Here is a 144179-nt window from a genome sequence, read left to right as displayed (position 1 = left end):
GGGCCCATTCACCAGCATGGGAGACCAGGAAGAAGCTCTTGGCTTTGGATAGGTGCATCTCCAGCTGTTGTAGCCAATTGGGGAGTGAACCAGTGGGTGAAGACCTGACTCTCCTCTGTGTAACTGACTTTCAAATAAGTAAATCTTTAAAAACAAAACAAAAAACCTTCAGAAATAAATTGAGGTCTAGAGCTTTCTTAAATTCCTTCCTCCCCAAAGTCAGACCTGCATTGCAATTTCATGGTTCTGTCATCCTCCTCAGAATTCCCCTCTAATGTTTCATCATGGTCATTTCATTCCAAACCCTCTCTCATGTCCAGTTCCATCTTAATATCTGCTCCTGGAAATGCCAATCTTGGCAATAATAGGAAGTTCCATAGAAAAATTCAGCTGTATGTTCAAAAACCACTGTGGAAGAGTGAACACCTGCTTTATGAGATTATCTCAAATCTTTTCAAAAAGCAATGAGAACCACATAGCTCTTGTATCTCAACATACACTCAGCAAGCCTTTTCCCATTCTAGATGGCAGTTTGAGTGCAGATAAATTTGAGGGACCTAGGATCAGAAGTCCCCCGTAGCAATCCAAGTTCAAAGTGCAACCTAAGGGTAGAGCTGGTTCCTTGGAGTTCATATACACTCACTGCGATGCTTTAGAAGAAATAGGTTAGGAACAACTTTGGACTAGCAGACAGATCTGGGTTGCAACAGCAGATTTCTTCTATAAAAGCTTGTTTTCAAAATTCTGGCTGTGTATACAGAATTATCCCTTCACCTATTCCAATATTTTTATTCTACCCTGTTCCTTTCCATACCAGTTGGGTGAAGAAGGTATGTGGTATGTATGACCAACCTCTTGGCCTTCAGAGGTACAAAGCTTATAGGAAGTTCTAGATTCTTAGGGAAAGCAAATACATCCTGTAAGTCAGGAATTCCAGTCCTTCAACTGATCAGCTGTTTTATTGTGGGGACCACCAGTCTCAGTCCTCAGGATCTCATTTCTCCATGGAGGTCCTATTCTATCTTCTGAAGCTACCCTACCATCAGCTTTTGAGTCTACTCTTGGTAAGTATCTTAGATTTCCTGAAGTGAAGTTTGTAGCCCAAAACTAAGCCTTCAGTGTTAGGATACTTGTAGCCAATGGTCTCTGCCCAACCTTGGTGACAAAGCTTTTTTTTTTTTTTTTTGACAGGCAGAGTGGACAGTGAGAGAGAGAGACAGAGAGAAAGGTCTTCCTTTGCCGTTGGTTCACCCTCCAATGGCCGCTGCGGCCTGTGCACAGTGCTGATCCGAAGGCAGGAACCAGGTGCTTCTCCTGGTCTCCCATGAGGTGCAGGGCCCAAGCACTTGGGCCATCCTCCACTGCACTCCCTGGCCACAGCAGAGAGCTGGCCTGAAAGAGGGGCAACCGGGACAGAATCTGGTGCCCTGATCGGGACTAGAACCCGGTGTGCCGGCGCCGCAAGGCAGAGGATTAGCCCAGTGAGCCGCGGCACCGGTGGTGACAAAGCTTAATTTTAGTTTTTAAAATATTCAGTGTAGTTCATAGATGCAATTCTAAGTTTAAGTAGTTGAGATAACATTTTAGATTTATATTGTAGTCAATATAAATTATTGTAGTTCCAATAAGAGGTTTTGAGCTTATTTCGTATATACTGTAAAACTGAAGGAAACCAGGATGTGTTGCCCCCTAAATCTTAAACTTTTGAGCTAGACAAGTGGAGGGTTTCTTTGTTGTCTATTTGCTGGTTCAAGTTAGGAACTAAGTGGTTCCAGTGTAGGGTAATTTGTCAGCCCACAGAAGGCACCAGGGGAGTTTAAAAATTACTCTATTAGTTTCTTCCCATATATTTACCTTCCCCTAGTCCCCCAGCCTTGGGAGTCTGTAGCAGGTTTGTTTTATTTCTGAGAATTTTTTTTTCTGAAGATACTATAAGAATGCCAAGTCCTGTGTTACCTTTCATTGAAGTTTCTAATGTTATGTGAACTTTAACATGGGAAAAGCACACTAATATGTTGATCTGCCTTTGTTCCAAGGGTCTAGTCTAGTTACAAACTTGAGGGTCAAAAAATTACTTCAATGCTTCCTATTCAAACAATATCCCTAGAGTGTAGTGAATGATATATTAAGAATTTAGGCCATTACAGGTAATTTTTCGTGTTCTTTAGTACTGAATTTATTGCATAGACAATTCAAATAGAGAAATCTCAGGAGGACCCATTAGAAATACAGGAGGACTCTTCAGCCAGATCTGAATGCCTTGAGGGCTGATTCTGAGGCCAGAGTGTTGTTTAGGACATCTGCCATCCTATGAGTCTGCTGTGTATCCCACTTCCCATGTTGGATCTTTCTCTCCCTTTTTGATTCTATCAGTTAGTATTAGCAGATACTTGTCTTGTTTGTGTGATCTCTTTGACTCTTAGACCTATCAGAGCTATCAATTGTGAGCTGAAATTGATCACTTGGACTAGTGCGATGGCATTGGTACATGCCATCTTGATGGGATTGTGCTGAAGAGCCCATGAGAGTATAGCAGGCATGGAAAGCCAAGATATCATGGAAAAAAAAAAAAGACCTAAATGAATGATCTCTGTGAGTGAGATCCCAGTGGAAAGAACGGGGCCATCAAAGAAGGAGGTACCCTTCTCCGAAGGGAGGAGAGAACTTCCACTTTGACTATGACCCTATCGGAATAAGATCAAAGTCAGCGAACTCTAAAGGCTTCCATAGCCCTGGCAACTCATGACTAGAGCCTAGGGAGATTACTGACGCCATGAACAGGAGTGTCAAATTGTTAAATCAGCAACAGAAGTCACTGTGTACTTACACCCCATGTGGGATCTGTCCCTAATGTGTCGTCTAAAGCGAAGTGATGCTATAACTAGTACTGAAACAGTATTTTTATACTTTGCGTTTCTGTGTGGGCACAAACTGATGAGGTCTTTACTAATTATATACTGAAGTGATCTTCTGTATATAAAGAGAATTGGAAACGAAAAAAAAAACAACATGGTGTTAAAATGGAAATGGCATAGAAAATTAATTAATTTGAAAAAAAATTATGTAGGATCTCTGTCTTTAATGTGCTGTACATTGCTATTTAATGCTATAATTAGTAACCCAATGGTAGTTTTTTCACTTTATGTTGCTATATGGGCAAAATGTTGAAATCTTTACCTAATATATACTAAACTGATCTTCTGTATATAAAGAGAATTGAAAATGAATCTTTACATGAATGGAAGGGGAAAGGGAGCGGGAAAGGGGAGGGTTGCGGGCGGCAGGGAAGTTATGGGAGGGGGGAAGCCATTGTAACCCATAAGCTATACTTTGGAAATTTATATTCATTAAATAAAAGTAAAAAAAAAAAAAGAAATACAGGAGGAAGCAAATGGGTTTAAAGATGCTACCAAACACTTCAATGGGTGCGAGGGTCACACTGAGTCTGAACCAAAATTGTCGAGCATAGCTAATAGCTCTTTCCCCCAAAAGTCCATTCCGGGAGATACCATATTCCAGGAAAACACAGAAAAGTTTGGGAAGACAGTGGAGCATGTTGGGCTAGAGAACGACTTGTAAGTTTATGTGGCATAGCTTTGGCTTGAGACAGAAGACATAAGCACAGCATGGGGAGATAATGGAAAAGGAACTGTAAAAATTTGGGTTTTGTTTCTCCATTTCATTGGAACAGACAGTGCCTGCTTAACGTTGTACAGACTCAGAACTCTGGTTCAGGTGCCCTCAAGAATACAGTTGGGGAAGCAGAGAAACCCTCTGCTTATGGAAACTTATGAGAAACGGAGGATCTGGTAGAAGGTAGCCTCAATTAGGTTTCTTGGGGCCAGTGCTGTGGTACAGCAGGTTAAAACTCCAGACTGAAGTGCTAGCCTCCCATATGGGTGCTGGTTCTAGTCCCAGCTACTCCCTTCTGATCCAGCTTGGCTATAGTTTGGGAAAGCAGAAGATGGCCCAAGTCTTTGGGCCCCTGCATGTGTGGCAGAACAAGAAGCTCCTGGCTTTAGATAGGCTCAGCTCTGGCTGTTAAGCCCACTTGGGAAATGAACCAATAAATGGAAGACCTGTGTCTCTACCTCTAACTCTTTAAAGTCTTAAAGTTTCTCCATGCCTCTCTTCATAGTTTCAAGACTACTTAGTTATCCAATGAGATTTCTTCCCCCAAATCTATTTCTCCTTAGAGGCTATAAGATTTGTTTTGTGGGTAGAGGAAATACTTACCATCGTTTGGTGCTATGGGTTTATCATTCTAACATTCATTTAACTCTCATTGGTGCTGAAGAGTCTAAAGTGCACATGAATCATTGACAGTAGACAATGTAACCATGGCAGTGAAGTCACATGATAAACTTTTTATAAGAGACCTTACATAGTTGAGGCCATCAAAAGGAATATTGGAACAGAGCAATAGTGACTAGCATTGGTCATGAGTTTGGATTTGTATGCTCAGAAGACACAATAGGCTTTAACCTAGTATTAAGTTTACTTAGCTTTATAGAAGCATTTAGGACAGGAAATGTAGCAGTCTACGATCTTGTCATTGGGAAGACCCATGGCTATGAAGGCCTTAGGACACTTTGCTCCTGCAGGTATTGAATGGTTGTGAAGGATGAGGTCAAGATGTATACACTGCAGTGATCTTTGCATCAATTTCCTGTCATCTTAAGTTTAGATCTAAGACCTTTGTCACAGAATCCTGAGTCCAGGTACATTCTCACATATCTGCAGTCTCACAGTAAATCAGTTTTGTATGTCCAACATTCATCCCACATTTATCTTAACTCGTAAGTAATGGAAACAGGGCTTTTTCAATAAGTATTTGGCAAGCATCCACATGTAGACAGTTGGATCTCTACCTTAAAAAAAAAAGGCAACTCCACATGTATTAAGGACTTAGACTGTGATAATAATTTTACAGTTTGATATAAAATATGATTGAGCCCCTGGAGGTAGGTTTAAAAACAAGGACATATATTCTAGTTTGGAACAAAGCTTATGTTTCAAGGGACAGTTGTTATTATTTGATATTATGAAAGGCTGTAATCCAATCTCCAATAATGACCCATTTTATTTATTCATCTGACTGGGAGGAATGAGAGATAGTGTTATAATTGGATCACTTAATGATCCCTTTTATAATTAAGCAAGCATCTCTTGCCAAGACCTATGAATATTAAGTTTGTGTAATATCCCAAGGAAAGCATCAAAGTGTATTAGGTTTGAGTCTAATTGCTCTTTGCCTTCTAGTCCCTAGTGTCTGTATTTAGGAAGCTAGAATAAAAAGATAGGCTCATGTTTCATTAGAGCACATAGAATCTCAATTTTACTGGTTTGAAGTAGTTTTCAATTCTTAAAAACCTTGCCATAAGCCTAGTTTTTCCCAGTATAAGCTTTCAAAAAAGCTATATGCAAATCTGGAGTGCAACATTCTTCTCCCAAGGTATATATTGCTAGTTAGCTTAAGGTTATCTAGAAATTGTGGAAGTGTGAACAAAGTGGTCTCCAATGAGGACTTAACACTCATTATCTGTGCTTTTAAGCAACAGTGTATTCACACACGATAGTTCCTGGTCTTGTACATTGAATTCTTTATGGTAAACCATAGCCTATAGCTAGGTTGTCAATGAACCTTCACATCAACATTCAGAATTAGGAATAGAAAGAATCTAAGATTCAGTGAGATTTTATAGTTCATACACTAGTGCTATCTGAGCTAAATAAATAAGCCAATAGATATTCCAGATAGAGGAAAAATTTAAACTTATCAGGAAACATGTTACGTGGAAGACAATGATGCTCTATAACTTTCAGCACACATGATACTAGAAAATGCATGGTGGCCAGCGCCATGGCTCACTAGGCTAATCCTCCGCCTGCGGTGCTGGCACACCAGGTTCTTGTCCCAGTTGGGGTGCTGGATTCTGTCCCGGTTGCTCATCTTCCAGTCCAGCTCTCTGCTGTGGCCCGGGAAGGCAGTGGAGGATGGCCCAGGTCCATGGGACCTGCACCTGCATGGGAGACCAGGAGGAAGCACCTGGCTCCTGGCTTTGGATCGGCGCAGCATGCCTGCTGCAATGCACTGGCTGTAGCAGCCACTTGGGGTGAACCAACGGAAAGACGGCCTTTCTCTCACTAACTGCCTGTCAAAAAAAAAAATGCATGGTGAGATTCTTGACTTCCAGCATTTAAGAGGTAAAGCAGGTTCATATTCTATCTGGTTGTCAGTGAGACTATTCAGCTTATTTGGTATTTTAAGGTATAACTTGGCAAAGAAATGATACTTTCCATTTTCTTACATTTTCTTAACAGAGCTTTTGTTTCTAGGAAGTTTAGAAGTCTGCAATATTTTTTAAGAGATGCGATTCCTGTGACTTAATTGTTTAACAGCCAGTAAGGCTTTCCTACTCAAGAAACAGTTTTAAAGAATGAAGTTGTATATTAAAACCAAATGAACAATGCACTGGCCAGATATTCATCACAAGCTGCAACTGCAGTTTATCTGTAGGAAATAGCACTTTCCAACTGATAGGAAAATGGCTCCATTAAAGGAGCATTATGACTTGGTTTGCTAGTCTTAATGTCCACCCTACTTGGCTCTGAAGATTCTTCAATAGGACTCCACATAGGGTTTGCACACTGGAGCTTCGGTAAGTATTGTCCATAGCATCAGGGCAGTATTTCAGGATATAGAGAACACCAAATTTGAAATGAAAGACACTAGTAACACCATCTAGTAATACTGGGGTGTGACACTAATTCCTTCTTGTTAACCTGTATTCCAGGCTCCCTCACCTGACTAGGAGAGGCTAGTCTCACTTTCCAGGTCAATCCATCATACTGGGTCATCTCTTTATCCCAATCCTTGTGGCTTGTGCATCTTTGTAAGTCATTTGGTCCTTGAAGCCTTTATCTTTATCTTGATTTATCCAGGTCTGTCCTTTAATAGTTTTTCCAAAGTTAATCTCCTGTATCTTGACTGGACCATGGTGTGCACAGACATTTGATCAAACATTGGAGTGTTGAGTTTCTAGATGAGTAATGTTTGAATTTATAGACCGAATCAAGCAGATTGCCTCTAGTACTATGAAGGACCTCACCTATTAGTTGAAAGCCCAAGAACAAAATAGCTAGGAGGGAACACCATGCAACTGAATGTCTTGAGCCAGGACATCAGTCTTTTCCTGTACTGAGACATGAAGATTCAGTGTTTTAGTTCCTGGGTCTTGAGTCTGATGGCTTTTGGAATAGAACTTACTCCATTGGTTTTTATGATTCTCAGTGCTTCAGGTTTGGACTGGAACTATGTCATCTGCTTTCCCAGCTTGCTACTGCAGGGTCTTAGTTTCCTCAGCTACAAACAAGGGAGCTATTTCCTCATAGTAAGTCTACTTCCCTCCCGATAATATTTGGAGAACTTTGTTAATATGCACTGTATTAGCTTCTTCCATCTGCCCCTTTTTAAACTTTTATTTAATGAATATAAATTTCCAAAGTACAGCTTATGGATTACAATGGCGTCCCCCTCCATAACTTCCCTCCCACCAGCAACCCTCCCCTTTCCCGCTCCCTCTTGCCTTCCATTCACATCAAGATTCATTTTCAATTCTCTTTATATACAGAAGATCAGTTTAGCATATATTAAAGATTTCAACAGTTTGCACCCACATAGAAACAAAGTGAAAAATACTGTTTGAGTACTAGTTATAGCATTAAATCACAATGTACAGCACATTAAGGACAGAGATCCTACATGAGAAGTAAGTGCACAGCGACTCCTGTCATTGACTTAATTTGACACTCTTGTTTATGGCATCAGTAATCCCCCTAGGCTCTTGTCATGAGTTGCCAAGGCTATGGAAGCCTTTTGAGTTTGCCGACTCCGATCATATTTAGACAAGGTCATAGTCAAAGTGGAAGTTCTTTCCTCCCTTCAGAGAAAGGTACCTCCTTTGATGACCTGTTCTTTCCCCTGGGATCTCACTCACTGAGATCTTTCATTTAGTTTTTTTTTGCCAGAGCGTCTTGGCTTTCCATGCCCGAAATACTCTCACGGGCGGCTTTTCAGCTGGATCCGAAGGCCTTAAGGGCTGATTCTGAGGCCAGAGTGCTGTTTAGGACATCTGCCATTCTATGAGTCTGCTGTGTATCTCGCTTCCCATGTTGGATCATTCTCTCCTTTTTATTCTATCAGTTAGTACTTGCAGACACTAGTCTTGTTTATGTGATCCCTTTGATTCTTAGTCCTATCATTATGATCAATTGTGAACAGAAATTGATCACTTGGACTAGTGAGATGGCATTGGTACATGCCACCTTGATGGGATTGAATTGGAGTCCCCTGTTATGTTTCTAACTCTACCATTTGGGGCAAGTCAGCTTGAGCATGTCCCAAATTATACATCTCTTCCCTCTTATTCCCACTCTTATATTTAATAGGGATCACTTTTCAGTTAAGTTTCAACACTTAAGAATAACTTAATTACAGAATTCAACTAATAGTATTAAGTAGAACAAAAAAATACTAAGAGGGATAATGTATTCAGTTGTTCATCAACAGTCAGGGCAAGCATCTTCCCTTTCTACTCCCATGTCACTTGCCTTGACTTCAACCCATAAAGTTCCCATGTTCCAACCCAGATTCCCCTTTATGTTTTTATAGTTTTAGAGCTTTGATTCCCCTTTTATCCTTCCTTAAACAAGGAATTCTTATTTGATGGGTAGAGGAAACACAGTTTTCCACTCAAGAGTCCTTCAGCTATTTGATTTTTAAAAGGGATTTAATAAGTTTAAAGATTCACTTCGAGACATTGTGGGTGATACTGTACCTGATGGGGAGTCTGCCTGCACTGCCCATACAGGAGGTGGAGGAATGGCACACCATGCCTCCCGAGAAGAACCCCAAAACCTGACTGCTGGCAGGTGGTGGGAGCCCCAGGTACTTTTCCCCACCCTTGCTCCCTGTTAAAGGGCTCTAATTGCCAGCCAGGTATACAGCTCCCGGGTGTGGGCCAGGTCTGTTAGGACCACCTAGAAAGCTATCCTAGCTACATGATCTTCAAGCGGATTGGAGAAGCATAGCAGTGCCAATATCGGTTCTATCCCATAGAATTAGTGTTGCTGTGAATTAGTTATGCCCCTTCTGTCTGCCTTTAAGAAGTGTGCATGGTCATTAAAGTGGCTACGTTCACTAAAACTTGTCTCCAGCTCTTCTTGAAGAGCACCATCACCCACCATCCCAGCAGTGCACGGGCCTTGTGGGTCAAGCTCATAACATGTGACAGACATCTTCCATCCACTGACACACACAAAACACCTGCAACAACCAACACTAGGCCAAATCAAAGCCAGGAATCTGAATCTAAGTTGAGGTCTCCCATGTGGGTGGCAGGAACCTAAGCACTTTAACCATCATCTACCTTCCAGGTTGTACATTAGAAGAGATCTGGAATTGTAAGCAGAACATGAACTTGGATCCAGACACTGACATAGAATGTGGGCATCCCAAACGGCATCTTGTGAGACAGCACTACTCATACAACTTTCTTGAGTAGGTAGTTGCCACATTTATGCTTTCACATGCTTCTGTGATCCGAGTGTGTCCACATAGTTCCTGTGGAAGCTTAGTGTCCGATTTAAGAAAATTTTATTTGAAAGAGAAGCAGGGCGGGGCAGGGGAGAAGTCTTCCAGTCACTGGTTTATTCCTCAGATGGCCGAGACTGTGCTGACCTGAAGCCAGGAGCTTCTTCCGGGTCTCCCACCTGGGTGCCGGGGCCCAAGAACTTGGCCCATCCTCCACTGCTTTCCTAGGCTGTAGAAGAGAGCTAGACCAGAAGTGGAGCAGCCGGGACTCAAACCGGCACTATGGGATGCCAGCACTAAAGGGTGGCAGCTTTACCTGCTAGGCCACAGAACGGAAGGTGTTGGGACATGAATGGCCGAGCCAAGCAAAAATAGTGGCTTTAAAAAACAGATCCCAGAAAGATGCCTGGTCTCCATGTGATGACCCCATCTATGGGGTGTGCGGGCCTGCCACACCAGTCAAACGGAACCTGAAGGAGGGAGTGGGAATGAGAAGAGGGACAAGGGTGCAGAGAATGGAGCCAAGACAACAAGGCTGATCAAGGCTCGTTTATTCCGGCGTCTTAGCTATGTTTTATACATAACCAGCTGCAGCTCAAGGCAACACAGAAGTTAACATATGCAAGCAACTTATTGGGCTTTCTGCAACACAGTCATAAACATAGTTAATTTTAGCGGAGTGCATCCTCTTTCAACATGGGAGTATGTGACTTTCTCATCCCAGGAATTCCACAAGCCAAGATTGACCTTGACTTGTCTATGACTTATTTATGGGCTGCCTACAATGGAGCAAGATGCTACCACTTATGAGCCAGAAGTCAAGCCTTCACCAGATACCATGTCTCCTTTGATCTTTGACTTTTCCATGTCAACTGTGAGGCATACTTGTAGTATATAAGCTACCCAGTTTACACCATGACATCATCAGTAGCCCAAACTAAGATATATGCCCACTATGTGGATATTATGAAATACTGGGTTTGTCCTATGAATTCATATATCAATAAGATGAAGTCATCAACAGTTATTTCTGCTAAGGAGCTAACAGAGGCTTCAATAGCAACAGTGTCCCTGAAGTAGCTTGACATAAGCTAAATGAGACCTAGCCAAACAGCATCTCCAACACAGGTATCCACATGATAGTTTTATTAGGCAATCAGGCAGCTCTCATAGTCAGCAGGTACTGTGAACTCCAATGTGATCAGATAGCATTCACAGAAAGACAAAAGTGAGGCATAGAAAAACATAACTGACTGTAGCTGAGTCACCTGTTTAAATCTTAATGGTTTACAGTTGGATCAATAGCTACAAGGGTTTTCTGTAGACAAAGCTCTATCACTGTGATTAAGTTGATGTGGTCTGTTGGGTCCAGTGCAAGACTCAAGTTTTATGTAACAGCAGAGGATTAGTGTTCTCACAGCATCTTTAAGCAGAAGTATAAGACGGGATGAAGTTGGAACTGAATGGTAAGAACTGGAGACAAATGGCCAAGCTACTGGCAGAGGCAAGAGATGGTCTTCTGGGACATAGCAAGATTAAAACTGGGACATGCCTTAAAAATACACATGTAACTAATTCCAGGTTAAAGATACTAGTCCAACATTTGAGTTAAATAAGATATCCTAGGACTGTCCCTTGATTTTCCAGACATGATTACTTTGCTTATGCTTGTTAGGATTATAGCAACTGCAGTTACCTCTACCTTCAAAGATAAGACCAATTCTAGAAAAAGATCTAGGGCCAAAAGAAGGGTTTTTGATTCTAAACAATGGGTTTGTTAGAGTTCCACCTGGGGAACAGAAGTTTAGAGACTTTGATAGAGACTTTCAGAAGTTGACAGAATTTTTGCATATGTTAACTTGGTTTTAATTTTTGTAAGAACAATTTCAACCCACTCTATCATCACAGTACTAGTGTACCATTAATAGTCAATAAGTGACAAATAGGAAGACTACAGTTCTAGAGTCTAACTAGTGCTAGAAACAAATCATGAGATGAACACTTATTCCTATACTTTTGTATTCTATATTTACTACCACATACCAGGACACATGTCTTTTTCTCTCCAGTCTTTGGAATCAAGTTCCAATTTCAATAACCAAAATGCAAAGTTTCAGAGGCATTTATCTAAATCCAAAAACTGCCTTTGTGGGCAAAGATAAGGATAAGGAGAGGTTTCACAGCATTAGACAACTATGATGGTGTAGGAGACTTACAGATGTTTCTAGTTAACAGTCAATCTAAACAGCAGCCCCTCCTCCACAATAGTCTGATCTAGGCCAGGCTGAATCCAGAAACCAGGAACTCTATCCTGTTCTCCCGATGGGTGGCAGGGGCCCAAGTACTTGGGCCATCATCCAGTGCCTTTCCAGGCACATTAACAAAGTTGGATCAGAAATGGATTAGCCAGGACTAGGACTAGTACTGATACGGAATGCTGGCATCCCAAGTACGGACTTAACCTTGCTACATTACAGCACTGGCCCAAACAGCGATTTTGAAACACATTCGTTGGAGGTCACTGTAGAAAGTATGTTAGGAAGTTTTGTCTGACCAATACACAACATTAGGGAAAAATGTGTGATCTCTGCATTACACTCACACCTTTTCTCCTCCCTGCAAATCATAAACTTCTATGGATGTTGAAGCCATCACCTATATTAAAGCAGCCAAAAAAAAGCCTGCTTTAAAAAAGGCATGTAAGAGTCTAGATAATAGCTTAAATATGTTCCTTTCAATTCTAGCTCAATGAAGTCAGAAGTCAAGCATTTCTGAAAGCTGATTAGAATGACCAGTGTTAGGAAAATGGTGCAGTCTTACTTATGGCGCGATCTACACCCTGATTTACATCCTATGCCCTGGCTCCCGCCGCCATTGCTGAAAGCCAGGTAGCCACATGGCCCAACCACCAGTGTCAAGCTCCACCCCCATCCTAATGGGATTCACTGCTCCCGCTTCCCTGCCTGCCCTCCAGGAAAGTTTTAAAAGGGCCTGTTCCTGAACATGCGGCACTCTTGGCTTCTCTCCCCTCCTACCTCTCTTCAACCCCTTCCCTCCGGTCTGCGGGGTTTTCCCCAATAAACCCTTTCCCTTACTCCGGCCTAACAAATACATAACAGCCAGGTTCAAAGTTATGTGCATAACAGTCATTAGGGAAGGCTCAGGAAATGTAGGTATCTCACCATGGAAAGGCCTCCTGTGTAGTATTTACATGCTGTTGAGTCCTTGCTTCCCTGTTCTAGAAGGGATTGCATCCCATCTAGTCTCATCCAAAAGATGGAGTGACTAGCTTTATTTTCCCCTAGTTCTGTAACATTTTTAGGTTTGATAAACTTCATGCATTCCATAGTACAGTTCCAAGACAACCCTACTTCCCTCCCCAGTTTTTGCAAAGAGGTATCTCTAATTCACCACTAACCATAGTATTCAACAAGTAGACAGTTTCACAGGAGTATGAAACAAGGGCTAAAAGTGATGATCATAAGGTATCCATTTTATTCCTACACTTTTTGTATTCTATATTAACTGCCACATATCAGAAGACATGTTTTGAGACTGGCTTATTTCACTAAGCCTGATGGTTCCCAGTTGCATCCATTTTGTTGAAAGAGACAGACTTCATTCTTTATGGCCGAGTGGTAAACTTCAGCTTCAAGTAACAGGCAAGACTTTAGAGCAACCACACTTTCCAAGGCTGTAATTGGTTTTAGGGGGCCGAATTTCAGATAAGGGCCAGGGTATTTCCATCCCAGAATTTTAGACTAGTCATGGAGTCATTTCTTCTATCCTAAGTAGAATCAGGTGGCTTAGAGACGTAATCAGAACCATATATCTTCTCTTCCCCCACAAGGGGTTTAGATGTTTGAGGATTGTCTTTTACTCATAAAAACCTGCCTACCAGCTGACTCCTGGAAAAGCTGTGAGGATTTCCTCATTTAAGAACACTGAGCCAAATATCGTCAATTTAACTTGTTTTTACTTTTCAATGACTTCGTGTGCAAAAGGTAAACCCTGTCTGTAAGACTCCTTACAGTTTCCATTGCGACTTGGAGGGGAGGTAGGGACTGGGGAAGAGAGCTGGCTTAAGATTTTGAGAAGGTCAAGTGTTTTGAAGAGGAAAAAATGACAAGTGTTCATTCTTGTTCTGATGAACACACTTGTAAGCCAAGACCAGGAGATGCTTGTCCTCAGAATGTCATGTTTGTTACTTAGAATTTGTTACTTAAGTTTGAGTTCAGTTTGGTAGAGATTTTAAAGAGGTAGTGGGGGATGAGTGAAGACAGTTTATGTCTAGCAGCACCCAGGGAAGTAGGTAACATTTGTCATTTGGCTCTCAGTTAACACCATTTCCCCTTGGCTGTGTGAGATTTTTGTGATCTGCTTAGACTGCATTATACATCTCTAGAATTACTGAATTACAACTGAATCACATTTCTATGGCCATTAGGGATGATTTCCTAGCACCTCCAACTATAGCCAAGAAGATGGGATTCTTGATATCCACATGAGGTATGCAAACCCTCAAACTCCAGCACAGGGTTAATATCCTCAGTGACAATGCATCAGTGAGGTAGTTGAAGATGAAGTTACCTTATCTCCTATCCCTATCCTAGGGGAGATGGTCAAGTCTGCTCAGCTTTTATAACGCTGAGCACCACAGGTGTTAGACTGGTACAAAGCAAGCTTAGTGGAATGCAGCTCAGGAACCAGTTACACTAGAACCTTATAAACGATAATCCCAAGGTGATCTGAGGAGTCTTCAGGAAATGTCACTTGGGAACATGCAAGTGTAGGGAGCTCTCTGGGATAAATAGTCCCCAAAATAAGACTAAGGCAACACCATGGACAAGATAGGAAGAACTCTTCTGGCATTTAATGTTATGTCTAGGCATCACCTGTTGAAGGTGTTAGGTTGAGCAGCACCTTCTACTCCCTGAGCACTTCTGCATTTTTTGAGGGGCATCCTTGCGACTAGGTACCTGTGGCACTCAACTGGGTGGTGGCACTTTCCTCTGCACCTGGAAGTTCTGAGTTTGTTATCTTCCCTGCTACAGAAGCTTCTCTGATTCTTTAAAGCTTTTGACTGCCTTCATACCCCAAGATGTGGCAGCTGCCACTTGTTGTACTCATTGGCATTATGAGCAGGTGATCTGGTGCATGAAATCCTCATCTAGAGGCTCTGAAAAAGTTGGTAGGAAGCATAGTATCCTAACATACTTTTATCCAGACATTACACTCTGAATCAGAAGAGCCTATCCTACACTGAGGCAAGATAAGCCCTCCAAAAGAGGTACACAGGTGAGGCTATCTAGCGTCGCTAGGTCAATGATATGAGTGATGAAAGGCACCTGTGAGCTTTAATGAACGTGTCTTTAAATTTTATTTATTTAGACAGGCAGAGTTAGAGACAGAGAAAGGTCTTCCTTTTCCGTTGGTTCACCCCTCCAAGTGGCCGCCACGGCGGCGCTTCGCCAATCTAGAGCCAGGAGCCAGGTGCTTCCTCCTGGTCTCCCATGGGAGTACAAGGCCCAGGCACTTGGGCCATCCTCCACTGCCTTCCCGGGCCACAGCAGAGAGCTGGACTGGAAGAGGAGCAGCTGGGACAGAATCCGGTGCCTCAACCAGGACTAGAACCCGGGGTGCCGGCGCCACAGGTGGAGGATTAGCCGAGTGAGCCGTGGCGCCGGCTCCTGTGAGCTTAATACAGCCCTAGCCTAGCTGTAGGACAGAACTACTCCTCTACCTCAAGAAAAAAACTGAAACCGCTTTTCAAGAGATAAGCAGGTGTGAGTACTACAGGAAGGTTATTTAAGTTTTACCTGTTAACAAAGCTAAGTGTTCTATGCTTTCTTCTTTTGTCAGGTTTTCTCTAATCCCTGGAGACAGGGCGGCTTGAGAATAGGGAAAGGGGAATGTCTAAGATCCAGGTCACAAATCCCCTCTACAGGTCCAGTTCCACCCTCCACCCACATACTTTTCAGAGATCTTGTTGCTTAAAGACAATATCATTAAGTGGAGACCTCTACCACTGTAGGCTGAGTAACGTCAGTGCAAAACACTACCATAAAATGTGTTCTGAAAGGTTCTTGAAAGAATTATGGGATGAACTTGAGAGTATGGGGACCACGCGAAAGCTGTTAGGGGTGTTAGAGATAGGATTTTGATGATCAGGACTAGGCTAGATTCTTCAGGCTGCGAGAGATCCTAAGAAAACAAGTCAATTGAAGTCAAAAGGTCAGCCAAGAACTTCAACAGCCTGAGGCTAATGAAGTATACAGTGAAGAGCCATAGCTGCTTCTCTTGTGAAGACGGCAAATGCCGAGTTGCGAGCTTGCAGAGCCAAGAAAGAGGGAAGAGGTTAACAGTGAACAAGAAGGCATAGGGACAAGTTGTTTCATTCTCCTCAAATTCCAGGACAACTGGAGTCAGCTAAAGTGAGCGCCAGAGGATCTCCCAGACTTTAAGTCACCAGAAGGAAGTTAATGAATAGCCGGATCAAGGAAGTTCAACTAATGGCCTTTACATCCTGGAAAAAGCAATTGGAGGGTTTGAGACAGAATGCAACTGTGGGACCAATGAAGGTGGTCAGGTGGGTTATAAGTGGCTTCCCTCTCATGTGGGATATCTTCAGTTGGATCAGAAAGCCGCTCACAATCCTCCCTTATCAAGGACACCAGGGCTAGGTGTTGAGGTGATATTGAAGTTAGAGGCTAGTCTTCAAAGGCGACCTTTACGATCTTCTGTTAGAAGGGACTACAGAGAACGCCACAGCGTTGCCCTTTCCCCCATGAAAAAGGGCAATCCATGCTGTGGGGTGGCCTCCGGGAGAGCCCCCCTCTTCCCACTCTAGAATAGGCATTTTAAGTAGAACCTGGTGGGGAGGGCAAACGTAAGCCTAGCACAGCTGTGGCTGTGTCTGAATACTGGGCTACATGCTTGGCTGTTTTGCCCACCAACTGTGCTCCTTCACTCCCCCACTGGTTAGCACTGTGCATTTCTGGCCAGGCAGTGTGGATGACTGATGGGCTAGCTGCCATTAGTCATGCCTGTAAGTAGGGTAAACACATGTCTCAGACTTTCAGGTGGTTTCTCTGGGTTGCTGAATGTTATATGTGAACCCTGCTGGATCTTGGGCTCCCGTAGTATGACAGGGACGCAAGGCTTGAGAACTAGAGCACCCTCCCTAAGGAGAACAGGGTTAATGCACTCACCCTCGCCCCCAGTGAGGTTTAGGAGCTACTCCTAGTCCCCAGTTTTCCAACAGCCCCACACAGCCAAGGAAAATAAGCAGTATAGGAGGAATGACCTTCACCTAACTAGCAAGGAGGTTCCAGTATTTAACCAGCCTAAAGTATTTTAGTTCACTATCAAGTTTGTTTTTCATAGCAAGAAGAAGGTTGAGTTTATTACCCATAATTTGACTTTTTGGGCATGAGTTATGAATGGAGTGAAAGGAAACAGAACTAAACCTGGTTGTCTAGTTTTGCAGCCTTTCCCACAACTAAGCAATAGGGAATTCCTTGCTTCTTATAGAAGGCAGAGACAGGAAAGCAAAGAGAAACAGGCCTTTACAGAAAAGACGACACTAATTTAGGTAGCCGCCCTTTGTCCCTAACCAGACTTCACCACCCCAACCAGTACTTCAACCAACAGCTCAGAGCTTTCAGGCCACTGAAGTCGGCTTAAGTAGATGGTCAGGGGCCACGTGCCATCAAAGTGCAGGCCCTGAGTGGCTGGAGCCACTGAGCCCCGTGCATCTGTTAAGCCAGAAGAAAGTAGCAGCTGAGGGCTGTGCTGAGTTTTCAAATTGGGAGACCCTGAGTGTGCCCACCTGTGCTGGTAGTGCAGTTATTCACCCTCCAACATTTATAAATAAGATTGCCAAGGAAAAAAATTACAACTGCTAGCAATGGTCTTGGGTTTTAAATTTAATAAAATGAATCTGTAAATTGCAAAATTTAGCTTGCTACAGATGAAAAATAATGATTTCCTTCCTTAAATGGTATAAAGAAGATATAAGTCATTGCTTTTTGTGTGAAGAGAAATCACTGATAACTCCCTCCTCCTTTGGGGGTCTCTCTCTCTTTCTACCTCTACCTCTACCTCTACCTCTCTCTCTCTACCTCCATGTTGGGGCAAAACAAGACAGTACAAATAGTGGCCATTCAGTTGCCTCCTGTTCTCAAATATTTCTGTAGTTGGTTGCATGGGCTATGAAGACTCACTTCTCATGTCTTAGGATTTTTCTTATCAATCTCTCCTCACCCTCAGCTCTGAGTTTAGGAAAATGAACTATTATTTCCCCCCTGATAAAATCTCCTTGGAGAGAAGCATGCTTTTGTTGCTATGAGAACATTCATGTTTATTCATGTTTCTTTCCAGCAGCTGCACTAGCAGCATCAGCTGAGACCTATTAGACATGCAAATTCTTATGCTCCATGAATACCTTCCCAATTACAAACTTCTGGACAGGACTCAGCAGTCTGTGTTTTACCAGCCATCCAGATGATTCTAATATATGCTAAGCTGGTGAACTGCTACTCTTAAACCAAGTCAGTCAGAATTTGGGCTGGTTTTGTAAATACCACGTGCTGTTTTTGCAACACTCTTGGTGACTTTAACGTATAGTCAAGGTTGGTAACCACTGCCTTATTCATAGATTCAGTTACCATCCCTGTGCAAACAGAAAGTGATTCCCAAATTTTTAACTAACTCCAGCCCAAACCTCCTTCTTCACTCTCAGGCCTATATATCCTGGTGATTTTGGCCAGCCTCAGAGTCCACATTTACAGAGAACTAATTATGTGTAGCTGCCAAGAGATTTACAATTTACCATCTCATTGAATCCCTCCTAGGTCCTTGTTTTCATATCCTGTATTTGAAATATTTTAAAATAAAAAAGCCAAAATATTAAAGATTAGGAAAAAAAGAGAAAGTGGATTGGGCATTGTGGCACAGTAAGTTAAGCTGCCATGGGGGCACCTGCATCCCATACTGGAGTGTCTGGGATTTAGCTTCCTGCTAATGCAAACTCCGAGGTGCAGCTGATGATGATGTAGGTATAAGGGTCCTTGCCTCCCTTGTGGAAGACCTAGATGGAGTTCCTTGCGCTTGACTTCAGCCTGGCCCAACTCGGGGTTGTTGCAGGCATTTGAGGAGTGAAACATCATATAGAAGATCTATCTGTATTTCTCTCTCACTGTTTCTCTGCCTTTCAAATAAATAAGTTACACATGTAGGCCAAAAAAATAAATATCTATTCTTTGATTGTTATATGGGTAATATACAGACAGCAAAAAAATTAAAGATGACAGGCAAAATATTAAGTCTAAAAAAATGAAAATGAAGATTTATTACAAATACACAAACCACCTAGCACCAAAAGAAATATAAAAGAGAGAAGAAAACAGATTACATAGAACAGGGTAAGTGTAACATTAAATAACATGATAGAGTTAAGATCAAACAACAGCTCCATCAATAAATAAAATTTAGCTCAATTTTTCTATTAAAAGGAGTTTTCAGATTAGCTTAGAATGGAAAATCCAACCCTAAAACAAAGTGATTCAATAGGGCAAAGAGATCAAACTATATATCATGCAAAGCAATTATAAATCAGCGGAAATGTTTCTGATATCTGAATAGATAGATTTAAGGCTAAAATACAATTAAACGTTATATAAAGAAATTTTTATAATGCTAAAGACCTTAATTCATCAAGTTGTGAATTATGTTTCTGCAAGCCACCAACCTCCCTTATACAGAAGAAACAGAATGAAATTAGAAGGCATTACCAGGCTGGCGCTGTGGCTCAATAGGCTAATCTTCCACCTTGCGGCGCCGGCACACCGGGTTCTAGTCCTGGTCAGGGAACCGGATTCTGTCCCGGTTGCCCCTCTTCCAGGCCAGCTCTCTGCTGTGGCCAGGGAGTGCAGTGGAGGATGGCCCAAGTGCTTGGACCCTGCACCCCATGGGAGACCAGGAGAAGCACCTGGTTCCTGCCTTCGGATCAGCACGGTGCGCCGGCCGCAGCGCGCCGGCTGTGGTGGCCATTGGAGGGTGAACCAACGGCAAAGGAAGACCTTTCTATCTCTCTCTCTCTGTCCACCCTGTCAAAAAAAAAAAAAAAAAAAAAGGCATTACCATCGCATATCCAATCCCAGAAAAGTAGACAAAATTAGTACAAGTACCCCCCTCCAAACAACCTAATAACTTTCATTCTGATAGAGAATATTCATGACCAATTATGCCACAAACGTGCATAAAAGTGATCGTCTGTTAAAAATAAACAAGTACCTTTCATAAGGCAGGCATATGTAAAAGTGTTAGAGTATAACATAATAAGTTAATAAAGATTTTTTTTTTATTTTTTTAAAAATTTTTTTATTTTTGACAGGCAGAGTGGACAGTGAGAGATAGAGAGAAAGTTCTTCTTTTTGCCGTTGGTTCACCCTCCAATGGCCGCTGCGGCCGGCGCATCGCGCTGATCCAAAGCCAGGAGCCAGGTGCTTCTCCTGGTCTCCCATGGGGTGCAGGGCCCAAGCACTTGGGCCATCCTCCACTGCACTCCCTGGCCACAGCAGAGAGCTGGCCTGGAAGAGGGGCAACCGGGACAGGATCGGTGCCCCGACCGGGACTAGAACCCGGTGTGCTGGCGCCACAAGGCGGAGGATTAGCCTAGTGAGCCGTGGCGCCGGCCGTTAATAAAGATTTTATAATGACTATTCCACCTGAAAATTTTAAAATTTGGGATAAAAAAGATCAAATGAAACTTTTAAAATTTCCAAAAAATGATATCTACTGAAAACACATCACAGGAGAATATATGTAACAAAGTAAAATAAGTAATGAGAGAAAATTATATCTTAAAATACTTGTGTCATAAAGCAAAAATATAAAGAACAAATCATTATACTAGAGGTTATTTTATTCACGTTTTCATTACTAAAATTATGTGACATGGACTACTAATTAGGAAAAAGGGTTTTATTTTGTTTATAGCTTTGTGTGTTAAATTTTAAAGTTTTGGGTAGTGTTGTGGTAGAGTGGGATAAGCCACTGCTTTGCACCCTCGCATTCTATGTTGGAGGACTAGGGATGTAGTTCCACCTCTGCCTTCTGATCCAGCTTCCTGCTAATGGGAACCCTGGGAGACAGCAGGTGATGGCTCAAGTATTTTAGTACTGCTGCCCATGTGGGTGATCAGATGGAGTTCCTGACTGCTGGCATTGGCCTTGCCCAGCTAGGGCTGTTGTGGACATTTAAGGAGTGAACCAGTGAGTGGAAGATCTCACTCTTTCTCTAAGTCTGCATTTCAAAAAAAATAAAATGAGTAAATACATATTTAAATATTTTAAATTTTATTTTTGAATACTGTATAGTACTTTTACATATCTATGGTTCACAGTGTGATATTTCATTGCACATACACTAATCAAATCAAGATAATTAGCATTTTCATTTCTTCATCATTTCTTTATGTTGGGTACCTTTGAAGTCTTCTCTATCTCTTCATAAAATAGATAACAGAGTGTGACCCATAATCACTCCACTGGGCTGTGAAACATTAAAAATTATTCCTTCTATCTATGTTTTAGTACTGGTTATTCAACCTCCCTCTATTTCTTCTACCCCCATTCTTCCCAACTTTTAGTAACCACTGTTCTACATTCAAATAGAACTGTAGCTCACAGTTTTTGAGATTCGAGGGCACAGTACCTGCACTGACTTAGTTCTAGTGAGCGTAACAAGGCAGATGGCAATAGTAGGAGTGTGTTTTGTAGCAAGTGGTTATTCGTTCAGTGAGGAAGCAGGGAGAGAGAGAGAGAGAGATACCGGTCTTGCTGCCTTTATAACAACTCTCTCAGGAGATCGACCCAAAAGGTTACATGAGAGCTGCCTTACACTCCTAATGATCTAAAAATTCTCCCTCTAGCCTCCATCTCCATCACCTCTCCCAATTACTACTCTGGGGACCAAGCCTCCAAACATATGGACCCTTGAGAAACACTCAAACCACATCCAAAAAATTAAACCAAAATAAAACAAATAGGGATCAGTGTACAACTAAATATCAAGTTTAAAAGCAATTTATAAATCAAAACTCTTGTTCTTTGACAGCACAACAGGAAAAACAAGAATCAAGGGAAAAAAGTATAAATATTTCAGGCCAGAAATACAAAATATCTATCAAAATATATGAATAAAATTAGATATTTCTTTATGCAATTCTATGCAAATGGAAAATTCTGGATGGAACTGGTGCTACATGTTTTGTTAAAACTTACCTCAGTAGAGGTCAAAGGCACAATTAGATTAAATTTTAATGAATAAATAATATTGTCCAAGAACAGCTTCCACAAAAGTCATTAGGATTAAATTATTCCATAGAGGAATAATACGAAAAGAGCAAGTCACAATAAAACTAGGAAAACACCATTCTTTCTCCCTTCCAAATCAACTGTAACATTGATGACTCAACCTGGTAAACACTGTACAAACAAGGAAATGAAAACTAATCTCTATAAATATTCATCCCAAATACTAATAAAATATCAGCAAACAGAATCCCATCACATGAAGAAAGTAATATACCATGAAAATGGGATTTATTTCATAAGTTAAATTGTGTTTCAATATCAGAAAATCATGTAATATGAATTACAATAATAGATCTAAGAAAAAAATAATATACTGTCTCCAGAGAGGTTCAAAGAGCCCTTTAAAACCTACTGTTCATTAGGGAACTTAACAAAATAATTGATTTCAGTTGATATGTATACTTTGTTTCTAAAGCCAGCATGTTAAGGAAGAAACAAAAAGCATTCTAACTAAAATGAGGAACAAAGCAAGAATACAAATACAATTGTGTTGGCTCAGAATCAGATCCTATGACAAGGATTTGAATGCAAGTAATTTTTTGAGAAATCATCCAAGGAAAAACTGGTAGAATATTGGAGAGCGACATATGGAAATAAATAGTCAATATAAGATTATGCAATAAGTACATTTCACTGTGGCTAACTGGAGGGGTCAATGCAGCTGGAGACCTTTGTAAAGAGTTATCTATACCCCTATGTTCATTGTAGCTCAATTCACAATAACTAAGATATGGAATCAACCCAGGTGTCCATCAGCTGAAGAGTGGATAAAGAAACTATGGCATATATATATATACTATGGAATACTACTCAGTGGATGCAACTGGAAACCATCACATTTAGTGAAATATGCCAGCCACCCCCCTGCAAAACAAACAAATATCATATGTTTTCCCTGATCTGTGGTAACTAATAGAGTATCTAAAATGTAATGTATAGGAATGAAATCAACATTTTAAGATTCTATGATTGTTTACAGCTGTTGTCTCTACTGTTGAAGAACAGTGCTTTTCTTCACCTCATACTATCTGTAGAACTCTTTACTTAGTGCAAAGTTTATCTTATGAGCATAGCGTAAACCAAAAATAGATCTTTGTTACAATTAAGAGTGGGAATAAGAGAGAGGAGGAAGAAGGTGAGAGCATGGGCGGGAGGGAGGGTAGAGCGGAAAGAGCCACTATGTTCCTAAATCTGCGTATGAAATGCAAGAAATGTCTATATCTTAAAAAAAATTTTAAAAAAGAACATGCCTTAGAGATGGCCACCAGGAAGGATGAGGAAGCCAAGGTATTAGTCAATGGCTCCATTCATCTTTTGTTAAATGTGCTGCTGAATTTGCTCACGAAAATTCCCATATCCTTACCAATCCTATTCTTACTCATTTTTATATTTTTTGTCACATTGATAGACAAATATTATCTTGTTTTTTGTTACTAATGAGCTTGATAATCTTGCCAAACATTTTATAGCCATTAAGTCTACCCTTTCTGTAATTTGCTCATTGTATATCAGAACAACAGAATAATATTCTTTATCTTGATTCTCTTTTGCTTATATGTTTCCAAAAGTTCTTTGAATATTCTATTAATCCTTTATCAATTTTAGACATTACAGCTATCTTTCACATAGTACAGAGCATGTGGGGGAAATTGTCCAATAATCCGAAAATGATCTACTTGCTGCTTGCAGAGTACTGCTGAAGAGTCTTCAGACAGGTGAGGTCTCCCAAAAGGGGCAGAAAAAGGTATACTAAATGTGAGAGGGGTTTATGGGAAAGCCTTGATGTTGTTAATTATTCTTGTCCTTCTTCTTGTCCTCTGGATGTATATATGGATCCCAGGCAGAGAGGGATGTGAGTAAACTCTGATAAGCTATGGCATAAGCAACATTGCCTTGAAATCTATCTAGTAGATATAGCATTATCAGATCATTAACAGTCAAGAATGAGAGTCATCATGCCTGTAGATCACTAAGCAGTTTTAAAACCCAGGGAGTTCAAAATGGTCAATCAAGTAACTATTCTCAAAGCAAGAATAGGCAGTGTGATAATATCAATTTCTAGTCTCTTTTGTAAAAGTGAAACTATACACATGTAGATAGCTACTGTATTCATTTTTTTTACTGTGTAATAAATTAGTACTATGTTTAACAAAACATGCAAAAGTTTAGTATTTCCTAGTTTCTAGGGATTAGGCATCTGGGTATAACTTAATTGGGTGTTTTTGTCTCAGGGTCTCCCATAGGTTGCAATCAAAGTGTTGACTCTGCTGTCTTCTAATGTTTCAACTGGAGGAGAATTGACTTTCAAATTCATTCAAATATACTCATATGGCTGTTGGAAAACCTCAGAAGATTCACTTCCACGTCACTTATCCTGCTATCGTTAGGCCTCAGGCCCTTGCTGGCTATTGGTCAGAGACATTTCCTGCCATGCTGACCTCTTCACAGGGCAGTTCATAACATGGCAACAGCCTTACCTCATAAAGACTGAGAACAGGGAGACAGAGTAAGCAAAATAGAAAGCACAGTGTGCTTGTTAATTGGTCTCAATTATGGAATCCCATTACTTTTGTAGCATTCAACCAAGGATATGAAAGATCTCTACAATGAAAATTATAAAATGTTCGAGAAAGAAACAGAAGAAGACACCAAAAAATGGAAAAACCGTCTATGTGGATAGAAAAATTAATATAATCAAAATGTCCATGCCACTGAAAGCAACTTGTTGATTCAATGCATTATCAATCAAAAAACCAATGATATTCTTCTCAGATCTAGGAAATATGATGCTTAAATTCACATGGAAACACAAGTGATCCCAAATAGCTAAAGCAATCTTAAACAACAAAAACAAAGCTAGAGGCATCACAATACCAAATTTCAAGACATACTATGGGACAATTATAATCAAAACAGCCTAGTACTGGCACAAAACACACATGTAGACCAATGGAACAGAATAGAAACTACAGAAATCAATCAATGCATCTACAATCAACTTATCTTTGACAAAGGAGCCAAGACCAATCCCTGGAGAAAGGACAGACCCTTCAACAAATGGTTCTGGGAAAATTGGTTCTACTTATGCAGAAATATGAGACAAGACCCCTACCTTACACCTTATACACAACTCAAAATGGATCAAGGATCTACATTTATGAATGGATACCATTAAATTATTAGAGGGAAATTCTGCAAGGCATTGGCATATGCAAAGACTTCTTGGAAAAGACCCAAGAAGCACAGGCAATCAAAGCAAAAATAGACCAATGGGATTTCATCAAGCTGAGAAGCTTCTGCACTGCAAAAGAAACAGTCAACAAAATGAAGAGGCCACTGACAAAACAGGAGAAAATATTTACAAATGATGCAACTGATTAAGGATTAACATCCAGGATCTATAAAGAGCTCAAGAAACTCACCAACAAAAAACAATCTATTTAAGAAATGGGCAAAGGACATAAATAGGTATTTTTCAAAGGATGAAATTTAAATGGCCAACAGACACATGAAAACATGCTCAGGATCACTAGCCATCAGGGAAAAGGAAATAAAAACCACCATGAGGTTTTGCCTCATTTCAGTTAGAATGGCTATCATTCAAAAATCAAAAAACAATGAATGCTGGTGAGTATGTGTGGAAAAAGTTACCTTAATTCACCGTGGGTGGGAACATAAACTAGTACAACAATTATGGAATACTCTATGGAAAGTTCTAAAAACCTGAAAATAGATTTACCATATGAATGAGCCATCCCATTCCTGCCAATTTGCCCAATAGAAATGAAATCAGCATATGAAAGAGCTATCTGTATGCCCATGTTTATTGCAGCTCAACTCATAATAGCTAAGATGTGGAATCAACCCAGATGTCCATCAACCGATGATTGGATAAAGAAAATATGTTATATATACACTATGGAATACTACTCAGACATAAAAAGGAATGAAATCTTATATTTGGCAACAAAATGGATGCAATTGGAAACATTATGCTTAGTGAAATAAGTCAGTTCCAAAACGACAAACATGATATGTTTTTTCTGATTTAACAGTTAATATAAAATACAAAAATGTGTAAGATTGAAACTGATATCTTGTAATATGATTGTTGTTTTTAGCCCTTATTTATACTCCTGTGGAACTGTAGTCTTCCTACTTTCTACTTGTTGAATGTTACAGTTAATGGTGAATTAAGCCTGTGATTATAGAGTTGATTGAAATTATGTCTTTGCAAACCTTAAAGAAAAAGAAAAAGGAGGGAGATTGAGGTAGGGAGAGGGGGTAGGTAGGGAACTATGGTTGTCTTGGAATTGTACTGGTTGTCTTCTCTCTCAGCTTTATCCCTACCCTGAGATGGTGCTGAGGTAGAAGTCATGAACATTAGAATATACCACAAGCAGCCTACCAGCCTGTTTCATTTTAATTTTCTTTCAACTACCCTGCACTCTGCCTTCTCTGGTTTATCCTCTATTTGGAATTTTGACTTTCATACCTTTGGCTGTGGTCTGTGTCCTTCCCTCAGGCTGATAAGCTTATCTTCCTTGGTCTCCCTCACATCCTACTTACCTTCTGTATTAAGACAGGACTGTATAACAGTGAGAGAGAGAGACAGAGAGAAAAGTCTTCCTTTTGCTGTTGGTTCACCCTCCAATGGCTGCCGCGGCTGTGTATAACAATGTTTTAACAAATACTCAAACAGTGTGGCACATCATGAGTCCAAGTTAGAATCAGGAAGAGTGAGGTGTGGATGTTGAGAGAGAAAGTACACAAAGAGGTTGTACAATAAAGTGAAATCCATTTAAGATTGCTAGAATTTGAATCCTGACTCTGTGGCCTACTAGCATTTCAATGTTCTGTGTACCTTTCACTCATAAAATGTAGGCATAATGATTGGAGCTATTCCAGAATTGTGAGAATTGAAAGTGATAATCTTGGAAAACTATTTGTTAGGGTGCCTGTAACATGGCAGATTTTCACAAATCTAACCCGTCTTGGGCCTTTTGTTTCCCTCTTTCAGGTGTCCTCTGAGAACATGGAGAAAACATGACTCATCAGCCACTGAGAATCTGCCTCCTCCTGCAACCTGGAGAGTCCCAGGGTACAGAGCACAAAGGAAAGTCAGTCTTTGGAGGAGTTGCCCATTTCCCTGGGCAAAAGGCTATGTGGTGTCAGGATGTCCAGGGAAAAGGCAGGATGACAGAGTATCTACAGGGGAAAGAGGGCTCCTCATAGGATCTCTCAGAAAAGGGTAATACTGCTCATCATTACTGTGTGTTGTTCATCTGTGATCTGTGAATCTCTCTGCTCCTCCTTAAGGGTCCTAGACAATTCTCTGTCTTTGGAGAGAAAGAAATGTGGACTACCAGGTACAGTCCATTAGAAAATATTGAATAGAGAGAACTTCAGAGGTGTTGATAACTGAATAGGGACTCAGGTGTTGGGCTGAAGCAGTTTCAATGCCAGGGTAACTCCAGGAAGGAAGCAATAATCTTGAACTCCACTATAAAGGGATGGCCAGGAGTGGTGGGAGCTGCTGATACCAAGACCTTCTCCAGAAATGATGGGAAGATGTGGGAGGTAGGCAGTAGACTGAGAATATGTGTCTACTTTGGTTCAAAGCAGAGAAAAGGGTAGGTTAAACCTTGGGATGGTGAAGAGACAGTTTTCAGGGACCAAGAAGATTTATAAGAAAAGAAACCAATGGATAGGGCTGATCAAGAGAGCATGTTTGCTGGAGGTAGGAGCAAATGGTCATCATAAACAGAAAGCTCTATACAAAATAATTCTGCGTATGTTCTTTTACCTTTATGATGATTTGAATTATGCATTCCCTATCATTTAAATAGTCATGATAAAGCCTCACACATTCTATGATTTTGTTATTGAGTTAAGTGACTTGTATGAGTTAGTTTTTGTGATTGGTCCTCCAGTTATTCATGTAAATATATCTGCAGGGTTGAGGGCAGAGGCAGTTTTGGGGCTGGAATTATGTCTTAGAGTTTTTCCAGGGCTTCTTGGAGAAAACAAAGCAACTCAACAACTTGGAAGCAAGTGTGTTGGTATCTTGATCTGGATAGTGGCTACATGGGTATGCTCATTCATGTGTTCACATCATAAAAAAATTATCAAACTGTATAACCTAGTATTTGCACACTTTACAGTATGTATATTTACTTCTGTCAAAAAATAAGAGAGCATATAGTCATGCTTAAATATTTTGGGGAGGTTAAGTCAAACAAAGGATAAAATAAGGTCACAGGATTGGCAATAGTAACAGGTTTAGTAGTAACAGGTTTAATGAAATTAAAATAATAAACCAGCCAGACCCAATATTTTGCACTTGAAAAGACTAATAACACAGTAAGCAATGCTAAGCAAGAACAAAAGTAAATGAAGAAAAAATACTCTCAAAATGCTCTCAAGAGCGTGAAAATTATGGCCAATTAGATGTTGCCAAAGCTGGAGAAAGGAGGAGTTGGTCACAGCTTGAAATTGGACTGTCATCAGAAGAAAGGTGGATTTATACAAGCAAGCCAGGAAGGGAGCATTTCAGATCAGGGATTGGTGGAGGAGAGGGGAAATGGTAAGTACCATGGATCTTCAGGCTTTTTTCTTCAGCTCTTTAAGAGGCGATGCTCAGCATTGAGTTTGTGTATTCAGGGCATAGCAGTATTAAAGAAAAGCTGAATTTTTTTCTACTCTTCAAAACCATTCTACTGCAAAAACTTACCCTCATCTTCATGTTTCACTCAGAGGCTCTACAGAGCAAGGCTCCTACAGTCTGACTGTGATGTGCAGCTCACTGCTTTAGTCTGTTCCATTACATAATATTTCTTGTGTTTAGCATCTTTGTTTTTACTTGTATTGTTCATTTGTTGGTTTCAGTGAGGATTATAGTTTGCAATCATATTCCAGAGATTCGACCTTTCAATAAACTTCTGAGCCCTCTCCCCAAGGCTACAGCTCTAGGCTGTAGAGTTAATCAGTGCCTAGTTCTCTACGAGCTAAATGGAAGGGGCACATGTGTGTACATGGTTAGAATTGAGGACAAGATGATTGTTGGTCCAGTGCTTGGCTAACAGAAAATGTTTAGAGGGGCTGGTGTTGTGGTATAGTGAGTAAAGCTGCCGCATGCAGTGCCAGCTTCCCATATGGGTGCCAGTTTGAGTCCTGGCTGCTCCACTTCTGATCCAACTCTCTGCTATGACCTGGGAAAGCAGTAGAAGATGGCCCAAGTCCTTGGGCCCCTGCACCTGTATGGGAGACTGGGAGGAGGCTCCTGGCTTCTGGCTTCAGATCAGCACAGCTCTGGCCAGTGCAGCCAATTGGGGAGTGAACCAGTGGTTGGAAGACCTCTCTCTCTCTCTCTCTCTCTCTGCCTCTGCCTCTCTATAACTCTGCAATTCAAATAAATAAATAAATCTTTTTTTTTAAAGAAAATGTTTACAGCAACAATGTTTCTACCTAGCCAATGAGTCAGGGGAGGGTCACATCACTGATGCAATATGAAAAATGTGTAAGTAGAGATAAGATCAAGGGAAGAGATATTGGAACTTCTCGGCCTGAAAGCCCTTTATATGGTGGGAAGTACAGGAAGTGATGGCCAAAGGCAGGGTAGTCTGGAAGCTGGGAAAATACACACTGTGCATTTAAGATGGACTGGATACCTGGAAAATAATTCCTGGGCTATTGAAGACTAATTTTAGGTCTACATAATTCCAAGAATTGGTATAGTGACTCACACTGATATTAGAAAAACCTTCCTGTGTATAGCCACTGAGTTAGACATATTCAAAGATAGATCAAGGAAGATAAAATTTCAGATCTTGTATAATTTCAATTAAATTCTAATAACTGTTTTGTATGGGTGTGTATCCAATTTTATAAATGGACATGTAGACTCAGAAAATGAGAACTATAGTTTTCAATTAAGTACTGACAAATACTATGCTTCTTAAAATGTACTGTATTTGCTAAAGAATAAAGCTTTCTTTTCCGTCGCCGTGGCTTAACAGGCTAATCCTCCACCTTGCGGCGCCAGCACACCGGGTTCTAGTCCCGGTCGGGGCACCAATCCTGTCCCGGTTGCCCCTCTTCCAGGCCAGCTCTCTGCTGTGGCCAGGGAGTGCAGTGGAGGATGGCCCAAGTGCTTGGGCCCTGCACCCCATGGGAGACCAGGAGAAGCACCTGGCTCCTGCCATCAGAACAGCGCGGTGCGCTGGCCGCAGCGCACCTACCGCGGCGGCCATTGGAGGGTGAACCAACGGCAAAAAGGAAGACCTTTCTCTGTCTCTCTCACTGTCCACTCTGCCTGTCAAAAAAAAAAATATTATTTACTTGAAAGGAAGAGTTAGAGACAGAGAGATGAAGAGATAGAGAAAGAGATCTTCCATTTTCTGGTTCACTTCCCAAATGGTTGTTAATGGCCTGGGGCTGGATCAGGCTGAAGCCAGGAGCCAGGATTTCTTCCAAGTCTCCCACATGGGTGCAAAGGCCAAACATTTGGGCTGCCCTCTGCTACTTTCCGCTTTGCATTAGCAGGGGGCTGGATAGGATGTGAAACAACTGGGATTTGAACCAGTGCCCATATCAGATGCTGGCGTCCCAGGCACATTGCCATGTCAGCCCTTAATAACGTTTTCTTGTTGTCTGGTTGTCTAGGGAGTTTGTCCTGCAGGAGGAGTTAGTGATATTGAAGAATCAAAAAACAAGAGGGGCTATCTATGAATTAGCCCCAAGTTTCAATTGCATGCATTTAGTCTATTAAGTGAATCTAGCTCAATAGGAAATCCAAGATGAAATGTAGAGAAGGCAGGGATTATGAATATTTTCAGACATTCTATTATCTTTAATGGAAACTGATAATGTTGTTTTCAAGAAGCCATATTTTCCTGGACCAATTAATGTATTTCTTTTTTTTAAAAAGAATTATTTATTTTTTACTTGAGAGCCAGAGTTACACAGAAAGAGAAGAGGCAGATAGAGAAAGAGAGGTCTTCCATCTGATGGTTCACCCCCCAGTTGGCTGCAATGGTCAGAACTGTGCCGATCCGAAGCCAGGAGCCAGGAGCTTCTTCTGGGTCTCCCACGTGGGTGCAGGGGCCCAATGACTTGGGCCATCTTCTACTGCTATCCCAGGCCATAGCAGAGAGCTGGATCAGAAGTGGAGCAGCTGGACTAGAACTGGTGCCCATATGGGATGCCGGTGCCTCAGGCCAGGGCGTTAACTTGCTGTGCCACAGTGCTGCCCCCAATTAATGTATTTCTTCAATCACAAGAATGTTTCTTTCATATTTTGTCTAGGTACTATATTAAAAATTCAAATTGTAACATATTTGTCAAGAATTTCACTGTTTCATTCGATAATTATTTATTATTAGCAAAGATGATAGGACAACAAATTCTGCCCTCTGGTTTATCATTACGTGAGACATGTTTATTATTTTGAGTTTGTATATTCTTCTTCAAAGGATTATGTTCACCATCACTATGGTCACATACTTGATATAAGGCCATAAAGCAAATACACACAAAACCAGATTAAAAATTAGAATTATCAATTAAGGACATTCAGAGGTCAGAATGGGAGAGTCCATGAAAGCTTAAAATAAAACTATCTGCTTACACTAAGCATGGAATGCTGGAGTAAAGAACAAAGACTTCCCAAAAGAGGTCCCTTAAAGGATGATCATGAACAATGAATAGAACTAGTAAGGAAATAATACAGGAGTAAATGGAAGATGGAGAAGCACAGCTTTTTCTTTTCTATGGTGGTTTTCTGATCCTGAGTATACACTAAGCTAAACATTCACCAGCCTTTGGCAAGGCTATAAATGGAAACAGATCTTACAGAATTGTATACTTTTCTGATATCGCTTGATGTATTAACAGGCAATCAATCTCACTTGGGATGCTGGGGCCATCCTCCAACTACACAATGGGAACCCCTGCAACCTTCTTCCTTGTGGGGATTCCAGGTTTGCAGTCTTCACATCTTTGGCTGGCCATCTCACTGACTCCCATGTACACCATAGCACTGGCAGGAAACACTCTCATCATGACTGTAATCTGGATGGATTCCACTCTACAAGAGCCCATGTATTGCTTCCTGTGCATTCTGGCTGCTGTGGACATTGCTATGGCCTCCTCTGTGGTACCCAAGATGGTGAGCATTTTCTGCTCAGGAGACAGCTCCATCAGCTTTAATGCTTGTTTCACTCAGATGTATTTTGTCCATGGAGCTACAGCTGTGGAGACAGGGCTGCTGCTGGCCATGGCTTTTGACCGCTATGTAGCCATCTGCAAGCCTCTACACTACAAGAGAATTCTCACCCCTCAAGTGATCCTGGGTATGACTGTAGCCATCACCATCAGAGCTGTTCTGTTTATGACTCCACTGAGTTGGATGGTGAGTCGTCTGTCTTTCTGTGGCTCCAATGTGGTTCTCCATTCCTACTGTGAGCACATGGCTGTGGTTAAGTTAGCATGTGCTGACCCCATGCCCAGCAGTCTCTATAGTCTCATTGGTTCCTCTATTATTGTGGGCTGTGATGTGGCCTTCATTGCTGCTTCCTACGTGTTGATTCTCAGGGCAGTATTTGGTCTGTCTTCAAAGAATGCTCGGTTGAAAGCATTAAGCACATGTGGCTCCCATGTAGGGGTTATGGCTCTGTACTATCTACCTGGGATGGTATCCCTGTATGTTGTCTGGCTAGGACATGACACAGTTCCCTTGCACACCCAAGTACTATTAGCAGACTTGTACCTGGTCTTCCCACCCACCTTAAATCCCATCATCTATGGCATGAGAACCAAACAAATCCGGGAGAGAATTAGGAATTTGCTCATGTGCTGTCTAGCACTCCAATCATGGTTCCTGAGCACAAAATCTGTCTAGACCTTAAGCATTAAGCCTTCCAGACAACTTCAAAGACACTATACATCCATATAGCTGGACTGGTTCATCTGGAATTATATTAAACTTAATATGAACTTATGCAGGGTATTCTTGCTTAACTTCTCAATTTCTACAAAGAATGAAGATGAATGATTCTGATTTTGATTTTGTAATATTTTTAATGGTTTTGGTGTAGTACCTGAATCAGAGACAAGTTTAGGCAGACAATATAGAGTAGGAAATTTTCTAGCTTCTGACTCACATTTCTAACCTAACATTTCAGCAATCCCTCTGCTAAAGAAACCAACTGTTTGGTCCTTTCCTACCCCTTCACACACCTGACTGATTTTCTTAGAATTGTTCCTCTCTTCATGTGTTTATATGGAAGAAGCTATCAGTATATAAGTTATTGATGAATATCTCTGATTTGGATCATGTGCATACACCTTGAGTTTGTCTAGTAATAGTGGACTGCTGATAGTTGCACCTCTATATCTGAAAAGATATAAGCTTGGGACTGATGAAGGTGGCCATGTTACAGCACATTAATTTGGAAAGAGAAACCTGGTGCAAGGAAAACTAGTTACCCAGATGTGATTATGAGAATGACTCTCAGGTCTCCCACTTGGAGATGTACTTGGACCATATTCTATTGCTTCCCCAGGCCATTATCGGAGAGCTGGATCAGAAGTGGAGCAGCTGAGACTGAACTGGTACCCAAATGGGATGCTAGCGCCATAGGCAGAGGTTTAACTACTATGTCACAGCGCCAATCCCTAATTATCAGCTTTTAGAAAAGTTTTTATTAAAATAAGGAGAACGGATTTCATGCATAAGCTTTTTGTTTTAAGTAACAGGAGCCAAGCCAATGTAAATTTGTTTTTTGGCATGGTTCTTTTCTCTTCCTCCTATGCTCTGTATAACTCAACCTATGACACAGAAGAGAGGGATCAGATATAACACAGGTATTTATTTTTGTGGACAGCTTTCAGGAGGCATGTTCTAGAATGAAAAGATTAACAGAGAATTGTATAGATAAAGGCATTGAAAGGTTATCTTTTTCAGGTGCTCAGATACTCCTATGTCTTTAGTTTTTATTTCACCCTTTCAGATAGTCTTAAGCTAAGTAATCCATGTATATTATGATAAAAAGATATATGTAAGGAATATCTACATTTGACTCTGGTACATTTTACATCTCAGTAAAAAGATAATTTCCTAATTATGTTAAAGTTAAAATTACATAGATATAATTTGTTGATAGGAGCTTTTTAGATGCAAGTCTTAGCATTTCTTTTCTATTCTTAGAAACCATGTTAACTCACTGAGGGTACTGAAGACTAAATGAAACAATAAATGGAAAGCAAAGAACTCAACATCTGACATAGTGCATGTTCTCAGAAAACATACCCAATATATTTATAATTCCATAGTTCTATATAATAGCTTTAAGTACAATTTATTTAAAAGATTACTTTTTCCAATGATCGTTCTTAGCCCTTTTTTCAAAGATCCACTGAGTTTATTTTCAAGTTCTCTGTTATGTTCCATTGTCTATGTTTATGTTTTTATGCCAATTGCATTTTGTTTTAATTAGTTTTATAAGATATTTTGAAGTCAAGTAGTATAATGTCTCTTGTTTTTTATTTTTGCTCAAGATTGTTTTGTGGTTTCATATTAATTTTAGGACGTTTTCTAGTTCTATGTAAAATGTCATTGCTATTTTGATAGAGATTGCAATTGAATCAGTATATTGCTTTAGGTACGTACTATGGACATTTTAATGATATTGATTCTTCTAACTCATGAACAAATAATGTTTCTCCATTTCTTTGAGTACTTTTTAATTTCTTCAATAGTTTATAGTTTTCACTTTGGAGATATCATATCTTTGGTTACAATTATTTCAGGAAATTTTTGGTAGCATTGGAAATAGTATTTTCTTGATTTCTTCACTAATTTTTGTACATTGACTCTGTATCCCTTACTTTGCTGAATTCATTTACTAGTTTTAAGAGTTTTATAGGAAGAGTCTTTGGGGTTTTCTCTATGTAAGATCAAGTCATCTGTACATAATGACATTTTAACTTCTTTTCCAATTTGGATGTTGTTTATTTCTTCCTCTCACTTGATTGCTTTGGCTAGGACTTCCAATATTATGTAACCTTTCTTTGGACATTCAATAAGTGGGTGTGTGGAGGGGGGCATGCAGTGTATAAGTATTTGAAAATTGAAATAGATTAAGAAATACTTGGTTTTTAATGTTTTCTGTAGTTTCATTAGGATTTTCACATAAATTAGGACTATTTTTTGATATTTCATTATTCAAATCAAAATATCTATGAGCTAAGGGAAACATTTTGTTTCAGGCAGGGCTGCCATGATCCAGAATATCACGTGACATAGTATAGATTGTGGGTTCATTAGTAAGCTATTATAGAATCAGCTCTATTTGGTAAGGAGCTAACATCTCTATTGCCAAAAAGTTTCCTGTTGTTCGTTCATGAGTCCTTTAACTTAGCTTTAGAATCAAGGAATATAATATTTCTGAGTTCATAAAAAATGAGGGGAGTGATATAATACATGTTTGTGTTATATGCTCATGGATAATTTAGTGGCTAATTATTTTCCATTGAACATTAGAGAGATGGAATTTTTTTTTTTTTTTTTTGCTAGAGAGATGGAAAGAACTTTGCACTGATTTGGAAATACTTGTGTGTCTTATCCTGGACTATGCTTTCACAATCTATTCTCCACATTGCCCAAATGCCATTGTTTTCCCTGCAAATTGGACAGTATATTCTGTTTGATTATTCACCTCCCTAATGCAGTTGTATGTGTGTTTCCAACTGTCATTAAGATAAAACAAGGACATTCGCTATGGGAGTGCTGCTTCCAATCCAGCTTCCTGCTAATGTTCCTGCGAAGGTGGCAGAAGATGGCCCAAGTATTTGGTAGTCCCCGTGTGTAGGACCCATATGGAATTCCTGGTCCCTGGCTTTGGCCTGACTCAGTCCTGCATATTGTAGACATTTGGGAGAATGAACATGTTAATGGAAGATTTTCTCCTCTCTCCCTTCTTTCCTTCCTCCATCCCACCCTCCCTCTCTCTCCGCCCACCTCTGACACTGTGTATTAAATAAATTAATTAAAAAAAAATACACCAATATAGTCTCTCTTCCCTAGATGAAGATGCTATCAATAGTAGTTTATTTTTAAAAATAATTTTTCTCTATTTCAAAAAGTTCTTGAACTAAGTGTAGCAAACTACCAGAAATTCCCAAACTTGCATAACATTGTTATTGTAGGTTCAGCAGAACATATGCTTTCAAATGAACTGAAAATGACAACATTATCTACGTACAGATATTATAAGAAAAGAAAGATTTGAATTATATTTCAGCCTTTGAAAAATCTCCATATTTCCCTATTTAACACAAATAAACAAACAAAAGAAACTGTGATGCATAGGAAATTAGTAACACAAAAACATGAGTTAAATTGTGTAAAGCTTTTGTGGATATTTAAAATTATTCACATTAAAAACTTGAGATGAGAAAAAGAAAATCAGAAAGATATGAAAGAAATCTGAGGGGCTGGCGCTATGGCGCAGTGGGTTAAAGCCCTGGCCTGAAGAGCACCGGCATGCCAAATGGGCACCAGTTCTAGTCCCAGTTGCTCCTCTTCTGATCCAGCTCTCTGCTATGGCCTGGGAAAGCAGTGGAGGATAGCCCAAGTCCTTGGGACCCTGCATCTGCGTGGGAGACCTGGAGGAGGCTCCTGGCTCCTGCTTTGGATCAGCGCAGCTCCAGCCGTTGCAGACAACTGGGGAGTGAACCAACGGAAGGAAGACCTCTCTCTGTCTCTACCTCTCTCTGTAATTCTGTCTTTCAAATAAATAAAATAAATCTTTAAAAGAAAAGGAAGAAGGCCGGCGCCGTGGCTCAATAGGCTAATCCTCCGCCTTGTGGCGCCGGCACACCGGATTCTAGTCCCGGTTGGGGCACCGATCCTGTCCTGGTTGCCCCTCTTCCAGGCCAGCTCTCTGCTGTGGCCAGGGAGTGCAGTGGAGGATGGCCCAAGTGCTTGGGCCCTGCACCCCATGGGAGACCAGGAGAAGCACCTGGTTCCTGCCTTCGGATCAGCATGGTGTGCCGGCAGCAGCGCGCCTACCGTGGCGGCCATTGGAGGGTGAACCAACGGCAAAAGGAAGACCTTTCTCTCTATCTCTCTATCTCTCTCTCACTGTCCACTCTGCCTGTCCAAAAAAAAAAAAAAAAAAAAGGAAGAAATTTGACCAGATATTGGAAACTTAAGTTTTAAAACATCAAAATCATAGCTGGACATGTAAACTAAATGATGATTTGCCCAAGTGAGAAGAGATTCAACTTAGAATTTCAGCAGGGACATTGAAGATACAGTGAAACATTCTGACTGGAAAATCAAATAAAGAAAGAAGTAAAAGGAATCAAAGATAAAGTAAGAAACACACAAGAAAGGCAAAGAAATGTATGTAATTTCTAGATGTGTAGAATCCCTGAAGAAGACTATAAAATGATAGGAGTTACAGGTGATCTTAGCATACATTTTTTAAAAGGACCCCCTGCACATCTGGAAAATCTATATGAAAATACTCAACTCTGAGACAAATACAGGGTGAGTGTGTCAAATATTAAAAACTATATGCAGTCGGTCCCTAGACATTCCCCCCAAGAAATTGCCAAACACAACCTAAAAAAGCATCCCAAACCAAAATCCAAGACAGTCACAAGAAAAATAAAATCAGTTTTGAACCACATTCATGACAGCAAAATACAAATCCAGTAAGAGTAGAGCAGAAAATATCACAGAAGAAAAGTATGAACTAAAATTTTGTTTCTGGTAACATCGTCTTTCAAGAAAAAGGATACAGAAAAATAATATTTAGCATTATAGGCAGAGAATATGTATGTTATCTGTCCTCCCTTTCTGAAAAATCATAGAGAATGAGCTTGATCCAACCAGAATATGACTGGGCAAATTCTGGCAAAAGAACTAGTGGTGAATAATTAATATATTGGACTTAAAATGTGAATCAAGGGTGAAGAATGCTAAGAAAATATTATAAATGTTCTGAGCAAGTAGAAAAATCATGAATAAAAATAAGAGGAGAAGAGAGATGGGGAAATGGGAAATCAGATATAAAAAAGAATAAAATCATATCATTTGCAACATGGATGAAACTAGAAGACATTATATTAGCAAGATAACTCAAGCATAGAAAATCATATCTCCCCACAATCTCACTCATATATGGAATCTAAAAAAGTTGATAAAGAGGTAGAGAATAATGGTGGATAGCAGAGAGTGTGTGGTCTGAAGGAAGGAGATGGAGATGTTGGTTAAAGGGTACATAATTATAATCACATAGGAGAAATAGTCATATTTTAAGAAATCTATTTTTACAGGATTGTGCCCATAGTTAATTATGATTTACTGTATTACTGAAAAATGTAAAGAAGGTAGATGTTAAATGCTTTTACAACAAAATGGTAACTGTGTGAGGTGATGCATTTGTTTATTAGCTAGATTTAACCATTCCATAGTATATATGTACTTAAAAACACTGTTTTGTAAAAGATAATAATATACAATGTTATCTGTCAACTTAAAGAAATAAGTAAAATATGTGTACTGACATAAAAACAGAGGCATAGACCAGTGGAATAGAAAAGAAGCCAGAAATGAACCCTGGGATATCTGTCAAGTGATCTTCAGTGTGCAGAGACTCCTAATGGCAATAGGACACTCTCTTCATTGATGTTGGAAGATTGGATATCCACATGCAAATGCATGCAGTGGGGACTCTGACCTTACACCATGGACAAAGATGAACTAAAAACTGATTGAAGACCAAAATTATAAGGGTAGGAGAAAATAAAGGGGGCTTCGAAACTGCAATGATTTCTTAACTATGACACCAAAAGCAGAGAGAAAATATCAAAAATAGATGAATGGAATTGAATAAAGTATAAATACTTTTGTGTAAATTAGGATGCAACAAAGTGAAAATGTAGCTTTTAGAATATGAGGAAATACTTGAGAATCATATTTTTGATAGGGAGCTTCTTTCCAAAACTATTTAGAGAACTAAAATTTGACAAATCAGATGCCTTATTTAAAACTGGTGCAATCATTAGAGAGAGGCAAATCGAAGCCAATTTCTCTCCATTAAGATGACAACTATTAAAAAAAAAAACCAGAAAATAAAGTATTAGTAAGAATGTAGAAAAATTGGAACACCTTCACACCATGGTGGAAATGTGAAATGGTACAACTGCTATGGAAAAGACTTTGGAGGATCCTTGGAACATGAAAAAGTAGGACTACAATGTGATGAGACAAATCCACTTCTGGGTATATACCCTGTATATTTGAAAGAAGAATCTTAGAGATATTTGTTTTGCACACTCATGTTCATAGTAGCAATTAAGTTCTCAATCAGTGTGAATAGTTGTACAACAAAATAAAATCATTATGATTACTTGAATTTGAAGTCTAACTTTCTGGTCTTCTAGTAATGATACCAATTGGATACCTTACTTTTATCTAAAAGTACGGGTGTAATGGTGGAATTTGCTTTAAAGGATTGTGAAAATTGAATGAGATAATCTTGGAAAAGCACTTATTGAGGTATTTGGCACATGGAAGAGTTTCACAAATATAACTAGTACTGGGCCTTTTGAATTTCTATAGAATGTACTTTATTTATTTATTTTTTGTTAACAGGCAGAGTGGACAGTGAGAGAGACAGAGAAAGGTCTTCCTTTTGCTGTTGGTTCACCCTCCAATGGCCACCACGGCCGGCACGCTGTGGCCAGCGCACTATGCTGATCCGAAGGCAGGAGCCAGGTGCTTCTCCTGGTCTCCCATGGGGTGCAGGGCCCAAGCACTTGGGCCATCCTCCACTGCACTCCCTGGCCACAGCAGAGAGCTGGCCTGGAAGAGGGGCAACGGGGATAGAATCTGGTGCCCCGACTGGGACTAGAACCCGGTGTGCCGGCGCCGCAGGTGGAGGATTAGCCTAGTTAGCCGTGGCGCCGGCCTAGAATGTACTTTATATGTGCAGTCTAACTTTGAGGTATCCTTTGACACTTGCAGACACTAAGACTCTTCAATCGATAAGCATCTGCTTCCTCCTACAAGCTGGAAAGTCCCAGGGGTGAGAGCACAAAGACAAATCAGCCTTTGGAGGAGTCTCATGGTTCCCTGGGTAAAGGCTAAGGGAAGCCAAGGTGTTCAGGGACAAAGCAGGGTGATAGAGTCCCTAAAGGAGAAAGCTTCCTATGAGAGCTCTCTGAAAAGAAAAAAAATCTTAATCATGACTACATTGTTCAGATGTGATCTGTGGCTCTTACTGTTCCTCCTGAAGCAGGGTCCTGGATAATTCTTTTTCTCTGAAGTGAAAGAAATGTGAACTATCAGGTACAGATCATCAGAAAAAGTTGAACAGAGAAAACTCCAGGATGTGATAATTGACCAGGGGATTGGATGTTGAGTTGAGGGACACTCAAGATCAGGGTAATCCCAGACAGGAGGAAAATACTGCCTGAACTCTACCATAAAGGAGTGGTGGACACTGCTGATACTTAGACCTTCTGGAAACGATGGGAGGATGATGTGTGTGTGTGTGTGTGTGTTTGGGGAGGGATAGGGAAATATAGGACCAATTTGGCTTAAAGCAGAGAGAAGAAAGGGTAGGTTTTACTTTGGGATGTTGTAGAGACTGTTTTCAGGCACTAAGCAAAGCTATGAGAAAAGAAATCAAGCAATAGAACTGATGGGGAGCCTGCTTTGTTGGAGGCACTAAGATAGGGACACAGAGTCATTAAAAACAGAAAGGCTCCATTTAAATATTTGCATTAGTGCTTTCATCTTTCAGACAATTCACATTTGAATTACATATTCCCTATCCTGCAAGTAAAAATTAAATATCCTTGTATAGCTTAGGATTTGGTTACTGAAGTTAAGTGACTTGTTGGTGAGGCCAAGGAAACTTTGGCTGGCTGACAAGGTCACAGTAGAAGGTCTGTCTCAGCGAGGCATGAGAAGGACAGCTGCGGTCCTCTTGGTGGTTTTAGGTTTGTTAGGAACTACACTCTGCATAAGAAAGTGGGAGCTTTCTGGTGGTCCTGCTAATGACTGCTGTATTCCTAATTTTAGGGAAGAATGCTTAGTCTCATTATCCCCAAAATGTCCATTGCTTTGTAGAATTTTAATCAAGCAGAATGTTAGTGTAGAAGGAGTTAATGCTTTTCGCAAGGTTGAGCGGTTTGTGGAAAAGAATTAAAAGGCAACAGGCTCCCTAGTATATACTTCCCACTAGTATAAAGATAAATGTTATTAAAGCTTTAATTCAATATATTCTACAAATACAACAATGGTTAGGATATCAAAACTATAGAATAGATCTAAGTGAACCTTTTAGATAAGTACAATAAAGAAATTAGAGTTACAGAAAGAACTTCCACAGAGGGGATACATTTAAAAAAGGGCCTACTCTGAACATTGGGGCTTCTAGTAAAGATTAGATTAGGAAGGTAATACTCAAGCTTGTGTAGCCAATTTCTGCATAGCTTGACAGCACTCCAGGCCTTGGCTTGTGTGGGCAGCCTGTTATCTCACACCTGTCTGTGATTGTAACCCATGCTCTGAATATGCCCTTGAAAACCAAACAAATTATAGTTAGAAAAAAAGTGGACAACAGACTTATTATTGTAAGAAGAAATAATCATTATGTGACTTATGATATAAAAATAAAGTCTGGTGCTCAAGAGCCAGAGCCATGCCATCAGCCTTGCTGTGAGTGTGTCTCTTATTTATTCGAGCACTGACACTTCTCACACCTTGGGGCTCCTGGACTGGCTGGAGCTAGTCTCTGGAAACTTGTCAAAGTAGTTTTGCACTCACTGAATCTCCAGGTGTATAATCTCACATTTACCACACACTTTCTGTTTTATGTGGAATATAATGATCACTATAATTTAAATTATACTAACTTTCACATATGGGTATGTATCCTATTTCATAAAATGAGATATATATTCAGATAAGGCATGCTATACTTTTCTTTCAACTTTTATTTACTAAATATAAATCTCCAAAGTACAACTTTAGAATTATAGTGGCTTTTCCCCCCATAACCTCCCTCCCACCTACAACCATCCAATCTCCCGTTCTCTCTCCCATCCCATTCTTCATCAAGATTCATTTTAATTATCTTTACATACAGAAGATCAACTTAGTATATACTAAGTAAAGATTTCAACAGACTTCACCCACACAGACACACAAAGTATAGAGTACTGTTTGAGTAATAGTTTTACTGTTAATTCACATAGTATAACACATTAAGGACAGGTTCTACATGGGGAGCAGGAACACAGTGACTCGCATTGATTTAACAATTTACACTCTTATTTATGACATCAGTAATCACCTGAGGCTCTTGTCATGAGTTGCCAAGGCTATGGAAGCCTCTTGAGTTCACCAACTCTAATCTTATTTAGACAAGGCCATATTCAAAGTGGAAGTTCTCTCCTCCCTTCAGAGAAAGGTTCCACCTTCTTTGATGGCTCGTTCTTTCTGCTGGGATCTCACTCACAGAGATCTTTCATTTAGGTCACTTTTTTTTTTTGCCACAGTGTCTTGGCTTTCCATGCCTGAAATACTTTCATGGGCTTTTTAGCTGGATCCGAATGCCTTAAGGGCTGATTCTGAGGACAGAGTGCTGTTTAGGGTATTTGCCATTCTATGAGTCTGCTGTGTATCCTGCTTCCCATGTAGGATCATTCTCTCCTCTTTAATTCTATCAATTATTATTTGCAGACACTGATCTTATTTATGTAATCCCTTTGACACTTAATTCTATCTTTTTAATCAATTATGAACTTAAACTGATATCATTAATAAGTAATATGGCATTGGCACATGCCACCCTGATGGGATTGAGTTGGAATCCCCTGGCACATTTCTAGCCCTGCCATTAGGGGTAAGTCTCAGTGAGCAAGGCATGCTATACTTTTTAAACATTATACTGGCAAATATTATGTTCACTGAAAATTGCTTTAGTTTATAAAAGCTTCCTTATTGCTGTGCTGTCTTTGTAATTGATCATGCTTAAGAAGTTAGCAATACTGAATAATAAAACATTGTAGGGGACTCATATATAAAGTAGAGCCCTGGTTTTACTTGTAGTTATTTAATCTGTTGATTAAACCTAGTCCTATAGGAAATCAAGGCTAAAACTTAAATAAATAGATCATATAAATATTTCTAGACATTTTTATCTTCCATATGAAGTGATAATATTGTTCTTATTTTCCTAAACAAATTAGTGTATTTTTTCAATCACATGATGATTCATTTTCCTTGATTAAGCACTTGATTCAGGATATACAATGCAACATGTGTATGTCAAGAGGTTCATTACTTCATTGACTAATTATATATTAGTAATTAAGCAGACAGATGAAAGACAAATTCATCTTCCTGACTTATTAATTTTTTGAAGTCTGTTTATTGTAATTGGTATGTATAACTGCTTTTCTGTGTGCTATACCTATGGATTCCACTCATGGCATGAGGCCATGAACAAGAGATAAAATATGGAGCATGTACAATATATTCACAGGTGGAAGATTCAAATTACAAATTTAGGTCTTTCGGAAGTCAACCTAGTAGATACTAGGAAAGGTAACAAAGGTACTTACTTAGACTAATAATGGGGAAAGGGAAGAGAGAGAACAGAGTTGACTTCCTAAAGTTGGTAAGCCAAAAACTAATCACACTGTGAAAAGAAATTGGTTGGTCAACTCATGGTGAGAGTGAAAGTGGGTCTGAAAAACTTCAACAGATATCAGATTTCTGATTCTGAGGACAACATGAAGCAGAAATCTCAGGCTTTTCCATCACTACATATGGGAACAGATCTTACAGGATTGCATCATTTTCCTATATCACTTTATGCCTTAACAGGAAATCAGTCTGAACATGGATGCTAGGGTTACTCTCTAAGCATACAATGAAAACTCCTACCACTTTTTCTTCCTTGTGGGGATTCCAGGTTTGCAGTCTTCACATCTTTGGCTGGCCATCTCACTGACTCCCATGTACACCATAGCCCTGGCAGGAAACACCCTCATCATGACTGTAATCTGGATGGATTCCACTCTACAAGAGCCCATGTATTGCTTCCTGTGCATTCTGGCTGCTGTGGACATTGTTATGGCCTCCTCTGTGGTACCCAAGATGGTGAGCATTTTCTGCTCAGGAGACAGCTCCATCAGCTTTAATGCTTGTTTCACTCAGATGTACTTTGTCCATGGAGCCACAACTGTGGAGACAGAGCTGCTGATGCTGTCAGTTTTGACTGTAAATGTAGCCATCTGCAAGCCTCTACACTACAAGAGAATTCTCACCCCTCAAGTGATCCTGGGTATGACTGTAGCCATCATAATCAGAGCAGTCATATCCAAGACTTAATTGAGTTGGATGGTGAGTCATCTGCCGTTCTGTGGTTCCAATGTGATTCTCCATTCCTACTGTGAGCACATGGCTGTGGTTAAGTTAGCAAGTGCCAACCTTATTCCCAACAGTATTTATAGTCTAATGTATTCCTCCATTATTGTAGGCTGTGATGTGGCCTTTATTGCTGCCTCCTATTTATTGATTCTCAGGGCAGTATTTGGTCTATCTTCAAAGAATGCTCAGTTGAAAGCATTAAGAACAGGTGGCTCCTATATGGGGAATAAGGCTCTGTACCTGCTACTTGGAATGGCATCCATCTATGTAGCACGCCTATGGCAGGATATAGTGTCCTTGAACACCTAAATGTTTCTTACTTATAATTGGTGATTTCACTCACATTAAATATCATTGCCTCTGTGAGTTAGAATATCAGGAGGACCAAACAAATGGAGGAGAGAATACGGAGTTTACTGATGTGCTGCCACTTTGACTACTCCTATTATGGTTCCTGAACAAAAAAATCTGTTTAGACCTTATGCTTTCTGGCCAACTTCAAAGACATTTAGAATTCTGATATGAAGCTGTAATATTTATACTATTAACTTTTTAATTTTTACAAGGCTAAGGATAAAAGTATTCTGATCTTTCTGAGATTTTTAGATATTTCAATCAACTGATACCTCAATTGGAGATATAGTCAGGCAGAAATATATTCTTTATAAGCTATTTCCTTAGCTTCAGACCCATATTTGCAAATCAATATCCTAGCAGTCCCTCTGCTGAATAAACCAAGAGTCTTCATCTACTTGCATAGTTGGTTGATTAATTAAGAATTCATAGAGGTACTGTGTTGATAGTGATTTATTACAATCAATATATTTTCTGTAACAATGGACACAATGGAGTGAAAAGCACTACCTACAGAATGGGAGAAAATATTTGTGTGTCACATATTTGGTATGGAGCTTGTATCCAGAATAGAGAACTCTAACAACTGAAAAATCAAATACCCTAATTAAAACATGATCCAAGAACTTATTAAACATTTCTTTGTAGATGTTATGCAAGTGAACAAGAAGTATATGAAAACATGTTCCACCTCAGTAATCATCGGAGAAAAGCAAATCAAAACCACAAGGAGATGATGACACAAACCCATTAGGATGCCAACCATCTAAAACCAGTATTACATGTTGGTGAAGATGCAGAAAAATTGTAACCCTTGTGCACTGTCAGTTTAACTGTGAAATGGTGCAACCCCAGTGAGAGTTGTGAAGGTTCCTCAAAATAGCAAAAGTAGGACTCCTAGTGGTGGGTGTTGGGCACAGCAATTAAGATATTGATTCAGAGGCATCTTGTATCAGAGTGCCTGATTTCCAGGCTCAGTTATGCTCCGAATTAGAATTTCCTTTTAATGCATACTCTGGGTGATGGGTCCTTGCCAACAACTTGGGAAACTCAGGTTGAGTCTCTGATTCCTGGCTTTGACCAGGCTCAGCCCTGGCTGTTACAAGCATCTGTTGAACGAACAGGTGTATAGGTGATATCTGTCTATCTGCCTTTTAAATAAACAAAATAAATGAATTAAAAATTTAGGAAAGAAATAGGACTTCTATACGATGAAGCTATTCTACTTCTGGATATACATTCAAAATATTTGAAAGTAGGGTTTTAAAGAGACTTTAATTTGCACAATCATGTACATAGTAGTAATTAAGTACACCATCAGTGGGAATAGTTGTATAACAAAGTGAAATCCATTATGATTGCTATTGTTTTAATCTTGACTTTCTGGCTTACTAGCATAGAGACCTACTATGCACCTCAATTTCATCTGTAAAACACAGATGTAAGAATGGCATATGTTTTAGAGAGTAGTGAAAATTAAAAGAGACAATCTTGGGAAGGCATTTATTAGGGTGCCTGTTACACAGCATGCTTACACAGATAAAATAAGTGTTAGGACTTTGGCTTTCCTTTAGGATGTACTTACATTCTTAGTCTAACTTAGTTGTCCTTTGAGATTTGAAGACACTAAGACTCTTCAGTCATTAAGCATCTGCCTCCTCCCACATGCTGGAAAGCCCCAGGGGCCAGAGCAGAGAGAAAAATCAGTCTTTGGAGTAGTTACATGTTTGTCCACTGGGCAAATAATACCAAGGGAAGTCAGAGTGTCCAGGGAAAAGGCAGGATGGCAGAGTATCTAAAGGGGAAAGAAGGTTCCCCCGGGATGTTCTCTGAAAAGGACAATACTCCTCACCATGACTCTACATTGTTCTTCTGTGATCTCCTGCGGCTCTTCCTGCTCCTCCTGTAGCAGGGTTCTGGGAAATTCTCTTTCTTTGGAGTGAAACAAATGTGGACTACCAGATACAAACCATCAGAGAAGTTGAACAGAGAAAACTCCAGAGATGTGGGTAATTGACCAAGGGATCAGATGGTAGAATGGTGGAGTTTAAATGGAGTTAAATTTCCCTAGAAATGAGGCAAGATGCACTGAATCCTAATTTTGAGGCCTCCCAGGTGTGATCGGAACTGCCAATAACAAGATCTTCTGGAAATGATGGGAGGATGATGGAGGCAGGAGAGGGAACAGGAAATGTCTGATTAATTTGGTTCAAAACTTACAGAAGAGCTCAGAGCTCAGTTCAACCTTCTGATCACACAGAGCTGACTTTTAGTGATCAAGAGGAGATGATAGAAAGCTGGCAGTATGGCTGAGAGACACTCAGGTAGGGTTGTTGGGTCTCACAAACAGAAAGACTGCATTCAAATGGGTAACACATCAGTGTGCTTTTTCTTTAAGGTAATTTAAATTTGAATTCTGTGTCCTCTGTCTTGTAAATAGAAATGAAACATCCTCAGGTATCCTAGGATTTAGTTATTGAAGTTAAGAGACTTATCTAAGCTACTTTTCAGTGATTGACCCACCATTTCTTCATGTGAAAATCTCTGCAAGGCTAAAAGTGAAGGTGCCAGAAATGCGCCTTCAGAGAGCTTGAGTTTGCTGAAAAACGTGAAACATTAATCAGGCAGTGACTGTGCCTGTATCTTGATGTGGTTAGTGGCTATGTGGGTGCGTTAATGTGTTCATATATTTTAAAATTTTCCAAGATGTACAACTGATCTGAGATTTCATAGTATGTATGTTCACTTCTATTAAAACATTAAAAATAAAATGAGGAACCACACAGTAATGCTAAATTCTTTGGAATGACCAAATAAAGAATGAAAAGAAATCACTGGGTTGGCAATAAACCTTTGATGGGGAACACTATTGACCTTAGGAAGTCACTTTAAAAAAAAAAGTATTTATTTTGTTTACTTGAAAGGCAGAGTGAGAGAGAGGAATAGACATAAAGAGATCTTCCATCTGCTGGTTCATTCCCCAAATGGCAATGATGGTCAGGACTGGATCAGGCCAAAATCAGGAGCCAGGAATTCCACCTGGGTCTCCCATGTGAAGGTGGCAGGGGCCCAACACTTGAGTCATCTTCCACCACCTTCCTAAGCACTTTAGTAGGGAGCTGGGTAGGAAGTAGAGCAGCTGCTTGAACCTGGGATCCAGGAACTCAATTTGGGCCTCCCACATGGAGAGCAAGGCCCAAATTACTTGAGCCAGCATTGTTGCCTCCACAGGGTTCCTATTATCAGGAAGCTGGGAGCAGAGCTGGGACTCAAAATCAGACACTCTGAGATGAGATGCAGATGTTCCAAGTGGGATCTTAACGGGCACGCTGAAATTTCACTCACAAACCAAGCTTTGCGAGTGGGTTACATTGAAGTATGCAAGATTTTTATACTGTTTTCTAAGGAAAGAGAAACTAAGGGATTCCAGTGAAGATCAACCGTCATCTCCCAATGCTGAGCGGCACCATCAGAGAAGATCCCTTTGTAAGAAGTGTCCTCAGATTGCTGAGGGAATGTGCATATGCCCAAATATCATATTAAATTATGGAAACCAATCCTCCTTAGGGGGAGACAACTTAAGGTATAGCACACAGGAATTGGAATGGTAATTAATACTGATACCTTATATTCAGGCTTAACAGATCAGATTATTCTACATTGTATGATGTGGTGAAACCTGAATGAAGCAGATGGAGGATAGCTGTGGAAATAAATAGAAATTGACAAGTGTTGGAGCTCAGTTCTTGCTGTTCAGTGTACTAGCTCTCTTTGTCTCAGAGAAACAGGTCAAGCAAAACTCCTTTGTTTGTTTTATTACTACCCACAGTTGTTTTCTGGGTCATTAATATTTGGCTTTTTGGGTACTTGGGAGTCACAGCTGAAAAGACCTGAACTTCACCCTCAAATTTACTGCCCACCTGCTTTGTGATATTGTATGAAATACTTAATATCATTTAAGTTATACCCACTGTGTGACATGGCTGTATGTCTTATTTCATAAACGTATACCCATATAATACAATCCATGCTTTTCATTAATGTATTTGCAAATAGTATGTTCATTAAGAAGTGTTTGAGTTATATCATTGAACTACATGAAATTTTTTTTTATATTAAAAAATATAAATAAAAAGGAAATGTTTTACTTTCTAAAAGATAAAGTTTCCTCTTTGTCCAGTTCTCTAGGTAATTTACAACACAGGAGTTAGCAACATTGAAGAATCATAAGAACTTACCAGGACTCATCTATGAGGTATGTTGAAAGTTCTATTTATAGTTATTTAATTGGCTAATTGAACCAAGTTCTAAGGAAATGAAGACTGAAACTAAGAACCTTGGGATTATAAATATTTCCAGAAGTTTTACTATCATCTATGAAAAATGATAGCTTTTTTCTCTTCTTTTTCTGAAAAGATTAATGTACGTAAACAACAAGGATGCTTCAATCATGTTGTGTTGACACATCTTACTGAGTTTATAGAATATGCACAAGAATTTATCATTTCATTCAAAAATTATCACCTATTACTAACCAGACATAGACAAAAAAAATTCTTTCCTTGTATTTAGCATTCATTTTTTTGGAGCCTGTTTACTGTAATGGGTATGCATATTTGTTTTGTTGTGGACTCTTAACAATAAATATTAATGTAACCTCATAATCAAACATATAGAATTAAGTGCATAGAATAAAGTCAAAGGTGGCTCATCATAAATTTAGGTCTCTCAGCAATCAGCATGGGGGATGCTGCAAAACTTAGAACAAAAGATCTACTTAGCCTACACATGTGTAGAGGGAAGAGAGGGGGCAGAGATGACTTCTAGAGGAGGTAATCCAAGACACTGAAAAGATGTTGGCTAGACAACTCATAATAAGAAGGATGGGAAGTGCAGGAGACAAATTTTATCTGATTCTGATGCCAAAATGAGATGTAGAATTCCCCCAGGCTTTCCCAATACAACAAATGGGAACAGATTTTACAGGACTCTACCCTTTTCTGACATCAGTTTATAAATCAACAGGCAATCAGTCTCACCTGGGATGCTGGGGCCATCCTCCAACTACACAATGGGAACCCCTGCAACCTTCTTCCTTGTGGGGATTCCAGGTTTGCAGTCTTCACATCTTTGGCTGGCCATCTCACTGACTCCCATGTACACCATAGCCCTGGCAGGAAACACCCTCATGATGACTGTAATCTGGATGGATTCCACTCTACAAGAGCCCATGTATTGCTTCCTGTGCATTCTGGCTGCTGTGGACATTGTTATGGCCTCCTCTGTGGTACCCAAGATGGTGAGCATCTTCTGCTCAGGAGACAGCTCCATCAGCTTTAATGCTTGTTTCACTCAGATGTACTTTGTCCATGGAGCCACAGCTGTGGAGACAGGGCTGCTGCTGGCCATGGCTTTTGACCGCTATGTAGCCATCTGCAAGCCTCTACACTACAAGAGAATTCTCACCCCTCAAGTGATGTTGGGTATGACTGTGGCCATCACCATCAGAGCTGTTCTGTTTATGACTCCACTGAGTTGGATAGTGAGTCATCTGCCTTTCTGTGGCTCCAATGTGGTTCTCCATTCCTACTGTGAGCACATGGCTGTGGTTAAGTTAGCATGTGCTGACCCCAAGCCCAGTAGTCTCTATAGTCTCATTGGTTCCTCTATTATTGTGGGCTGTGATGTGGCCTTCATTGCTGCTTCCTACGTGTTGATTCTCAGGGCAGTATTTGGTCTGTCTTCAAAGAATGCTCGGTTGAAAGCATTAAGCACATGTGGCTCCCATGTAGGCATTATGGCTCTGTACTATCTACCTGGGATGGCATCCATTTATGTAGCCTGGCTTGGGCAGGCCACAGTTCCCTTGCACACCCAAGTGCTGTTGGCTGACTTGTACCTGGTGATTCCACCCACTTTAAATCCCATCATCTATGGCATTAGAACCAAACAAATCCGTGAGAGAATATGGCATTTTGTGATATACTGCCTGTTTGATCATTCTCATCATCATTCTTGAATACAGAGTATTTCAGACTTTGAGATTTCAATCAAAAATCAAAGATATATTGGAGAGCTATGGAACTGGATTGATTTACTTGGAACTATGAGAATTTTAATACAAAGTTGTAATGGGTATCTTGGTTTAAATTCTAATTTTTGTAAGAATAACAAAATTATTGTGATTTTCTGTCATAATTTTTAATGATTTTTGTCATGTTAGTGTCTGAATCAGAGATACATTAAGACAGAGTACATAAATTTGAGAGATTATCATTTCCTTTATTTCAGATCCATAAATGCAAACTAATATCCCAGCAGTACTTCTGCTGAATAAACAGTCTTTGGTATTTCTGCACAACCCTGCTCTCCTACATAGTTAATTTTCTCAGAGTTGTTACCCACCTGATGTGATTATATGGAAGAAGCTGTATAGTATACAACCCTGTCTTCTGGTCCATTGATGAGCCCAACTGATTTAGGACAGTGCTCACAACTAGGCCAAAATCATTTTCTAACCAAAATGGATTCCTGTTTACATGACAAATTGCAAAACTGGTGGCAATGTTGTAGCACAGGAATTTATACAAAGAAACCAGGTCAACAGTAAGAAAAGCCAATTTGCAAGATAGAGAAGGGGCCATCGCTGCCATGGCTCACTTGGTTAATCCTCCACCTGCGGTGCCAGCATCCCATATGGGCACCGGGTTCTGGTCCCGGATGCTCCTCTTCCAGGCCAGCTCTCTGCTGTGGCCTGGGAAGGCAGTGGAGGATGGCTCAAGTGCTTGGGCCCCTGCACCCGCATGGGAGACCAGAAAGAAGCACCTGGCTCCTGGCTTCGGATCAGCGTAGCTCCGTGGCAGTCATCTGGGAGGTGAACCAATGGAAGGAAGACCTTCCCTCCTCTCTCTCTCTCCCTCTCTCTCTCTCTCTCTCCCTTTCTCCCTCTCTTTCTAACTCTATCTGTCAAATAAAAAAATAAAAAAGATAGGGTAAATAGAATGGTTTTCCAATTTCCTGGTACCATTTCTCTTCGGATATCAGAGTGCACACCCTGTTGTTAAGTTCTGTAAGACACCTCTATATCCTTTATGTTATCCCCTATTGTTCAGATGGTTGGATTTGGTGTAGATCAGGTTTATGCTCTGAAGTCACAGAAACTAAGTCAATATTACTGTGTTTTTTAGATCTTTTAATTTTTTTCCTAGTCCTGCTCTATGTAACCCAACTTTAAAACATATAAAAGGGAGAGAGATCAAATATAGCACATGTCTTTCCTCTTCTGGGCACTTCTCAGGTGTTGTGTTTTGGGATGAAAAGGTTAATAGAGAATAATACTTGAACTGATAATAAAGTGAAATGTCACTACTCTTTTCTATGTCTCAAGATACATCTATAAATTTTGCTTTTATCTTCCCCTTTCATAAAGTCTTCTTTTCTTTGTTAATCAGTATATTAAAGATATTCATACATTACAAGAATTGCTTAAATTCTAATATTCAGATTTAAGCATGTGAACATTACTTTTAAACATAAAATTAAAGGTATTCATCATACTTTGCTATACTACCAACATTAAATTTCTTTGGAGCAAAAGTCAAATTGTTTAAAGAAAGTCTGTAACATACCTAAGGAATATCTTCTTAAGTATGAACATTACTTTCTCCATGTAAAGGTCTCTTTAGTTTCTAAATTATCCAACTCTAGAAATCACTACTCAGAGACTTATCATGGTCCAAAGAGGAGGAAAATGTAACCAATAGTGGTCATCACAGTGTATGTACACACACACACACATTTAAAAAGAGAGCATAGAAGTATATCAATTCTAGAACTGCAAGCCCTCAAGAAGAAGCATATTATAAACCCCTTCTTAGAAAGTGATTTCGTTCACTGACTGTATCACAGGCTAAATTAAATATTATGCCATATTCAAATAACAGTTGAGGCAATAGCAGAGGCAACTCAATTTTTTTTTCTGATTGCCAGTTAAAGTGCTGGTGAGGATGTAGAAAGGTTGGAAACCTATGTGCTGTTAGTCTGACTATGAAATAGTGAAATCACATTATAAAAAAAAGAGTAAGGAGTTTCCCTAAGAAATTAAAAATTGGACTTATATATGATGTAGAAATTATACTTCTGGGTGTGCATTCAAAGGTATTGAAGGCAAAGTCTTAAGAGATATTTGTATAGCCATGTTCATAGTAAGAATTAAGTATACTATCAGTGTGAATACTTGTATTACAAAGTGGAATCCTTTATGATTGTCAGAATTTGCTCTCTTTGTGTTACTAAATTTGTGCACTATACTTTTCTCTATAAGATGTAGATGTAATGATGGCAGTCACTTCAGATGTTTGTGAAAATTGAATGAGATAATATTGGAGAGGTATGTTTTTTTTTTATTTATTTGAAAGGCAGCGTTACAGACAGAGGAAGAGACAGAGAGAAACAGGTAGATAGACATAGAGAGATCTTCCATTCTCTTGTTCACTCCCTAAATTATCACAACTACAAAGAGCTTCACCTGGATCTCCCACAATGGTGGCATGGGCCCAAACACCTGAGTCATCCTCTGCTGCTTTCCCAAGCAGGAAGCTGGATTGGAAGTGGAGCAGCTGGGACTAGGATTGGTGGCTTAACCTGATGTTTCACAACACAGGCCCTTGTGGAGGCATTTATTAAGGTGTATTATAAAACCAGCATACTTTTATAAATCCAACCACCTTAGGTCTTTTGTTTCTGTTTCAAGGTGCTTTCTCTGAAGTCTCTTAAAATATTGAGGAAAATCGAATCAAACAATAAGTTTATTTTGGTGCAAATAAATTAAACATCCATGTATATGAGGGGTCTTCAAAAGATTCATGGAAATGGGTATGATGAAATACTATGAATGGATTCAAATTTTTGTGCAGCAAGATAAATATTTTATTTCCTTTTTCATGAACTGTTTGAAGTAATCTTGTGTATTCTTAGTCTAAATATTAGCTATCCTGAAGGACTTAAAGAAACAAAGACTACTCATTAACTAAGCATCTGCCTCCTCCCGCAAGCTGGAAATCTCCAAGGGCCAGAGTACAATGAAAAATCAGTCTCTGGAGGAGTTACAGTGTTTGGCTGCTGGGTAAAGGCTAAGGACAGTGGGTGTCTAGGGAAAAAGTAGGATAATTTAGAATCTAAAGGGCAGAGAGGGCTCCCCCGGGAGGTTTCTGAAAGGGGCAATATTCCTCACATGACTCTACGTTGTTCATCTATGCTCTCCTGTGGCTATACCTGACGGGTCCTGTAAATTTTCCTTCTTTAGAGTGAAAGAAATATGGGCTACCAGGCAGAGTAACAGAGAAAGTTTAACAGAGAAAAAATTCCAGTGATGTGGGTAACTGGCCAGGGGTTGAGGTGTTGGGCAGAAGGAGCCTGAAGGGCAGGGTCATGCTAGAAGTGAGCTATAAGTCCTCAATTCCACTACAAAGGGCTCAGCAGGTATGGAGGAGACTGGTTATACCAAGACTTTCTTCTGGAGATGAGGTGAGAAGGAAGGACATGGGAAAGGGGGAAAAATAGAACCTCTGAATACTTTTATTCAAAGCTGAGAGAAGGGGCAAGTCAAAATCTAGGATGGTGGAAAGACAGTTTCAGAGACCAAGAAGAGTCATGAGAAAAGAAACCAACTCTAAGGGTGATTGGAAAGGTATTTTGTTGGAGACATTCAGGCAGGGGTACAGGATCATTATAAACAAAAAGGTTCCATTCAGATAAACTACACAATAGTGCTTTTATCTTTAAGATATTTTAAATTTGAATCATGTAATCTCCAACCTGTAAATAAGAATGAAAGATCCTCACGTGTCCTAGGATTTAGTTATTGAAGTTAAGTGACTTGTTTAAGCTGGTTTTCAATTATTGACCTTCTAGTTTTTCATGTGAATGTCTATGAAGGGTTGTAAGTGACTATGCTAGAAATGTTTGTCCAGAACTTGCTGAAAACAGTACAATCATGAGGAATGGTGTCTGTATCTTGATCTGGGTAGTGGCTACGTGGGTGTGTTCATGTGTTCACATCAAAATTTGTTGAGTTGTATGCTTGAGATTTATACATTTTATAGTATGAACATATACTGCCATTAAAATATGAACAAAAATGAGGAACCATTTAGTTGTGAATGTTTTAGAGAGATCAAGTAGAACAAAGATTGAAATCACTAGATTGACAAATAGATCTTTGATGGAGAGCGATACTGATCATGGTAAGAAACTTCAGTATTAACAGGTTGAATGAAATAAAAATTCTAAAACAAGGCTGGCACCGCAGCTACTTGCCTAATCCTCTGCCTGCGGTGCCAGCACCCCGGGTTCTAGTGCCAGTTGGGGCGCCAGTTCTGTCCCGTGCTCCTCTTCCAGTCCAGCTCTCTACTGTGGCCCGAGAAGGCAGTGAAGGATGGCCCAAGTGCTTGGGCCCTGCACCCGCATGGGAGACCAGGAGGAAGCACCTGGCTCCTGGCTTCAGATTGGCGCAGCATGACGGCCATAGCGGCCATTTAGGGGGTGAACCAACAGAAAAGGAAGACCTTTCTCTTTGTCTCTCCCTCTCTCACTGTCTAACTGCCTGTAAAAAAAAAAATTCTAAAACAAAGGCACAACATATCAAACCAAATGTCCTGTGTTTGAAAAGGCTAGTAACATATGTAAATATGTAGAAAGGCTAATCAAGAAGACAAGTAAATGAACACACAAAACACTGTCAAAGTTACAAATGTTAAGACCCGTTAGAAGTTGCCAAGGCTGGAGAAAGGAGGAATAGTAGAGGACATCCGCTAAGGCTGCCCTTGAAAGAATGATAGATTTAAGAAAAAGTCAGGATAGGAAGACAGTGGATCATTAGCTGGTGGGGATAGGAATTCTGTAGGTTTTCTCCAGTTCTTAAGCAGTGATGCCCAACCCTACATCTATAGCAAGCAGAAAAATACACAGTAGTTGTAAGGATATCCTGAATTGTTTTTCACCCCTTATCACCATTCTACTTTGTTTCCCCTTGTCTTCTTATGATCGCTGAGGATGTCTCACCCGGTGGCTATCCACAACAATTCTTACACTCTTACTGTGGTGCAGAACTCACGGCTTTATTCAGTCTGTTCCATGACATAGGACTTCTCAGATTTAAGGTTTTGGTTTCTCATTTGTTATTAATTTGATTGTTTCAATAATGACCACAGTTTGCACAGATGTCCTACATTTGGGGTTTTGGTAAACTCCTGAGGACTTCCCTTCACTCAAATGTGTTGCTGGTGCCGGATACAGGATCAATAAATACTTAAATTTCTAGAAGGTAAATTACATGGTTAGGATGGAGAACCATGTGAATGCAGGTGGGATCCTGAGCATAAGATCCCAACAATCTGGCTGGCGCCGTGGCTCAATAGGCTAATCCTCTGCCTTGAGGCGCCGGCACACCGGGTTCTAGTCCTGGTCAGGGCACCGGATTCTGTCCCGGTTGCCCCTCTTCCAGGCGAGCTCTCTGCTGTGGCCAGGGAGTGCAGTGGAGGCTGGCCCAAGTCCTTGGGCCCTGCACCCCATGGAAGACCAGGAGAAGCACCTGGCTCCTGCCTTCGGATCAGCGTGGTGCGCTGGCCGCAGCACACCTGCCGCGGTGGCCATTGGAGGGTGAACCAACGGCAAAGGAAGACCTTTCTCTCTGTCTCTCTCTCTCACTGTCCACTCTGCCTGTCAAAAAAAAAAATTAAAAAAAAAAAAGATCCCAACAATCTGACCCAGCCAATGATTCTGGGAGGGGCCAGGTACTCAACAAATATGAAATGAGGCCAAGTAGAAACACTACACAAGGAAAGGGGAATGAGAAGTTTCCCAAGAGCTTCTGGAAGCCTGGAAGCCCTTTACTGAGGGGAAATATAGGAAGAAATAGCTAAAGGCAGAGTGGTGATGAGGCAGGGCATAATTGCCAGATGGGTTTATGTATGTGTATGTGGCCAGTGTTCATGGTCTAGTTCTTGTCTAGTATTCTTGAACTGATGGACACCTGGGAGTCACAGCTGAAAAGACCCTGACTCAACTCTTAAATTCACCACATAGTCACTATGTGATCTTGAAATGTTTAATCTCATTTAAATTGTGCAACTGTCTTACATAGATACTTATCCTATTTTACAAATGGAGAAATATGCTCAGCATATTTCATACTTTTTAACACAATCCTGGGGATAGTATGTTCATTGTAAAATGCTTTCTACTCTGAAGGATAAAAGCTTCCCTCTTATCTGCTTGTCTTGGCAGTTTATCATGCAGAAGGAGAATGTTATACTTAAGAATAATAAAAACATACTTGGGGGCACTCATCTAAGATGTAACCCAAGATCTGTGATTATTTAGTTGTTAACTTAACCTAGTTCAAAAGGAAACCCAGAATGAAATTCAGGGAAGACAGAATGTAAATATTTGCTGGTATTCTATTATCTTCTGTGGAAAGTGATAATATTATCTAAAAAGCTTGTTTTCTTGAACTATTGATTTATTTCTTCAATCACAAGAATGTTTACTTAATGTCTTCTCTACTTACTCTATTGAGGATACAAAGTGTGACATATTTGATGTCAAGAATTTCATTATTTCATTCAACAACTATTAACTATTAGTAAATAATCTGACAGAAATAAAAGATAAATTCTGTCCATTGATTTATCATTTGTTCTGTGGTAACTGTTACTATATTGAGGGTGCATGTTTTACTTTAAGAGACTTGTGCACCACAGCTATGATAACTTACATAGTACAAGGTAATGAAGAAGAGACATACAAAGCAATAGGTTGCATTTAAGAATGGGCAGCTTGGGTTCATAATCAATCAACATGGGGGATTCCATGAAAGCTTAAAACAAAGATCCCTGCTTACCCTAAACATGACATGGGAGAAAGAACAGAGACTTTGAACTAATCCTTGAATGATGAACAAAAATTAGTAAAACAGATAATGTGGGGAAGAATGGAAGTTGGAGCAAGACAGCTTTAACTATATGCTAGTTTTTTGATCCTGAAAATGCCATCAGATTTAAAATTTCCCAAGATTTCCCAATACCACAGATGGGAACAGATTTTGCATGGTTGTATCCTTTTCTGACACCACTTTATGAATTAACAGGAAATCAGTTTCACCTGGGATGCTGGGGCCATCCTCCAACTACACAATGGGAACCCCTGCCACCTTCTTCCTTGTGGGGATTCCAGGTTTGCAGTCTTCACATCTTTGGCTGGCCATCTCACTGACTCCCATGTACACCATAGCCCTGGCAGGAAACACCCTCATCATGACTGTAATCTGGATGGATTCCACTCTACAAGAGCCCATGTATTGCTTCCTGTGCATTCTGGCTGCTGTGGACATTGTTATGGCCTCCTCTGTGGCACCCAAGATGGTGAGCATCTTCTGCTCAGGAGACAGCTCCATCAGCTTTAATGCTTGTTTCACTCAGATGTACTTTGTCCATGGAGCCACAGCTGTGGAGACAGGGCTGCTGCTGGCCATGGCTTTTGACCGCTATGTAGCCATCTGCAAGCCTCTACACTACAAAAGAATTCTCACCCATCAAGTGATATTGGGTATGACTGTGGCCATCACCATCAGAGCAGTCATATCCATGACTCCACTGAGTTGGATAGTGAGTCATCTGCCTTTCTGTGGCTCCAATGTGGTTCTCCATTCCTACTGTGAGCACATGGCTGTGGTTAAGTTAGCATGTGCTGACCCCATGCCCAGCAGCCTCTATAGTTTAATATGTTCCTCTATTATTGTGGGCTGTGATGTAGCCTTCATTGCTGCTTCCTACGTGTTGATTCTCAGGGCAGTATTTGGTCTGTCTTCAAAGAATGCTCGGTTGAAAGCATTAAGCACATGTGGCTCCCATGTAGGCATTATGGTTCTGTTCTATCTACCTGGAATAGCGTCTATTTATGTGGCCTGGCTTGGGCAGGCCACAGTTCCCTTGCACACCCAAGTGCTGTTGGCTGACTTGTACCTGGTCATCCCTCCCACATTAAATCCCATCATCTATGGCATGAAGACCAAGCAAATTCGGAAGAGAATATGGAATTTGCTTATGCACTGACTATTTGAACTCTGAGATATGGTTCTTGAAACACAAAATCTGTTGAGACTTTGAGATTTCTAGGCAGCTCAAAGATGCCTTGGAGGTCTGCTAGGCTGGACTGGATTACTTGACATTATAGGTTTGTTGAATCTGTAATGGGTACCCTCTATCACTTCTCACTTTCTAACAAAAATGAGAATTGAAAGATTATGATGTTCTAATAACATTTTTAATCACTTCAATCAACTTGTAGTTACTGAGAGATAAGTGTGGATATATTATATAGATTTAAAGTTTTTCTTTCCTTAGCTTCTGACCCATATTTCCAACCTAATATTCTCCCAGTCCTTCTGCTATGGAAATCAAATGTTTAGCTTATTTCCCTATACTCCAACCTGACTGATTTTCTTAGAACTGTTTCTCCCTTCATGTGACTATATGGAAGTAGCTGTTAATGGTATATTGATATTCCCATGTGACTTGGGTCATGTGCTCATACCTGGACCAAAGTCTCTCTGCATGCAAAATGGATTCTGATGAGATGAAAAATTTGGCTTAGTGGTGGTGGCCACTTTGTAATACATGAACTTAGAAAGAGAAATCTGGACTCTATCAGGAAAACTAGTTAGTAGAACTGGATGAAGAGAATGAGTCTTCTGTTCAGTGGTTCTCAATTGGAACCAAGGCGCATTTTTGTTATTTAATTTTGTAAGATAGCTCTGTATCCTTTAATTTTAAAATATTTTATTTGTATAGGGTGAACAAATTTCATGTTTTCATATATACAGATTTGAGAGCATAATGATACTTGAATGGGTGTTCATGTGGGATGCCAGTGCTTCAGGGGGCAGCCTTACCTGTTATGCCACAGTGCTGGCCCCTCCCCATGATTTTAAAACTCAAAGTGCAAGGAGAGCTTATTTTGGCTACATGTTATTACCTCAGAGTTTTACCATTTCCTTTCTTTTGATAGGGGAGACAGTGTTTTCTTGTAGATTGTATGGAAGACTAAGTTAAATAATTAATGGAATGCACAGAACTCAATGTCTGATGTATATTTTCAGTAAAAATACACACCCTTGGTTTTTAACTCTATAACTTTAAGATATTGTTCAATGTACTATTGAAACTATAGTCCTACCTAGTTTTTCAACCTGCTACCCATGGATTTTGGTAATATTAGAGTTGTTTACCTATTCTATTTTTGAATGCCAGTAGAAGAGGAGTCAGAGTCTTGAAATCTGAGAATGATGCACTGAGGTCCCAAAGAGGAGGAAAAGGAAAACTTCTTCCTCTTGCAACCTTCCAAAATAAACAAACAAACAAAAAACCATGATCACAAGATGCCTAAACATAGATTCATTTGAAAAGATTTTAATTTTTAAAATTCTCACCAATCATTTCCATGAGCAACTTGAAGAACTAACTATATTAAAGAATACTAGATTCATTACAAAATATGATGTAAAGTAACACCTTATAGTCCAGCTTGAATCTCAAAACAGAAATTCTTTCCCAGCATTTCTGTCCAAATGACTGCCCCAGAAGCTTTGAATTTCCTTCACATTGTTTTTCCCTTAAACTTATGGGACTCACTGTTAGTACTCAAATATTTATTCAACTATGTACTTCCCAGGATGTACTGGTTCTAACTTGCCATGGCTACTGCATTCTAACAATACATTCAGATACAGCCCTTGCTTCACCACAGGGAGTAATATGTATTCATTTATCTGCTGTTGATGATCCACAGTTGACCTTCAATGTCTGGATTTTAAGAGATTGTGACCGTGACCAATTTTGCTTGTGAAGAGGGAGACTGGCTTTGTTATAGGGAGGTTGGAATCTAGTGATTTGCCTCTTTGTCTCCTTATACAAGACCCAGCCATGTTTACCCTTTTAGCAGCCTCTCTTCTCTGTCTCAGGTATTACAACACTGTCTTTCTGCTTAGTAAAACAAGGACTGCAAATCTTGTAGGTACTGCTGACAGCTCGTTGGAGGTGCCAGACTCTACAGGAGCAAGGCAGGCACTCTCCCCTCTGAGTGGCTCCCCGACTCTTCTTCTGGACTATTTTTTGAAAATCACAGTGAAAAATCAGTTATCTCATATCTCATTTTTTACTGCCACTTTGAGTCAGGAAGAGCTTATTTTGTTTGTATACTAGGTATATGAATAAAAGTTTCTTCAATTAAATTTTTTTCTTTTGTAATTTAATCTTTTTAAATCACTTTTGCCAAAATCTTTTCATTAGAAGGTGGTCACCAGATTCAGCTCATACTCAAAGAGAGGGAAACAGACAAGGGAATACATGACAGGAATCAGGGGTCCTTGAGAGTCATTGTAGAAGTTGCTCGTGCATTGCTCATAAAAGTTTGGTTATTGTTTATGTCCCTTCTCTATGCTCTTGAGGAACAGTGGTTTTTATACTTACTGCTTGTTGAATTCTTTATTTGATAGAGGTGTAAGCTTGGGATTATAAAGTAAATTGGAATTAGATCATTGTAAAAATTAAAAGAAAATAAGAGGGGCTGGCACTGTGGCATAGCGGGTAAAGCTGCTGCCTGCAGTGCCAGCATCCCATATGAGTACTGGTCTGAGTCTCAGCTCTGATCCAGCTCTCCGCTATGGCCTGGGAAAGCAGTAGAAGACCTGCACCCATGTGGGAGACTTGGAAGAAGCTCCTGGCTCCTGGCTTCAGATCAGCACAGCTCCAGATGTTGTGGCCAATTGGGGAGTGAACCAGCAGATGGAAGACCTCTCTCTCTCTCTCTCTGCCTCTACATCTCTGTGTAACTCTGACTTTCAAATAAACAAATAAATCTTGGAAAGAAAAGAAAATAAGAAAGGAAAGAGGAGGGAGGGTAGGAGTGAGGGAAGAAAGGAATGTAGGGAGGGAAGTCACTATTTTCTTAAATCTATATGAAATTTTTTCTCTTTATATAAACAAAAAATTCTTAAAAATGGCAAATCTTTACTTAAGGAAAATCTAAGATTTTTTGGGGGAGCTGGCAGATTAAAGTCACTGCCTGCAGCAAGGGCATCCCATGTGCATGCTGGTTCCAGTCCTGGCTTCTTCACTTCCAACTCTCTGCTAATGTGGCTGGTAAAGCAGCAGAGGATGACCCTAGTCCCTGGACCCCTGCACCCATGTGGGGGACCTTGAAGAAGCTACTGGATCCTAGTTTAGGCTTGGCACAGCCCCAGATGTTGCAGCCATTTGGGGAGTGAACCAGCAGATGGAAAACTTCCTGCCCCACAACTCTACCCTCCAAGTAAGTAAAATAAATATATATATATATATATATATATATATATATATATAAAGATTTTTTGGAAAGGACAGGATTAAGAGCAGCATTTCTCTCCAAACTCTCTTATAGAAGGTTTTTTAAATAAAAAAAAAACTTACCAAGTGTCTTACTCAGGCTATTTTACTTAAGAGCACTAATGCTAAGTATGCAAATATTCATCTGAATTATCATTAAGGTGTCAAGAACTAATCATCCTCCTTTAAAAAAAGTAATTTGAAAGTCAAGATTACAGGGTGGAGGGAGGGAGGGTGAGAGAAAGGGAGGGAGGGAGAGAGAATCTCTATTCACTGGCCCAGTCCCAAAATGGTCCAGGATTGGAAGAATCAATATCATCAAAATGTCCATTCCACTGAAAGCAATTTACAGATTCAGTGTGACACCAATCAAAATACCAAGAACATTCTTCTCAGATATAGAAAAAATGATGCTGAAATTCAAATGGAAACAGAGGAGACCCTGAGTAGTTAAAGCAATCTTATACAACAAAAACAGAGGCATCACAATACAGGATTTCAAGACATATTACAGGGCAGTTATAATCAAAACAGCCTGGTGCTGGTATAAAAACGGATGGATAGACCAGTAGAATAGAATAGAAATGCCAGAAATCAACTCATGCATCTGCAAACAACTTATCTTCAACAAAGGAGCTAAAATCAATCCCTGGAACAAAGACAGTCTCTTCAACAAATGGTGCTGGGAAAACTGTATCACCACATGCAGAAACATGAAGCAAGACCCCTACCTTATGCCTTTTACTAAAATCCACTCAAAATGGATTAAAGATCTAAATCTATGACCAATTACCCTGCAAGACATTGGCATAGGCAGGGTTCCTAGAAAAGACCCCAGAGGCACAGGCAATCAAAGCCAAAATTGACAAATGGGATTACATCAAGTTGAGAAGCTTCTGTACAACAAAAGAAACACTCAGCAAAGTGAAGGGGCAAGTGACAATGGGAGAAACTATTTGCAAACTATGTAACCGATAAAAGATTAATAACCAGAATATATAAAGAGATCTAGAAACTCAACAACAACAAAACAAACTACCCAGTTGTTAAATGGACAAAGGACTTAAACACATTTTTCTTTTTCTCTTTTTGACAGGCAGATTTAGACAGTGAGAGAGAGAGAGAGAGAGAGAGAGAGAGAGAGAAAGGTCTTTTTCCGTTGGTCCACCCCCCAAATGGCCGCTGCGGCTGGTGCGCTGCGCCAATCCGAACAGGAGCCAGGTGCTTCCTCCTGGTCTCCCATGCAGGTGCAGGGCCCAAGCACTTGGGCCATCCTCCACTGCCCTCCTGGGCCACAGCAGAGAGCTGGCCTGGAATAGGAGCAACCAGGACAGAATCTGGCACCCCAACCGGGACTAGAACCCGGGGTGCTGGCACTGCAGGCGGAGGATTAGCCAAGTGAGCTGTGGCGCCGTCCTAAACAGACATTTTTCAAAAGAGGAAATCCGAATGGACAACAGACACATGAAAAAATGCTCAGGATCACTAGCCATCAGGGAAATGCAAATCAAAACCACAATGAGGTTTCACTTCACCCCAATTAGAATGGCTTTCATACAGAAATCAACAAACAACAAATGCTGGCGAGGATGTGGGTGAAAAGGTGCCCAAATCTATTGTTGGTAGGAATGTAAACTGGTACAGCCACTGTGGAAGACAGTATGAAGATACCTCAGAAACTGAATGTAGACCTACCATATACCCAGCCATCCCATTTCTGAGAATTTACCCAAAGGAAATGAAATCTGCATATAAAAGAGTTATCTGCATCCCCCCCCCCCCCATGTTTATTGCTGCTTAATTCATAATAGCTAAGGCTTGGAATCAACCCAAATGCCCATCAATTGAAAATTGGATTTAAATTAAAAATTTTTAATCTCTCTCTCTTCTCTTTCTCCCCCCCCCCACACACACATACACACACACACACACAGGAAGGGAGGTTGGGCTACAATGGTGAACCAAACAAATAAGGCCCTTGTCTTCAAGGGAAAGCACAGGGGAAGGGAAGCTTTACTGATGCTGAATAGCATTCGTGTGCACTGAAGAGCTCACTTGCCTGAGACCAGGTGGAGAAGGTCACCACAGTCCTGTGACGAATGCTGCTGGGAGATACGGGCACAGTCTTACCTGAGGTGTTGCCGCTTGGCAAACCAGCAGGGGACAGAGTCCTTTTGCCTCCAGGGATGTTGTTCTCAAGATAAGTTGGCCCAGATGTTATACTGCCTTTCTCCTTTTGGGTGTGGGGGTGATCACTGGCCAGTCTGCACAGAGAATACTGTCTTTACCTAACAGTAACTTGGCTTGGTGTCAGCAAGAATGTCTGCCAGATCAATTTTTTGGCATGGTCTTACTATGTGAATTAATGATAAAACTACTACCCAAACGGTACTCTATACTTTGTGTGTCTGTGTGGATGAAGTCTGTTGAAATCTTTACTTAGTATATACTAAGTTGATCTTCTGTATATAAAGATAATTAAAATGAATTTTGATGAAGAATGGGATGGGAGAGGGAGTGGGAGATAAGATGGTTGTGGGTGGGAGGGAGGTTATAGGGGGAAAAGCCACTGTAATTCAAAAGTTGTACTTTGGAGATTTATATTTAGTAAATAAAAGTTGAAAAAAGAATAGGAAAAAACAGTGTAGCATCATTTAACTTCACAATTCTAACAAAAAACTGTAGCATCCTGATAAACTTATAACTATATATATAAAGAAACCCAAGAAAGTGAATTACAAACAAGGCCATTTTATTACTTAATTCATTCTAGGCTTGAATGAATTCATCACCTAATAATTCTCCTTTTCTGAGACACATCCATGATTTGCCCTAATAAGAGCACAGTAAAAGAGCAACACTAACTTGCCCCCACTCTCCTCCATCAAGTGCCCATGGATATGACTGGAAGTACTTCCTAAGGACCTGTTTTCCATTTCATTCTCCAGGGAGTCCCCACATGTAAAGATATGTGGTCCCTCTAAGGTAGATCAGCTCAATCCTTTGCCAGGACCTCTCTCACCAGTTTATTGCCCTCCACCTTGGACTTCTCCCCTTTTGCTGCCAGTTCTCAAGAAACAACTTGTAGGCACAGTGGGCAAAGTGAGCTTATTTTTCCATTTTGGCCTATTTTGCCATCTACTCATATAATCAGTATATTTAAATTAGAAATACAATTTAAAATATTTCTTACTACAGCCCATTGGAGGCTACTTTGCATCTGTTCATACCTGACCTGGTATCTATTTTGCTTCTCAGTCCTAATTCAACAACCACTATCTTCAAACAGTAACTGCTTGAGTTGTGTCATGTAGCATCATTGTGATAATATGCAACTCAAATAGACTGCAGATCATTGCAAGAGACTGAGCAAGTGGTTTTTACATGCTTGTTTTGCAGTTTGTTCCAGCCACAATCACTCCCCTATCGTACTCTTTAGACGTGGAGTGAATTATTTTGTGCAACCTTCCCTGCCACACACAGCAATCACTTCACGGTCAGTAGTCCAGCTATAATGTCTTGTTTTTTTCAACTTTTTATTTCAGAATAATTTTAGATTTACCAAAAAAAAAAAAACCTTATGAAGTAGTTCCATATACCCCACACCAAGCATCCCCTATTATTAACATCATTAGAATGATACATTTGTCACAATCAATAAACCTCACCTGGCTGTCTTAACGCCCTTTCATTTTAGAGTACATAGCTTCCAAACTGGCTTTCTGTGTGTAAGCATATTCTTTCTCCCTGCACTTGTTCACTAGTTCCTCCTGTCATAGATTCAGAGAATGGAAGGCAGGGAGAATGTTAGGTAGTTAACAAGAACCATGAAGCTTCCCTTGGTGACATCGATTTAAATTTTAGCCCAACTAGCAGCAGGAAGAGGGGTTCTCCCTCCTATTCACTTGCTTTACATTTTTTTCTTTTTATTATCTCTATTTTCTACAGTGGGGTCACAGTCCCTATTCCAAACCAAAACAAATATATATAAAATCACGAGCACAATATACTACTGTGGTCCACAGTTTGCCAATGGCAGGCACCTTTCTATGGAAAGACTTAAAGGCTTGGGACTAAGAGGCCCAAAGAAACAGGCACCACTGAAGACTCTGGCTGCATGCTGTGTGCGGGGAAGTTTACCATGTGCAGAATCCGTGGTTTGCCTTCTTTCATCCTTGAGAGAGAATCAAAAGGATGGCATGGACCTGGGGTCCTCACAGCTCTATGAGGTAGGTGATTGTACCATTTTATACTGAACTGTTAGACCTAAATCCTCAATGGAGACACTTAGAACTGGCCAAACATGAGATGTTTCAGACCCAGATGGCATGAATGATATGCAGATATGTGACCTGGGAAGTGCGTTTTTCCATTTTGCTTATTTAAATATGAAATGTGCAGGGAAAAAAAAAACTTGCTTCATCAAAGCCAATTCCATTTCCTCATCTATAAAGTGAAAATAATATCTAAGACTCACAAGTTTTCTGAACCTGACCCTTAGCCCTGCCCTTCTATTTAGGACATGGTGACTTGCCCAGCTCATGCTCAGGGAGAGGATGACAGTGGGTGGTCTGGGCAAGTCCTGTGTCCTTTGCTGCGCTGCACTTCCCCAGTCAGGAGGACAGAGAGCTTAGTAGGGTCTACTGCAGGTTGCCCAGAAGCGGAATCTGACCTAAGGTGTGGCAGCCCGGGACCTGCCTCAGCAGAGCTACCAGCTCTGAACAGGGATAGCACTCTTCTGGCTGGTTAACCCTACTCACAGGTTTCCTGAGGGTTGTGTCCACTGCACCATCCTCCTTGACTTAAGTATGAACACAGAGAGAAATCTGGGAAGTGGGGCATGAGCTACAGAAGGGACAGAGTCCTGATTCTCACACCAACACATTATCCAAGAACTGCTCTGCTCCCCACCACCAGCCCTGTCACATTTCCCTGATGGGCTATCATGCTCATTTAGCCTCGGCTTCTTTATGCGAGTGGTTTAGTGCTCCACTTGGGTCTGGGAGCAAGAGAGCACTGGTTGAGGCAAAGAGATCCCTGGATTCTGGGCTCAGCTTGGTTCAAGGGGACACTATTCAGTGGCAGGCTCCTCCTGGACCTCTGCAGGCCAGGCCAAGTTCCCAGGGCCTTGCTCAGGATAGCAGCTCCCTTACTCTTCTGTGTCCAGGGAGCAGATCACCAGGGCAGCAGTGTTGTTGGCTCCATTGCTGTAGCAAGGACTAACATAGGGCAGGTGGTGTCCAGCGAAGGAAGCATGGGGGAAAGTGAAAATGTGGGAACATTTGTCACTCATGTTGTATCATGGGCTTTATAATCCAGGAAGACTCTCACCTGGCATGGAAGGACTGGCAAGGAGAGGAGTGTGGGCTCGTCAGTGCCTGCCTGGCATGCATTTCCATTCCTCAGCCTTATCACTCAGAACCCATAGTTGGGGGATAAGTAGATCACCCCTTTACAGTCTATATTTCCCTTACACTCCCAGGCCTCATTCAGACTGGTACCCCACCTCCACCTCCCAGTAGTGCCGGCCGGAAGAGATGCACTGGCTGCCCAGGACAACACTGTAGCAGTAAAATCTCTCCAGATTGTCAGGCAGATTCTGCTTGGTGTCTCCATAGTACGTACACACACACACACACACACACACTTTCTGTCCTCAGGCATGACGAGGTGGGAGTGAGCAGTATCTGGATCCAGGAGCAAATCAGCTCAGGCAAAAAGCCCTGACTGGGGGGCTGGCACTGTGGTTCAGTGGCTTAACGCCCTGTCCTGAAGTGCTGGCATTCCATATAGGCACTGGTTCAAGTCCCGGCTGCTCCACTTTAATACAGCTCTCTGCTATAGCCTGGGGAAACAGTAAAAGATGGCCCAAGTCCTTGGGCCCTGCACCCATGTGGGAGACCTGGAAGAAGTTCCTGGCTCCTGGCTCCTGCCTCTGGCCATTGCGGCCAATTGGGGAGTGAACCAACGGATGGAAGACCTCTCTCTCTACCTCTCCTCTCTCTGTGTAACTCTTTCAAATAAATCTTTTAAAAAAAGCCTTGATTGGTAGCACCCATATAGAGCCAGGGACAGGAGTGAGATCTATCTGACAAACCACCACTGAATTCTTAAGTGGTGGGAGGTGGTGGGGGGTGCACAGGGCATCCTAAGGGTACTGAGCTATTTTATTTTACTGGAAGGGGTCCTCCTCACTCCCCATCACAATCTCCCCCAGCATCCACTCCCTGCATATGTCTTCAGTAGATCTCTGAGTCCTGGCACACAGCAAACCACCTTTAGCTCATAGACCACTTCTGGCCTCTGTAGGCTCCAAGATTCGCTCCTGGTGGAGGAAGGTGAACCTTGGGGTCAGGAGTCCTGGTTCTGCCACATGGATCTTCTCCTAGGGATGATGAGATTAGCCAGGGACATAGTGAGGTGCCCCTCCTCACCGAGCAGAGATGTGGGGTATTATTTGGTTGAGCCTCAAACTGCTTGTGGCACATATTAGGGGCAGGCTTGTGTTTTGCAGCAGGAAAGGAAGAGGTGTGCCACAGGGAGAAAGGCTGACACTCAGAGCTGAGAACCTCGAGGTGGTCTTTGCCCTTCTTGGGTGATCTACTTCATATAATGCCTGAGAAAAAGAAAATAAAAACAAGCAAGAGGAAAAGCCAACAGGACAGAGATCAAAAAAGAATAATTAAAGTAACTAGAGGCTGAAACACATTTCTTTCTTGGATCCTTCATTGATTTTGTATAATAGGCATTGTCTCTCCCAGCTGAAGCCCTGACCTGGGCCCCATGACTCAAACCACAGGAGGGACATGTGGTTCTCAGGTTTCACTCAGTTGGTCAACTCCTATGGGTTTGTTCTTCGAGATCATTCTCACTCCAGTCTTGCTCTATGAATCAGTAATATTCCTCTTGAACTCGGGAAAGGTTATATAAAATGCAATATCTTGGTATGTAATGTAAGGTCATTTCTATAAGGGATTTGAGCATTTGTGGATTTTGGTACCTGCAGGGGGCCTCAGAAGCAATCCCCTGTGGTTACTGAGGGACAACTGTATGTTTGCATACCTGAAGGTGGAAAAGATAGTATGCCTGATGCCCGTTGCCTATATGCTCAGTTACTTCTCTATGCTGTCCACTAAAGCAGAAAATATCAGGGAAATAGCAGTTCTTTCCCATGCCCTGTAAGCCCCTGCCCACTGCTCTAGTACTAACCTAATTACTCTTCACCAAACAGCCACTCTCCTCAGCTTTCAGAGGTGTGGTAGAAGCAGAGCTGGAACAACATCCCCAGGGAAGATAAAAGCAAAGCTCACCTGAGGGTAATCAAACCCATGCTAATGAAGTCATTACTCTCGCAAGACAGCTGAGATTTTTCCCAGGGCCACATATGGTTATGGAGGTTGAATTGTTAAGGACAAAATATTGCTGAGTCGGCAATATTTTTTCACCCACGTTGCCACAGTGTGTTACTAGCTAAACTCTGTAAAGCAAAGAGCCGTATTGGGCACTGCTGTTTCTGTAGCCACTAAACAGCACCTGCCTTGCAATTGTTGCTGAATAAACATTTGTTGAGTGAATAAGCCAGCTAGACATAGGAAATAGTTCCCTAAGCCCTAGGTGCTTTTGTAATTTAAGTAACTGACAGCACACGTCAATAGCAAACTCTACTTGAGAACTTATATCACATGCCAGTCATTGTTCTGAGCACTTTACATTAATTAACTTATTTCACAAACCTGGGTAGAAATCATTGTTGTTTTCGTTTTATAGATACTTGGCTTATGGATCCATCATTCTGTATTGGACAAATTACTTAACCTCTCTAGCTTCAAGGTATAATATAAATGCAAGAGAGACATTACTTTGGTTTAGGATAGTCCTGTAGGGCTTCCTGGAGGAATCAGGGCAGTAAATCTTACAGGGCTCTATTACAGGGTACCACAGGTCATGCCTTCTCACTTGCCTCCCTGCCTCCTGCTTTTCTTATTCCTGTTATCAGTACAAAACTCTGGATCCAGTATTCCACAACCCAGTTCTGCCAAACCACTAACCAACTGCAGAGCCTGGCTTGGCTCTCCAGCACCCCAGTCCAACCCCCATCCTAGCTGTATCGCAGGCATCCTATATAAATCTTCCTCCACTCTTGAAACAGCAGGTGTGCCCAAACCACAGGGTAAACTTTAACACTGTCCCCACAGGTCCCATGTGCATTCATTCTGCCTTACTTTGGTTCCTGCAGTTCTCCCCCTGTAAATGTTCCTACCCTCTCTCTTGCTGTTTTAAAAATTGGGAGGAAGAGAGAAAGATAGAGAAGGCTGCCATGCACTGGTTCACTTCCCAAAGGCTCACAGAAGCCTAGGCAGGAGCTGGGAAGTCGGCCCTTGTCTCCCACGTGGGTGGCAGGGATCCAATCACTTGAGCTATCACCACTGCCTCCCAGGAATTAGCAGGGACTGGGATCAGGAGATAAAGCCTGGACTCAGAGCTAGGTACTGATGCAGGATGTGGGCACTGGCTCCTTTACGATTACACTTGGCATCACTTGCCATGCATTTATGGTCTTAGTTCTCACACTAGGAGTTTCATGTGGATAGGGACATTGTTTATTTTATTAACTGAAATTTCCTCTACACCAAGAAGAGTGCCTCAAACATTTGTTTACATCAGAACCAAATGTAAATGTTGAGATATAGGTGACAATAGGTTGGATGTATAAGAAATAATAATGCCCTCATCTATGGCAGTGGGGGCACCAAGAACTACTGTCTAAAGCCTTCAGGGCAGTACAGAGAGCTTGATCTCTACATTTAAAGCTATAAAGATCAACAGAACACCCAAAATAGCAATTGAACATTGAGAAGAGGGCTGGTGCTGTGGTGCAGTGGGTTAACCCACTGTCTACAGTGCCAGCATCCCATCTGGGCCCCGGTTTGTATCCCAGCTGCTCTACTTACAATCTGTCTCTCTGCTAATTTGTCTGAGAAAGTAGTTAAGATGGCCCAAGTACTTGGGCCCTGTACCCACATGGGGGTCCCCGAAGTGGGAGACCCAGAAGCAGCTCCTGGCTCCCAGCTCCTGCGTGGCCCAGCCCTGGCCACTGAGGCCATTTGGGGAGTGAACCAAGAGATGGAAGATCTCTCTCTCTCTCTGTTAACTCTGCATTTCAAATGAATAAATCTTTTTAAAAAAGAAGAAAGAAGAAAGAAAATTGAGAAGACTGTGACAGTAGGAAAGTGAGGCAAACAAACAAAACAAAAAAACCAACCCAAATGATAAATAAAATGTGAAGGAAGTTTATGATTTTGATTCAGGGCCATGAAAAGATCTAAACATGAGAAAGTTAGAAATGGTGTCTCCTGCAAAGAGGATCTGGGCATGAGTAGTTATCTCGCTCTTCAGTAGAATACCTGTTTGAATGCTTTACTTTTTGTCACCTGTAACTTTCTTTGACAAAACTTAATTACTTGTTTAGTTTTTCCAACGTGCCTTTGGCAGGGTGGAGGCCCAGTCTGGAAAAGGCATTTAAGGGAGGGGTTGGGGCCTGGAAAAGATTCTTCAGGAAAGACCAAGGAGGAAGGAAGGGGACAGTTACCTCCTGGGCCCTGAGTGCTGGGCAGGTCCCGCGGGCAGCGTGAGGGTCAGCAAGGGCTAAGGTGAGCCTGCAAGATCCCTGGCTTCAGAGCACAGCGGGCTGTCCATGCACCTTGCTCCTGGGCCTGCACTATCGTTTCCTAGCAGAAACTAAAAGCGGAGCCGCCTGACTCACACGGCTCAGTGTCCGCCCCATTGCAGAATTTACCGGCCTGTCCCGCGACCCAGGCCCGAAGTCCCAAACCCAGAAGTCCAGTCCAGGGCTGTCAGCCAGCCGACATCTCACCGTCTCTACTGGGATTCCAGGCCCTGCCCACCGACCAAAGCCAATCAGCGTCCGGTGGAGCCCAGGAGCCGCCCAGCTGGCGGATTCTGGGTGGGAGCAGCCAATCACAGACAGCAAGTAGGACAACTCCAGCCAATTGGAGATAGGGGATGTCTCCAAGGGTGTGAGTGTATTTCCTGTGTGCCTCCAAGCTTTTCTGGCTTCAACCCTGACCCAGAGCGCCTAAACAGTTCCTGGAAGGGTCGAATGGCTGAGGCTCCCGGATGAAGCCGCCCAGGTCGGTTGCTGTGTATTTGCCAGTTTCCGTGTTTAAGTCAGCAGTTTATGAGACCAGGTCTGGTTCTGTGACCTAATTTAGCATGGGACTGGGCATGTACATGCAGTGGACTCCGCGGTTCTTTGCAAGGTGTGCGCCCTTTACTGCGCCAGGCTTCGTGTACTGCGTTTTCATGAACAACAGCAGCAAAACAAAAGTCCCTCCTGAGTGTGCTTGACTTAGTCACCCTGAATGCTTCTGCGGGCACCTTCACATCAGTACTGCGACAGCCTGCCTTTGGGTCTAGAGGCAGATACTGGGGAATGTTGGAGCAGAAGTGGAGTCCCTGGTCACAAAGTGTCATTAAAATAATTAACTGGTACCCTTCCCTCACCCAAATACACACAGGGTACATGCAAACTGCTGCTTAAGACTCTGATTTTTTTTTTTTTTTTGTACTCCCAGGACCTAATCCTTTTCCGGGTACTTCGATGTTTGTTGAATAAACAAATGAAGACACATCCTGCCTGCATGGAAAATAGCCAGGAAATCCTCCAACTGAAGATGAGCTTCTTATTAGGTTGGACGCTCTTTGAATCCTCTCGCCAATGTCACATACAAGCCATGGTTGAAAATCTGAGAGGTGTGGCCCAGAAAATTTCTGAAACAAATGGATTGTGTGGAGGACAGACTGGAGAGGGAGAAAGAGAAGTAGTGTGTGGGTGAGGAACTGCCTGAGCTGTACCCTCTGCTTCCCCTGGATCCGGAGAGCTGGCTGCTCTACCAGAAGAGTGGAGGAGAAACCAAGTCCTGGTACGGTGCTTTGGATGTGGACGCTGTTGACAGTGGCCTCACTGCCCTTAGAAATGCTCATCACTTACTGGACTTAGCTCACGGAATTGAGGAGTGATACATTTGGCCCTACAAAGTTGTAATCGCCAGACCCGTGAGGCCATTTGCTTCTCCAGAAGATAATGTCCTGATGGTCACTGTTGTCTCAAGGGGTTGGTTTTTCAGGGAATTCCAGGTCCGGGGCAGAAAGTAACCACCACCTGCATATAGCCTCCAGACTGACTGAAGCCCACTTGGCCATCCAAAAATTCCCTCAAGAACACTGTATCCCGGGGCCTATGTTGTGGTATGGTGGGTAAAGCTGCTGCCTGCAGCATTGGTATCTCACATGGGCACCAGGTTTGGGTCCCGGCTGCTCCACTTCTAATCCAGATCCATGCTACTTGCCTGGGAAAAGCAGTGGAAGATGGCCCAAGTGGTTGGGCCCCTTGCATCCACGTGGGAGACCTGGAAGAAGCTCCTGGCTCCTGGCTTTGGCCTGACTCAGCCCTGGCCATTGTGGCCATCTGGGGAGTGACTAATGGATAGAAGATCTCTTTCTCTCTTTGGCTCTCCCTCTTTGTAGCTTTGACTTCCAAATTAATTAATAAATGTTAAAAAAAAAAAAAAGGAACATGGCATTCTGACCTGTTAAAGGAAGACCATGAGCACCCCTGGCCAATAAGGAGGGAACCTGCACGTATGCTGAACATGTACCTCTCATCCCAACTTCAATCCATAAGAACCTTCACAGCCCACTCAGGGAGCCCGGGAATTAACTGCTACCTATGGGATTCCTTGTTCTGTCCTCTGCAATAGATGCCTGCTCTCTTCTACCACCCAGATATCAGTGATCGGCCACATCAAGAAAGCAGACCCAATTTTAAGGGTTGTTCTATATCAAATGGATTAATTAAAACAAACTATTTTAAGCATTTATTTATTTTCAGGGAGTCTGTACTCTTTATTATTATTTTAAAACTTAATTTCTTTGGAAGGTTGAGTGAGAGAGAATGAGAGACAGGGAGAGAGAAGGTGATATCTTCCATCGGCTGGCTCAGTCCTCAAATGCCCACAACAACGAGGGCTGAGCCAGGCCAAAGCCAGGAGTCTGGAACTCCCAGGTGAGAGGTGGGGACCAAAGTACTTGATCCATCATCTGCTGCTTCCCAGAATGCACGTTATTGGAATCTGGTTTGGAAGCTGAATAGCCAGGATTCTAACTAGACACGACTTGTTAAAGATGTTTTGAGGACCAATTTTTGGCAGAACTGAGTACTTGAATTTTATAGTTACATGGTCTCTGCCCTCAAAAACAGTAAGATCAAGTTGGTTGTGCTTCTCTGGAGTTTTTGTGAAGTTACAATCATTATTGGCAAGATACTTTTCACATGTGACTTGGCAGTTTGTAACTGTGGCTGACTCTCAAGGGTCCTGGCAACAGAGTACCTTCGGGTAGCTAGAGAAGAGGTTTGTGTTCACAATGGAAGGCTTGACAGGAGGATTTGGAAGGCAGAGAAGCTCCCCTAAGCCTCCTTCATTGCGCCTACTTTTGCTGCGAGTGGCAGATTGATGTGTCTAGGTGAGGCTCTGCAGAATCCAACTTTCTGTCCTGAACCCAAGGTTGACCAGGACAACAGGCAAGTGGCTAAGTGTGGGATGGTGCATAGCTATGTTCTAGGGGATCAGTGGCACCAAAGGAGAAGCAATGGCAGAGAACTGGGTGGGAGGCAGGGCAAGAGGTACAGGCAGTGGCAAAGTGCATCTAAAGTAGGGTGGGAAGCTGGTACAAAGCCTTGGGCCTGACTTTCTGGAACACCAGAGACTGCCTATATTTCATGCCATGCAACCTGACTTAATGTGAGACCCCTGATTGATTTTCCTCTCACAATTCTGAGGAAGAATCACCACAGCCCCATCAAGTTCTTTACAATCTTGGGCGTAAACATTAAACAGGAGGAGATTGCTGTCTGTGGTAGTAGAATAACAGTCAGCAGGACCTTCTAGGAGTGGAGGGGAGGCTCAGAGGGGAGAAGCTCAGAAAGTCACCTCATTCCACCCTGAAGGGCTCCTTCTGCATCCCTTAAGAATGAGTTGGTACTTTTTGTTTTTGCCTAATTTTTTCAGGGACTTCTGTTTCCAGAAGGTAAGGCTGGCACCTTGGAAGTGTTTGAGTAGGGGGAGTTAGGGTCCCCTTCCCCTATCCACTCAATGCTGGCCCTAGACAAAGGAGAAGAAATCTCAGCTGAGAGTAGCACAGCTCCAGGACTTTTCACCACTCTGAGTCAGGCACAAGAAGGAGGTCAGGGGTGGATGGGGCAGTGAGTTTAGGAGCAAAGGTGGAGAATTCTGCCTGGAGGAGCTGGAAAATCTTTCTGAATGTGCTCCTGCATTGAAGGGTCATCAAGATTGTACATTGTGGAATAAAAAGCTTCTTGGTCCCAAGATGGCGATATAGCAACAGGATGATCCAAGTCACATGGGGAAAAATAGATAGATAAAAAGGAGAAAAGATACATCCGGAGATAGAGCTGTGGGAAATTTGTAATGGAAAGCCCAGGAGACCAACAGAGACTGGGCAGGTCTGCACTGAGAGGAAATAAGAAAGGGAAGAGGTAGAGGTGTGGCAGAGATGTGGATTGGGGAGGCTAGCACCAGCCCCCAGCAGACCAGGTGAGATGGGAAATTGCAGGTCCATGGAGCTGCAAATAGCAGTGGGAGGGAGAGCTTGGTGAACTGCTTTTAAAGTTCCACGCAGGAAAAAAAAAGAGAAGGTACAGAGGAAAAACAGAGAGATAGGGCACCCCCATACAGATCTCCCTCCCCCCTTCCCAGCTGGACCTGCAGCTGGCTGGGAGCAGCCATCTTGTTGTTTACATTTTTGAATGTAAGCAGAGGACTGCCATCTTTGCCTCCCATGCACACACCCACTAATTGCGGGGGCCACCTCACCACACCCCCATCCCAGGAATGAGGACCACAACATTTCAGAAGAATTTCTTCCCTACCACACAAGCTGTACAAACAAGAAGTCCTGAGAATTGAAAATTCAAGCCTGTTCCATTGAGATGCGAGCTGGGCCCCAGTAGGTAGGGCCCTGTGCACCGGAGCTTGTACTCACCTCCACCACAATTGAGAAGTGAGCTGGGCTCCAGGAGGTGGGGCTCCGTGCTTCCACTTGCAATGCACAGACATATAGCAGCTCTTAACAGAGGGATACCTCACTACCAGAAAAACTCCATAAATTAGAGGCGCAGTTTATTAAGCAAGGCAATATAACCCTGAACACACCAGAGAATAACACTGGGGTATTCCATAACTGTGAGAAGGGTGGGTCACATCAATAGAAGTGAACAACCTCCTCTAACTAAAAAGCCAGAGGAAAGATACAGAGCCCCACAGGGGCCTTACATTGGATATCTCCTCCACCCCGGGATTCTGAACAGAGCACCCAGGCCACCTCCAGCATACACCTCTTAGAACTAACTGAAAGTATAGATGTCCCACTAACTCATAAATACACAAATTAAAGAGAAAAGCAACCAGACCAAAAAAAAAAAAAAAAAAAAAAAAAAAGAAAAAAAAGAAAAAATACACAAATGACAAAAAACAGAGGAAAAAACCTAAATAAGAATATGGAAGACACTATGAGCCTCCCAAAGGAACACTACAACTCTTCAATAATAGAAGGTAAAGATGAAGAGATTGAGGATATGCCAGAAATGGAATTCAAAAATTAATCATCAGATTACTTAGAAGCAGAAGCAAATTCACAATCTAAATGAAAAATTCTCCCAAGAAATTCAGATAGTAAAGAGAAGTCAGAATGAAATACTAGAAATGAAGAATTCAATAGATCAAATAAAAAATACAGTGGAAACCCTTAATAACAGACTAGGTAAGACAGAAGAAAGAATATCAGAACTAGAAGACCAATTTCTGGAAACATTAGATAAAAAAAATAAAAAGAAGAAGAAGAAATTAGAAAACTAAAATCATGGTTGTAGGGGCCGGTGCTGTGGCGCAGTGGGTTAACGCCCTGGCCTGAAGGGCCGGTGTCCCATATGGGTGCCAGTTTGAGACCCAGCTGCTCCACTTCAGATCCAGCTCTCTGCTATGGCCTGGGAAAACAGTGGAAGATGGCCAAAGTCCTTGGGCTCCTGCACCCATTTGGGAGACCCTGTAGAAGCTCCTGGCTCCTGGCTTCAGATCAGTGCAGCTCTGGCCGTTGCGGCCAATTGGAGAATGAACCATCAGATGGAAGACCTCTCTCTCTCTCTCTCTCTCTCTCTCTCTGTCTGTCTCTCTGTGTCTCTCTCTCTGCCTCTCCTCTCTCTGTGTAGCTCTGACTTTCAAATAAATAAATCTTAAAAAAATAAAAATAAAAACATGGTTGTAGATCTACAAGATACTATCAAATGACCAATATATGGATCCTAGGAGTTCCAGAAGGTGTAGAAAGAGATAAAGGATTATAAGGCCTTCTAAATGAAATAATAACAGAAACCTTCCCCAATCTGGAGAAAGAAAGAGACATCCAAGTATAGGAAGTACACAGAACTCCCAATAGACACGGCCAGAAACCACCTTCACCATTGTAGTAAAACTCTCCACAGTAAGACATAAAGATCTTAAAAATGTTCATTATGGACCAATCCATGAAATTTCTATGCAAAAATAAACTATAGATATACCAATAAATAGAGTTTAAAAACTCTAATAAGATTGGATATTAGGGTAAATGTATCCAGAGAGACTGAGTGGCAGGGAGTAGAAAAGAGGGCGCAACTTCAGAGGCAGAGGAAAGGACTACAAATAGGAAGAAGACTTCACAAGAATGTGGTGGGGTAGTTTTAGAATGAGATGGCAAGATGGGAATATAGCAGCATGTGCGTAGGTGGGGATTTATAAAGTAAATAAACAAAAAGATACACTGCTGGCCCTTTGGATCTGTGGGCTCCACATTTGTGGATTTGAAAATATTTGAGGAGCGGATGTTATGGTACATTAGGTTAAACTGCCTTTTGCCATTCAGGAGTGCCTAGAATTGAGTCCTGCCTCAGCTTCCGATCCAGATTCCTGATGTAGGAGGCAGCGGATAGTGGCTCAAGAACTTAGGTCCCTATCACTCACATAGGAGACCCAGATAGAATTTTCGACTCCAGTTTTGTCCTGGTCCAGCTTTGGCTGTTACAGGCATTTGGAGAGTGAGATAGTGAATTGAAGGTTCTCTCTCTCTCTCTCTCTCTCTCTCTTGCCCTGACTTCAAACAAAATAAATGTAAAAACGTAAAGAAAAAAAATTCTAAAAAAATTTGTTCTGAACATGCATAGCCTGTTTCCTGCCCTCATTGTCTCAATAATGCAGTATAACTTTATGAGCACCAAAGGATGACTGTGACCAGAACATTGTCATATATTACAGCAGCAACTATTAATAGTTACATACAACTAATAGCAAGATGTTTAGATGGTTGGCTGCCCAACAAACCAAACACTGCTACTGGTTTTGATATAAATGCTATATTAGATTAATTTTTAAAAAATGGCTTTATAATCATTTTCCTGAATTTATATAATTTTTCCTTGATTTATTTCACTTATGTTCATTACCTTTTTTTCTTTCTTCTTACATTGGTTTTTAGTTTCTTCATTGGAGAGTATAAAGCTAGGCTGTATCCCCAAAATCACAATGGTGCATTGATTGGCATTTGTTATTGTTATAACTATGGTTTTGAATTTGGTTTTCTCCAGAAATGATTTAATTACTTTTCTAAATATGTAAGTGATTTTTAAAGATTTGCTATTATTTTATGACTAAGAGCCATTGTAACCTGTAATTTGGGAAAATGGTTTGTGGTCAGTTATATAATTGCATTATGTAATTAGTCAGGAGGTTCTGGAAAAGAAATCATATTCCCTATAGTAGAAAAGATTAAATTATATGGTCTCCTTTTCAGTGTATAATATGTGTTTACAGGGACCTGACCTAACAATGCCAGAGGCACAGACAGGAGAAGACTGAGCCAGGAGCCAGCCAAACAAAATATTGCCTAAAAATGAGAGGTAAAAACTCCAGAAACCTACTTTAAATAGAAAATAAGACTTATTAAAGGATGTCTGGTAGCTCATTGATGGCAGGCAGGAATAGCATCATATTGCTCTGGAGGTTCACTGTGGTAGACATACCTATTGCCCCACTGAGCACATCAGCTTAGTTCTTGGTCCCAAACCTGGGCAATAGAAACTGATACTAGAATCTCTGCCTTTGTGCTCTATGGAAAATGGATTCTTTTATCAATACTCTTGACCACAATGATACAATGTGGCATTTGCCATTTTGGTGCTTCTAGCCTCTGAATCAGCCTGACATATTTCAAAGGAAGACATACAAATGGACAATAAGTACATGAAAAGAAAAACACTCAAAATCTCTGATTATGAAGGCAATGGAAATCAAAACCACTGTGAGGTATCTCCTCAGTCCAGTTTGCCTAAAAAAAGGCTAAGGATAACAAGTGCTGGCAAAGATGTAGAGGAAAGGCCACATTTATACACTGTTGGTGGGAATGTAAAATAGTACAATCATTATGGAAAACAGTATGAAGGTTTCTAAAAAAAATTAGAACCACCAAATGATTCAGGAATCCCACTACTGGGTATGTATACAAAGGAAATAAAATCAGTCTGTGAAACTGAAGATCATTATGTTAAGTCAACAAGCCAGGTATGGGAAGGCAAATAGCACATAATCTTATTCATATATGGAATCTAAAGAAGTTGATCTCATAAAAGGTCAGAGTAGAATGGTGGTTACCAGAGGCTGGCAATAGTGGTGGTATGGGAGGGATGGAAAAAGGTTTATTTAAGTGAACTATGTCATAGTTAGATGTTCTGTTGCTCTGTTTCACTACAGACACTGTTGTGTTGTGCTCTGTTGACTACAGCCACTGGTAATGCACTGGATATTTTTTAAAAATCTAGAAGAAGAGATTTTTAATGTTTTGATCATAAATAAATGAAAATTGTTTGAGGAGACATGTTCATCCTGACATGAATATTACATATGAGCATTATATCTTTTCATGGGAGGATGTGGGCCTTTTATGACACATATATGTATGTCAGTGTCACCAACACACACAAAAAAAGGAATTTTATCATGGAAGAGATACCTGCACTCTCATGTTTATAGCACTTCAATTCATAATAGCTGACAAAAGGAATCAGCCTAGATGTCTACAAACTGATGATAGGATAAAGCAAATGTGGTATATATACACGATGGAATATTACTCAGCCATAGCAAGAATGAAATCCTGGCATTTACAACAAAATGGATGCAACTGGAGATCATTATGCTAGGTGAAACAAGCCAGACCCCAAAAGACAAATATCATTTTTTAAAAAATTTATTTTAGTTAATGTCTATAGAGAGAATAAAAATATGTGGATGTTATATCTTTAGTATATAGGTATAAAGAGTGTTTCATTGACTCATACCATATAAATGACAATATACTCTTCATTCAAATGTTAAAAAATGGAGATGAGGTGGTAGTGAGGGCTCCTGGGGTACTAGTAATGCTTTGTTCTTAATTTGGATGTTGGTTATGAATGTGATCAGATGACAAAAAACATTTACTTGTCATTTTCATGCATTTGTATGTATACTGTATTCCGATAATTTTTTTAAAAAAATGGCATTAGTCAGCTGCGAATGGAATTTCGATGCTTACAGAAATAAAACATATTTTACATAAAAGATTTCCTTGTAGAAGCAGCATCTACAAAGGAATCTAAATAAAATAATTTGTATTTAGAAGAAGGAAACAAAGAGGTTGATCATTCCAGACAAAGCAAGACTTTGAGCCATGTTCAGAAGTGTAAGGAGAAGGACTTTCACTTTAGGAACTGAAAGAATGTTGTGTGGGACCACAGTGAGTGAAAGCTGGAGTGTAATGATTACTGCTGGAGAACTGGGTAGGTTCTTATCATGTAGGATCCCTAACCCAAGTGATTGAATATATGGTTGGCAAGAGCTCTCCATTATCGTTTGGACCATCTAACATTCTGTTTATGCTGAATGTTTTTTGCTTTCTTTCTTGTGACAGATATTAAAATAAAAATATGAGGATAGTTATTAATTTTAAAGTCATACCATGGTCCACTTCATTCAGCAACGTAATATTCATTTTACTGTGCCAAGGGGAAAATGAATGCTTGAAAATTTCTGTGAAAAATCTACATTAAGAAAATTTTGCCAACACTTCATGATGCCACCAAGAACTTAGGGCACCTATCCATTAGCCATACCTCAATAGTGCTAAAAGAGTTGTGAGTGAAAATTAACAAGAAGATCAGTAATTTCTTCCTTAAGAGTGAATGAAAGAGGATGCTCTATAGACCGCCTCCTTTAAAGACACATAGTTGTCAGTGTCCTTCCCCTCAAAATATAGAAAGATAAGTTCTGTTCAGAAGCATTAAAAATATTTACACTCACAATGCTAAATGCTGTTAGTGAAAGAGGGGCTGAAAGAGTCAACTTGTTCCCTCAAGATTATTGGTCATGAAGGTCCTTATAAGGAAAGATGTTTAATTAGATACTTGAAGACTGAGTTGATCAGAACAAGAAGTGGGATGGGTTTTCTTTCTTTGGGGAAGAATCTATGTAAAAGAGATTGAAAGAACATGGTACATTGAGGATGTGAGGATATTTTGGTACATCTGAGATGCCGTAAAAAGATAGGTAGAATGTTAGAGATGGGGATGGGACAGTTATTGTAAGATGGCTCAGGGACGACTTTATGAACTGGGTTATGGAGTTGGAACTTCAGGCTTTCATTCCAAGGGCAGTGGAAAGTTGCTATGAACATATTTGTGTTTGGAAGATCATGCTGGCCCCAGTGTAAACAGTAGATTGGTAGGAAAGTTGATCAGTTTATCAGGCTGAGCCAGGGACAAGCTATTCTGATGATTTAGGCAGGGGTTATCTTGGTGTAGGCTGGAGAAAAGGCAAAGGAGATGGAGAAAGATCATGTGATTTATAAAATATCTAGCAGGCAAAGGAGATGGAGAAAGATCATGTGATTTATAAAATATCTAGCAGATAGCAGACCTGCTGAACAGTTAGATATTGTTGGAGAAGGAGGAGAGAGAAAGTAAGCAAAAGGGAGAGGGAAGGGACGATGGCTTCTAAGTTTCTGGCTTGGACAACAGAGTCATTTCTATGACAGGGAAGAGAAAATACACAAAGAGCAAGATACAGATTGGGGACCAGAGATGATGAGCTGAGTGGTTAATGAGATGAAGAAGCTTAGAAATAATGAGTTAGAAGTTGAGTTTGAGGTGCCTGAGTGATGCTTATGTGCAACAGAGATGGCCATGTCTGGAGTTCTGGGGATTGGTCTGGCTATTTTAGATTATGGAAGGTATGGGATCAAGCAAGATACTTCATAGCTACCACAAGGAGGGGAAGGCAGTTCTCTGTAGGTTATTGCCTGGATGTCATCTACATCATCAGGTATGTGAGGACTGCAGGACAGGGAGCCTTTCTATTAGTCCTATCCTCTATCCTCTTGACATTAACTTGTGTTCAGCCTCCTGCAGCTTCAAAACTCACACTTTAAAAACTATTAAGCTATCAATTCTTCAAGTACTGCCCATTTCACTCCTGTTCAAATACAAATGTCTTGAAAGAGTTGTTGGCATCCACTTTCCATTTCTTCCCAACCCATTCATGCCTTATTCTTGCTGCATTTAAGATTCTGTCCTCACCACCCTGCCCCATAGGTCTCAGGGTTGCCAGCAGCCTTTTATCTTTGGTCATTTCACAGCTTGATCTCTCAGCAACCTTCGGAGCTGCTGTCCAGTAGTTCTACTCAAAACATTTTCTTCCTCTGGCTGTGGTAGCACTGTCTCAACTGGGTTTCCTCCTACTTTATTGACTATTTTTGACTAATAATGAACACCAACATTCACAGGAGAGGTGCCAGTACTTTATTTTCCACAGCTCGCTGAGGCTTAGGGTGGTCATACCATTAGTAAGTGGTTGGAATCCAGCTTGTTTGCTGCCAGACGCCCACATTTAATCAACTACACTACACTGTTTTGCAGGAACAGAAAAGTATGATAGGTCATTGATCCTTGAGGCTTCTTCCTCAGAATCACTGCCCCTATACGACCACAAGGAGGCAGCATCAAGAAGCTAGGAGGCAAGTCCTGACCCCGCTCTAGGTCCCCTTAGAACATGAGTTCCCAGCACAGGCACTCTAGCTGTGCTTCCCAGGGTGCGCCTGGTTCCCGTAACTCCTCTTTGCCTGCCCAATCATTTCTCTTCTCTAGCCCTTCCCCGCCATGACCCCCCCGCCGCACCAGTCCCCTCAGCTGGCTTCAGAAAAATAGTCCCTGATCGCAGCCCCTTTGGGTAGGAGTCAGGGCTCAGCCTTCCTAGGGAGCCTGGGCGGAGCCTCCATCCCAAGTCTCTGTTTCCTCCTCACATCCCTTGGGGCTTCCAGAGAAGGTATATATGGGCAGTGGCCTTCCGCAGAGGCACTGCTGGTGAAGGCTGCGCCACGCTGTCTCCCAGAGAGGGAGGCCCGGGAGGTTTGTCCAGGCTCTGAGAACTTTTTAAAAGAGAGGCGCACTGCTGAGTAAGAAGCCTGGAACTTGCTCAGACAGCCTGGTCGCTTGGAGGGATCTGCCAGCTGGCACCTGCCCAGGATTGCAATAGCCTGGATCCCAGACTTTGTTCAGTGTTCTACTCAAAGAGAAACTTCTGCAAACCTCTGTGAGGCCCATTCCAAGCTTTGCCTATTCCCGGGTGCCAGGGCAGAACCCAGTTCCAGCCCCTTAGTCATGGGGGATTAATTTACCCAGGGGAAGGGTGTGTGTGTGTGTGTGTGTGTATAATACAGTTGGAGCCACACTGTGCAGCCCCTAGTGTGAAGACTGTTGACTCTGGGAGGTGGGTATCACTTGTAACTCGCTCAGCAGGAGACTGCAGGTCTAGTTGTGCTGTTGGACGGTGGTGTTGTGGAAGGATGGTTGGGACAGATTGGGTTTGGAGGCAGACAGAACATTTCAGGTGGAACATTATTTTTCTTTCTTTCTTTTTTTTACTTTTATTTAATGAATATAAATTTCCAAAGTACAGCTTAGGGGTTACAATGGCTTCCCCCCTCCCATAACTTCCCTCCTACCCGCAACCCTCCCCCCTCCCGCTCCCTTTCCCCTTCCATTCACATAAAGATTCATTTTCAATTCTCTTTATATACAGAAGATCAGTTTAGTACATATTAGGTAAAGATTTCAACAGTTTGCCCATATAGCAACACAAAGTGAAAAAACTACCATTGGAGTACTAATTATAGCATTAAATAACAGTGAGGCTGGGAGGGAAGCAGGGTGTGTCAGATAGTGAAAAGGCCCTGATAGATTGATTGCAAAAACAAAATCAACAATGAGGCGTAAAAGAGCAGAGAAATCAAGCTAGAGCCCCCTGCCCTGACCTAGGTGACTTGGCTGCTTGCCAGGCGATACTGTTCACTGAGATCGGAACAGAGTGGAGGCTCAAGCTTGGAAGTGGTCCTATTCGGGGCAGGATGAATGTGAGGTCTGCAGGTTATTCAGGGAGATACATAAAGGAGGCAGAAGGCTCTATGCCTGGATTTCAGGACAGAGGTTTGGAACAGAGTGGTCTGTGCACTGAAAGAAGTTAAGCCTGGGGTAGTTGTGATCCCCAGAAACAGTAGCTGGAGGGTGTGCGAGCACTGAATGATAACAGCAGAAGCACTGGCTCATTCTGGTCCATTGTCTTGGCTGATGCACCCATGGCGAGCGCAGTCTGGGACAGACTCTCACATGGGCCTTGAGGAATCCTGAAGGCACATGCTGTTCTCTTCCTTGTTGGGGCTAGAAATGACAGTTCCTCTTCACCCCTCCCTTCCCGCTCTCGAGAACACTAGAATGACTTTCCCCGTTTTCTCTGATTTAAAATGAAATCATCTGGGCTAGGGAAAAGGGATTGACTGTTTTTAGAATTGATTTTTGGGCACTTCTCCTAGAAATTTTGATTCACTGGGCCTAGGCAGAACCTGGGGGAGAGGATGGCATTTTCAGCTTCTCCACATGATTCCACCAAGGAAGGCTGAGAAATGCTACACAGACTCCCACACAAACCTCTCTTGAAATCCTCTCCCACACTGAGCCCCTGCTTCCCATCCTAAGGCAGCCTGTAGTGGGTCTTTAAGACAACTGTGGAATGAATCTCTCAACTCTGGATTTATGTCCACCCTAACCCCAATAATCTGGGGTCACTGTGGATGGCCATGCAAGCATTCCACTCTGTTGGAGAGTGGCCAGGAGAAGTGTCCTTGTCAGCAATGGCAGCTCTGAAAATGAGGGACTCTTTTACATGTTTTATGTGTGGACATTGACACACTGTGATAAGTAAGACAGTAATAGAATCCGCTGCATGGTTCTGGGGCCTTGGAAGACTAGGGCAACATTCATAGTGTTCAGGGAGGTGGATTTGAAAAGAATGAGTGGATTTGAAGAGAATGATAGCAGAGAGAGGCTGAGGTTCAGAATTATTAGAAGGACTAAATCCTTGTATTTGTCACAATCACTCTTCCAATGCCTCTTCCTCTGAGCCATGATGATTTTTTTTTCCTTTTTCCTTTCCTAGACACTGGATTTGGAATGCAGAAGCCCCAGCTCTTGGTCCCTGTCGTGGCTACTCCAAATGGAACTCTGGTTCACCCAGCATACTTCTTGCTGGTGGGTATCCCTGGTCTGGGGCCTGGCATACATTTCTGGCTGGCTTTTCCACTGTGTTTTATGTATGCTGTGGCCACCTTGGGAAATCTGGCCGTTGTCCTCATTATTCGCATGGAGAGGCGTTTGCATGAGCCCATGTATCTTTTCCTGGCCATGCTCTCCACCATTGACCTAGTCCTCTCCTCCATCACCATGCCTAAGATGGCCAGCCTTTTCCTGACAGGCATCCAGGAGATTGAGTTCAATGTTTGCCTGGCACAGATGTTCCTTATCCATGCTTTGTCAGCCATGGAGTCAGCGGTTTTGCTGGCCATGGCTTTTGACCGCTTTGTGGCCATCTGCCACCCACTACGCCATGCTTCTATGCTTACAGGGCCTACTGTGGCCAAGATTGGACTAGCTGCCCTGACCAGGGGATTTGTTTTCTTTTTCCCTCTGCCCTTCATCCTGAAGCGGTTGTCCTATTGCAAGACATATACTGTCACACATTCCTTCTGTCTGCATCAAGATATTATGAAGTTGTCTTGTACTGATACCACTGTCAATGTGATCTACGGACTCTTCATCATTCTCTCAGTCATGGGCGTGGACTCCCTTTTTATTGGATTCTCCTACATCCTTATCCTGCGAGCTGTGTTGGAGCTGTCCTCCAGGGGAGCTGCACTCAAGGCTTTTAACACCTGCATCTCACATCTCTGTGCTGTGCTCGTCTTCTATGTGCCTCTCATTGGGCTCTCAGTGGTGCACAGGCTGGGTGGGCATACCTCCCTGCTACATGTGGTTATGGCTAACATCTATCTATTGCTGCCACCTGTGGTCAACCCCATTGTCTATGGGGCCAAGACCAAGGAGATTCGTTCAAGGGTCCTCCATATATTCTCACAGGATAGCAGGTGAGAAGAGTCCCTACCACAGTGTCCTCAGTAATGCCAAAGATGGCAGGATTAGATTATGTTGAATGTCTTGTTTGGAGGAGCCAACACTCTTGTCTACTTCTGTTTATCTAAATAGGTTTGTATTTCTTTCTCCAGGAATGTGTCATTATGCAAGGGCAGACCATCCTGGAGAAGGATTTACCTAGTCTCTGTGCTATAATGGCCTTCTATGGTCCCTCTCTCTCAACTAAATATACACATACTTTTGACATGGGGAGGCTATAACATCACACCTCATGATTCATTTCAGTCTTCATGTATGATTTAAATTATGATTTCCCTCATTCATTTAGGTCAGTAAATCTGTGTTGATTATGAAACTTACTACTCATACCCCAAAGTGGTTACACCGTCATAATTATGGGTTACTGAAAGTATTTGGAGGATAGCGATAGGAAGCAAATGGAGAAAGGCGAGGGGGTAGCTCACATGAAATACTCAAGTTTCTGTATGTATCTTGGTGTATTTATCTGCCAATGTGTATCTGTGTGTGCTGTGTGAAAGAAAGTGTGCTCATATGCAAGAGAGAAAATGTGACTATTGTGTTTTGGTGAGTGTAGTAGTGGTGTTCTGACATATTCAAGTATATGTTTCATGGGTGATGTCTTTGTACATTTTTCTATATCTGCATATATATGGTGGGAAGTATTTTTATGTGTGTCTAGTAAGAACGTTGCCTCTGCCTCTATCTTTCCTTCACCTTGACCACAAGGATTTCAGGTGCCTCTGCCTATCTTCCCTGCCTGCTTTATCTGAGGCACTAGCTTTATTCTCAGTACCAGGTTACATTATCTTCTCTTCTCCCTTCTCTTTCCTGCTGGTCTGCCAAGAATGTTTTCAAGTCCTTGATTGTGAGGTGGTACTTGTAAAGCTGCCAGCATCTGCTAGGGTTCATCTCACTGTAAGCGATTCACTTGACCATCAGCTCTTGGAATCTGCTAGGTCAAAAACAGTCACACTGTAGAACTGTAGGTATAGAACAGTGTAGATTAATTTGAGCAGAGGAAAGAACACTGAAATAGGACTTTTAAGGAAAGGTACAGCAACATACCTCATAATATCTCTAGAAATAATTCATTCTTTTGTATAATGAGAAACCCAACAGCAGTGATGCTGTGAAGCTCAAATGCTGTGAACACCCTTTGTAAACATGTATGGAATGGTTATTTTCATATGGATACTTTGTTGTACAAGATTAAGAAATATTCACATCATGGCCTATATGAATGGTGCTCATTGTTATTAATTAATCAAGACAACTCTTTATCTTCCAATAAATTGTTTTCACAAAGCTTCAGAGAAGTTGAAATTCATTTCTCTTGTACTGGGCTGTGAATTGGAAATGAAATCCAGACCTTGTCAAGAGGTTCCTTTAGATGTGGTCTACATCTACATCAGGAAAAAACACACTGTGGTGCGGGGATCACTAGCTTTTTTAGGGGCCAGTTGCTTAATCTACTAACCTTAGTAATTTTGGAAGCTATGAACAATGTAAAATAGGAGTGGATTATAGAACCTCTGCTATGGGTGTGGGGACTAATTAAATAGGATAATAGATGTGAATGCACATGGAAAATATTATTATTGATAAAAGTTGATGACAATAGTTTTAAGTAATAAAACTGGTGAATTGAGACATGTTTATTACACCTTAGGGGATAGTATTCAAAGTACAGTAGTCTTCACCTTTCATGAACAACTTCTGTGCCAAGGCCAGAAGGCATTCTCTTGTCCATACTGAACAGTCATTGGCTTTAGACTAACTGGTGGCCTTCCTTCTCAAAAGATCTTGGGCTATCTCTGAATTCCCTAGGAACTATTTATTGGATGATTGGTGACTCCTACAATGATTGTTACAATGCTGGAAAACTTGACTGACTGCCAGACCAGAATAGTGGCTTTCTCTAGGTTCCCATAGTCTCTGCACTTCTATCATAAAACAGAAGCCTCTGTAGTCCAGCTGGATGTTTATCCCTCTGTTTGGAGTTAAATGATTGCATGATAACTGTTGTCCTGTACCCTGGAACCCAGCTACCCATATGACAGCTTTCTGTCTCTCTTTAGGGTAGGGAGCAGGTCTTACTATCTGCATGTTTTCTGAGCCTGGCATAAATGGTGCTCAGTGGCTGTTAGGCTCTGAGTCTGCTCAGAGTGGGGGAGAGGCAGAAAGAGTTCTGGTTCATTTTAAATAAACAAATTCACTCTTTTTCCACCATCTATCACATCTCTTGTTCTTTTTTGCTATTTATTATATTTTATGAGGTTCACAAAAGTGCTTTCCCCAGCTATTAATGGTCAATTTTGATCAAAAAATAACATTAGATCTCAGATAATATTTTCATTCCCAATTTATAGATAAAGAAACCTATGCTCAAAGAAGTTAAGTGACAGCTGACACTAGGATAATGTCACTTCTAGAAGTTTCTTTCTCAAGATCAGACACTTAAGTCTCAGATTTAAGATCCTGATAAAAGGTAGTCAGAGTTATGAAAAACTTCTAGTGGTCTTTCTACTCAAAATCATACTTTAGTTGTGTGCTGCATTTCAGTGTTCACCCTTACCATGCTTGGACTACAAGAGGCTTATTGAGCCTTCAGTACATTGTTTTTATCATGGTAATTAGACGGATGAAGGATATAGCTTCCCACAACCATCTTCATTTTTTTTATAGAAAACTTTATTTAATAAATATAAATTTTGAAAGTACAACTTTTGGATTATAGCAGTTCTTCCTCCTATAACTACCCTCCTACCCACAAACCATCCCATCTCCTACACCCTCTCCTATCCTATTCTTTATTAAGATTCATTTTAATTATCTTTATATACAGAAGATCAACTCCATACTAAGTAAAGATTTCAACAGTTTGTACCCACACAGACACACAAAGTACAAAGTACTGTTTGAAGATGAGATTTACTGTTAATTCTCAAAGTACAACACATTAAGGACAGAGATCCTACATGGGGAGTAAGTGCACATTGACTCCCATTGTTGATTTAACAATTGATACTCTTATTTATGACGTCAGTAATCATCCAAGGCTCTTGTCATGAGCTGCTAAGACTATGGAAGCCTCTTGAGTTCACAAACTCTGACAAGGCCATAATCATAATCAAAGTGGTTCTCTTCTCCCTTCAGAGAAAGATACCTCCTTCTTTGATGGCCTCTTCTTTCCACTGAGATCTCTCTCACAGAGATCTTTCATTTAGGTCATTTTTTTGCCACAGTGTCTTGGCTTTCCACGCCAGAGATACTCTCATGGGCTTTTTAGCGAGATCCAAATGCCTTAAGGGCTGATTCTGAGGCCAGAGTGCTGTTTAAGGCATTTGTCATTCTATGAGTCTGCCTCACAGCCATCTTCTTATGGTAGGTAATTCTTCAGGTAATGTCTACAAATTCTGTTGCCAGCATTAGTGGAAAAGGAGGTCCATCCTCATTTCCTATGGCCTTCCCCTTTACTCATCTCAGCTTAGAGGATGGTGCACTCAATCTAGGCAATCTAGGAAAAGCATCACTGACAAGTGTCAGAGATCCAAGGAGAGAGCCCCATTTCTCCCCTGAGGCTCCTGTAGAGGCTCAGGGTTATCATTGTTGTCACAACACATTTATGAACTTTGAATGAGTGAGATGATCTGATGATGGGTTGATAACCATGTCTTAACCCTTAACCAGTGGCTTCTGGGTGTTGGAGGGCTCACTCAGTGCTTCTTTGATGCCACAGGGCACCTCCCATTGTTCCACAAGTTAGCGCTGTCCCCCCAGGCTTTGTACTGCTTTTGAAAACTACTTTTGGCACAAGAAATATAAACAGGAGCCTGGGCTCCAGCACAGCTGAGAGTGATTACCTAAAAGCTGGCTTCCTGACAGGCTAGCATCTGTGTGGGTTCTGATCTTCCAAGAAGCAATTGACAAGATGGAATTAATGGAATTAAGTATGCAAGAGTTTTTTTTTTTTAAATATATTTTCTCTTGGAAAAGGCTTATGGCATATAATGGGGAGAAGGAATAGAAGTAGATTGGTAAATCCTTCAGATTATGATGCAAGCTGACACATGTCAAAGGAGAAAGGAAAAATTGGGTGGAAAGAGTCAGACCCAGACTACAGTATGATTCTGAGAAAGTTTCAGCCAGGTTGAATGATAGTCCCCAAGCAAATGTTGCTCACTGGAACAGTCCCAGTTTGGCAGAAATGGGTCAGCATGAAGTCTTTTACTGGGAGCAGCTTGGAGGAAGTATGGCTCTCCTGCTAACTGGTGATAACCAAAAAAGGAACTATTGGGGTCTCAGTTGGTTGTGCTCCCAGACAACAGACTGCTATGAAAATTATACCTTTGTGGCTGTCATGGCATCTGCACCTGAGTGTTTTCATTCAGGTAAAACCTGTAATATGGGGATGGGGTATTTCATGCCTCTCGCTCTGGAGGATATTTAATTTTATTAAATTTTAATAGCTTACTAATGTATAATTAATATTCAACAAATTGTACACATTAAAAATGTACCATCGAAGTTCTGACAGAGGTGCATACCCACAAATCTGTCACCAAAATCAAGGCAATCAATGTATCTATCACCCCCAAAAGTTTCCTTCTATGCCTTTGAGATTCCGGATTCTCATGTCTGCTCATCACCCTCCAGTCCAGTACACAAGTAACCATTGGACTGCTTTGTTGCTCTGTGTTTAGTATGAATTTCTTAGAATTATTCAGTAGGAACTAATTTTGGGTCTGGTTTCTTTTATTCAGCACAATTGCTCTGAAACACATCTATGTGTATAAGGAGCTCAGCCCTTTTATTGCTGAGCAGCATTCCATTGTGTGATTATGTCATAATTTGTTCAGCCTCTGCCTTCTTGGGGAACATTTAGGAAGTTTCCAGGGTTGAGTAATACAAATGAAGTTGATGTGAACATTTGTGTACTGGTCTTTTTATGGACATATATTTTTATTTATTTATTTTTTCGAGTAAACACCTGGGAGCAGAATGGCTGTAGTATTATAGTTTGTATTTAATTTTTTAATAGGCTGTTTTCCAACATGCTTGGCTCATTTTACACTCCCAGCATTATATGAGACTTACAATTCATCAACATTTTACCGATGTTTGAATGGTTTAGATGTCTTTTATTTTTTGGTATTTTAGCAGGGGTGAAGTGGTTTTAATTTGTAATTCTCTAAAGAATAGTGATACTGGACATCTTTTCATGTGCTGTTAGCTGTATGTAACTCTTCACTTTCATTTTTGTTTTGTTTTGTATTGAGTTTGGATTTAATAAAAATTTGCTTATTTATTGGAGAGACAGAGAAAAAGACAATTAGACAGACAGACAGACACATAGATAAACAGAGCGTTCTCGCACACTGATTCACTCCAGCAAATGTCTACAATGACCAGAACTGGGCCAGGCCAAAGTTGAGAGCTAGAATCTCAAACTATGACTCCCACTTAGGTGTCATTAACCTAATCACCTGAGCTATCACTCTACCTCCCAAGGTCCATATTAGCAAGAAGCTAGAATCAGGAGCCAAAGCCAGGAATAGAATCCAGATACTCCAACGTGGGATGTGGGCACCTGAAACAGCATCTTAAATGCAAGGATAGGCATATTTAAAAATATATTTTGCATACAAGTATTTTGTCAGTTGTACACTTTACATTCCTTTCTCCCTCTATCTGTGACTTATCTTTTACTTTAAAAAATAATTTTGAGGCTGGCGCCGCAGCTCACTACACTAATCCTCTGCCTGCAGCGCCTGCACCCTGGATTCTAGTCCCGGTTGCTCCTCTTCCAGTCCAGCTCTCCGCTGTGGCCCGGGAAGGCAGTGGAGGATGGCCCAAGTGCTTGGGCCCTGCACCCCATGGGAGACCAGGAGGAAGTACCTGGCTCCTGGCTTTGGATTGGCGCAGCGTGCCAGCTGTAGTGGCTGTTTGGGGGGTGAACTAATGGATAGAAGACCTTTCTCTCTGTCTCTCTCTCTCACTGTCTAACTCTGCCTGTCAAAAAAAAAAAAAAAGAATTTTGAAAAGAATTTTAAAAAATCTTTGTTTATTTTATTTGTTTGAAAGGTAGAGATACACAGAGAGAATTCCCATCTGCTGATTCACCCTGCAGATAACCACAACAGCTGGAGCTGGGTCAGTGCAAAGTTGAGAGCTGGGAATCCAATCTGGGCCTCTCACACAGTGGCAGAGGCCCAGCTACATGAATGTTTACCTGCTGCCTCTCAGGGTGCCATTAGCAGAAACCTGCAGTAAAAGTGGAGCCAGAATTTGAACCCAGGCACACCTGTATGGAATGCAGATATCCCAAACAATGTCTTAATTACTATGCCAAATGCCTGTGGCAAGTTTTTATTTTGATGAGATTTGATTTTTCGTATTGCTTTATTGGATCATGCTTTTGTTGTTGTATCTAAAAATTCATTACCAAGCCCAAAAAACTCATATTTTTTTCCTAGAAGCTTTGTATTTTTTAAGTTTTACATTTAACTCTAAGATCCTTCTTGAATTAGCTTTGTATATAGTATGAGGTATGATTAGAACTAATTCATTTTCATATGGATATCTAGTTAGCTTAGCACCACTGGTGTTCAAATTGCCTTGTTTGTAGAAAATTAGTTATCCATGCATATGTAGGTCTAATTCTAGACTATACTCTTCTGTTTGATGACTTGTCTATCTTTATAGCAATACCACATTGTTTTTTGACTGCTGTAGCTTTATCAGAATCTTGAAATCAGGTATTGTTAATCCTTTAGCTTCATTCCTCATGTTAAAAATTGCTCTGATTATTTGTAATTTAGTGTCATTTTAAAAATTTGTACAAAATAGCCTTCCATAATTTTTATTTAGATTATATTGCATTTACTGGTTAATTTGGAGGGAATTAGTATTATTGAGACTTAGAACCCATGAACAAGGAATATCTCTAGTTTTTAGATTTCTCCTTTACTGTGTTAGGGAAATATTTTTGAAGTTTACAGTGTAAAATTTTTTCATATATCTTTAAATGTTTTATATTTTGATGACAACATAAATAGTATGGCTTAATTAAAATTTATAATTGTCCATTGTTATAATAGAAAACTATAATTGATTTCTCTATGTTGCCCTTGAATCTTAAGCCTTGCTAAACTCATTTATAATTTATACAAGTTTTATTATGTTTTCCATAAGGTTGTCTATATACATGGTCATGTTTTCTATGAAAAAATACATTTGGAGACAGGTCTTCCATATGCTGGTTCACTTTCCAAATGTCTGCAACATCCAGGACTGGACCAGGATGAAGCAAGGAATACAGAACCCAATTCATGTCTCCCATGTGGGTAGCAGGGACCCAGGTACTTGAGCCATCATCTGTTGCATTTCCAAAAAGTGCATGAGTAATAAACTGGGTTGGAATTGGAGTAGCTGAGACTCAAACTAGGTACTCTTGTATGGGATGTGGACACCCCAATTGATGTCTTACTTATATGTTAACTCCATACCCTTCTGTTTATCCCTGGAGTTGTTCAACGTTATTACAACAGATCTTGCTTTAATTTTTATGGTTGTGGTATTTGGAATTCATTAATTTTGTATGTGGGTTTATAATTTACATCAAATTTGTAAATTTCTGGCTATTATTTTTTGCCTCCCTCCCTTTGGGACTCTCTCTATATATATCTGTTTGAAGTTGCCACACTGTTCATGAATGCTGTGTTCAGTTTCAAAATATTCTTTTTAAAAATCACTGTTTAATTTCAAATAATTTCTTTTTTAAAGCTTTTTTTAAAATTTATTTGAAAGAGTTACACAGAGAGAGAAGGAGAGGCAGAGAGAGAGAGGTCTTCCATCCACTGGTTCACTCTCCAATTGACCACAACAGCTGGAACTGCACTGATTCGAAACTGGGAGCCAGGAGCTTCTTCTGGGTCTCCCACGTGGGTAAAGGGCCCAAGTAATTGGGCCATCTTCTACTGCTTTCCCAGGTCATAGCAGAGAGCTGGATCAGAATTGGAGCAGCCAGGACTCGAACCAGAGCCCATATGGGATGCCAGCACTACAGGTGGCCTCCTTACCCTCTATGTCACAATGCCGGCCCCTCAAATAATTTCTAATGCTATGTTTTCAAATTTGCTAATATTTCCTTCTGCAGTATCTAACCTGCCCTTAATCTCATCCAGTGAGTTGTACATCTGACACATTATAATTTTTTTTTCTCTAGAAGTTTGGGTTTAAAAATGCCTTTCGTGGCTCTTCCCAAATTTTTGGACCCATTTAATACAATATTATAATAATAATTTTAACATCTGTGTCTTCTGCTTTTTTTTTAAATCTGATTCAGTTCTTGATCAACTTTGATTTGTTTTCCTTGCTTCTTTGCATGCCTGGCCATTTGATTACCTGTCAGACACTGTAAATCTTACTTTGGTAAGATTTTTATGTCCTTATAGATATTCATGTACTTTGTTCAAAGAGACAGGTAAGCCACTTGGAAATAATTTGATCATTTTAGGGCTTGTTTTTAATATTTTTTTAGGTGGAACTTGCCCACTACTGAGGCAATGGCAGTATAATTATCAAAACAGTGAAATCAACATTGGTACAATAGCTCAGTGCTGCATGGTGACATTTGGGTTAGCTACAAGCCATATATACAATAAGGTTAAAATGAAGTTGAAAAATTCCTATCACTCAGCAAAGTCATAGCACACTACGTTGCTCACACGTTCATAGTGATGCTGTTGTAATTAAATCTGCTGCTTCTCCAGTCACATAAAGTATAACACAATTACATCCAGTGCATAATACTTGAAATACTTGATAATGATAGCAAATGCTCCCCGTTTCTATATTTACTAAACTTTTTAGCTTTATTTTAGAATGTACCCCTTCTCTTTATAAAAAAAGTTTACTGTAAAATATCCTGTGTGTTATGATGGATATGCATGTCTTGAATGTCTTTTTTCTTGTGCTTAGTTTAATTTCATGTTTGGCTCATCATGACCCTCGGAACAATAGGTCACACACACACACACACACATACACGCATCACATGGCCTAGGTGTATACTAGGCTGTATGCCTAGGTTTCTGAAAGTACACTCTGTGATGTTCATATAATGAGGTACTCACCTAACTGCTCATTTCATTTATTTATTTATTTATTTGAGAGGTAGAGTTATAGATATAGAGAGAAGAGACAGAGAGAAAGGTCTTCCATCTGCTGGTTCACTCCCCAAAATGCTACAACAGCCAGAGCTGGGCCCATCTGAAGCCAGGAGTCAGGAGCTTCTTCTGGGTCTCTCACATGGGTGCAGGGGCCCAAGCACTTGGGCCATCTTCCACAGCATTTCCAGGCCATAGCGGAGAGCTGGATCAAAAGTGGAGCAGCTGGGACATGAATTGGTGCCCATATGGGATGCCCAGCACCCCAGTCAGAGGCTTAGCCTACTACCCACTAACTGATCATTTCTCAGAACATATCAAAGTGACACAGGGCTGTGTCAGCTAAACTATAGAAATTATTTGAATACCATCTTTTTTTCTCATATGTTTTACATCCCAGCATCTAAAACGGGATCTCGTGGTGGATCCAGTTTTCATGTCTCCTTCGTCTCCCATCCATGACAGCTCCTCAGGCATCCCTTAACTTTCACTGCCTTGACATTTGGATTGAATATTCGTCAGGTTGGGGTGTAGTCCATGGATTCCTCATGATTTTTTTATGATGAGTACATTAAAATCTTCCCTTTTATTTTGAGATATAATAAAGCAATATTATTAATTATATTCACCCTGATATTCTGGTGTTCTAAATGAATTTAAGGCTAATATCTGTGAAACTGATCAAGTAAAAAATGAGAAACCAAACCAGAATCATGTTGCTTTATTTATATACATAGTTTAAACTTATATCAAAATGTAAGGTACTTAGTTTCACATTCAAATTATTCTCTAACTCTCTAAAACGTTCTCACACTATTTTTGCCCTTAAGAGAGAAACCAGATGGCATTGGGTCTTACATGGCTGCTGTTGGAGACTGGGGAGGGTTAAGCAATCATATCTTGCTCCCTCAGCCAGAAGTTCAGTAACCTAAGGCTGAGAGTGGAAGGCAGAGACACTGTCCCTAGGGACCCTTGTTATGAGTTAACCAGACACAGGGGCCAGAGCCTGGGAGAAAAAGAAGGTGTAGCTCTAGGACTTTGGGGAAGAGAGGATGTTCCCATTAGGTTCCAGGCCCAGTAAGAACCTAAGCAGCATCCACCAAGAAGGCAGGGGAGAAAGAAAGCAGCAGGAACCAGGATGGAGAGTGGCTAACATTTAACTCTTGAGTTTCCCTCCCAATTGGCTTTGCCTTTCCTCTGGCTGAGTACAACCAGCCTGTAAATAAATGTGGAAAAAGGCCCTCACAAAGGCTATAGCCACGCACAGGTTTACTAAGCCTTTTCTTATGGCATCTTCACACTGGGAGCTGGCAAAGGTATCCCAGCTGGCACAGGATCATTTCAGGGAGGACTCTTGAGATCTGCTCTGCCTGGTGCTCTGCTTTCTCCATAGGCCCAGGCATATCCTCCTGGGACACGTGAAACCAAAGCTGCAGTTAGCTGGTGAGGGGTTGCTGCTGATGGACCCTCTGGACAGCACCCTGTCTCCCCTGCAGGGAGGAGCAGAAGGAGGGAGGAGGTAAGAAAGAGAATAAATAACCCTGACAGGGGAGGTCCAAAGCAGGAGGCGGAGACAGGGAGGGCTGTGTTTCAGTGCTGCCTGCCAGACCTCTAAGAGAAGAGTGCTGGGGAAAAGGGGCACACGTTTGTTGCTTCAGCTCCAGTGAGGTGAGTGCAGGTTGCAGGTACGTCTGGGTGTGTGAGTTTCTTGTAGCTAGAGATCTTCCAATGGACCTGCTGAGTGAATGAGTAGTCTGGAAAGAACCAGAAGTGCATGGCTGGGGCTGGGGGATGTGGAGGAAGAACCGGACTCAAAGGGTAGGCAGCCCTAGCAATTGCTATGTTTGTGCAAAGAAGGGACATGTGTGGGTTTTAGCTGATGCCAAAGGATACTTTGCATGCAGTTTTTCAGTGGCCAGTTTCCTGATGTGCCCATCTAGAGGTTTCTGGGGCTGACATCAATGAATATGAATGGGGGCAGAGAACAGACTGGGTTGGGGTTAAACAGGAGTTAAAGTGAGGCTGAGTTGAGATTCAGTGTGTAGCAGGGGTGAGGACCCAGCTTGATAGTGTGGTTGAAGCTCAGCCTGAGATCAGGGATCAGGCTACAGTTAGGGTAGAGGTGGAGGCTGTGGGTGGGTTGGGGCTTACTGTGTAACTGTATTAGGAGTCAAGCTGCAGATGAGCTTAGGACCTAGCAATCTTCTTGGGGTTCCAGTCCTGGCTCAGTCTGTGCTTGGGATCAGAGTTCAGCCTTCAGTTCATTTCAAAAGCAGATGAGTATCCACACTGCAACTTGCATTCTGTCTTGTCCTCTTTACCCCCAGTGATGTTAAATTTATTTGCAGCTTTCCAAATAAGCCTTGCTTGTATTCTCTCTTAGTCTTTGCATTTGCCAACGTGCATTGAAAAACAAATAAGATTAAGTCTATTGCTTAAATTTCCCCAAATCATTCAGAATTAGACCAAAGTTTCTTGCCATGTCCTGCAAAAGCCACCTTCACATGTCCTCTTCCTGGTCCTCCTCTGATTTCACTTTCTTTTCTTTTCTTTATTCTTCTTCTTCTTTTTTGTTTTTGACAGGCAGAGTGGACAGTGAGAGAGAGAGAGAGAGAGAAAGGTCTTCCTTTTTTTTTTTTTTACCATTGGTTCACCCTCCAATGGCCACTGCGGCTGGTGCACCGCACTGATCCAAAGCCAGGAGCCAGGTGCTTCTCCTGGTCTCCCATACAGGTGCAGGGCCCAAGGACTTGGGCTATCCTCCACTGCACTCCCGGGCCATAGCAGAGAGCTGGACTGGAAGAGGGGCAACCGGGACAGAATCCGGCGCCCCGACCAAGAGTAGAACTCGGTGTGCCGGCGCCACAAGGCGGAGGATTAGCCTATTGAGCCATGGTGCCGGCCCCTGATTTCACTTTCTAAAACTCTCCTGTGCTCTTGGTTTTCTGGCCCACTTATCTTTCTCTTTGTTCCATGAACCTCTAAACTTCTTCCTATCTTAAGGCCTTTTGCTTAAGGTGGCATTTTATGCAGCAGTTAAGAGGCTGCTTGGGATGCCCATATCTGTATCAGAGTGGCTAGCTTTGAGTCCCTAATCGTTTCCAATCCAAATCCTGCTCATGTGCATGCTGGGAGGCAGCAGGTATTGGCTCAAGAACTTGGATCCCTACCACCCACATGGGAGGTCTGGATGGATTTCCAGTCTCCTGGCTTTGAGTTGGCCCAGTTACAATTGCTGAGTGTTGAGGGCATTTGGTAAGTGAAATGATGATGGAAGATTCTCTCTCTGTATTTCTCTCTCTCTCTCTCTCTCTCTCCCCCTTTCAAGTAAAGAATAAAAAATTCTGAAACATGCATTTTTCTTTTGTCATTGCCCATGCCTGGAATTCTCTTTCCTCAGACGTTAGAATGCTGGCTTTTCCTCATCACGCATTTCTCAGCTCTCATGTCACCTCTTCAGACATTCTCTGAACCTGATTTTGAATATTGGAGCTCTGCTCCCCTCCTTCTCTATCACATCACTCTATCCTGTGTTTAGTTTGCTTTTCTGAACTTTTCTTACCCACTTCTTTGTTCACTTTTTGTCATCATCCTCCTAGTACTTGAGCTCCAGCAGAGCACTGACCTTGTCTCTTTTATCACTTTTTGATATCCAGTTTTGACCCTTGATTCATTTTCATTAACTGAATTCTGCTGTCCCATGCTCCCTTAACTGCCTGATTTATTGCCGCTGGTGATGTAAGTCATAGCTCAGATGTCACTTCCTCGTAGAAGCCCTCTGAACCTAAACAACTTGGTGAGCTAGTGCTGCTTTGGCTTCCAGTGCCCTGTGGTTCCTTTTGTCTTAGCACTTGTCACAATATGCTGTTATGGTTGCACCTTCGCCACAATTTCTGTCCAACCTGGAGGGCTAGAACTGTGCCTTGTTTTATTCTGTCTGTTAATGTGCCCATTGGCTTGCATGGGGTATGGCACACAATGGTTAATCAGTCAGTAACTGTTGAAAAATGAATCCACTGATTAATGTCCTGCATTAGGTGTCCACCTTTCCTCACATTTACTTGCATGAGTATGCCAGCCAGAATTGCTATGAAGTGACTGTAACTACGTCAAACTTTTCTGGTCTCTAGAACACCTAACAGTCCCAACCTGGGAAGTGGAGGAGTAGGGACTTGAACTTTAGGAGTCCTGTCTGGGGGTGATTTTAAGGTACCAGGTTGACTTGAGTAGGGTGGGGTTGGTGTCTTATTCTACTTGTTGGAATTATAAATGGAACTCTCTCATCTTTCCATTCTCATACTAGCTTTCTAAAAAGAGTGTCCAGTTCCCTATAAAAGTTTCTCTGCTTTATCAAATCCAAGCAAGGTACGGGAGACAGCAGATGTAGATATTTGGGTAGAAGTGATTTGGGGCTACTACCCTTATGGGGTGTTAGGAAAAGGGCTCACTTTCCAAGAATTGAGTGATGGGTTCCTACAGTCCTTGCCAGCCACACCGTGTCCCTTGACATCTGATTTTCCTCTCTAGATCTGGAGGTAGGAGCTAGAGGTTCCCAAGTATATCTGTGCTTCCCTTCAAGGACATTGTTTTGAAAATAATCCTGTAGAATCTTGCACTAGCATCCCACACTCCACTGCTCTTGGAGTAGAGCATTTTATGCATTTGCTCAGATGACAACAAATATCATGACTCTCCTCTCTCATTTCATCTTGTTTCCCTCCTACACTGAACTTAAATGGGCAGAGCCAGTCACATGTCCTGAGTCCTAGAGAGGCCGCTGGATCCACAAGTCCTCAATTTTGGATTCCTTGGAGAATAGTCTTTGCAAAGCACCAGTTGTTTCTTAAGGAGCCTGGGAGAAGGGCAGAGAAGTAGCCAGCATTTGGAAAACACATGGATTTGGCATTGAGGCTTTAACTCTTAATATGCTTTATTTGTCAAATGGGATAAATAAGGCCCATATGAAAAGTTGATGAGAAGCTCTCATTAAATAAAAAGGAAGAGATAAAGCTTTCTAATTTCCACTGTGAAGTCTGCCCATGTAAAAGACAGGAGAGTTGGGGCTGGAAGGAAAGGAAGGTGTCCCAAGATCCATCCATGAGGGTTATCTTTATTACTTGATTGATTTCCCTTCCACGAGTATTCCCAGGTCAAGTGTCAACTTGTCACACCCATTTTTAACCTTGCCTCTTGGTCACATTTTATGAGCTTTCAGAAGCTGCAGCATGATTATAGACAGCCCAGTATAGGAGCAAGTATATAAGACTTGGTGTTACACAAGATCAGTTAAATTTCTGCTTTACCAGTCAACTGATAAATCCTGGAAATGTTATTTAACTTCTCAGAGCTTTGGTTTTCTCACCCCAACCATAGAAAGGATGCATAGAACTCCTGCCCTGAAGGGCTGTTGTCAGTTTTGAGATAATACTTATCATATTTACATAGTATCTGGCATTTTGTAGCATAGAAGAATCTCTTTTAGTATAATAAAAACAACAAAATCAGGGGTGAAGGTGGCCTCAGTGTTCTTTGGGGCCATAAGAGTTAGGGTTCATGGCCCCCCAGTCTTCCTACCCAGTGGTAGGATTTCTGTGGGCCCATGAGAAGGAGGGGATTTAGAGTTCTGGGGAAGACTGTGAGTTTGGGCTAATGATGGGAGCTGAACTGACACTGGTAATAAAATCTTGATGGTGAAGGGGAAGGGCAGAAGAGGATTGAGGGTTCCAAAGTGGATTTCCATTCTGTAAATCTGGGGGCACCTGATCCCTTGTTTGTGAGAAAGGACTGAGGTGTTCATCATAGTTCTCCAAGAAACATTCCTGGGACTTGCTAAGATAATTCTACTTTTTTAGGGAGATCTCATGCGTAAGATTATTTCCTAAGGATTAGGGAGGTGTGTGCACTTTATAAAGACAAAAAGAAGAGAAAAATATACTTAGTTTATTTTTCCTGGATTTTTAAAACATTTTTGAAATAAAATTATTTAGTTCCAACTTCTTTCAGAGCCCAAAATTATCTTTCTGAGTGCATGCAAGTGGTTCTAATGACTAGCAGCTGTTCAGACTGGGCAGCAACCTGAGAGTTATTGGTACCTCTCCTCCCTCTTGGAGGGACTGAAGGAGGGATTGCTTTGGGGCTGGACACTCTGAATGATGACACATAGGCCCTGACTGGCTTCCTCTCCCTTCATGTCTCCCTTGCTACAGTCTTCTGTGGTCTAGCCTGATATGTTACCTTCAGCAATAGCTGTCTACTTTGTGCTGTCTAGGCACCAACGCCCCTGGACAGCTAAAACGTCTCCATTTTGATTTCTGGTATCTTTATGCCAGTGCCACTCTTGCTATTGTTAAAGATTCACTGCTAGTCAGTGTGTGTTAGGTATGAGTATGGGCATTGAGATGGAGTGGAAGTGAAAAGTGTTTGGAAACTTCATATGTTTTCAGAGAACTGGTTCCTCATTTTTATGGGGGAAAAGAGCAGTGTGTATTGTGATTCCTTTTTTACAATGCCCTTTGACATGCCTTGACTCATATAATTTCACAGTGACACTGTGGGGTTATTATTATTCTATGTGTTTGTTTAGAGCCAAGGATTGCCCCAGGATTCTTTTTTGTTGTTTAAGATTTATTTACTTGAAAGGTTGAGAGTCAGAGGAAGAGAAAGGAGAGAGACTGAGAGAGAGAGAGAGAGAGAGAGAGAGAGAGAAAGAGAATGCCTGCTTCCAAGTACAGGTTCACTCCCCTAATGGTTTCAATGGCCAGGGCTGGGCCAGGCTGAAGTCAGGAACCAAGAACTCTATCCAAGTCTCCAATGTGGGTATCAGGGGCCTAAATACTTGGGCTATCATCTGCTGCCTTCCTAATGCTTCAGGATTCTGCACACAACATTACTCTACTCTTAGAGGCAATAGAGTTGCACCTGACAATCCATGATCCTTTCCCAATTTGTTTCCTAGGGGAAACATTTTTATCCTGGGATTGACCTGCTCTATCACATTTGTTCATGTAAAATTGTTGGATCACAGGGTGTTTGGCTCTCTGGAGAGCCAGAGCCTTCTTCTGATGTCTCCTTGTGAGGGATCCCAGGTCACCCTTCCCTCAGAGACAAGCTATACTTCACCCCTGTTTGCATTTTTAAGATTCAAGACTTTGTAGCTGACCTCTTTTCTGTATATCCTCTCATGCCCTCTGGCTCTCTGTATAAAAAGGGGCTTTTCTGTTTGACACTAAAGATTCCTGTGTGTGTGTGTTTTTTTTTTTTAAATAGTGATTTATTTGAAGGCAGAGTTGCAAAGAGAGAGAGAGAGAGAGAGAGAGAGAGAGCCTTCTATGATTCACTCCCCAAATAGCTGCAACGGCCAAGATTGGGCCAGGCTGAAACCAGGAGCCAGGAGATTCATCTGGGTCTCCCACATGGGTGCAGGGGCCCAAGCACTTGGGCCATCTTCCACAGCTTTTCCCAGGCACATTAGCAGGGAACTGGATTGAAAATGGAGCATTCAGGACTTGAATTGGTGCCCATATGGGATGCCAGTGTTGCAGGCTTTACCCATTATGCCACATGCCAGTCCCCAAGGTTCCTATTCTGAACTTAAGATCACCCTGTATCGACCTTACCAACTTTGTTTTATCCTTTTCAAATCTCTATAGTTCAGACAACTGGAAATCTCACCTACCACTTTAGCTGCATTAGCCTCATTAGATGCTTATTGAGGTATCATCTATGGACAAAAGTTACTTTCATCTTCCACAAAGATGAACTAAACACTAACTCTAAATATCATAGGGTTTTTGGCATTACGGAGTTTATAATTCAGGGGACTATAAATACAGCAAAACTTGTAGCTATTATAGTCAGGAGCGTAAATGCATAAAAAGAGACCTAAATAGAGTTCTTTGGAAGTGCAGAGCAGGAAATATTTAATTATACTCAGGGGAAATAGGCTTAGGAAAAGTAGCTTTGGAGAGAGACAGTAAGCCAGGGCTTGAAAAATGAGTGTGGGAGTCGAGGAGAGGTCTGATAGAAACAGCTTTTCTTGACAAAGGGATGCCACATGCAGAAGACAAAAAGACTCAGAGTCAGGAGAATCTATGCCACATTTGTGAAACAGTATGGGGCAAAGGCCCATGGGGAGGAAGCCTGGTGGGGGAAAATTTAGAACAGACAAATACTGAGGCAGACCCATGGTCATTTCTTAAGTTTATTGTTTATTCTGGAAGCAATTTGGAGTTTCAAGGGTGTTTTTCTGAAATAATAGGCAGTGATGTGATGTTGTTTAAAAATTATTTTTAAATTTATTTGAAAGGGAGATAGAGTGAGAGTTAGAGGGGGAGAGAGAGATATTGATTTTTTCATCTTCTGATTCAATTCCCAAATGCCCACAATAGCTGGGGTTGGGCCAGGCCAGAGCCAGGAGCCAGGAGCCAGGAGCCAGGAGCCAGGAGCCAGGAACTCCATCTAGGTCTCCCATGTGGGTGACAGAAGTACTTGGGTCATCATTTGTTGCCTTCCAGCTGTGTTAGCAGGAAGCTAAATTGGAAGCATATAGTAACCTGGACTCAAACTGGCACTCCAGGATGGGATGCAGGAATCCTATGGTGCCACACTGGCCTCTACAGTGATGTATTTCATTGAGTTAGGTTATTTGGATTGTGCCAGTGAGGAAGGTTAACTAGCAGCATGACAGTAAGATCAGAATATGTAGCTTGTGTGAGTGGTTAAAATGCTCTAACAGAAAAAAAGGGATACCAGAGGAAAATGATTAACAAAAACACTTATAATTTTTTGCATACATACTATGTGTTAAATATTTTACACTAATTGTCTCATTTAATCCTCACAATGACACCTTGAAGGGAGGGACTAGTATTGTTTTAAAGATGAAGAAACTCAGGCTTAGGAAGTTTTAATGACTTGCCTTAGATAACACAGCTCACAAACTTTGACTGGGATTTGAATGCAGGATCAATTTCAAAGGTCATATTCTTAACAGCTCCACCATGTAGCCTCTGGAAGATCTCCTTTTATGGAAATGGAGAGTTTGATGTGCCTGAGAGGAAACCAGGCAGACCCTTCCAGTAAGACGTTAGAACTACGAATTTTGATCACAAAAAGAAAATTTATGGCTCACTAAATGGAAGCTGGAATCAATAGTTTATCCATAAAAATGGATTTACTGAGGGAGGTGAGATGACCTGGGCAGAGCGTAGAGCACAGGAAGAGCACTAGAGGTAGAATTTTGGAGAGCATCATCGCTTAACAGTAAGTTAACAAGTTAAGCAGATGATAGAGATTCAGAAAGGAGGCCAAGAAGCAGTGATCTGAGTGATGAGGAGCAGCAGATGGGAGAGGGAGCAATTTTAGGGTGTGAATTTCTCGCAGAGAAGCCTCAAAAGAATGGAGGGCATAGATGGCTTTGCCCTCTTTGCCTGGAGATCAGGTTAAATGTAGTTCCTCTATCTTCTCCTCCATTATATTGAATTAAATTGTGTCAACCTCTGTTACAAACATACTTCCACTGTTTTCCCACTGAACTCCATGTCTGTCCTGAAGGGACCTCTGGATGAGAACTCAATGGTGGAACAAACATTACTGATGCATCCTGATCCAGTGAATGGTCTAAATATCTCCTGATGCTGGTCATGAGCTCTGCCTCATACTCTATGATTTTATGGTAATCCGTGTGGGAAGCCCCTACTGTAGTGCTCTGGTTCTCAAGGATCAAGTCCCAGGAATCCAATCTTATCTATATGGCTATATGCATTTGGTCCTCTGTATCTGCGGGTTTTGCATTTGTAGATTCAACCAGCCATGGATCAAAAATTGAGATTTATGGTCATTATTAAGTAAAATAATGGTGATTATGCTCCTGCATCAGTGGACCTGACAACTGAGATGACTACTATGTGATTAGTAGAGTGTATTATTCATATATGATTTATATTCATATATGATATGAATATGCTGGACAAAGGGATGAATCACATCCTGGGATGGATGGAGTGGGATAATGTGCAATTTTATCACAATACTCAGAATGGCATGCAGTGTAAAGTTAATGTTTATTTCTGAAATTTTCTATTTGATGTTTTTGCACTAGAAAAATATTAACTGAAATAACAGAAAGTGAATCTGCAGATAAGGAGGGGACTACTTTATATTGAGGGAATGCTGTCGTGAGAAGAGTGAGGGAAGCAGGCTAGGGCAAGGCAAGAAACCTAAGAAAGTCTGTGGTCTCAGCTGGAAAGGAGCCTTAGCCTCATTCTTTAGGAAGCTTTGAGGGACAAATATATAAATAGTTTTTATCATGTAATTTTAAATAGCTATTTATATAACATTTTTATTGTATTGCTTGTTATACATAATCTAAAGATGGTTCACAGTATATGAGAGCGTGTGCTAGGTCAAATGAAATATAACACCATTTCACATAAGGGACTTGGATATTTATGGGTTTGGATATTTGTAGGGGGGTCTTGGAACCAATCTTCTTGTATACCAAGGGTTAGTTACATAATTCTGTGTAGTTTGTATTAATATAATGTGGGAATGTATAGTATGTGTAAAACTATTTGAAAACTATAATGTATAAGATTTATTAATAAATTGTAAGTGTAATGAATATTTGTGCAAGGAACAAAGGAAGGGAGGGATGAGGGGAGTTAATTAACTCTTTTAACAAAGAGATTTAACCTGAGATAACCCAGATCTGATCTTTCCCACCTCCGAGATATGTCCCCATATAGATTACTTTTATCATCAGTTCACATCAGATTCAGCCTAAACCTTGCTATAAGATTGATTGTTCCCTCAGTGCTTCTAATGCCATTGTCTCAGAGTTACTATTGTAATTGGATCAATGCCTTTCCATTAGGCTGGGTGGGTCTCCTAGAAGCAGAGCTGGGATGGGAATCCTTGCTCAAATGTTGTACAATGTTCTTCCCTTATCTTTGGGGAGAAGTTTTATGATCCCCAGTGGATGCCTGAAATGGAACATTTCTTACAATGTTTTTTCCTGTACATACCAGGAGCTTAAAAAATCATGGAAAATGTATGTTATGAAAAAAAAAAAAACCCTATGCATAGATCTTGAAATTCCTCTGCAACAAAATAGACTTACATTTCAATTCCATTTTCCCATAAAACTACCTTCATACGTATGATATAATTTCATCCTTTTTTTTTTTTTTTTTTTGCTTATGGGAAGCACTTTGTAGTTTCTAGCATCACTATTCTTGCCGCATGCAGGCACACAGGCCAGCCTTTCTACCCCTTTGTCAGGCAATCACTGACTTCTAGATGTGTCTCATCTGGGTATGGTATAACCTGCTGGGTGAGGTGCTTCCCATTTAACTGAAGAAAACTCTCTGGTGAAAAAGGGAATCATGAAACTTTAGCACTCAATACCCCCTGCAGATGGGAGGTACTTTGACTTGTGAGTGAGATCTGGTTGGACATAGATGGTATCCATTCCTTTTTTGGATAAAAATAGAGTAATCGGGACAAGTATAAAATGTTGAATGTGCATTTGGAATAGAGTAAAATGTAGAGTAAAAGATCAGGATGAAGTCAATGTCAGGTTTGTATTGATTTGGGTTTATCATAATAAAATGGATGTTATAAATTTTTATTGATTAAAAAGCCTGTTAACATTGTCTTTATTAATGTTAAAGTCAGGATGAAGAGTAGAATTGGGCAGATGCTATGTTTCATTGTTAATCTGTATTACTAGTAGAATTGCTACAGTTGGACTGGAATTTATTATTTAATATTTAAGAAGTCTAATGATATGGTTAGAATTATAATTAGTATTCAGCATCAGAGATCATACAGGTAGGATAGGTTAGACAAAGTGCTGTGTTTTTTTTTATTTTTCAAGACATATGCATACTCAGTAGCCTTTATTTGGACAACTAAATAATTTAAAACATTGTATTAATATTTTTCTTACTATCAGGATTGAATATACAGGAGGATTTGGTAGAAAGTAGGATTGGGAAAATTTGCATTTGGTGCCCGAGTTATAGTTAGATTTAGTTTAGAACAATCTCAGAGTTTGGATGGGCAATGGAATTAGAATTTGGGTTACATAATAGGACATTAGGGTAGAGGAAGGTTTGGTATTAGGATTCTGGAGGATTTGACAATGGCTTTTTTTGTGTTTTTTCATTCCAGCCTCTATCTGCCTGGCACAGGAAACAACTTGGCTTCTTCATTATGGTGGGCTCCAGTGGCAATGAATCCAGTGCCACATATTTCATTCTAATAGGCCTCCCAGGCTTAGAAGAGGCTCAGTTTTGGTTGGCCTTCCCACTGTGCTCCCTCTACCTTATTGCTGTGATAGGTAACTTGCTGATCATCTACATTGTGCGGACTGAGCACAGCCTACATGAGCCAATGTATATTTTTCTTTGCATGCTTTCTGGCCTTGACATCCTCATTTCCACCTCATCAATGCCCAAAATGATGGCCATCTTCTGGTTCAATTCCACTACCATCCAGTTTGATGCTTGTTTGATACAAATGTTTGCCATCCACTCCTTATCTGGTATGGAGTCTACAGTGCTACTGGCTATGGCCTTTGACCGCTATGTGGCCATCTGTCACCCACTACGCCATGCAACTGTACTCACGTTGCCTCGTGTTGCCAAGATTGGCATGGCTGCTGTGGTACGAGGTGCTGCACTAATGGCGCCTCTTCCTGTTTTCATAAAACGACTGCCTTTCTGCAGATCCAATATTCTTTCGCATTCCTACTGCCTTCATCAAGATGTCATGAAGCTGGCCTGTGCTGACATCCATGTCAATGTCATCTATGGCCTCATTGTCATCATCTCTGCCATTGGCCTGGATTCACTTCTCATCTCCTTCTCATATCTGCTTATCCTTAAGACTGTGTTGGGGTTGACACGTGAAGCCCAGGCAAAGGCATTTGGCACTTGTGTCTCGCATGTATGTGCCGTTTTCATATTCTATGTACCTTTCATTGGATTGTCTATGGTGCACCGCTTTAGTAAGCGACGTGATTCTCTGTTGCCCGTCATTATGGCCAACATCTATCTGCTGGTTCCTCCTGTGCTCAACCCCATCGTCTATGGAGTCAAGACAAAAGAGATCCGGCAGCGCATCCTTCGTCTCTTCCACATGATCACACATTCTTCAGATGCCTAGGGTGTCATCGGTCAAACTTCTTGTCTATTTAAAGTCCTCCACTTGATTTTAATGTCAACATTTTGGAAGACAGTATTAAGGGGAAAATGTACAATTCAGATTCTTCAAAAATGAAACAGGTTCGGGAATTTCTGTGGGGAAAGAGATGATAGGACCATATGTTCCCAATACCCATTTTCAATATTATTTCCTCTTTCTTTGTAATTCTTAAGACATCTGAAGTGGTTTTGGTTGGGGGGTTATAATTTCCAGCTTCTCTATCCAGTCCAAATCTAAATTGCTTCTACTCATTTTCCAGAGTAGTATGAGATAGGGGTGATATGTATGTTTGAGAAACATTTGCCAAAGGCTTAAGCATGACAAAAAGAAACACAAGAATACAACAGAATCAGATCATCTGGCTTAAAACTATGACTTTATCTTCTGATTGCAAACCATATTGGATATTGAGCAAAGTGATATACTTCTTCAAAATGACCTCCATGGAGAAGAAAAGGACTTTTTTCCCAAGGCATTAGTCCTGAAGGAGAAGATTGGAAGCAAAACTTGGAAGACTTCATTCACTACATTAATGAAAGACCACACTTTTTTTCTGAGAGTTTTCAAAGACTATGGACACCCTTTTGCCTACTTAACTTTCTTATTGACCTTTTGATTTAGGCGGCAATATTATTAGTACCTTCACTGTACCAGTGGGAAAACTGATGTTCACTGGAAATCAGTGAATTGCATGGATTCTCACAAGCTAAGCCAAGGAAAAGCCTTTTCATGGTCCAATCCCTAATTGTGTGGAAAGATTGTTAAGAGACCAGTAGGAAAGTTAGGCATTTCCAGAGTCTTGCATTTTCCAGAGAAGATATTAAATTTTCACTCTCACTTATTGGTGTTGTATTTAGGAATTTCCTGTCAACAGAGTTTATGCCTTTAATCCCAATATGTTTTTCTCTTTTTGCTGGTCCAAATTGTCACTTTGCCTGTGTAGTGGAAGCAAGAGTGTGTTTGGAGATTTCCCAAACAGTGCCTTATTTGGGAAATAAAATGTGGTTAGCAGTGGAGTCACTGGGATACCTGAGAGGCACTTTAGGGAGAGAAGCAGCTGAGAATATCTAGTATCTAGCAGCCCATAAGACAAAGGACTACAGACCTGGGAGTCAAGAAAAACAGGTGCCAGGAGACTGAATATGTCCAGTGGCATATGTGGCCGGCCAGAAAGCAAGCTAGGGTAAGGATAGGTGAGAAAGTGAGGACAGCCCATCACTGCATGCCACATGTGTCCAGGGAACTGAGCTGCTCTGAGGGGAAGATGGCAACATCAATGATTGGATAATAAGACCACAGAATAGACAGCATTATTTCATTTCTGTCACCCATGCTTAGCATTGTGTTATCACTAAAGGGTTCCACCTGGGAATCCTATAAATCAATCCCAGTACTTTCAAGAACAAGCAAAATAGGAATCAGGCAGCTGGATATAGAAGAGTGCAGTGGGAGTAGACTAGGCAAAAATTGAGATAACCAACTACAGGGGTTGTCCTGGTTAGACCCAGAGTAAGTCAGCTGAGTAAAAGAAGTAGCCAGCATAGTGGGGAGCACAGCACATGGCCTCATAGTACATGGGACTTTTTGGCCATAGCTAGTAGCACAAAGGCTATTCTAGTGGAGAGGACACAGGTACATATCTGATCTCTTGGGGCATAATCCAGAAGATGAGGCCAAATGGTGAGTGGTGGCCAACAGAACTAGGAGTATAACCTTGGGTCAGTGCAGGCTTTGGTCATGTTGATCTGTGGATCAACCCAGTACCCAAAAGGGTCCTGACACTGGGCTTGGGAGAATGAGAAATGAAAGAGAAGAGGCAGACTTTTTTTTTTAGGAAAGCAATGTATGATTACTGTAAACAAAAATGTTGACACCTTGAATCTATAAAATTAATAAAATTATAATGAAAATATCAAATAAAATTGTGGTCTTAGAAGATTTAAAAACATTATTAAGATTTTGGTGTTTGCTGTTCCATATTTTTAATATGCATTTGTGTGCATGTTTCTATATGGGCAGATGATTTGTGAGTTTCTCTTATATTTGAAATCCTTTTGGAGACATGGATAAACAAATCAGATAGACTTGTTTTAAATTCTTCTAGGAATGCAGTCATTATCCTAAGTTTAGAAAGGATTTCTGTCTATGATAGTGAGTGTGCCCAAGACAAGTTTTCATGGATTTGATCCTGAATGATTTAACTATTTTGTGAATATAAATATGCATCTTTGTGTTTAAATAAGCAATGAATACCAGAAACAGTAGCAGAACCATCACAAAAATCTGTTAACTTCTAGACCAGCCTTTTGATGATTTACTTCATGAGGAACCAGGGTAGTCCTCTAGAAGGGCCTGGACTAGGGATTAGCATGTTTCTTTCTCTTTTAGGGAATTTGGAAGGAAAGCTAGAACATGTTTTACACAAAGACCTTCTTATGTGCCTTTCACATGAACATTATTTCACGCTTCAATTTCCTTTGTTTGGAACCTCCTTCCTTTAGTCCTATCATTTAGTCATTTGAACCACTGGTGGGTCCTGGAGAAATCTGAATAATGTTAAATCTGTCTCTAAGTCATCTGCCTATTTTATGAGTTTTTTTTTCTAGAAATGTGTTTTTTTTTACTTTTATTTAATAAATATAAATTTCCAAAGTACAACTTTTGGATTATAGCCGCCTTTTCCCCCCATAACCTCCCTCCCACCAGCAACTATCCCATCTCCCACTCCCTCCCCATCCCATTCACATAAAGATTCATTTTCAATTATCTTTATATACAGATGATCAATTTAGTATATACTAAGTAAAGATTTCAACAGTTTGCACCCACATAGAAACACAAAGTATAAAGTACTGTTTGAGTACTAGTTATACTGTTAATTCACATAGTACAACACATTAAGGACAGAGATGTGTTTTAAACATGTCTTGTGTTCCCTATTCTGAGTATCAGTGCTCTGGTCCAGATACTTACTTCCTGCATTGAAATTGAAACTACATCTACACCAATATCCTTGTCTTACACACCTTTTCCACTAGTCCTAAATCTCATAAGCTTATTTCCCTGCTTAAAATCCAATAAAGATCTTTTATGGACTTTCAGGTAGAATCCAAACTTCTCAGAATAGCAGATTTTCTCCAGTAGGTTGTTCTTCTCCCCTTTCTATTTTTTTCCAGTATAATATCTCTAATTTTTCCATATCCATCTGGTCATCTACCTTCTAATACTCATCTTTTAATGACTTCAATACTTTTAAGTCCCTGCTTCTTTCTTTGCTTAGTCTGGATTATATGTTGCCATATTTTTGTTTGTAAAATTTCACAAAAAAGGCTTTTATTAATATCAGGCCCAAAATGTGTTCTCTCTTCACTATTCCCAAACAATTATAGAAGTGGATTGTTTCTAGTTTCAAAGAGTTTGGTACCACCAGATGATATCTAGTCAAATTAATGTCATCTTAAGTCACTCTTTAAGTTGAGATAAGACTGCCTTGGGTGCAATGAACAAACCTGTCAGAGGTTCATTCTATGTTTGGGATTTGGAGATAGGGAGACCTGAATCTGGGAAAGGACCTTATTATAACATTGGGTTAAAGTTTTAGAGTCAATATTAACTATCTCCTAGACATGGAACCTGAAAAGTTCTTCCCTAGGATCTTACAGCTTTTTATCTGAGACTTGATCAAAGGCGGGAAACTGGTATAAAATCAGATTGTAATCTTGTCTTTATGCTGCTAAAGAAACCAAAGAGGATGCAGGGTTTTCACGCTAAGAAAATAAAGTAGAGAATGTGTAACGAGGATTTGAAATGGGGACATAGAATGATGTGAAGTTGTAATTATCAGATTTTACCATGCCAGGTAAGTGATTTTAGCCTGATGAGACCCTCAGCAGATAATACACCTGAACCCATCCATACTTATGAAACTCTGCTGGGGTTCTCCATATGCTTGAGCAGGGAGCTGGATCAGAAATGGAGGAGATGAAACATGAATTGGCACTCTAATTTGGGATACCAGTATCATAAGTGCAGCAGTTTAATCCACTGTGCCACAACAGCAGCCCTATGTGTTTTGTGTACAGCTGCAAAGTTTTAAAATAGTTTATTATGCAGGACTGTATAACTGATACAGTCACCAAATACATTTTTATGCTGTTAACGTTAGTGTTACTCCAGTGAGTATGATTCCTGCACTGAGAAAGCGAAGCTGAACAAATGGCTTAGACTCTTTCCTCATGGAGTATATAGTCTGTCGGAGGAAAGGAAGCCGAAATGGATGGTATATAATGCCAGTACAAATTTACATTTATTTGTAGACATATTAATGTGCACTCTTGCCACGAGAATCAAGTCTGGTTTTGGTACAATTGTATTTTTATCATCTAACAGAGTGCCTAGTTCATTGTGGGCATTTAGGGGAAAAAAATCTATTTGTTAATTTTTAGAGGCTCACATGCTCTGCAGCAGATAACTGATACTTGGGAGACAGTTTTGACAGTATTTGAGTAGGGAGCTTGGATAATGGGTACCAAATCGAGTTCTATAGTTTTGTTGAAGAAATAAGTTCCCAGTGTTACACAGCATAATGAGGAGACTATAGTTCTCAATAAACTGGTATATATTTAATGAACAACAGAAGAAATAAACTCCAAGCCTCAATCATAAAGTATTCTAAAAGAAATGGAGATATTGAGCACGATTTGATCAGCACACATTTTAAACCTGTACTGAAATGTTACAATGTAGCCTATAAGAGTATATAACTATTATTAATAAAGATTTTAAAAGATAAAACTTGAATTCTTAAGGACTCTGACATACAACCCTGCTTTCCTGGTTCAGGCCCTATATACAAGATCTTGTGATATTGACCTCATACTTGGAGGAGTTTGTAAGGGAGGTTAGGAGAAAGACACAATGTCTGTAACTTCACTTTCTAAGATGGTGCATTCAACCAGACACATATTTACACATCTTAGTATATTCTCTAAAACTCCTTTTCCTTTTTTTTTTCCTGGAAGACCTCTTTACTAGGTCAGAGTATTTAGGTGAGGTGTGAATGAAATCACTTCCAGTGATTGGAATCAATTCCAGTGATTTCATCCCAGGGTGAAAAGGCAAGGCACCTTAACTAAATGAGATGGCATAGTTCAATCAGTTGTGCTGTCTCTTATATATGCAGAGCATCTATCCAAGTTGAAACTTTTCCACAAATTGTTGCAACGTTTATATGTGTTTTTTCCTCTGAAAAATTAGAGGCTCACTGGAGGGAAAATGTCTCCAAATGATCTCTTACACTTTGTTCCTATATCTATATATATGAAATACATGAAACGTATAAAAATAAAAAAGATAAAAATAAAGATATTAAAAATAAAAGATTTTAATTCATTGCTTTATCTCCTATTCAGAATAATTTATAATTAAATACTTCAAAATTACCAAACTGACATTTGAGCTTCTCTATTCCATTAACACTATTAGACAGCGAGTTGTGTGTTGAAACCTATGGGCTTGCAGTCTAGTTGAGTGACAGGATGTTGTAGACATGCAAGACACAAGCAAAGTTATATGAAAAATATTGAAATGAGAATTAATTAGGGTTTTTTGAGAAATTAGGCTTATAGGGTGATATGGATAACTAGAAATGACATATGGGTAGATATGGGGATGAGAATGACTCTGGAGGAGGAAAATGTGTCTACAATGACACTGAAAATAGATGATAACTTAAACATTAATTTTATTGGCTCTAGTTTTGCTCATGTGTCTAATATATTTCTAATCTTCAATTCAAACTATTATTTTAGAGTAAAACATTAAATAAATTTTATATATTAGATATGAATGAAAATTCCTAGTATTGTGTATGCAGTCATGAACAATTTGGTCATCTACCTTTCTGCCTTCATCCTCTTTCATTCCTTCTTCAAATCCTATTCCACAGCCATACCAATGGAGATATGACAAGTGGTAGAGGCTTAATGAAATGCAAGAGCACAAATATTTCTGGAAAATATTTAATTCTTCCAAATATAGTGCCTTTTATTCAAATTGCTTCTTTTGTACTGGACTGTTCTCATTCTTGCTCAATTCCTATTTGGCCTGTATCTAATTTTCAAGAGAAATCAAAAGCTTTCTCTCCTTTGTAGAAACTTGCAAATCTCCAAAGGCAAGTTTTGGTAATACCTAGCAATCTCATTCAGAGTTATATATGGCACTCATTAGTCTATAGCCTGCCTGACTCTAACAAGCATTTTACATAGCCTTAGATTAGAAGCTTGAGAGATAAATGACTATGTTTAGTATACTTCAAAATCTTTAGTTCTCAATACAACTCTATTACTTAAATTTGCAACATGAAAAACCAGATGGTCTTCCTACTGCTTTAGTATGGTCTATGAAGTTTCAGGGCTTGCTGTGCCTATCAGGTTCCAGCAGGCAAGAGTAGTCTATTTTATGATGTACAAATTTTAAAATATTTTTTAGAAAACTTTTATTTAATAAATTTCAAAAGTACAACTTTTGGATTATAGCAGTTTTCCCCCCATAACCACCCTCCCACCCACAAACCATGCCATCTCCTACTCCCTCTCCCATCCCATTCTTCATTAAGATTCATTTTCAACTATCTTTATATACATAAGATCAACTTAACATATACAAAGTAAAGATTTCGACAGATTGCACCCACACAGACACACAAAGTATAAAGTACTGTTTGAAGATTAGTTTTAACATTAATTCTCATAGTACAACACATTAAGGAAAGAGATCCTACATGGGGAGTAAGTGCGCAGTGACTTCTGTTGTTGATTTAAAAATTGCTCTTATTTATGACATTTGTAATCACCCAAGGCTCTTGTCATGAGCTTCCAAGGCTATGGAAGCCTCTTGAGATCACAAACTCTGACCTTATTTAGATAATACCATAATCAAAGTGGAAGTTCTCTCTTCCCTTCATAAAAAGATAACTCCTTCTTTGATGGCCCGTTTCCACCAGGATCTCATTCATAGAGATCTTACATTTAGGTCATTTTTTTTGCCACAGTGTCTTGGCTTTCCATGCCTGAGATCCAAATGCTGGATCCAAATGCCTTAAAGGCTGATTCTGAGGCCAGAGTGTTGTTTAGGACAACAAAATTTATAATATTACAGTTTCATCACTGTTGGCCTTTGTGTCTCATCACTCTGAGCATGGCCTCTCTGATGGGCTTGGATTTCATGCTGTAGATGATGGGATTGAGCACAGGAGGCACCACCAGGTACACATAGGCAACAAGAGCATGCACAATGTGTGGAAGGTGCCTCCCAAATCTGTGGATCATGGACACACCTATGACTGGGATGTAGAATACCAGAACAGCTAAGAAGTGAGATACACAGGTGTTGAGGGCCCGTAAGCGTTCCTTGGGAGAGGCTAGACCCATCACTGTATGAAGAATAAGGATGTAGGACAGCACAATAAGCAAGGAGTCTACACCCATTGTGGACAGAACCACGTATAGCCCATAAAGGATGTTGACAGTAATGTCAGCACAGGCCCGTTTCATGACATCTGCATGGAAGCAGAATGAATGTGACAAGAGGATCTTGCCAGGGCAATAGTTCAGTCGCTTCAGCAAAAATGGCAAAGGGAAGAGGGACACAGTGGCTCTTGCCACTATGGCCAGCCCCATCTTGATGATGACATTATTTGTGAGGACAGACACATAGTGCAAGGGGCTAGAGATGGCCACAAAGCGGTCAAATGACATGGCCAGGAGCACTGAGGACTCCACCACAGAGAAGAAGTGCAAGAAGAACATCTGGACCAGGCACGCATTGAAGCCAATGAGTCGATGGTCAAACCAGAGCACAGCCAGGGTGGTGGGCAGTGTGGACAAGGTGAGGCCCACATCAGTGAGGGCCAGCATGGAGAGGAAGTAGTACATGGGCTGGTGTAGGTTTGGGGTCCTCCTCACAGCCAGGAGGATCAGGCAGTTTCCAGTGAGGGCCATCATGTACATGGATGAGAAGGGGATTGAGATCCAGCCATGAGCAGCCTCCATGCCTGGGATGCCAATCATGAGGAAAGCAGGTGGCTGGAAGAAGGAGATGTTGACAACGGATGGGGATGACAGCATCCTGGAAGGCAGCTGAGAGCTTCAGAAATGTGACCTTTTCTATATGGACAGAAAGGTGGAAGGTCCAGTATGGTAGAAAAGAGTAATCTCGTATTGAATCCGAAGTACTGATCCTTTAGAGTTATGCCAGTGCTACATAATCATAGCTATCTTTCAAAAATTTATCTTCCTTAAGGTTGGTATTTGTCTTCCTGGTGGAATGAGTTTCTCTCTCCTTGAAAATAACAAGTGAAGTCCAGAAAAATCTAGTCAGTGTCTACCATTAGTCCAAAGTGAGGATGTATTCCTTCCATGTGTATAGCGGGAAGTAAAGAATACCTGTGCAGAAAATGATAATGTTGTCTTAATTGGGTAGGAACAGAGAAACAAGAATGAGAATATTTGTAGCAGTAATGAGTCTGAGAGAATAAGCAGGTGCTGTTCTATCATCTCTGGTTATGTACTTTGTGACATCAATTCCTCCTGATGTCATCCATTTATCTTGCCCATGGTACTTCTATGAACTTCAATTTGTAATAAATATAATGAGATGTGCTTAAATATCTTTCACTGAGAATTAAGCCAGTTCCAAAGAGACAAATATCATTTGTTTTCCCTGATCAGTGACAACTGAGCACCAAAGGGGAAACCTGTTGAAGTGAAATGGACACTATAAGAAACAATGACCTGATCAGCTCTTGTCCTGACTCTAGATGTACAATGTATTTGTTGTTGTTGTTGTTGTTGTTCTAGTACTAGTGGTTGAACTCTGTAATTAACACACAATTATTCTTAGGTGTTTAAATTTTAACTGAAACGTGATCCCTGTTAAATTTAAGAGTGGAAAAAGAGAGGGAGGAGATGTACAATTTGGGACATGCTCAATCAGACTTGCCCCAAATGATGGAGTTAGAAATGTGCCAGGGGATTCCAATACAATCCCATCAATATCAATGCCATCTCACTAGTCCAAGTGATCAATTTCAGTTCACATTCGATGGCTCCGATAGGTCTAAGAATCAAAGGGATCACACAAACAAGACAAGTGTCTGCTAATACTAACTGATAGAATCAAAAAGGGAGAGAAAGATCCAACATGGAAAGTGGGATACACAGCAGACTCATAGAATGGCAGATGTCCTAAACAACACTCTGGCCTCAGAATCAGCCCTTAAGGCATTCGGATCTGGCTGAAGAGCCCATGAGAGTATTGTAGGCATGGAAAGCCAAGATACCATGGAAAAGAATAAAAGAAGAAGACCTAAATGAAAGATCTCTGTGAGTGAGATCCCAATGGAAAGAACAGGGCCATCAAAGAAGGAGGTACCTTTCTCTGAAGGGAGGAGAGAACTTCCACTTTGACTATGACCCTATCGGAATAAGATCAAAGTCAGCGAACCCTAAAGGCTTCCATAGCCCTGGCAACTCATGACTAGAGCCTAGGGAGATTACTGACGCCATGAACAGGAGTGTCAAATTGTTAAGTCAACAACAGAAGTCACTGTGTACTTACATCCCATGTGAGATCTGTCCTTAATGTGTTGTCTAATGTGCAGTGATGCTATAACTAGTACTGAAACAGTATTTTTACACTTTGTGTTTCTGCATGGGTACAAACTGATGAGATCTTTACTAATTATATACTGAATTGATCTTCTGTATATAAAGAGAATTGGAAATGAAAAAAAAAACCTGGTGTTGAATTGGAAATGGCATAGAAAATTAATTTAAAAAAAATATTATGTAGGATCTCTGCCTTTAATGTGCTGTACACTCTTATTTAATGCTATAACTAGTACTCCAACAGTATTTTTTTTCACTTTGTGTTGCTATATGGGGGCAAACTGTTGAAACTGTTGAAATCGTTACCTAATATATACTAAACTGATCTTCTGTATATAAAGAGAATTGAAAATGAATCATGATGTGATTGGAAGGGGAGAGGGAGCGGGAAAGGGGAGGGTTGTGGGTGGGAGGCAAGTTTTGGGAGGGGGAAGCCATTGTAACCCATAAGCTGTACTTTGGAAATTTATATTCATTAAATAAAAGTTTAATTAAAAAATATCTTTCACTGAATTTTTGCCATATTTAGAATCAACCACATCTTGGACAAAGCCGTGTTTTTTTCCTCTATTGTATAGATAGGAAAACTGAGAATCAAGGAGTAATTGCTGGCTGGTGCCGTGGCTCACTTGGTTAATCCTCCATCTGTGGTGCTGGCATCCCATATGGGCACAAGGTTCTAGTCCCGGTTGCTCTTCTTCCAGTCCAGCTCTCTCTGTGGCCCAGGAGGGCAGTGAGGATGCCTAAGTTCTTGGGCCCCTGCACTTGCATGGGAGACCAGGAAGAGACCCCTGGCCCCTGGCTTCAGATCGGCACAGCGCCAGCCATAGCGGCCATTTGGGGAGTGAACCAATGGAAAGAAGACCTTTCTTTCTGTTCTCTCTCTCACTGTCTATAACTCTACCTGTAAAATAAAAAAATAAATAAAAAGAAGTAATTGCTCTTTTCTTGATGTTTCTTTATTGTTCTCTTACTTTCAAATCCAGGAGTACAGTAGTCATATTATTTTTCTTGATAACAGACAACTTTTGCCTTATGCAGTGCCTGGAACAGAGTATATTTACAGTCAACATTTTCTTCTTTAAATGAATACACAAGTATCATTATATTGTTAGTATTGTACCTCTGAACTACATTGGATCTATTCTATTTGTATTAATATCACATTAATGAACTACATAATTGATCCTTGAAAGTATAGTTTTTTCTACTTACTATTTGTTGAATTCTTTACTTAGTGGAAGGTTCAGCTTCTGATTATAAATATATGAGAATATGTTATTGTAAAAATTGAAAGCAAAAGTAAGAATGGAAGGAGGAAGATGGGTGGGAACATGAGTGGGAGGGAGGGTAGAGTGGGAAGTGCTCCTAAATCTGTGTTATTGAAATACATGAAACTTGTTCACCTTATATAATAAAAGTTTTTTTAAAAAAATCATATTACTATGAGAAGTGATGAGAATTGTGCTGTAGTAATACCATGAATTTGCTGTGACCCTGAGACCCTAATGTATTAATAAATTCCTTAAAAAAGCATAAATAGTAAAGTATAAAATTTCATGAAGGAAAATGAAATAAAAGATAATATGTTCCCCTAGCTTCCAGATAAAAGAATCAGTGGCTAATTTTGGAAGAGGAAGTAAATGAGGCCCTATCTCAGGCAACCATGCATTCATTACACAATTTGGCAATTGGTCACAGGTTGATTTATAGGTGCAGAAAAGAAATTTCCAAAAAGGGTTTGGTTAAGTTTCTTAACAATGCTTTCTTACCATATCAACAAGAAATCTTAATATTTGGATCAATCCATACCCTGCTTTAAGAAGTATAATGGAGAGGGTTCGGCACTGTGGCGTAGTGGGTAAGGCCACCGCCTGCAGTGCCAGCATCCCATGTGGGCACTGGTTCCAGTCCTGGTTGCTCCACTTCTGATCCAGACCCAGAAGAAGCTTCTGGCTCCTGGCTTCGGATTGGCGCAGCTCCAACAGTTGCAGCCAATTGGGGAGTGAACCAGAGGATGGAAGACCTCTCTCTCTCTCTGCCTCTTTCTTTCTCTGTTAACTCTAAATAATAAATAAATAAGTAAATAAATAAATCTTTTAAAAATAAATAAATAAATATTTTTTAAAAAAGAAATATAATGGAGATACCTAGAGAAAAAAATGATTCTGATAGCCTTGCCATTAGATTACCTGCATTGATCCATTTTATCTGCCTAATATACCTTAACCACTATGTTCTGTACTTTGTTCAATCCCTGAGTAAATTGCTTCTACTCTCATCATCATTTATTGTATCTTAGGTAAGCTGCCCTCAACTTATACCACCACCTCTCCTCCTCTCCCCAAGCCCCCAGAGTTCTTAAGCCATCTCAATCAGTTTAATCTTTCTAAGTTACCATGTTTAAATTGGCACATTTTACTTGCCATACCACTGCCCCACTGAATTTCATAATCATTTCCATGCCAGTCCATCAGTGGACATCTTTGTAAGATTCTAGAACTAGAGTATCTGAGATAACTACAGTGAGAGAGACCCTGGAGTTTCCTCTCCATGTCTTGAAATTGTTGGAGTAATACTGACAGGCAGAACAAAGCACATTAAATGAGAAGACATTTCTGGATTTATCTATGCTATTATACTTTAGTATATTGCCCCTCTGCTCTGTAACAATATTGTGCAACAGATTTAACTCTCTCAACTTATACATGTTAACACACTGAGGTAGAGAGAGATCAAAGGACTCTGCAGGAGACTTGGTAGAACAATTCAGTCTTGGTGGTTTGTCACAATAGTCTGCACTGTCCTAGATTGTAATATATGCCAAGCTCACTTTTTCCTCATGGTCCTGCATTTTCTCATCTGCAAAATCATTGACTTACATTAGATTTTCTGTATTTTGAACTGTGTCATTCTATGGTTCCAAGATGGTGTTTCTATATACAATTTTATCTTCCCACCTCTCCACTTTGCTAAGTTTTTTCCCCTCTGAATCTCCATCTTGTAAGTTGTTCTTGCTCTCAAATTTTCATTTTTGTATGTTATAATTTTTTCTTTTTCATTTTCTTTACAAATTCACATATTTTGAAAACAGTTTACTCATTTATTTCATAATTTCTCATTTATCTCTCTTCTTTATTAGTTTGAACTTCCCACAAACCATAAACCTTATACTTACTGATAAAACTACTCAAGCCTGTGGTATATATGATTTTACAGGTCCACTTGGCTAAGTCAGGGCATACAGTTTTGGGTCAAATGCCAATATATGTGTTACTGGTAACATTTTTAAAACATGTCATCAACATTTAAATTACTAGATTTTTAATACAGGAAATAAAGGTAATTGCTATCTAAATTGTGGTTGGGCTTCATCTAATTAGTTAAAAGAGGGAAGTGAAAAGAAGGAAAAAAGAATTCTGCACCAAATTGCTTTTAAACACAATGTCAACTCTACTCTGAATCTCCAGCCTCTGAGGCAGATTTCAAAATGTCAGCTCCAACAATTGCATGAAACAATTCCTTAATCTCTCTCTCTCTCTCTCTCTCTCGTTTCTTCTCTCTGTGTCTCTCTCTCTCTTTATATCACACTCTCACACTATACATACACACACACACACATTCACACACAAACACACAGGTTGATTGATAGATAGATATAGATATATAAGTATATATTTCCAATTGGTTCTGTTTATCTGGGTAACCTTCACTAACTTGTAGTTGTATGTTTGTTACTAGGAATTCAGTCAATTTTGATGATTTAGTGAAAAGCTCATTGAAGAAACCTGTGGCCTTTTGCAAACCATCACTACTTATATTTTTCTAGGGTGCTAGTCAAGAAGGGACCCACTGTGAAATACCAGTGCAGGCACATAATGAGATACAACACCGGTGAGCCATATCAAGGGAGTCTTCACCTCTTCTCTCATGCACAGTATGAAACCCACATTTATTTATTTCTCTGCTATCTCTGTCTCCCTTCAACACCTGGACAGGGACAAAGGTCTGAGTCTGGACCATGACAACTCACCTTGCCTGTGATCCCAGCCTGCACTGTTGTGGTGTTGCATCCTAAAGAAGCCCAGGATTCCCTTACAGCTAAGAGAATCTGCTTTTATGCTGCTGCTGGAAAATGCACCCAGTCTCCAGGGACACCACGCTTTGAATTGAAAAAAAAAATTGCTCTCTGTTCAGCTCCACTGCTGTTATAGGAGGTGAGGAGTGGTGGGGATAAAGAGAAGTCCAGAGAGATAAGCAAAATGAGCAAGCAGAATTCCGCAATCCAGCTCTCTCTAAGACATGCCCCCCAGAGCTAGGATGCTCCCTTGGTTCTCCTGTGGTTGCTTACCTCATTTTAAGAAAGAGTATCTTTGTATTTACTGGGAAGAGACAGAGTTAGCCAACAGTGGCGTGAGACTTCTTGGGACTAATGACTGGGTTAAAGATTCAGTAGATGCTGAGAAAAGGATTAATGTCTGTGCCACAGGAGGAAAAATATCATCCAGTGGAATGTAGAATTGAACGTAGATATTGAGTTTGATGGCCAAAGTGTTAGAAGTTAGGAAGCGGCTGGTATTCTGAGTCTCATTTCCAGTAAGACACATGCACAGTGCAGAACGGGAGTTAAATTCCTCAGACATTCAGCAGCGTGCCACATCAGCCAAGTTCTTACAGGTTGGTGGGTTTTTGTTTTGCCAGCAAGCTTTCTCCAAAGTAAGACAAATGATTGCTCCTTGTACCTTCCACCATCAAGAAAGATCCTCAATACTTGCTAGTCTGCTTTAGATTTTAGAGGTAGAACAAAAAAGATTTTTGAATAATTACCTGAACTGTTTATTACCTAACCAACATGGCCTAGATAAAGAATGGGGTATACAGCATGTTCAGTCTCAGGTATAAGCAGCTTCAGCATGTGGGCCATATAACCTGGTAAAACTATGGTTTCAGTTATATGTGTCATACACAAAGATGTTATGTGGAGTCTCTATCTTGCCCTAATACAATAGCTTCCAAGAATGAGGACACAGATAAAATATAGTTTCCAGATATAAGAGTGGTCACAAATTCACCATCCTTAGGTTACAAAGCAGAAGAAGATAAATGCTGTACAACAGTTCAAGGGCTTCTTTAGTATCTCATTCACATTTCCAATTGGATCATGATCCATGGTAACTGACCATACCTTATGCTCAAGGACAGATCCAGTGCCCTCAGCATGGATTTTGAAAGGTTCTAGTTTTGTGAGCTGAGCCTCCCAGTCCAACTTTTTCCTCTGCCACCTCATTCTCTCCTCTAGCCACCCATGTGCATTCACTCTTTCTTGAAAGCCCTACTCATCGCTCAATTTTCAATGCTCCCTTCTACTGTTATTTTTCTAATTTCCCCACACCACTCCATATTCCCTTATATGTATCATAAAGCTTTTAAAATAGTTTTAAAATTGTTTGAGATGTCTCAGGCAGCTGGAGAGCACCCATCTGCTGATTCACTCCTCAAATAACTGCAATGGCTGTAACTAGAATGAGCTGAAGCTGGAAGCTTCACAATCCAAGTCTCCCCTGTGAAGGGCAGGAACCCAAGTGTTTGAGAGTTCACCAGTACTTCCTAGGGTCCACATTAGCAGGAAGCTGAAGTCAGGAATTGGACCTGGAAACTGAACCCAGGCACTACAATGAGGGATGGTGACATCTTAACCACTAGAGTAAACATTGCTCCCTCTTTTTTTTTTCTTTTTTCTTTTAAGAATTCACAGTGTTGGCATTTGGCCTGCTAATTAAGACAATGGTTGGGATATCAACATCCAAGTCAGAGTGCCTGGGTTCAAATCCCGGCTGTCCTCCTGATTCCTACTTTCTGCTAATGAAGACTATGAGAGGCAGCAGGAGATGACTCAATTGCTTGCATCCCTGTAACCCATGTAGGAGACTAGGACTGAGTTCCCTGCTCCTGGCTTCAGCTTGGTCAATTTCTGTTCTGTACAGGCATTTGGAAAGTGAACCAATGGATGGGAGCTCTCTCTATCTCTTTCTCTCTCTCTCTCTCTTTCTCCCTATCTCTCTACCTCTGAAATAAATAAATAAAAATTTGAAGAAGACACAGCCAAGACAGAGCCTTCAGATAACTGAACTTCCTGCTTTTCCTAACATTATTATTATTATTATTATTTTGCTTATTTCTCTGTCCTTACCCTATGTCAGTAACTTTTTACTTGTCACTGTACTTTCTTATTTATTTTTCCTCTTTATTCCAATGGAATATGAGATTTTCAAAAGCAAAAAATTGGGCCTTATTCATTTCTGAAAACTCAGGACTTCTTTTTAAGATTTATTTATTTTTATCTGACACGCAGGGTTACTTACACACACACACACACACACACACAGAGAGAGAGAGAGAGAGAGAGAGAAAGAGACACACACACACACACAGAGAGAGAGAGAGAGAATCTTTCATTTGTTGGTTCAATCCCCAGATGGCCACAACAGATAGGACTGGACCTGGCTGAAGCTAGGAGCCAGGAGCTTTTTCCAGGTCTCCCATGGGGATGAAGGGGCCTAAGCACTTGGGCTATCTTCTGCTGTTTTCTCAGGCTCATTAAAAGGGAGCTGGATCAGAAGTGGAGCAGCCAGGACTCAAACCAGTGACCATATGGGATGCCAGCACTGCAGGAAGTGGCTTAACCTTTTACACCACAATACCGGCCACAGGCTCAGAAATTTAAGTGGCCACAAATTAAATATCTGTTCTAATGAATGAATGACTACTACAATAACAAGAATAGAAAAATCTTTGATGTTTACTCTATATATTATGTTACTTTATGTCTATCCATCCTTATAACATTATAAACTAGGGGCTATAATTATTCCCATTTAATTGTAGATGTCACCAAAGAATATACAGGTGAATACTTTTTTTAAAATTTATTTGAAAGACAGAGTTGCAGAGAGAGGTAGAGACAGAGAGGTCTTCCATCCACTGGTTCACTCCCCAGATGGCTCCAATGGCCGGAGCTGTGCCAATCCAAAGCCAGGAGCCAGGAGCTTCTTCCAGGTCTACCAATATATGTATGTATGTAGGGGTTTGTGTGTATGTGTGTGTGTATTATATATATAGTGTGTGTGTATTATACATATATTATATATAATATAATAATGTGTGTATGTATGTGTGTATAATGTATATAATGTGTGTATATTATATATATAATATATGTGTGTGTATGTATACATAAATATGTATATATACATCCATTACAGCCTAATTACACTTTGTCTAATTGTATACATAAAGGCCTCTGTACTACAATGGAAAGAAGAGACTGTCTATGTTTAACTTAAAACATTTTTTATTTATTTGAGAGAGAGCAAGATCAAGTGAGCAAAAGAGATTGAGAAACTGAGAAATCATCTACTTGTTTACTTCTCAAGAGTGACAAGAGCTGGGGTTGAGTCAGGCCAAAGCCAACAGCTAAGAGTCCAATCTGGATGTCCCATGTAGGTGGCAGGGCCCACTCATTTGTGCCATCACAGGTGCTTCCCCGGATGTGCATTAGCAGGAAGATGGAACCAGGGGATCAACCAAGATTTGAACCCAGGCACACCAATATGGGATGCAGGTGTTCAAAGTGGTATCTTCACTACTATGCCAACTACCTGCCACTATTCCTTTCAATATCTCTAGTGATGAACACAGATTTTTGCACAATTCAACCAAAATAAAATACTTGAAGTAACGAAGGCTTGAAAGAATCCAGACAGTTCCTCATCAAATTTTTTTTTGCATAATATTTCTGGGTCAGAGCTTTAAAAAAAGGTCATCTGGGTATAAGATATGGACATTTGACCATAATTCCTGTAGATTTTGTGGGTACTCTGAGTTGTCAACCTTGGCCTTTCCTTCTCAGCACTCTGAGCATGGCCCTCCTGATGGGCTTGGATTTCACGCTGTAGATGATGGGATTGAGCACAGGAGGCACCACCAGGTACACATAGGCAACAAGAGCATGCACAATGTGTGGAAGGTGCCTCCCAAATCGGTGGATCATGGACACACCTATGACTGGGATGTAGAATACCAGAACAGCTAAGAAATGAGATACACAGGTGTTGAGGGCCCGTAAGCGTTCCTTGGGAGAGGCTAGACCCATCACTGTATGAAGAATAAGGATATAGGACAGCACAATAAGCAAGGAGTCTACACCCACTGTGGACAAGACCACGTATAGCCCATAAAGGATGTTGACAGTAATGTCAGCACAGGCCCGTTTCATGACATCTGCATGGAAGCAGAATGAATGTGACAAGAGGATCTTGCCAGGGCAATAGTTCAGTCGCTTCAGCAAAAATGGCAAAGGGAAGAGGGACACAGTGGCTCTTGCCACTATGGCCAGCCCCATCTTGATGATGACATTATTTGTGAGGACAGACACATAGTGCAAGGGGCTAGAGATGGCCACAAAGCGGTCAAATGACATGGCCAGGAGCACTGAGGACTCCACCACAGAGAAGAAGTGCAAGAAGAACATCTGGATCAGGCACGCATTGAAGCCAATGAGTCGATGATCAAACCAGAGCACAGCCAGGGTGGTGGGCAGTGTGGACAAGGTGAGGCCCACATCAGTGAGGGCCAGCATGGAGAGGAAGTAGTACATGGGCTGGTGTAGATTTGGAGTCTTCCTTATAGCCAGGAGGATCAGGCAGTTTCCAGTGAGGGCCATCATGTACATGGATGAGAAGGGGATGGAGATCCATCCATGAGCAGCCTTCATGCCTGGGATGCCAATCATGAGGAAAGCAGGTGGCTGGAAGAAGGAGATGTTGACAAAGTACTGGGATAGGGGCATATTTGGAAGGCAGCTGAGGGCTCCAGAGATGTGACCTTTTTAGTCTGTACGAACAGGTAGGTGATCCAGAATAACAGAAACAAGCACTCTAATATTGAATATAAAGTTCTGGTCCCTTAGAGCTATGTCAGTGCTACATTTAACTGTCTTTCACAAATTTATTTTCCTTACGATTGGTGTTTGTCTTCCTGTTGGAATTAGATTCTCTCTCCTTAAAATAGCAACTGGAGTTCAGAAAATCGAGTTAGTGTCAACTTTTAGTTCAAATTTAGGAAGTATGACTTCCATATGCTTAGTGGAAATTGAAGAATGACTGTTTAGAAAGTTACTAGGTCAACTGAATCAGATTGGAATGGAGAAGTAAGGATTAGAAGATGTTCAGCTCTATAAAGTGGATATGGTATAAAAGAGCAGTTGTTGTATCTTTCCTATTTTTGCATTCATGACATTATTTATTCTTGAAGTCTTCTACTTATCTTCCCATGATATTGCTGTTAGTTTTTACATGCAATCAATTTTATGATATATGCCTAAGCATGGTATTTTGCCATACTCAGAGTCAACCAGACTTTGGAAAAGGCCATATTTTGCCTTTTATTGTACAGATGAGGAAACTAAGAATTGGAAAGTATAGCAGCTGACCATTGAGTTAATGTCTCATATATTACCATTCTGTTGTTTACATCTATGTCTGTCTAGTACCAAATCCAATACTTTCTCCTGTAGCCTGCTCTTTAGATGAAACAAAATATTTGAGAAGATACAAAACATCACAAGCATTATTTTTGGTATTATTGTGTTGGCTAACATTTTATGTTTTTCGAAATCTTTCACTATATAAGGAGTCTTCAACAATTTATTGGAAATGTGTGTTATGAAAAATGATACATAGGTTTAAATTTTTGCACAAATTTTTTAGTTTGATGAACATGTTGAAGTATTCTAGTTTATTATCTATTGATCTTAACAGCTATTCTGTATCATAGGCCCTGAAGAAACCACTTCTACAACTCTAAGAATGATGTAATTGGGGTCCAAGGAAGTGACTAGTTCATGTTATTACTCTGCTTTAATTCCTTCAACCCTCACTCTAATAAAATGCTTTTGATATGCCCTGTATCCTCCACTGATCTCGTCTCTGTACTGCTCTTATTGCCTGGTATTATTGCCATTTCAATAGTGTTTGTTTCTTAAATAGACTGAGTTCTTCTTAACCTTAGGGCTTTGTATTCTGGTTGTGCTTGTCTCTGCTTTTCACATGGCTTTCTCTTCATTCTTTTGGGTTTTCGACATCATCTTCTCATGGAGCCACAAAGTAGGTGTCCTGAGTCATACAACCCAATCATTGCTCTCAAATCACACTTTCTTAGTATTTTTTTACACAACTCAGTGCATCTAATAATTTTATAATAGCTTCTTTTCTTGTTGTTTTTCTATCTTTCTCATTACTACAAAAATCCATGAATATAGCAGCTATATTGCTCTTATTGATGAAACATAACTCTTGCATTATGCAGTACCTGGAACAGAGTAAATTTGTAGTCAACATTTGCTTTGTTGAATGAATACATAAAATATTGAATGATAACATCTATAGAGATAAAAAGTTAACTTGTGTTCCCCTGGGTTCCAAATAATAGAACCGGTGACTGGTTTGGAAGGGAAAGGGGAATGAGACCCTATCCCAAGCAATTATGCATTACACATTGGGGTGAATTTGACAGATTAACTTATAGGTGACTGTGAATAAATTAAATTTCCAAGAATGGTATGATTAGGTCTCTTAACAATAGATTTTGGGGCCAGTACTATGGTGTAGTGAGTAAAGCTGCCACCTGTGACTCTTACATCCCACATGGGAGCTGGTTAAAGCCCTAGCTGCTCTACTTCCAATCCACTCCCTGCTAATGTGCCTGGGAAAGCAGTGGAAGATGGCCCAAGTGCTTGGGCATCCACACCCATTTGGAAAACCTGGGAGAGGGTCCTGGTTCCTGATTTCCGATTGGCCCAGCTCCAGCCATTGTGGCCATTTGGGAGTGAACCAGTGAGTGGAAGATTTCTCTCTTTGTCTCTCTATCTCTCTGTAACTCTGCCTTTCAAATAAATAAATAAATCTTTAAACAAACAATAGATTTTTACTGTGTCAACAAGGAATCCCAAGTATTTGGATCTATACTTATCCTGCTCTAAGAAGTCTAATTGGGATGCCTAGAGACAAATGCGTCATTATAGCCTTGCCATTTGATGATTTATGTAGGGGTAAGGCTGATGGATGTCTTTCATTGGTCCATTTTATGTCTAATATACCTCAACCTCTATGTTCTCCTTCCCTTCATTCAATCCCTGAGTAAGTTGCTTGCAATCTCTTACCATATCTTAGGGAAACTGGCATCCATGCCTTCAACTTATACCTCTCCTCCTCTCTCACTATCTTCCCAAAGTTCTTAAGCTATCTCAATCAGTTTAATTTTTCTAAATTACCATATTTAATTTGGCACACGTTTAAATTGCCATACCCTTGTCCCACTGAGATTCATAATCATTTCTAAGCTAACCATCAGTAGACATTTTTGCAAGGCTCTAGAACTAGAATATTTGAGATAACTGCAGTGAGAGAGACCTTTGGGTTTCCTCTCCATGTCTTGTAATTGTTGGAGTAATACTGACACACAACATGAAGCAAATGAAAGGAATTTTGGTATTTATTATTGTAGAGGTTTAGAAAAGAGGTTTCTAGATTCAGCTATGCTACCATATCATTTTATGATTCCAGGTGTATATGGCACATATTAGGAATTCAGCCAGTTTTGATGCACAATGAACTCAACAATGCTACTACTTTTGAGTAATGTCCATGCACTACTTACTGCAGCAATAAATTTAATACACTGTCCTCAGCTCTGAAGCAACATTATGTGACAGATTAATTCTCTCCACTTATAAATGTGAAGACACTGAGGCAAAGAGAGATAAAGGACTATCCAGGAGACATGGTAGAAGAATTCAATCTTGGTTCTGTTTGTCACAATAGACTACACTGTTTGTTCCAGCTTATATCAGGTGTCAAACTTACTTTCTTCTCATGGTTTTGAATTTCTCATCTGTAAAATCTGGGACTTGGACTAGATTTTCTGTGTTTTGAACTGTGCATTTTATACTTCCAACGTGATGTTTCTATATACAATTTTTTCTTACTTTTCTACCTCTTCATTTTGTTGCTTTTTTAACCCATCTGAATATCTTTCCATATGGTTTTATTCTATTTAATTTTTTTTCTTTGTACTTCAACCCCATATTTTTCTTTATTTAGTCTCATCTTTTCAAGACAGTGTTAACTCACATATTCCCTCAAATAGTAACCCTTATACTTACTGATAAAACTCTATATATGTGTATATGTATTAGTGTATATGATACTAATTTTAATGTCTATTTGGCTAAGCCAAGGTACCTAGATTTTGGTCAAATGCCAGTGTACAATCTGTTGTGAAGATATTTTTAAACATGTTATTAACATATAAATTAGTGGACTTTGAATAGAGGCAATTGTTCTCTAGGAGGTGGGTTAGGTCTGCTCCAATTAATTGAAAGACTGAGGTCACCCAAGAAAGAAAGAATTGTGCTGCAAACTGTCTTTAGACTCAATATCAACTCTTCTCTCAATCTCCAGCCTGCCTTGCAGATTTCAGATATGTCAGCCCCAGCAATTGCGTAAGACAATTTCTTAATGTCTCTCCCTCTCTCCTCTCTCTCTCTCTGCCTACACACACACACACACACACACAAATATAGATATATTGATAGATATAGATGTATTAGTATATATTTCCTATTGGTTACCTTTCTTTTGAGAAACTTAACTAATACACAATCTGTAGTAGGAATTCAGTCATTTTGATGAATTAGTGAAAAGTTCACTGGAAAAATCTGTGGAGCAAGCTTCTGTTTTGCCAAGCAATATTTATATTTTTTCTAGGAATTTAGTCTGGTATAGACATCTTGCTTTGAAATAGTCTGGGTTTCTGAAAACATGCTGACCTACTTGGCCAGTGGGACACAGAAAGGGAGTCTTCATCTCTTCTGTCTTATGCACAGTATGAAACTGAATGCTGGGGGTACCCAATACTCACATTTATTTATTTCTCTGCTACCTCTGGTTCCTGTCATTTCTTTTCCTGTGTCCCTTTTCTTGGTGGAGAAGAGGAAGGGGTAACATAGAAGCTCTTCAACACCTGGACAGGGACAAAGGTCTGAGTCTGGACCATGACAACTCACCTTGCCTGTGATCCCAGCCTGCACTGTTGTGGTGTTGCATCCTAAAGAAGCCCAGGATTCCCTTACAGCTAAGAGAATCTGCTTTTATGCTGCTGCTGGAAAATGCACCCAGTCTCCAGGGACACCACGCTTTGAATTGAAAAAAAAAAAAATTGCTCTCTGTTCAGCTCCACTGCTGTTATAGGAGGTGAGGAGTGGTGGGGATAAAGAGAAGTCCAGAGAGATAAGCAAAATGAGCAGCCAGAATTCTGCAATCCAGCTCTCTCTAAGACATGCCCCCCAGAGCTAGGATGCTCCCTTGGTTCGCCTGTGGTTGCTTACCTCATTTTTTTTTCTTTTTTTTTTTTAACTTTTATTTAATGAATATAAATTTCCAGTATACAGCTTATGGATTACAATGGCTTCCCCTTCCCATAATTTCCCTCCCACCCACAACCCTCCCCTCTCCCGCTCCCTCTCCCTTTCCATTCACATCAAGATTCATTTTCAATTCTATTTATATACAGAAGATCAATTTAGTATAAATACTTCAACAGTTTGCACCCACATAGAAACACAAAGTGAAACATACTGTTTGAGTACTAGTTATAGCATTAAATCAAAATGTACAGTACATTAAGGACAGAGATCCCACATCAGGAGCAAGCGCACAGTGGCTCCTGTTGTTGACCCAACAAATTGACACTCTAGTTTATGGCGCCAGTAACCACCCTAGGCTGTCGTCATGAGTTGCCAAGGCTATGGAAGCCTTCCAAGTTCCCTGACTCTGATCATATTTAGACAAGGTCATAAAAGACAGGTTGAGGATAGTAACCAATGATCCTAAGAGTGGCCTTAACCAGGTCTGAACAATTATACAGCATTAAGTGGGGAAGAGGACCATCAGTACACACAAGTTGGGAGTAGAGCCATTGGTGGTAGAGTAGAGGTTATGATTACAAAGGAATGAGGCCCAAGTGCACTAGACAGGGTCTAGAACAAAGGACAGAGTCATTATTAGAGGACCTAAGAAAGGTGCTGTCTAAGCTACAAGTAATTTTTCTGATTGAGAGGCAAATAGAACCTGATAGAAGGGGCTTGATAATAATCTGTTGGGCTTTAGGCCTTGTAAGTTAAGAGGCCCAGACCTATCTATCTCTTCACATGGGGTATATCCTAAGGGAGGTGTGAACCTCCTAGGGGAAGGCACTCTGTTGACTTTCATTACTTGGCTGGCCTGGGAGGAGAGCTGGCCAGGTAAAGGCAGGGGGCATCTCTAACAAGAAATTTACAGTTCTGCCTGCAATGTTGCTGACCCTACTTGGCTGTCCCCTCAACTGCAGTGGTCACTTTGGAAGTTGGGCTGAGTGAAGGGCTTTTCAGCTTGGAGCCAATAAGATCTGTGGCTCTGACCTGGGTATCCTTCGATTCCAGGGCAGGTCCATTTCCAGTGATCCAACTCTTGGCAGAGCTGCCAGGGCTCTTCACAAGCTGACTTCTGCTGAAGCCCAGGCTTACCACATTGAAAGCCACTGCAGTGGACTGGCCTGTTGGGTCTCCTTGAGGGCAGATCATTGTACAGATCAGCCATTAATAGGCCTGCCACCCATTGCTTCTGATGCCTAGCTTTCTTTTCCTCCTGGTTTGTGTTAAAGCAGACCAGAGGATGCAAGTCAAGGGAGTGCCCGTGTCCCATCTCTAATCTTTGGTGGCCTGAACTACAAGTCTATAGTCACAGGCATGTTCTGTAGTAGTTTTTCTAAGGTAGACAATGCCCATGAGGAAAATTATATTCTCACTTTAAAACTTTCTTTCCCTTTGGTCTGAAAGGGAGGTTTTTTTTTTCTACTTACTGTATACTTCGCTGATGGCGATGTGAATCTAGCTATGAGATTATTAGTTAAGTTCTTATTTTGGCTATGCTGTTACAGAAAAATGTTAGCCATCTCTTATAAGGTCTAAAGATTAAATTGTGCATCCTACAGATTCCTTCATAATAGAATTAGTTCCCTACCTTGAAGAGAATACAGAAGTGAAAGAACAAGTTGGGCTTAGAATAGAGAAATGAGGGAGCAAGTCCTAGATCACTTGCTGACAATAGCAATATTACATGAATACTTAGCAAACCGTTTCAACCATTAGATAACAACTTAAGAAAACATTTACCAGAAGGTCCAATGCCTTCTATAAATTTTAAGAATCATGTATTTGAAAACACGTCTTAAATATCTAACATGGTGTAGTTTGTTTAACCAATAAACTTAAGCACAACCATCTAAAATGTTTTTAGTTTCTTTCTACGAACAAGTTTAAAACATATGATACACAGATTCAGGTCATACAAATTAAAATGTATCTTTGATTGATTTTAGCAGCTTAAATTTATGGACAATCTTATCTAAAAGCCATTTAAAATAAAACTCTTAATAAAATTTCCCCATGTGGACATACAATATGTACGCACATATAACATAGCATAATAGACCAATATCAAAATCCGAAATATCTGGTTGAAATAAGATTCCTTAAAATCATGACATAACATAGACCAAATCTGATCATTGTTACAAGGTGATTATTCAAGTCTTTGAAAATAAGCACATAGTTAAATAACCCATAGCTCTTCATCTCCTCCCTCTCTTTTTCCACTCTTAGATTTAACAGGGATCACTTTTCAGTTAAAATTTAAACACCTAAGAATAATTGTGTGTTAATTACTGAGTTCAACCAATAGTACTAGAACCACCACAACAACAACAAATACTAAAAAGGATAAAGTATTACATTGTACATCTAAAGTCAGGACAGGAGCTGATCAGTTCATTGTTGCTTATAGTGTCCATTTCACTTAACAGGTTTCCCCTTTGGCGCTCAGTTGTCACGGATCAGGGAAAACAAATGATATTTTTCTCTTTGGGACTGGCTTAATTCACTCAGCATGATGTTTTCCAGATTGCTCCATCTTGTTGCAAATGACTGGGTTTCGTTGTTTCTTACTGCTGTATAGTATTCTATGGAGTACATGTCCCATAATTTCTTTATCCAGTCTACTGTTGATGGGCATTTGGGTTGGTTCCAGGTCTTAGCTATTGTGAATTGAGCTGCAATAAACATTAATGTGCAGATGGCTTTTTTATTTGACAAATTAATTTCCTTTGGGTAAATTCCAAGGAGTGGGATGGCTGGGTTGTATGGTAGGGTTATGTTCAGGTTTCTGAGGAATCTCCAGACAGACTTCCATAGTGGCTTAACCAGTTTGCATTCCCACCAACAGTGAGTTAGTGTCCCTTTTTCCCCACATCCTCTCCAGCATCTGTTGTTGGTAGATTTCTGAATGTGAGCCATTCTCACCGGGGTGAGATGGAACCTCATTGTGGTTTTGATTTGCATTTCTCTGATTGCTAGTGATCTTGAACATTTTTTCATGTGTCTGTTGGCCATTTGGATTTCCTCTTTCGAAAAATGTCTATTGAGGTCCTTGGCCCATCTCTTAAGTGGGTTGTTTGTTTTGTTGTTGTGGATTTTCTTGATTTCTTTGTAGATTCTGGTTATCAATCCTTTATCTGTAGTATAGTTTGCGAATATTTTTTCCCATTCTGTTGGTTGCCTCTTCACTTTCCTGACTGTTTCTTTTGAAGTACAGAAACTTCTCAATTTGATGCAGTCCCAAATGTTAATTTTGGTTTTGACTGCCTGTGCTGTTGGAGTATTTTCCAGGAAGTCTTTGCCTGTGCCTATATCTTGCAGGGTTTCTCCAATGCTCTCTAATAATTTGATGGTTTCGGGTCGTAGATTTAAGTCTTTAATCCATGTTGAGTGAATTTTTGTGTAAGGTGATAGGTATGGGTCTTGCTTCAAGCTTCTGCACGTGGAAATCCAATTTTCCCAGCACCATTTATTGAATAGACTGTCCTTATTCCAGGGATTAGATTTGGATCTTTGGTCAAATATAAGTTGGCTGTAGATGTTTGGATTGATTTCTGGTGTTTCTATTCTGTTCCATTGGTCTATCCATCTGTTTCTGTACCAGTACCATGCTGTTTTGATAACAACTGCCCTGTAGTATGTCCTAAAATCAGGTATTGTGATGCCTCCGGCTTTGTTTTTGTTGTACAGGATTGCTTTGGCTATTCGAGGTCTTCTGTGTCTCCATATGAATTTCAGCATCATTTTTTCCAGATCTGAGAAGAAGGTCTTCGGGATCTTGATGGGTATTGCATTGAATGTATAAATTGCTTTTGGGAGGATAGACATTTTGATGATATTGATTCTTCCAATCCATGAGCATGGAAGATTTCTCCATTTTTTGGTATCCTCTTCTATTTCTTTCTGTAGGGTTTTGTAGTTTTCATCGTAGAGATCTTTAACGTCTTTGGTTAAGTTTATTCCAAGGTATTTGATTCTTTTTGTAGCTATTGTGAATGGCATTGATTTTAGAAGTTCTTCCTCAGCCGTGGCATTGCCTGTGTATACAAAGGCTGTTGATTTTTGTGCATTGATTTTATATCCTGCTACTTTGCCAAACTCTTCGATGAGTTCCAGCAGTCTCTTAGTAGAGTTCTTTGGGTCCCCTAAATAAAGAATCATATCATCTGCAAAGAGGGATAGTTTGAGTTCGTCCTTCCCGATTTGTATCCCTTTAATTTCTTTTTCTTGCCTAATAGCTCTGGCCAAAACTTCCAGAACTATATTGAATAGCAGTGGTGAGAGAGGGCATCCCTGTCTGGTACCAGATTTTAGTGGAAATGCTTCCAACTTTTCCCCATTCAATAGGATGTTGGCCGTGTGTTTTTCATATATTGCTTTGATTGTATTAAGGAATGTTCCTTCCATACCCAGTTTGCTTAGAGTTTTCATCATGAAAGGGTGTTGTATTTTATCAAATGCTTTCTCTGCGTCTATTGAGAGAATCATATGGTTTTTCTTCTGCAGTCTGTTAATGTAGTGTATTACGTTGATTGTTTTGCGAATGTTGAACCATCCCTGCATACCAGGGATGAATCCCACTTGGTCTGGGTGGATGATCTTTCTGATGTGTTGTTGCATTCTATTGGCCAGAATTTTATTGAGTATTTTTGCATCTATGTTCATCAGGGATATTGGTCTGTAATTCTCTTTCAATGTTGCGTCTCTTTCTGGCAGGCTAATCCTCCGCCTTGCGGCGCCGGCACACCGGGTTCTAGTCCCGGTCAGGGCACCGATCCTATCCCGGTTGCCCCTCTTCCAGGCCAGCTCTCTGCTGTGGCCAGGGAGTGCAGTGGAGGATGGCCCAAGTTCTTGGGCCCTGCACCCCATGGGAGACCAGGAGAAGCCCCTGGCTCCTGCCATCGGATCAGCGCAGTGCGCCGGCCGCAGCGTGCCTACCGCGGCGGCCATTGGAGGGTGAACCAACGGCAAAAGGAAGACCTTTCTCTCTGTCTCTCTCTCACTATCCACTCTGCCTGTCCAAAAAAAAAAAAAAAAAAAAAAAAAAAAAAAAAAAAAAAAGAATTGCTTACCTCATTTTAAGAAAGAGTATCTTTGTATTTACTGGGAAGAGACAGAGTTAGCCAACAGTGGCGTGAGACTTCTTGGGACTAATGACTGGGTTAAAGATTCAGTAGATGCTGAGAAAAGGATTAATGTCTGTGCCACAGGAGGAAAAATATCATCCAGTGGAATGTAGTATTGAACGTAGATATTGAGTTTGATGGCCAAAGTGTTAGAAGTTAGGAAGCGGCTGGTATTCTGAGTCTCATTTCCAGTAAGACACATGCACAGTGCAGAATGGGAGTTAAATTCCTCAGACATTCAGCAGCGTGCCACATCAGCCAAGTTCTTACAGGTTGGTGGGTTTTTGTTTTGCCAGCAAGCTTTCTCCAAAGTAAGACAAATGATTGCTCCTTGTACCTTCCACCATAAAAAAATTTGCCACGGTCCAGTCTACTAGTCTAGTTTGGATTTTGGAAACAGAACATAATGTGCTTGGATATAATTCCTTGAGCCATTTATAATACAACCTAATGGATTGCCAGTTTTGAGATGGCCTAGAGAAAGACAGGGGTGTGCAGGGGTGTGTAGCAAGTTCAGTTCCAGGTGAAAACAGCTTTGGCATTTGCGCCATATATCCTGTTAAATTCATGGTTTGAGTTGTATCTGTTGTACACAAAGATATTTTGTGGAGTATCTATTATGCCCTAATAAAACACTTTCCAGCAATGTATACACAAATAAAATAACCCCTGAATATGGGCATGATCACAAATTCATCATCATTAGATTACAGAGCAGAAGATGAAAGCGCTGTATATCAGCACAAAGGCTCTTTGGGAATCTCACTTGCATTTCAGATTGCAGTATGATGAATGGAAGTGGGGCCATACCTCATGCTCAGGAACAGATCCAGTATCTTGGCATGGATTTTAAAATGTTCTTGTTGTATGAGCTGTGTCTTACCCTCTACCTCCTCATTCTTTCTCTAGCCTCACTTAACTATTCATTCTCCCATGAAAGCCATCTACTCATTGCTCAAGTTGCAATGTCCCCTCTCACTATCATTTCTCTTATTTCCCTGCTTCATTCCCTTTGTTTGAATTATATATATTTTAAAAATAGATTTATTGATAGTTAATTGTAAGACCAGTTCTCAAACAGTTTGTGTGTGCAAATTTTTGAAATCTTTACTTAATATAGAGTTGTTCTTCTGTGTACAAAGTTAATTGAAAATGAATCTTAATGGAGAATGGGGCTGGCAAGGGGAGAGGGAGGAGGTGGAGGCGTGGGAGGGCAGATATCATGGGAAGAATAACTGTATTCCTAAAGTTGTACTTATGAAATTTGTATTCCTTAAAAAAATAAAAAAAAAATTGTTCAATCTGTCTCAGGAAAAGAAAGAGCTCCCATCTCCTGATTCATTCCTCAAATGCCTGCAGTGACCAAAGATGGACAATACTGAAACTGGAAGCCAGGAACATAATCCAAGTTGCTCAAGCGAGTTGCAGGAACTCAAGCATTTTAGCGATTTAGCGGAGTTTACGTTAATAGGAGGCTGGAGTCAGTTTCTGGGTCTGAGAACTGAACCCAAGCACTCTGATATGAGATGAGTACATCTTAAACACTAGGAGCTGAAAACAAACTTTCATTAAAATCCAACAGTCTAATACCTGTTCCCAGATGCCCACAACAAACCTATGTCATAATTTGCCATTTTTTTGAGGATTCTGATGGGAAATTGTATTTAAGAACTTAACAGGTGGATGCTAGCTCTGGTCACGGCTACTGGTATCATAACATCTGTACAGTGAATAGAAATAAAGCACATATAGATTCAATGTTTTAAAAAAACATGTAATTTTTTAAAAATTTCATGATATTGGCTTAATAGAAATATCCATTATCCTTTTCTTGAATTGTTTTAAAAACCTCCCAAATGATTTCCTTGCCTTCTTTTATTTTCTGCTTCATTTTTCTGTTCCAGAATGCACTAAGCATGAGGTGCCTTCTATGGCACAATGGTCTTCCATGACTTGTTAAAACAAACAGACTGCATCCAAATGTTTCAATTAGGTTAAAGGTCTGTCATTATTTATTTATTTATTTATTTATTTTTGACAGGCAGAGTGGACAGTGAGAGAGAGAGACAGAGAGAAAGGTCTTCCTTTTGCCGTTGGTTCACCCTCCAATGGCCGCTGCGGTAGGCGTGCTGCAGCCGGCGCACAGCGCTGATCCGATGGCAGGAGCCAGGTGCTTATCCTGGTCTCCCATGGGGTGCAGGGCCCAAGCACTTGGGCCATCCTCCACTGCACTCCCGGGCCACAGCAGAGAGCTGGTCTGGAAGAGGGGCAACCGGGACAGGATCGGTGCTCCGACCAGGACTAGAACCTGGGCTGCTGGCGCCGCAAGGCAGAGGATTAGCCTAGTGAGCCGCAGCGCTGGCCAAGGTCTGGCTTTTCTATCTCATCTCCTGATGGTTTCTCTCCACCCCAGACATGCACAGGTTATGTTGAGTGTCCATATCTAAGACAGGGAGTCAAGCAAGATGTCTGTCAACTGTGGACTGGATAAAGAGAATATGATACATGTACTCTATGAAGTACTACTCAGTTGTAAAAAGTAAAAAAATGAAATCCTGTCTTTTGCAACAAAGTGGATGCATTTAGAAATCATTATACTTAGTTAAATAAGCCAGTCCCAAAAAGACTGATACCACAAGTTTTCCCTGATCAGAGGCAACTAATAGAATACCTAAATGGAGTATTGGAGTGAAATGGATATTTTGAGATTGGTTGATTATTTACAGCTCTTGTCTCCTGCTGAAGAACAGTTTTGTTTTTCTTGTCATCCTATTTGTTGAACTCTTTTACTTAATGTAGGCTTAACTTTATGATCATTAAGTAAACTGAAAGTAAATCTTTCTAAAAATTGAGTGAGAATAGGGGAGGGAGGAGGAAGAATGGTTGGAGCATGGGCAGGAGGGAGGGTAGAGGGAGAAGTATCACTACATTTCTAAATACCTATATAAGAAATACATGAAACTTATATAACTTAAAATTAAAAAAATAAGTATTTTTAGCTTTAAAATTTAACAACTAACATTTTTGCCACATTCACTTGATATGTAGAATTATAAACATCCACACAGGTACTGTTTTTTCTTGACGCAGAAGTATTAATATCACAAAATGAGAGATTCATGATAATGATCATAGCATGAGGAAAATAGTATATTGTCATGCATATAGTTAGCATATATTTATAATAATATATCAATATTTATAATTATATACCATAATATACCAGGTGATATGACCTCCACAGAATTTTTAGACTCTCTATATATAGTAACTTCCACTAACAATAGAAAAATTGTGACCTTTGTCTTAGCTAATTTCTGGCTAAGTATCTGGTGTGGCTAACTTTACTTAGTATAATGATCTCCATTTCCGTCCATTTTGTTGTAAATGGCAGGATTTCATTCTTTCTATGACTGAGTAATATTCCTTTGTGTATACATGACACAATATCTTTATACAATCATCAGGACATCTAGGTTTATTCCACGTTTTTGCTTTTACAAGTTGAGTTGCTGTAAACATTGGGAGTGCAGGTACCTTTTTTATATGCTGATTTCACTTTCTTTGGATGCATTCCCAGAAGGGAGATAGCTGGTCCTATAGTAGTTCTGTTTTTAAATTTCTAAGGGATTTCTGTACTGTTTTCCATAATGGTTGTACCAATTGCATTCCTATCACAGTGTATTAGGATACCCTTTTCTTCACAACCTTGCCAGCATTTCTTTTTTTATTATGGGATAATAGTCATTCTAACTGGAATGAAATGATACTTTATTGTATTTCTTTATTTGTATTTCCCTGATGGCTAATGATACTGAACATTTTTTCACATATCTCTTGCCCATATGTATTTATTCCTTTGAAAAATATCTATCATATCCTTTGTCCATTTCTTAACTGGATTGTTTGTTTTGTTGTTGTTGAGTTTCTTGAGCTCCTTATATATTCTGTATTTTAACCCTTTATCAGAGGTATAGTTTGCAAATATTTTCTTCTAGTCTGTTGGTTGTCTCTCTCTTTTTTTTGACAAGGCAGTTAGACAGTGAGAGAGAGAGAGAGAGAGAGAGAGAGAGAGAAAGAGAGAGAAAGGTCTTTCTTTTTCTGTTTGTTCACCCCCCAAGTGGCAGATACGGCCGGTGCATTGCAGCTGGTGTGCTGCGCCGATCCAAAGCCAGGAGCCAGTTGCTTCCTCCTGGTCTCATATGCGGGTGCAGAGCCCAAAGACCTGGGCCATCCTCCACTGCACTCCCGGGCCACAGCAGAGAACTGGACTGGAAGAGGAGCAACAGGGACAGAATCCGGCGCCCCGACCGGGACTAGAACCCGGGGTGCCAGTGCCACAGGTGGAGGATTAGCCAAGTGAACTGTAGCGCTGTCCCTGGTTGTCTCTTCACTTTGATAATTGCTTCCTGTGATGGGCAGGAGTTTCTTAGCTTGATGTAATACTATTTGTCTGTTTTTGTTTTTATTGCCAGTGCTTTTGGGATCCTACCCAGGAAGTCTGCCTATACCAATGTCTTTCTTTTGGTGTTTTCCCCTGTGCTTTCCTGTGGTACTTCTATGTGTTTTACTCAACAGGTTAGACAGTTGATCTAATTTGAGTTGACTTTTGTATAAGCTGTAAGGTAGGGATCTTGTTTCAAACTTCTGCATGTGGAAATTCAATTTTTCAACACCATTTTTTGAAGAGACTGTCTTTTCTCCTAGGAATTATTTTAGTTCCTTTGTAAAGTTTAGTTAGTTTTAGATATATGGGTGATTTTCTGGGGGTTTGTTTTCTGTTCCATTGACCTACAGGTATATATTTTTTGCCAGTACCAAGCATTTTCATTATTATAGCCCTGTAGTATATCTTGAAATCTGACATTGTGATGCCTCTGGCCTTTATTTTATTAGATTGTTTTGGTATAATGAATAAAGCAAAACTAGCCACCCTGGCACCCCACATGGGCGTCGTTTTCTGGCCTGGCTGCTTCATTTCCTATCTAGCTCCCTGCTAATGGCCTGAAAAAAGCATGGCCCAAGAAGATGGAAGTGGAAGATGGCTTAAGTGTTTGGGTCCCTGCCACCCACATGGGAGATGAGGATGAAGCTCCTGGCTTTGGCCTGGCACAGTGTTGGCAGTTGTAGCCATCTGAGGAGTGAACCAGCAGATGGAAACATGCACACACACTTTCTCTCTGTTTCTCCCTCTCTCTCTGTAACTCTGACTTTCAAAATAAATAAATAAATTCTTTTTTTTTTTTTAAAAAAAAGATTGCTTTGACTATATGAGAACTTTGTGTTCCCATATGAATTTAAGATTGTTTTTTTCTACTACTGTGAAGAATGTCCTTGGAATTTTGATTGGGATCACATTGAATCTGTAAATTGTTCTGGGCATTTTGATATTAGTTCTTCCAATCCATGAACATGGAATATTTTCCATTTTTTGGTGTCTTCTTCTATTTCTTTCATTAATGTTTTGTAATTTTAGTTGTAGAGATCTTTGACATCCCTAGTTAAATTTTTCCCAAGATTAAAAGCTTTTTTATAGCTACTGTGAATGGGACTGTTCTTTTTTTAAATTTTTAGATTTTTTTTTTCTTAAAGCCATTTTTTTTTTTGACAGCAGAGTGGACAGTGAGAGAGAGAGACAGAGAGAAAGGTCTTCCTTTTGCCGTTGGTTCACCCTCCAATGGCCGCCGCAGCTGGCACGCTGCAGCCGGCGCACCACGCTGATCCGATGGCAGGAGCCAGGTGCTTCTCCTGGTCTCCCATGGGGTGCAGGGCCCAAGCACTTGGGCCATCCTCCACTGCACTCCCTGGCCACAGCAGAGAGCTGGCCTGGAAGAGGGGTAACTGGGACAGAATCGGTGCCCCGACCGGTACTAGAACCCAGTGTGCCGGCGCCGCAAGGCAGAGGATTAGCCTAGTGAGCCACGGCGCTGGCCTTAAAGCCATTTTTAAAAAACATTTATTTATTTATTTGAAAGAGTTATACACAGAGAGAAAAGGAGAGGCAGAGAGAGAGAGAGAGAGAGAGAGAGAGAGAGAGAGAGAGAATCTTCCATCTGCGAGTTCACTCTCCAATTGGCTGCAATGGCCGGAGCTGTGCCTTTCTGAAGTCAGGAGCCAGGAGCTTCTTCCCAGTCTCCCATGTGGATTCAGGGGCCCAGGGACTTGGACCATCTTCTAGTGCTTTCCCAGGTCATAGCAGGGAGCTGGATCAGAAGTGTAGCAGCTGGGACTCAAACTGGTGTCCATATGGGATGCTTGCACTACATGAGGCAGCTTTACCCATTACAGTACAGCACTGGCTACAGTAAGCTTTTCCAATTATAAAATATTTAAATGTTTAGCAATTCTCTCACAGATAAAAGAAATTATTTTTGAGTCCTAGAGTTATATGCTTGTTTGTTTGTTTATTTTTCCCGAATAAACCTTTTATTTAGTGAGTACAAATTTCATAAGTACAACTTTAGGAATATAGTGATTCATTCCAACATACCTGCCCTCCCACCCCCACTCCCTCCCTACCTCTTCCTCCCTGTCCCATTCACAGTCCCATTCTCCACTAAGATTCTTTTTCTATTAACTTTATTTACAGAAGACTGACTCTATACT

At 40.7% G+C, this 144179-nt stretch overlaps 7 protein-coding genes and 2 pseudogenes across 7 annotated transcripts; 6 read left to right on the top strand and 3 right to left on the bottom strand.

Annotated features, from left to right (window-relative positions):
* Positions 1–31821: 31821 nt before the first annotated feature.
* On the top strand, positions 31822–32875 carry LOC133763823 (olfactory receptor 52I2-like). The gene has a single exon (XM_062197557.1). The coding sequence runs from the start codon at positions 31889–31891 to the stop codon at positions 32873–32875; it is 987 nt and encodes a 328-aa protein (XP_062053541.1). The 5' UTR covers positions 31822–31888.
* Positions 32876–44023: 11148 nt separating this feature from the next.
* LOC133763822 (olfactory receptor 52I2-like) lies at positions 44024–44746 on the top strand (annotated as a pseudogene).
* Positions 44747–49814: 5068 nt separating this feature from the next.
* LOC133764551 (olfactory receptor 52I2-like) lies at positions 49815–50810 on the top strand. The gene has a single exon (XM_062198223.1). The coding sequence runs from the start codon at positions 49836–49838 to the stop codon at positions 50808–50810; it is 975 nt and encodes a 324-aa protein (XP_062054207.1). The 5' UTR covers positions 49815–49835.
* A 7147-nt stretch (positions 50811–57957) lies between these two features.
* Positions 57958–58902, top strand: LOC133764550 (olfactory receptor 52I2-like). Its single transcript, XM_062198222.1, has one exon. The coding sequence runs from the start codon at positions 57958–57960 to the stop codon at positions 58900–58902; it is 945 nt and encodes a 314-aa protein (XP_062054206.1).
* Positions 58903–67360: 8458 nt separating this feature from the next.
* LOC133763821 (E3 ubiquitin-protein ligase TRIM68-like) lies at positions 67361–72967 on the bottom strand (annotated as a pseudogene).
* Positions 72968–85873: 12906 nt separating this feature from the next.
* On the top strand, positions 85874–86848 carry LOC133764549 (olfactory receptor 51D1). The gene has a single exon (XM_062198221.1). It carries the CDS (start codon positions 85874–85876, stop codon positions 86846–86848), a length of 975 nt encoding a protein of 324 aa, XP_062054205.1.
* Positions 86849–108258: 21410 nt separating this feature from the next.
* On the top strand, positions 108259–109212 carry LOC133764547 (olfactory receptor 51E1). The gene has a single exon (XM_062198220.1). It carries the CDS (start codon positions 108259–108261, stop codon positions 109210–109212), a length of 954 nt encoding a protein of 317 aa, XP_062054204.1.
* Positions 109213–116414: 7202 nt separating this feature from the next.
* LOC133763820 (olfactory receptor 51I2-like) lies at positions 116415–117377 on the bottom strand. Its single transcript, XM_062197556.1, has one exon. The coding sequence runs from the start codon at positions 117375–117377 to the stop codon at positions 116415–116417; it is 963 nt and encodes a 320-aa protein (XP_062053540.1).
* A 9427-nt stretch (positions 117378–126804) lies between these two features.
* On the bottom strand, positions 126805–127767 carry LOC133764546 (olfactory receptor 51I2-like). Its single transcript, XM_062198219.1, has one exon. The coding sequence runs from the start codon at positions 127765–127767 to the stop codon at positions 126805–126807; it is 963 nt and encodes a 320-aa protein (XP_062054203.1).
* Positions 127768–144179: the final 16412 nt, after the last annotated feature.

The sequence above is a fragment of the Lepus europaeus genome, chromosome 7 (assembly GCF_033115175.1).
Source record: "Lepus europaeus isolate LE1 chromosome 7, mLepTim1.pri, whole genome shotgun sequence".
Taxonomy (NCBI): Eukaryota; Metazoa; Chordata; class Mammalia; order Lagomorpha; family Leporidae; genus Lepus; species Lepus europaeus.
The sequence above is the reverse complement of the archived record's forward strand: the minus strand, read 5'-3'. Positions and strand labels throughout refer to the sequence as shown.

What these genes read in the sequence shown, in the direction of transcription:
- LOC133763823 (XM_062197557.1), top strand. Translation starts at nt 31,889, where the DNA reads ATGCTGGGGCCATCCTCCAACTACACAATGGGAACCCCTGCAACCTTC.
- LOC133764551 (XM_062198223.1), top strand. Translation starts at nt 49,836, where the DNA reads ATGCTGGGGCCATCCTCCAACTACACAATGGGAACCCCTGCAACCTTC.
- LOC133764550 (XM_062198222.1), top strand. Translation starts at nt 57,958, where the DNA reads ATGCTGGGGCCATCCTCCAACTACACAATGGGAACCCCTGCCACCTTC.
- LOC133764549 (XM_062198221.1), top strand. Translation starts at nt 85,874, where the DNA reads ATGCAGAAGCCCCAGCTCTTGGTCCCTGTCGTGGCTACTCCAAATGGA.
- LOC133764547 (XM_062198220.1), top strand. Translation starts at nt 108,259, where the DNA reads ATGGTGGGCTCCAGTGGCAATGAATCCAGTGCCACATATTTCATTCTA.
- LOC133763820 (XM_062197556.1), bottom strand. Translation starts at nt 117,377, where the DNA reads ATGCTGTCATCCCCATCCGTTGTCAACATCTCCTTCTTCCAGCCACCT.
- LOC133764546 (XM_062198219.1), bottom strand. Translation starts at nt 127,767, where the DNA reads ATGCCCCTATCCCAGTACTTTGTCAACATCTCCTTCTTCCAGCCACCT.